General features: G+C 36.0%; 1 protein-coding gene across 1 annotated transcript; it reads right to left on the bottom strand.

Annotated features, from left to right (window-relative positions):
• Positions 1–21,910: 21,910 nt before the first annotated feature.
• Positions 21,911–114,519, bottom strand: LOC308258735 (sodium channel protein type 1 subunit alpha-like; the record flags this gene model as incomplete). Its single annotated transcript, XM_080689385.1, is given in 27 exon segments — positions 21,911–23,088; positions 26,092–26,362; positions 27,841–27,938; positions 30,366–30,507; positions 32,167–32,220; positions 35,027–35,308; positions 42,808–42,930; positions 49,737–49,910; positions 51,818–51,972; positions 53,603–53,723; positions 67,815–68,297; positions 69,766–70,122; positions 74,579–74,752; positions 76,279–76,517; positions 77,979–78,111; positions 79,364–79,744; positions 81,082–81,366; positions 82,930–83,136; positions 84,016–84,157; positions 84,673–84,736; positions 89,574–89,843; positions 91,689–91,780; positions 91,938–92,066; positions 93,080–93,160; positions 95,830–95,833; positions 95,836–95,962; positions 114,256–114,519. Coding segments are annotated over 27 exon segments (6,030 nt in total).
• Between the last annotated feature and the right edge of the window lie 449 nt (positions 114,520–114,968).

Raw genomic sequence — 114,968 nt, 5'->3', positions numbered from 1 at the left:
GGGTTCAGGAAATGGAACTCAGGAATCTGGAAAATAGGGGAGGAGGTAGGAAGAAGAGCAAGTCTTTTTCGCATCACTGGCAACAAAGGAAGACTCCATTTTCTGAAGGATTAGGTGGGAGCGGATTTCCGCAATGCGGCTAGTGCAGGCTTGACCCGCTCAGGGAAAAGCGCTTAGCTTTCGTGTGTAGTAGTAGCAAGTGGCCGCCAGGTGGCGCAGAAAATCACGCGTTCTTAGATGAGCTCCTTGTGCCGGATTGAGATCTTTGCAGGTGGGCATTGCTGCCATCCCGTGTTTGTTATTAGAATGCATATTAGTCCATTTTTTACTAGTTCTGATAGTGAGGGTACGATTGAGGTAAACATTTGTGTGTGTGTAATGATAATGATAATTTTAAATAAAGTAAGAAGTCCATTTTTAGGCAAATATTTAAATTTTTACCCACCAGGCAACTCTCAGCTAAATGTAAATTCCTTAAAGAATTCAGTTGAAATATGAGGAGCTACCCAGATGCTGTGGCACACATCTGTAATCCTAGTATTTGGGAGGTTGAAACAGGAGGATCAGCGGTTTGAGGACAGCCTCAGAAAGCTGGCAAGGCCCTCAGCAACTTAATGAGACCCCGATACAAAATTAAAAATAAGATAGTACGGAGGATGTCGATCAAAAATAGACCTCCCCTGATTTTGTCATGGCAGGAGAGTTGGTCCTTTGTAGGCCCCTAGGAGTTCCTAAAGAGGGCTATTTGACTCAGGACCAGCAGGGTCCTGGGCTTACATGATGAAGAAGAGTTTTAGCAGCTGCCAGTCGGAGACATACTCAGAGGTTTAATTAGGACGGAGGAAATAATACATTCAAGGGAGAATGCAGGACATTTCAAAAGCGAGGCACATTTTGAGGGTTCATGGCTTGTTTAGAAGAAAACATGGTGAGGGGGGTATGGAAAGATATGTGGGGAGACCCCTTGGGGAATCTTGGGGCCTCCCGTGGTCTGGTGATCTTAGTATCCTCCTGCTGATTGTGGTCTTCATTACCTGATCAATCAGTAAGCTGGGGAGTCCCTCAATTATGGGTTTCTCAAGATGTCTGTCTTGTTAACAGTGCATAGGATAATTATATTTAAAAAAAATTTAATTAGTTCTCCAAATTTTCCAAGAATCCAGGAGAAGACAGGTTTGGGAAAGAGAACTGGTTTGGAGAGTAAAAGTATGAGGCACCAGGTTCTTATAGTAGAGTTATATTTTAGAACTGGCTGTGGGGGCCCAAGTACTTGGGAAGCTGATACAGGAGGCTCACAGGTTCAAAGCCAGCCTCAGCAATTTAGCAAGACTCTGCTTCCAAATAAAATATAAAATATAAAGCCAGGTGTGGTGGCGCACACTTGTAATCCCAGCATTCGGGACATCGTGGTTTGCTGACAGCCTCAGCTACTTAGTGAGGCCCTCTGCAACTCAGTAAGACCCGGTTTCAAAATAAAGAATAAGCCAGGCATGGTGGCTCATGCTTGTAATCCCCGCTCTTGGGAGGCGGAGACAGGAGGATCGGGCTGGTTCGGAGCCAGCTTCCCTGGCTAAAGAAACCCTGTTTCCAAATAAAAAATATAAAAAAAAATAGGTCTGGGAGTGTAGCCCGGAGGTAGAAGGGTTTCCAGAAACCCCAGTACCGAAAGAAAGAGAGAAAGAAAGAGAGAGAGAAAGAAAGAAAGAAAGAAAGAGCGAGCGAGCGAGCGAGCAGGGGGGTGTAGCTCGGAGGTCAAATGCCCCTGGGTTCCATCCCCAGTCCTGCAAAATAAAAATGAAAATATATATAAAATAGGGCTGGGGGTATAGCTTGGAGGGTAGAATGCTCTGGAGTTGAGTTCCCAGCAACACACACACACACAGTGAGAGAGAGAGAGAGAGAGAGAGAGAGAGAGAGAGAGAGAGAGAGAGAGAGAGAGATATTTTACCTCTCTTTCTTGTCTCTTCTATTTATTTCTTCAATTTTACATCATGTTCAATCCCCAGTACCACAAAAAAAGGAGGATTTTGTTTGGTTGTTCATTTGTATTTCTGCTTAAAGAGACTTTAAAAATCAGGTATTAGGCCAGGTGTGGTGGTGCACGCTTTTACTCCCCATGCTTGGGAGGCAGAGACAGGAGAATCACGAGAATTTGAAGCCAGCATCGCTGGCTTAGGAGACCCTGTTTCCAAATTTTAAAAAATATTAAAAATTAGGTCTGGGAGTGTAGCCCAGAGGCAGAAGGGTTTCCAGGAACCCCAGTACCACCAAAAAAAAAAACAAAAACAAAAACAAATCATGTCTTAGGTTTGAGATCTGAGCAATATTGGTAGCATCATTTACATGAATCTCAGATTTCAATCCTAGTGTTAATTATATATAGTTGAAATCATATGTAGTTACCTTTTCCAGATTCGGCTGTAGTTTGTCCTCTTAAATATCCCCCAAAGCCTGTGTGTTGGAGACTTGGTCTCCAGCCTGTGGCACTACTGGGAGGTGGTGGAACCTTTAGAAGATGGAGCCTAGTGAAAAGAAGTTGAGCCATTGGGGGATGCCCTTGAGGGGATACTGTCACCTTGACCCCTTCCTCTCTCTTTGCTCCCCCACCCCCACCCCCAGAAGGGGACTAGACCTCTTCTACAATACTTTCTCACCATGGTGTTTTGTGCAGCCACAGGCCCAACCAAAGCAACAGGGCCAACTGACAACAGGTAGACTGAAGCCTAAAAAGCAGGGAGCCTAAATAAACCTTTCTTTCTTATAAGCTATTTGTCTAGAGTGTTTGTCACAGTGATGAAAAGCTGATTGATACAGGAATCTACGAACAATCTTTTCTGCAAATAGGTTATGTAATTTCAAACTGCAAACTTTTGATTTCAAGAAAAAGTTAATCTGGAAGAAAATATCTAAGGATCAAGGTTAAAGAAACAGATGATCCACCTTCCTTTCTGAAATTTTCTTTTCTTTTTTTCAATATTGGGGATTGAATTTAGGGGCATTCTACCTCCAAACTATACCCTCAGCCCCTCTTATTTTTTTAATTTTGAAATAGGGTTTTGCTAAGTTGCTCAAGTCTCCCGAAGTGGCTGATGCTGGCCTTGAATATGTGATCTTCCCCTCTCATCCTGCCAAGTACTGGGATTACAGGCCTGTGCCATCACACTCAGCTCCTTTCTTTTCATTTTTTATTGTTTTTTGGTGGTACTGGGGTTCCTGGAAGCCCTTCTACCTCCAGGCTACACTCCCAGACCTATTTTTATTTTTATTTAGAAACAGGGTCTCCTAAGCAGCACGCGCGGCTGGCTTCGAACCTGCGCGATCCTCTTGTCTCCGCCTGGCAAGCGCAGGGATTACAAGCGTGCGCCACCACGCCCGGCCCACTCAGCTCCTCTCTGAAATCTTTAATTCTTAAATGTGTACTAAGTCAGCCCACTGTCAGGCTGTATACTGGATCATCTTAATTTAGTCCTTTGTAGGATTTCCTTCACTGAATTTTGTTCTAAGGTGGAAGAATTTTGCACGGAACACCATACCTGGCAGTTTATGAGTATTTAAAGAATTAAGTCTACTTTGGGCTTTCGTTTTTTTTTTTTTTTTTTATGTTCATGACTTGGTGTTCCCTGATAAATTCTCGTGTAAGATGTTTCTAAAAATTTCTGTCTTTGAAAAATGGGCACATTCATTAGCACAAACATTCTCACTGAGTCTCTTTGGATAGCTAGAGATTTGAGGCTGGCGCCCAAGACTGTTCACCTCACTGTATTATTTAACCTTGTTCTCTACTTCCCCTTCAAGTAGCCTTTGTTCCATACAAATGAGACAACTATTCCGTCTTCTTGTGATGCTTTCTTCTGCTTTGCTCCAAACTCTTTTTTCACCTGACAAAATCTACTCTTTCTTCAGAGTTAATCTCAAATCCCATTCTCTATGAAGCCTTGAAGGATCACCATAATTGGGTGCATGTGAGAGACAGCAAGTTATAGTGTCAAGAATGTGGGCTCCCAGATCTGAGGTGGAGCTCCGTTATTTTATTTACCTATGTGACGTGGGGAAGTGATTTCCCTGAGCCTCATTTTCCTTTACTAAAGAAGCAAAATACCTAACAGACACGAAGAATTCTGGTGCATAAAAGGCCTTCTATAACCACTAATTCTAATTAAATGCGTAATGCTCCACAAGACTTACTGTGGGGTTGGTGATGTAGCTCAGGATTAGTGTTTGCCTAGTATGCACAAGGCCCTGGGTTCAGTCTCTAACACCACACACAGACACACACACGCACATATACCCCTTATTGCACTTATGTGTAATGGCATTTTTAATATGTTTGTTTAATCTTCTCAATTAAATAAGAAACACCTTAAATTCAGGCAATAGAGTATGGTATTAAGAGCTTGGTTCCTGGAGACAGGTATGTACATTCCTACCATAATACTGCTATTCACTAGCTGTTCTCTCAGAAATGTTGCTTATATTCTCTGAGCTTCGGTTGTAAAGTAAAACTATAAACTCCTAAATTGTTAATGAGATTGAAAGTACTAACCAGTTTTTAATACATTTTGAGATTATGTCTTGCTTTGTGGCCTCAGCCTCCAGAATAGGTGAGCTACAATCACGTGCCTTAAATTGAATAGGTGAGCTACAATCACGTGCCTTAAATTGAATAGGTGAGCTACAATCACGTGCCTACAATCTGCTAGGCTTAAATTGGTTAATATTTAAAGCATAGAGAAGCTGGGTGTGGTGGCGCACACTTGTAATCCCAGCTCTCAGGAAGCTGAGACAGGAGGATCGCGGTTCGTGGACAGCCTCGGCTACTTACTGAGGCTCTCTGCAACTCAGTGAGACCCGGTTTCAAAATAAAGAATAAAAAATAGGGCAGGGGGTGTAGATCGGAGGTTGAATGCCCCGGGTCCCATCCCCAGATCCGCAAAAATAAATAAATAAATAAATAAGCATAGAGCAGTACTAGATGTATGATAATATTTGAAAATTTTCTACCTACAGTATGTGTTTTTTCAGCTCCTCCAGACACAGAGCCCAGTATTGATCCATAATGAAATTTAAAGCACTGAGCCTTCAGTCACACCCCTTCAATCAGGTCTCTCTGTGTTCAGTTTTCTTCTCCCCAATTCTTACATTGATCTGCCTTTACCTACATTATTTTATCATAAATTCAAGTTAAAAGAAAACAGGAAAATGAGATGGTTTGGTGGAGATAAAAGTAAAAGAAACTTACAGGAAAGGAATTAAACTGTGTGGGAAAGCTAAAGGAGGACAAAATTTATTTTAACCAGTTCTGTTTATACAAAAAAGTTTATTTTATCAGGAAGGGAGGACATCTTCCACATAAGAGTTCTTATTTTCTCTTTTCACAAATAAAGGTAAAATTAGAATGCCCTTCTTGCCTCTGCTGTTTTTTAAGTGTCTTTAACTCAAGTTTTCCTTATGCTGAAGTGGCCATTATAGAGTAGCATATTCTGCCTCCTTGTAGCTTGTCAGAATTTCTCTAAATTCATCTCATTCTGCCAGTTTGAGTTTTTTTTTTTTTTTTTTTTAATCATCTGTAAGAAACTGGGCAAAGAATCAGTTCACCTGGTGCATGCGACGCTCTCTAGTGGTGGCTCGGACACCGTCCTCCTCTAGAAAAGCAGCTTTCTTATCCAGGGTCATGTGCTGGAGGTAGAGATTATGTTTCCTCCAACAGCTGAGGGTTTTTCTCAGCCCCAAATGTCCAGGCTTCTATATTTAATTCTTGTTTCTCAGGTACCAAGTCCTCCCCATCAGCCTTTCCTCCTCTCTGACTTGGCTGAAGGCAAATGGTGGGATATCCTAGTTCATTACTTCATTTATAACTCGGTTTTAATATGCAACTGTATGATTTTCCCTCAAATTTTAATTTTCAGAATTTTTAAAGGGGATAACGAGCACCCCTATACTCATTACTAGAGAACGTTCATGAAGTGCTGTGTTGAGTTGCCCTCTGTATTTTCTCTTCTCCTTGTTTCAGGTTTATAGCTAGATCATTAGTAATTGTGTAGCATGGAGGCATTTGAAAAGCTTTTAGAACTCTACTGTCCAATAAGATAGCTACCAGTTGCAGGAACTGTTTAAAATGTCTACATTTACATTAAAATTAAGTAAAATTGAATAAAATGAAAAATTAATCTGTTGCACTTGCATATTAATTCGTTTTTTTTTAAATTGCTGTACAAACGCTCTGAGGTTAGTTGGTATATAAAGAAAAGAGATTTATTTAGCTTGGAATTTTGGAGGCTAACAGTCTAAGGTTGAGAAAACCAGAAGTCCAAAGATGAACACTGCTAAAACTTCTTTCACATTTTTGTGGGTTGTTACTACATGTAACACTATGTCAATCTGAATATAGTTTAGTGATAATTAAAGATTGGGAAGTGTAGGGAGGGGATAGAAGGAGGTTGGATAACAGCTACCAAAACAACTGGATGAAATTAAGTTCTAGGGTTTAACGGCACTGTGGATGACTTACTACCACACTAACCTAATATATTTTGTTAATAATTAGAAGAGAGGCACTTGAAGGCTCTAAACACAAATTAATAATAAGGAGGTGGATACATTAATTATCCTGATTTGATCAGTGCATATTGTAAGCATATGCTCAAATATCATACCATACCTCATAGATATGTACAATAATTATTTCTTCCATTTTCTGAATATTATGTAACACATTTGCATTCTGGTTGCATCTTGGGAGAGAAGAGTATCAGAACATTGAGTAAGAATTAGTTTCTGGAATCAGGCATGGTGGTGCATTTCTGTGGTTCCACCTAACTGGAAGGCTGAGGCAGGAGGATCACTTGATCCCAGGAGTTCAAGATCAGCCTGAAAAATATAGTTAAACCTATTTTTCTCCCCCAAAAATGAGTTTCTTGATAACCCTGTTGTACTACTATTCAATCAGTTGTGGATTTAACTACGCTATAAAGAAGAAAACTAATTTAAAAAAGTTCTTACACACATAAAATTTCAGATTGAGTTTTAAATCTATTTACAAACATTGGGAAAATTGTCTTTGGGAATCATCTTAAATGAGGCATACAAGCATATTTACTTAAAAAATAATAGCGTACATGTTTTCGGCCACTGGGGGACATTGTTGTCCCATGCATAAGACAAAGAAGGACTTAAAGCGGTACTTCTCAAACTGGAGTGTGCATGGCATCACACCAAAAACTTCAAACACAGTTGGCTGGGCCTTTCCCTGGAGAGGTTCCAAATCATTGGGTATGGTAGAAACATCAACTATATGAATTTCTAACAAGTTTTCAAATGATGCTGATTGTCTAGGATTACACTTTGATAGTCACTGTTTAAGTAAAGAACTTAAAATTTGGTAGTAAGACTATTTATTGACCAACCAACCTTTCTTCATCATAAAAGTATTATAATGGACACAAACATTAATTTGGATACCTTTTAAATAATAATTATTTGTTTAGCATAAGAAGGTTAACTGTGATTAAACTATTTCTGGATGTCAATACAAAGTGCTACTTTCTATATAGTTGAAGCAAAAGGGTAAATGAATAAGGAATAGCAATGAAGTTTAAGACCAAGAATGGTTTCTGACACTAAATTAGCTTAGGTTCAGAGAGAAGTGGGTTCCCAAACTATTAATATAGGAAAAGCTCTGAAGAAGGGGCTGAATATGGCAGGCCCTAATATAAGTAATTCATTTCCAAAAAATAACTCAGACATTATTAAAGAAATTAAATTTGCCATGGTAATCTAGAGTTTGGTTCTATTTTAGGGTTGAAGTAGAGATTGAAACATGAGATTCTTAGTGACCCACAGCCTCACAGAACAGACTAGGTAAAAAGCTCTCATTCACAGATTTCTAATAACTAGGTGCCTTCCTATTATATTGTATTTTTATCTAAACAATTATCATACCAAAATCAATACATAGAGAGCAATAGTTTCTTCTCAAGATAAATCCTTTGTATATTTTCTTCAAAGTCTATAAAACTAGTAGGGCCTGTAGCACGTACCTGTAATCCCAGTACTTTGGGAGCTGAAACAGGAGGATCACTGGTTCATAATTGGCATGTGGTAACTTAGAGAGACCCTATTTCAAAATAAAAAATAAAATGAGGCTGGGGATTTAGCTCAGAGGTAGAGTACTCTGTGTTCAATGCCCAGTACCAACACACACACACACACACACACACACACACACACACAGTCTATAATATGAGGTTTACATGATCTACAATGTAATTATGAGAGCAGAAGTTGGTTTGGTTCTCAGAAAAACAATGTTTTGAAACTAGAATAAACCTTGAAAATTCCTATCTTCCAAACTCTTAATTTTATAAGTCAAAACCCGGTACATAGAAAAGATAAATGATTGTTTTGAGTGTTACAAATTCTATCAGAAGAACACTATTTCTGGTCTTCCGGAAAAGTGACTGAGAAACAGTATCTTCGGAAGTTTGAAAGGTTAAGTAAATGCTTTTTCTTACTGCTACATGGAGTAGCAACTTTTTAAAGAGCCTGAAACAATTTTTATCAGAAATAAAGGAAAGCTGTCAGATGTCTTATAATTTACAGGACAGGACCACTGAGCTGTGAACATGTGCTGCTCTTGGACTCCAGGGAAGAATGGCCTTGAAGGCAATTCACAGATCACCAGGTCTGGCTCTTCAGTTTCTAAGGGGAGGATAATTGCTTTGTTTTCCACAAGCAAGGTAGCCTCCACCCAAAACCTACAGGTTGGCAGAGTCGGTATTCCCATCCCAGTAGATCCAGATTCAGAAGGCAGAGCTACAGGGTCTTTCAAGCCCTAGTGTTAGTGTTGTTTGACCTGCAAGTTGTTGTACTTACTTGATACCTATCTTCCCTTTTGGCATGGGAATGCCTCTCCTGTCTTTGTCCTGCCACTGCATTTTGGAAGCACACGACATATTTTGTATTTTAGGTTAACAGCGGGAATGGAATTTGCTTCAGGATGAATTCTACTTTGAGTCTCACTTATGTCTGATTTAGATGAGACTTTGGACTTAGATTTTAAAGTTGATACTGGAATTAAGATTCAGAGGACTGTTAGCATGGAATGGATATATTTTGAAGGCAAGAAGGAAATAAAATTTGAAGGGGGACAGGCATGATATATTATAGACTGGTTGTTTATAGACCCTTTCTTGTTTGTATAATAGAAAGCTATCTATCCTTCATTGTGATGATATCTGAAGGCAGGAGATTGTCAGAGCCCACTAATGAGATTAGTGCTATTATAAAAGAGACCTGATGTGTCCTTTGCCCTTTGGGCCATATGACAAACACAGAAAGAAGATGGCTGTCTATGAGCTAGGAAGTGGGCCCTCACTGGACACCAAAAATGCTAGCACCCTGATCTTTGCCTTCCATTCACCAGGAGATGTAAAATAAATAACTCTTATTTATATGAAACTGGTGTCTGTTATTCTGTTTTATCAGCCTGCTATGATAACTCTGCAGTTTAGATCTGTCTTCATTTTAATCCTCTAACCAGCTAATTTTCAAGCAATAATATGATGTGTGTGCAATGTCCCATCATTTTCAAGAAAATGACATTGTACATACTACATTGTGTCGGGCTCACTGCTAAAAAGGGGGAATAAAATAGGATTTTGCTTTCCAAAATTTCAAGTTATCATAAAGAATATTTCCAACATAGTATGCACCATTTCTATTCACTTTGGTAGTTTTTTCATTTTATAAAGTTGTAAAGAAACTTTGTTATTAAAAGTGATTGTTCAACTTTTTTTTTTTTTTTTTTTTTTTTTTGGTTTTGGTGATGTAACCTAGGGGCCTCTACCTCTGGGCTACATCCCCGACCTATTTTATATTTCATTTGGAAACAGTCTCACTAAGTTGCTGAGAGCCTCACTAAGTAACTGAGGCTGGCTTCAAACCTGCACAATCCTCCTGTCTCAGCCTCCTAAGCACTGGGATTACAAGCGTGTGCTACCGCGCCTGGCTATTATTCAACTTTTATATACTACAGTGCCAGGCATTGTTCTATATGATGGCAGATAGACATGGTTACTATCCTTACAGATGTTATAATTGTAGAATTATTTGTTCTAGAAAAAATATTAAGTGACAAAAAAAGTAAAAAACATTCTTTGCTGGTCCCTGCTCCCAGGGAAGCACCAACATCTAATCTACTAAGTGATAGAAAAAATGGAAAATGTGAGTACTTTTTCCACCTAGTGAATATAATTTCAGGGATTTTTTCCAACAAAAATATTCATAGATTGCATAAAATTCAGGATTGATAATATTAATTACAGCCTTCTGTCTATAGAACAAAACTAAAAAAATCTAAATAAACATTAACAAGTGATTGATGGTTAAATCTGTGTAGCAGAATATTCTGTACAACTTATAAAAAATTAAGTAGATTTTTATGTGCCACAGGGAAAAGTGTCCAAGATATATTAATTGAAAAGTCAAGAAGCAGGACAGTATATAAAATATTACATTATTTATAGCAACAAAGAATATTTTTGCATATATAAAGCAATGGACAGTTATTTAAGATACTATTCTAGGAGGATAATAATACTTTTTATTTTTTAATGTTTTAGTTTTTCTTGATATATATATATATATTATATATGATGTGTGTGTGCGTGTGTGTGTGTGTGTGTGTGTAGATAGAGATACATGTATTGTTTATCCAATAAAAAAAATACCAAACTTGAATGAAGTTTACAGACCTGACACAAGACCTATGAATTCTGAACCTATCCCCACCCTCTACTGTTTAGTTTTTATTTATCACCAGATGTTATTCTGATCATAAAACGGGCTCCGTATCCTCAAAATATTAGAGTAGTCATGGGCCTCAGAGATGATCTTTCTCTGAGATCTCTTTCCTTTTGGTAATTTAGGGCATAAGTGACCACCAGTTATTGGGCACATGTCCCACTTGCCTGGTCCTTTGTCCCAGTGCTTATCTATTCCCCTCAGTACAGGAATAGGGACCTTTCTTTGTTTTTGTAAAGTTCTGTATGAGCTCACTGTGTCCTTGATGTGAAGTAAAATTTTTCTTTTAGTAAATCCAAATCATCTATGCTGAAGAGTGAGCATTGAGTGTTACACTTATCCACATTGCTGTAATATTGTTAGAGCACCTTGTTAGAGCACCTAACAATATTATACTGAATTAAACCCCAACTCAGGGGTGCTACTTGGCACATTCTAACTTCTGAGTGTCATAATGATTAAGTACTACAGTCAACCGATGATGAATTCCTGAAGGCCTGAAACTTGCCAGACTACCTATCATGAAGACAGAGTTTCCTAGACTTGCTTGATTACATGATTCTCACAAGAGCTTGCTATAGCTTTCTCTCTTATTCTGTTAGCAAATAGACATATGAATATCCTTTTCTTGAGGATTCTGATTTGATTCGAAGTGCAGCTCAAAATTGTGTTAATTATTATCTTCATAAGTTTTAGAATTAAATGAGTCTAAAAAATAAGATTACAGAAAAGTTTGAAGTTATAAAGTAAACCCGTAGCCTTGGAAATCACCATATTGGAATTGCTCTGGTATTGATTTGGTCATGTAATGCATAGTCCAAGGAGAAGGCCATGGACTATATCTCAATTTTAATGCATAGAAAGGGAGTTGTCATATTGTTCTAAAACATACCTAGCTAGTTTCATATAATTCATGCCTAATGAGCTTTATGTTAGCAAATTGTAGCATCTGACAAAATAGATAATCTCTGCTGCATGCAAATGATACCATTCTTCATTCTCCTCTGAGGTACTTTAACCATAAATATTTTAACTATTCCCTCCAAATTCTACTCTCCACTTCCATGCATGTTCATATACATATAACCTTATAGTCACCATCTTTTACTTCAGCATTTCATCTATTCAGTATAACTCGGTCAACATCTTCTCTAAGGTAGAAATCATAGCTGCGTTTACAACCAAGACTGAGCAAAGGAACAATTTGCTTTTAGAAATTTTTGTTTTCTGTGACTGCAAAAAATACTGCTGAATAAGATATTTCTTCACCATCTTTGATGAAAGATGAACATTAATAATGTAGGTAAGAATGAAGCCAAGTAATGTTGAAGAGAAAACAAGACCCAGAAGCTCAAATTCCTTTTAGAAGAATAAATTTAAAATGGCAAACTCAATAGTTATACACAGCAAAGAATGAGGTATTATATAATCCTTATGTTTTAGCATTAAAACTAATTTATGAACTCAGATCTTGAAAATACTATGAACATACATACCTATATTTATGCCCACACTTATATGTCTATTTCTTTATAGGTAGTAGGTAGTATAAGTGTTTTTATTCATGTAATATATGTTCATTTAAATTTTGTTATATCTATATCTGATACTGTTATTATATTTCAAAGTCAATTATATTTAATTATATTTGATTATCTTATATTACTTTATTCATGTTGCATATAATAACAGAACTTAGAGGGATAAATAACTTTCTTCTCTTTCTTTCCTGCTTTCTTCCTTCCTTCCTTTTCTCTTTCTTTCCTTCTTTCTTTTTTGTGTGTGGCACTGTAGAAGGAACCCAGGGACAGCCTACATCAAAGCTACACACCCAGCCTGTTTTATTTTTTTGTTTTGAAAAAAATCTTGGTAGATTGGTGAGAGTCTCAATAAGTTGTTGAGGCTGTGTTCAAACTAGGGGTCCTCCTGTCTAAGCCTCCCAGTAAATAATATTTTAAAGAATTATTCAGAATAATACTGAGCATGTTATGTATACATAGCAGTATAAAGAACAATCTCTACCTTCCAGGCACCACGTGTTCTTGTGGCTGAGTGGCAGATGGAGGTGATGAAGACATGCCTTCCATATGACACAGGTAGGCAGACGAAGTCCAGTCAAGTGTCACATGTCAGATTAACTTGTGTCCTGGAATGCTTAGGAGAGTCTTGGCGTATACTTGTTGATTTAGCATAGTTATAAATATTGTCCTCCTTTCTGAAAAATGTCATGTTTAGACATATACAACAAAATCCCTCAAAAATTCATAGGAGAGAATATTCTCTTCCAACACAAATTAAGAAATAAAGAAGTTGTCACCAAATCCTGAAGGATAGGGCCAGTTTCATTGGATAGAAATAGAGTTGAGGAAAGTATTCAGGCTTATGTCTCATTATATATTGCCTGTATTCTCCCACTAGCATCGTTTTTCGTTTTTTTTTTTTTTTTTTTTGGTGGTACTGGGGTTCCTGGAAGTCCTTCTACCTCCGGGCTAGCTATACTCCCAGACCTATTTTATTTTTTGGAAACAGGGTCTCCTAAGCAGCGGCGCGGCTGGCTTTGAACCTGTGCGATCCTCCTGTCTCCGCCTCCCAAGCGTGGGGATTACAAGCGTGCGCCACCACGCCCGGCTCCCAGTAGCATCTTAAATCATGTCTCTGCTTTCTATTTTATTTTCCTTAAAGACCTGCTTACACTACACCTGCTGTCATGGCTTTTGCAAACCTCCAAGTGATCTCTAGCACCAAAATTTACACCATACACGTAAGGCCCTTTAATCATGTGGCCCTTGCTTGTCTCTCATTGACTGACAATATTCATTTCTCACTTTGGTAAAATATTGGACTGTTACAAATGCTTTGAACAGGCCAGACTGACTCTCATAGTCATGTGTCTTTTGTTGTCATCATTAAAAAGACACAAGATAGTAATGACTATATGCCCAAAACATTTGATCCCAAAGTCTTAATTTTACTAACTCATTTAGTCTTCATAAAAATTATTGTTATTATTTCACAAATTATAAAATGAAGTAAAGAGAAGTTAAGGAAATTTTTGAGGCCACTCATCTGGTAAGTAATATCACTGTAGCTAATATTTTAATCCAGACAATCTCACTGTAGAGTGCATACTTTTGAACAACATTCCAATATAATTTTGTTTTCAAGCTGTCCTGTTTCTCTTATTCTTTAAAACCCATGTCAGGAATTACCAGTTATCTTCCCTATATTCCTATTCCCACATGGAGTTAGCCACCCATTCCTCATGATACTCTGTAACATCTATTTCACTGAACTAGAAGAATATCTGTTACAGTGACTGATAGTGGGAAGGCAGGTTGACTTCTGTCTTGTTATGTTTGTGACTGAGAAGAATAGAATATGAAGAGATCAGCTTTAGCCATATTAAATTGAACATGAAAGCCAAGTAAATCAGTATAAAAGACCAACAGACAACTCGAACCACAGCACCAACCCATTCATACTGCCAATACTGCGGTATAAATCAGAAAGGAGAAAAAAATTCATAAAACGTAAGTACAAAAAAATCAAAGATGTACGAAGAGGGTTGGGATGATGTAGTTATATGGAAAACAAGAAACACTTTAATGAAGGAGGTAGTAATGTTCATCACCATCAAATCTAAAAATATATGAATCTAAAATATATAAAAAGATAATTTGAATATGGCTACCTGCAGACAGGTAGAGCTGAAGCCAGATTGGAAAGCATTAAGAGAAAAGAAAATGTACTTTGGAAGAATAAGATTCATTATTGTTTTGGTGTGTGAATCAGACAGAAGCACAATTTTTTTTTTCAAGAAAGTTGAAGGAGAAAGATAAGACCTGTGTCTAAGGCTTTTCAACACCACATATCTGTGTGTAGTGACAAGTTTAACAGAGGAGTAATGAGTTTATTAACATTTTAGTGGGAAAATTAAACTTTATATAGCAATATTTTAAGAGAAATTTATTATTAAATATAATTTCCTGGAGATTATTTTTAATAATTCCCTGGTCTCTATATCCACATAAATAAAGGTTATAGTCTTTCAAAAGAAAACAATATAAACAAAATTGCAGTCAACAACTGAATACCTATGGGAATATCATGGCCTTCTATATAAACATTTAATAGAGGAGATGTAATTCATAATAATTAGAAAACAAGAACATACAGCTTTGGTCTACATGAGTAATGTTCTTTGTTCTTGTGTCCACATTTCATATGCCCCAACCCTTTCTTCAAAATGGTAGTAATAGCTGGGCGTGGTGGTGCATGCTTATAATCCCATGCTTGGGAGGCAGAGACAGGAGGATCGCGCTGGTTCGGAACCAGCCTTGCTGGTTTAAGAGACCCTGTTTCCACATAAAAAGTAAAAAACTAGGTCTGTGAGTGTAGCCTGTGGGAGTATATCCCAGAGGTAGAAGGGCTTTCAGGAACCCCAGTACCACCAAAAAAAAAAAAAAAAAGGTAGTTATAATAGCTAGTACAATATTTTAAAAACTTGAAGTGCTTGTATCAACAGGACTATTCATATCAAATATAATAAATTGCACTGAGACCCATATTTCTTTTCATTTCGACCAAGAGTGAAGGAGGTAGATATAAAGTCCTGGTTTATAAGGTAAACTTCCTTCCAGTGTGCATATAATAGAATGTGCTATCATAGAACATATCTGCTGCCCTTAATGTTAAAAGTTTACATAGTTCAAATATCTGAACTTTGTGATACGTACAGGAAAACATACAAACTCACAACGTCCGGTTGTCTATCCCAATGGTTCCTAGGCTTTTGGCTTTTATCTATCAATGGAATAGTTTGGATTTAGAATGTCTTGCTAATCCTGATGAAAATAAGTTAGCAATGTTGGAAGCAGAACTTGGTTGCTAAGCTGGAGTCTCCATGGTGTGACCTGCAGATTATCGGAAGCTCCTCTTCCCTCAGTTCTCGCTCAGCGTCTAGCCTTCACGCTATGAGAGCAGAGCCTTGTGTTTTTTCTCTCTCTCTGCTTCCCACCATCAAGACTGAGCCTGACATGGACTGAACCCTGAAACCTCCATTATTCTTAATTTCCTGGGTTAACCACAGTCATATGAAAATGTTGTCATGGGAATGCTATCCTATGGACCTGTGTTTAGAATTATTAAGGTTTTTTTTGTTGTTGTTGTTTGTTTTTGTTTTTGTTTTTTGGTGGTGCTGGGGTTTCTGGAAGCCCTTCTACCTCCGGGCTACACTCCCAGACCTATTTTTACATTTTTATTTGGAAACAGGGTCTCCTAAGCTAGAGAGCGCGGCTGGCTTCGAACCTGCGTGATCCTCCTGTCTCTGCCTCCCAAGCACAGGAATTACAAACGTGCGCCACCACGCCTGGCTGGAATTATCAGTTTATACTCACAATGTCTGGGTCCCAGTTTAGGCAGCCAGAAAATCCTTTGTTATTATAATTTTGATAGAATCACCAGAATGTAGACATAAACCCACAAATTAGATAAATTCACATTGGAATGCTGGGCTTTTAACCACTATGTCAAGAGTCTCTACTAATGTATTCTACTTTTTAGCAAGTGCAGATTACCATGAAGAGCAAGGAGTATAATCATATAAATGACACATCAAAAAGATAATGTCAAGGGTTGGGCCTGGTGGTATATGCTTATAATTCCAGTACCTGGGAGGCTGAGAAAGGAGGATCTCAGATTCAAGTTTAGCCTCAACAAGTAGTGAGACTCTCATCAACCTACAGAGGCCCTATTTCCAAATAAAAATAAGATAGGGTTGGGTGTATATGCCCCTGGGTCCAAACCCCAGTCCCTCCAAAAATGACAAAAGAAAAATGATGTCAAGGAAAGGAGAACAGCTAAAATCTAGTGTGCTTTGAAGTAGTTAGAGGTAGTAGATTTAAACTGAGGGTAGAAATCACAAAGTGCAGAATATAAGAAATAGCTTATAGTATATTCACATATACATAGATGCTTCAACAACACGAGAGCAACAAAAAATTCTAAAAAACTCTATATATGTATTTATATTTATACTTATATAAGGATAGACATACATGTATACATATAATTAATTTACTTTCCCTTCATCCCATTTTAGAATGATCTATGAACCTTAGCACCTTAACTTGTAATTAAATACTTTAACATATATTTTTAGAGAACAAGAACATATTTTGTTGTTTTTTGCAATAGCTAAACTAGCTTAACAAAAATTTTTAAAGTACCACTGTTAATTCAGAAGATTACCACTAATGACTATCTAATCAACAGTCCATATTTACCCTCCACAGTGATATTCTTTATCACTACTATTTTCCCAGCCTAGTATCTTATCCAGAATCCTGTGTTAGCTATTATTGCTGTTCAATCCTAAGCAGTTCTTTAGCTTTTTTTGTTTTTCATGGCACTGACATTTTAAGGTTCAGTCCAGTGATTTTGTAAAATGTCACTAATTTGGTTTTTCATAGGTTATATTCTACTTAGGAAATTCTAACTGCATGCCAAGAAATGACATGTTTTTTTTTTTTTTTCCCAGCACACCTTACCAGGAGGTACATAATACAATTTGGTCTCATAATCGATAATATTTTTGAAGGTTATACCCCTGCTTACTTTCTCAAACTTATGACCATTCATTGATGGTTCATGAATCAATTCTTGTATATGATGGTTATCAAATAGTGATTTTCTAACCATTAATTTATATTTATAAGCTAATATTCTATACGTGTGGGTTCTCCCTCCATTCACTGAGTAATAATCTCTCTCTCTCTCTCTCTCTCTCTCTCTCTCTCTCTCTCTCTCTCTCTCTCTCTCTCTCTCTCTCTCGTGCTGAGGATTACCCCAGAGGTGTTCTACCTCTGAGCTACAGCCCCAGCCCTTTTTATTTTTCATTTAGAAACAGTCTCACTAAATTGCTGAGAATATCACTAAGTTCCTGAGGTTGTTCCTGAACCTGCAGTATTTCTGTCTAATCTCTCAAGTACAGGCTTTACAGGCATATGCCACCATACTCACTCCTATTTCTTTTGATGCTCTGGCTCTGGCTGATTGGAAGGTTCCTCTAGTTGCTTTCTGGGACTTAATGATATGACATCGTCATTCTTTGAGCCTTACTTCATTGCTGGTGCAGCAAATATTGTGAAAAATGAATACCAAAATGAATATAGAGAGTTATATGATTGCATTTCACTGTTTTTTTTCTTTGTGTTTGGAAGTACTGGTGAGTATTGGCATGAAGGTGTGGTATTAAAACAAAACCTGTATGGTTTGTCCTATAGTCCTTATTTACTTTTATTAGAAATAAGAATGATATGCTGATGTGGTGACACATGCCTGTAGTCCCAATACTTGTGAGTCTGAGACAGGGCAGGCTTGAGGCCAGCCTCAGCAACTTAAATGGACCCTGTTTCAAAATAAAGAATTAAAAAGAGGATGGGGGAGTAGCTCAGAGGAAGAATGTCCCAGGATTCAATCAGTAGGAAGGGAGGGAGGAAGGGAAGACGGGAGTGCTTTGCAGTCAGTGGTGAATCAGCATTAATAGTCATGTTTTAGGGAAATTATGTTATATCGAATGAGGTAGAGAGCTGCACAAGGGAGGGAAAAGCCTTAGATCTTGCTGCTCCTTTTCTGGTCAAGGCCATGTTCCTGGAGTCCAGACTTAGTGAAATCCTGAATATAAGCAGAGGCTTCTCTTTCCTCAGAAATTTCGATCAATTAATTTTGATTGTCAATTTTACTATCTACGCCACTCTAGTAACCCTCCCATGTCTCCGTGAACTCTGCACTTGACCAAGTTGTGGTTCCTTTACTTACTGCTTCTCTATTAAGGAAAGCCAGTTTTGCCATCTGGACCACTCCTGTCACCCATGAACTCTGCACTTGACATCTGCCTCCACCTTGACCCAAGAAAAATATTTGCCTGTATTCCAACTTTCACAAGCTCTCCAATCACTTACTGTCAGCCAGGCAGGGGACAGATGACTTACTAAAATAAGGTATGGAGAAGGTTTTCGTGGAAAGGCCATTTGCATTGGTACTGGCAGAGTTATAGAAAAGCTACAAAAATAAGAAAGCACTCTCAGGCGATGAACAGGCAAGGGAGTAGTGATTATCTGAATCCCCTAAAATTAGTGCTAGTTGTAATTCTAAGAGCCTTACTGAGAGACTGATGTTCAGTGAAGGAAAGCAGCCACTGCCAACCCAGAGCATTCCAGCAGAGAAGAAACTGGGAATAAATCTTTCTATCTCATGCTTTTCCTATGGGTGACTCTTACAAAAAGTTCCCACTGGCCAAACCAAGTGGGAGCTAAAAAAGGCTGGAGAGTTTGCTTATGCAATGTGTAAAAGTCACTCTCCTGGAACACAGAGCGGGATGGAGAAGTACAGAGAGAGTTTCTGCAGAAGCAAACAAAGTGTCCCACTCACATACAGCATTTTTAATTTTTTTGTTTTGCGGTACTGGGGATGGAACCCAGGGGCATTCTATCTCTGAGCGACACCCCAGCCCTATTTTTTATTCTTTATTTTTGAAACAGTCTTGCTGAGTTGCAAAGGGCCTCACTAAGTAGCTGAGGCTGTCCACGAAGTATGATCCCTCTGCCTCAGCCTCCCGAATCCTGGGATTATAAGTATGTGCCACCATGCCCAGCATTTAAAAATTTTTAATGAAGATTTAAGGCCTTCTTTTTGTAGCTCAAGAGGCCATGCTTTGGCACAAGTTCTTTGTCCATCACACTAGTGATGTCACTAGTCACACTAGTGACTAGTGGGTCCATCACACCCAGCAGCTTGTAGCTCCTGAGAGGTGGTTCCCTCCTCCACTTTACTACAGGTTTTTTTATCCAATGTGTGTGTGTGTGTGTGTGTGTGTGTGTGTGTGTGTTTGTGTGTGTGTGTGTGTGTGTGTGTGTGTGTGTGTGTGTTTAGCTCTCTTTTACCCCCAAATTGTTAAGTAAAAATATTTTCATCTGTGTATAAAACACTTAAGAAAATGTAGCTGGGCAAACAGTAAAATAAAAAATGTAATCTTTATTAGTTTTGCACATTTTTAATGTTGGTTAGCATCATTTAGGGTAATAGTAGCATTTTCCAGCATGCAGTTCACTAATACAATTTATCTAAGTAGTTTTAAGAAAAAAGAGGAGCCTATGATTTGCTTCTGTAAGAAACACAAAATGTTCTGATGTAATTGACAAGGTAATTCTTTTGGTGGAAAAACAAAACAAAACTGTGAACCTACATTATATTGAGAATAATCTAGAGCAGCATGGCTTCAAAGAAATGAAAGCATAAACAAAAGCTAGGGAAAAAAACAACAACCAGCAGTACTCCCTCAGTCAGCGCAGGCACTACCAGAAATGCAAATAAAATATTATGCCCTTTTCCAATTGCAAAGCATAATTTGGAGGTGAATTGTAAATGTACATTGCCCCTTAGAATTATGAAATAATCTAAAATTAGCAAATATAATAAAAAAGCAGAAATCTACAACTACCCAGTCTTGTTTTCGTTTCTTATTTAGCAAATATCTTCCATGAAAAAGTACTATGGACAGAAAGTAAGAAAAGTGATGGTGTTTATCAACTTGAAGATAATTTCCTCTTCATATTTATGTACATAATGCTGAAAAATAAAATAAAGTGACTTTTTTACAGTATTTATATTTGCTTATAAAATTCTAAACACATTTTTAACAGGTTAAGCAGTGTTTTTTAAACATGTCTGTACAGTCTGACTATACACCATATGTTATCCACTTAAAATTTAAAAATAACTCAAAAATTGTTAAAGTGTTGCAAACTATTGCTTAATGACATAAAGAAATGAGATATGTTGAACGATTTCCTTGACTTTACCACTGACATATGGTTTCTCATAAGTGAGATTCTGAGCAGTGGGAGAAACCAGATACAGCAGCATGGTAATATAAACATGCATTGATAGCATCCAAACTATCTATAATGGTACAGAATACATTATACTACCTGTATAAAGCTTGCACTCTACAGTTCTTGTGGTACATATTTGATGCAATAAATACTGTGCTTAGGTCATTATTTGTTTGCTCAAACGTGCACCACAGAGGAAAATGACTATTTACATAATAAATAGCATTTCATTAACATATACAGTATCAACCTTACTGAGAGCTGAAGATGGCTAAACAAAGTGCAGGATTAAGCAGAAATTTATAAAGGGTTCTTTTGGTCAACTCTGTCTTCTGGGGTGAGGCGTAGGGAGCAATATTCATTATTTAGGGTTCTTTAAAAGTATGATAAACAGAAATATAACATTTATGACTCTAGACATTTGAATGAAATCTGCACCTGCTAAGACTTAATGGCCTACCCCAAACAATCTACTTGGTCTAGGGGCTAGATTTGCTGAAACAAGGTCAGGAAAGAACCTCCAATTATCACCCAATTATCCTTTCAGAAATAAGTATGACACTTAAGAACCGTTCAAGGACTGTCTTTGCTTCCCTGTGACTTTTTTCTCATGCATGATCTCTAAGTGCAGGATGCCCTCATGCAAACCACATCCTTGTGAAGATGGGAGGGCCAATGTGGTCGACACACCCCCTAGGTGGCCCACCTGGAAAAGAGGTCCTTTAGGCTAAGTTCACAACAGAAACCCTGTTTACAAAAATAGTTACATATAAGAAACAACATATGGATTAAAAAAAAAATGAATCCATGAACAGAGTTTGTAAAAATGTGACAATGTGGCAGTTGAAATGCAAACAGTGGACATGATTACTATGCTGAAATATTTCATGTTTAACAATCCCCAAATAATAGGTTTATACCCCTTTAAACTGGTCCCTACATTCTGAGTAGCCATTTTGTCTCTTATCTTCAGCAGTGTCAGCTGGTAGTGAGAACAGTAACCTCCTGTCCAGGTCGTTTCCCCTTTTACACAGAGTCACACACAGTTTGCCGACAAGGGGGTCACTGTCTTATTGTAGGCACTGACCTTAAGTAGATTTGTGTAAAAACAGTCAGTTTGGCATTGACCTCCTAAAGGAGTCCTGTTGACAAAAATACATCACCTTCACAGGCTGTAAACAATTTGTCACCCAATTATTTTATTTTTATTTTTTTGTTTATTTCCCTTTGGCTTTTTCATCTTTCCCTTCTTGCTCATGTTTTTCCACAATTGGCTTTGTTACCCTATCATAGGAGGGTGGACAGGCTGCAGTGGACATGGTCAGATCAGTTTTTTCTGTAATAGAGTTTTCATTTATTCTATCAATGATCATGTCTTCTTTTACAAGAAGATTAGTCCCACCTTTAAGTTTGTTCTTATTATATGTAAATGAAGCTTGTTTTACAGTTCGCTTTAAAAGGTGGCGCCTGTAAGCACGCTGAATAATAACGGCAGACACTTCCTCTTGTTTCCGTTTCAAAGTTGTAGTGATTGGCTGATAGGAGACTTTGGAAGGATTGGAAGCCATGAACCGCTCCTCCATCTGTATTCGGAGAGCGTCCATCTCTCCACTCTCCCCTAGAACCCGCTTTGTAAAAGCAAATAAGATGTCCAGACAGTGGATCCGGTCACCACTCACCATGGGCAGGTCCATTGCGATGAGCTGGAGTTTGTTGGGCTGTGGCAAGTTAAGAGGGGGTTCAAGAGCAGCTGCAAACTGAGAGAGTTTCTCAAATTCCATGAACTGAGTTGCATCAGGGTCAAACTTCTCCCAAACCTCGTAGAACATCTCAAAGTCATCCTCACTCAAGGGCTCGGCACTTTCTTCAGTGGCGACACTGAAGTTCTCCAGGATGACAGCGATGTACATGTTCACCACAACCAGAAAGGAGATGATGATGTAACTAACAAAAAAGAATATCCCAACAGATGGGTTCCCACAGTCCCCCTTAACTGAGCTCCCAGGGTTAACTTTATTAGGATTACAGTCTGGAGGTCCACTGTTGAGAATAGGCGCTAGCAATCCATCCCAGCCAGCAGAGGTGGTGATTTGGAACAGGCAGATCATGCTATTGCCGAAGGTCTCAAAGTTGAACATGTCATCAATTCCAACTTCCCGTTTAACATAGGCAAAGTTGGACATCCCGAAGATGGCGTAGATGAACATGACCAGGAAGAGCAGGAGGCCGATGTTGAACAACGCAGGAAGGGACATCATCAGCGCGAAGAGCAGCGTGCGGATCCCCTTGGCTCCCTTGATCAGACGCAGGATCCGGCCAATCCTGGCCAGACGGATCACTCGGAACAGGGTAGGGGACACAAAGTATTTCTCTATCAGCTCGGCCAGAAACATACCTATGGATAAACAAAGAGGATCCCAACCAGTAAAACAGTTGTATATTAAAATAATACTTAATTCTTTAAAACATCCAAGGCAAAGTTCAGAGTAATGAAATTCAGTTATAGGGCCTGCACGCTTGTAATCCCAGCATTCAGGAGGCACAGACTGGAGGATCGGGGTTCGCTGACAAGTTTCAGCTATTTAGCGAGGCCCTTTGCAACTCAGTGAGACCTTGTTTCAAAAAATAAAAAGACTAAAAAATAGGGTTTTGGGAGCTTGGAGGTACAATGTCCCTGGGTTCTATGCCCAGGAGCGCCCCTCCCCATAAAAAAAGAAATTCAATTATATATTCTTAGATATGACATATATTATGCAATCTTCCATCAGTATCTGTAAGGGATGTGTTTCAGGACTACCCCCCTTCCTCAATATACCCAAATCCATAGATGTTCAAATCTCTTATATGATATGGCTTAGTAGTTGCATACAGCCTATACACTTTTCTGCATACTTTATTTACTTATTGCGAAACTGGGGATTGAACCCAGGGGCATTCCACCTCTAAGCTGCACCCCCAGCCCAAATTTTTATTCTTTAATTTGAAACAGGGTCTCACTAAGTTGCAGAGGGCCTCACTAAGTAACTGAGGCTGTTCATGAAGCTATGCTCCTCCTTTCTCAGCCTCTGAAGTACTGGTATTACAAGTGTGTGCCTCCACCCCTGTCTTTTCTGTATATGTAAATCATCTCTAAAATACTAATAATACTTAATACAATGTAAATGCTATTTTATTAGTTTAGACTGTAATATATAGGAAATAGTGATGAGAAAGTCTGTATATATTGAACGGAGATACAATTGTTTTCTAAATATTTTTAGTATGGAATTTGTAGATGCAGATTATACAAGTATAGAGGGCTGAATGTAAATATTATTGTGTATTATTGCACGTGTATGTATATATGCAAACACATATAAATTTAATTTTAGCATTCAACAATTAGTTAAAGGATCACAGTATTTTTTTTTTGTCTTTGAGGGAATCTATATTTCACATACATTCTCAAGTCAGAATCTAAAAAAAAAAAAAACACAGGAACCTGCCTGAATATTAGTATCCAGCAATGTCAGTAAGATTTATGTGAACACATGAACTTTTTACTGCAATTGCCAAATCCTAAATCCTCCCTTTATATCTTATACATCTCAAAGAACCTGCAGTTTTTTTATGCTACTCTAATCTCTCTATGAATCTTATACTTCTCTCTGAGCTTCCATTATAATGTTCTTAGGTATTTGCTTATGTATTTCTGATGTTTTTAGAAGAGATTCTAAAGTTGATGCCCCTTTTGGTCTTCTTCTGAGTCTGACATTAGTACATTAGTATGCCAATCTTCTTTTAATTTAAGCTTCTTTCTTTCTCCATTTGCTTTTTTTTCCTTTTTTTCCCAGTGGTACTACAGAATGAACATAAGAGTATTCTACCAATGAGCAACATCCCTGGCCCTTTTGATTTTATTTTGAGACATTCTAGCTAAGTTGGCCAGGTTGGCCTTGAATTTGCCACTCTTCTGCCTCAGCCTCCCAAGTCACTGAGACTACAGGTATATACTTCGCACCCAGCTTCTCCATTTGCCTTTATATAAACTATGCCAAAGAGTAGCTCAAGAAACTAAATGCCTTTGATTTAAAGGAATAATTTCCACAGAAAAATGTGGGAATCACAGGTATCATAATCAAAGGTAACATAAATTATAAATTAGATTTAAGGTTAATTTATTCAGAATGGGGAATAGTATGAAAATCTGCCCAGCAAAGTCCCTCAGACTGGATGATAAGATAATGACCAAATCATGTCATCTTACTTTGGAAAAAAAACCCAACTGAATATTTCAGGTCTGTACACAGGAACTTCTTTAATCTACAGGAGCTTTACTTGTATCTTTTGTTTTGTTTTGGTGGTACTGGGGTTTCTGGAAACCCTTCTACCTCCGGGCTACACTCCCAGACCTATTTTATATTTTTTATCTGGAAACAGGGTCTCTTAAGCCAGCAAGGCTGGCTTCGAACCTGTGCGATCCTCCTGTCTCCGCCTCCCAAGCGCGGGGATTACAAGCGTGTGCCATCACACCCGGCTTACTTGTATCTTTAATGAGGCCTATTTTACATCCAATCTTTGAAGTATGAAACTGAAGAAATATGAAGCATAAAACTGGAGTCACGGTGTTCCATGATACTTCATTTCCCATGCATATGCTTAGTAAAAATTCATTTTCATGTTAACCTAGAAAATCTTTATATGACCCACATAAAGACTCTACCATCTCCATTTGCAAATGGTTGGTCTTTTCTTTATTCCCGTTTCATGCTATTTATTTTCTTATTTTTCAACCAGATTCTACTACTGCGTACAAGCTGTTGACTCAATAGCTCTATCTCTAATGCAATGTCTTTCCTAATTACCAGACTAAAATTTAGTCTTCTTCTCAATAGAACCATCTAGATATTGTATAAGGTCTTTAATGTCAATATTTTAAAAACATTTTTATCTTAGCTGATATCACAGTTCTAGTTTATTGAAAGACATTTCACTATACTGACAAGCAACATATTTAGTATCTAAAATGGACAGAATAAAACACAATACTGGCATATAATAAGAACCTAGTTCTGTAAGGACAACTATTCCTAGACGAATCACATCAAAATATTCACAGTGTGATGTGTGTGTGATGTATGTCTCCACAAGTCTTTTATCCCATTAAGATGTATGACTACAATGCACCAATACAAAAAATAAAATAAAATAAAAAGACTAAAAATTAGGACTATGGTGTAGCTAAGAGGCACAATGCCCCTGGGTTTCACATCCAACACCGCAAAAAATAAATAAATAAAACTCTTTAAAAGGGGGGAAAAACAAAATATTCACGGTGATTATATATTGGGATAACTTCTAAATTTGATTGTTCTGATTTTCATTTCTCTAGGAGAATTTGAAAGACTTTATTTCTTACCTACAATGGAGAGAATGACAACCACAAAGTCAAAAATGTTCCAGCCAATGGTAAAATAATAATGGCGCAGGGAGATGAGCTTCAGCACACACTCTCCCGTGAACAACACAATGAACACCAGGTTGATGCGTGACAAAATGGTGGTCACATAATCACTCTGGTCATCTGTTTCCACCATCATTGTGACCATGTTAAGGCAGATGAGAATCATGATGCTGATGTCAAAAACTTGTCTGGTTACAAAGTCAAAGACCATTCCTTGAAATTTGTTCTGTAGAGAAACAGAAGTGCTTTTACAGATGGAGGCATTTTCTTATACTCATGAGCATATATGTACTTTCAACATTAATTGACTTTTTAGTATCCTAAGTACCCACTGGTCCTGGTTTTTATTAGAGATAATTTATAGCACATTGGTATTTAAAATTTAATTATCTAAATTGTTATTTACTCAGAATAGCAATCCATTGTCCAAAGAGAGTTTCTGATAAGGTACATTATATACCGTATACTTTTCTCAGAGGTATACAATCAAGATTATGAAACATATCAAGATTATGAAAGGTGATAAACCTGTTTAATTTGATGTTACCAACTTTTCGATAATCGGCTTAACCATGCAACCATTTTAAAATACAGAAAGAATTCCCATTCCATTTGCTTTATTCAAAAGAACCTGGCAATTCGAGGACACATTTATTACACTATACATTTAAATTCCACATTTGGCAATATAAGTATTCTCTGATTAAACAGCCTTTCCTGATATTGTCAGACACAGAATGCTGAGCCTCCAAAGGGATAACTGGGCCACAGTGAAATTCCTTGTTTTGCTATCAAAAATTCATATTTTGTCACTAATCCGTGGTTTTGTTCCCCAGTTCATTGACAGGCTCTGCAGGCCATCATCTGCTGGCTATTCAGGAATTTCAAGTGTATTTATTAAAATATATTTGTCCTATACATTGCTGACTTGTTTCTATTCCCAGTGCTATGTATAAAGAGATTAAAGTATATATTTCTCATTATCAATAAGGCTACATCTGGCTAACACAGTATATATGCTCACTAGTATTTTGTTCTTTTATGTACTCTATGATTATTTTAAGCTCAAAGGTTATCGTCATAAAAATCATTAGGATGAGTATGGTCCATCCATTTTCAGCTAGATTACTTGATCATAGAAACATATGAATAGTTATTTGTCATAATGAATTACTATTATTGACATTGACTTTTACAGACATTAGTAAAATCTGACTTTATTATCATAGAATAGATATTAAAATTTTTTCCTCTCCAAAATGCTCAGTATGTCTAGTGAAACATAAAATGAAAGTGAGGTGTTACTAAACTTAATGCTTTATCAACCTCTTTATCTAGTAGAAAACTCGCATGTATTTTAGCCATATCCAAAGATTTTCTATTTCCTTGAAAGTACATGGCAATTACTTTGCTGATAGATAATCAAATCGTTCCTCTGCACCTCATGTTGCTTTTGCATGCTTTGGTCACTTAGTTTGCAATCTAATTGTGTAGTTCTAAATCTTTTGATAACAAAAGTGCGTTTCCTATGGCTTCTTGTACTTTGATCTTCAATTTTTTATCATTACTATAAAGTATGAATTAATGACACTCTAAAAATGAAAGCAAGTTTTGTGGCTGGAATTGTTAGCTAATTTCTCTTTTGTAAGAAAACCCATCACAAGCTTTTTGTTTTTTTTTTTAATATCATTTGATATTTCTTACTCCTGGTCGAGGTATAGGCTTTTGTGGCTTTTTCGATCCTAATTTTTTCATTGCATTATAGTATTTCTTCTGTTCTTCTGTCATAAAGATGTCTTGACCTCCAAAGTATAGAAAAGAAAAATCAGAGCTGGTTAAAACTGTGTTCACTTGTGCATAATTCTTCAGTTACAATAGAAAAGATTCAGTTAAAAAAAGAAAACATAATTTTGACCCAATCAGAAGAATTATACCAAGAATTTTAAGTTTAAAAAATTGAAAGTATTTTATAGGTGCTGTGTAAAATTGTATTTAATTCGTATAATCATTCAATATTGACATTATTATTATTACACTTAAGAAAAATACACAAAAAGTCTGAGGTAAGAGGCTACCCAATAACATATAAGAGGTAGATTTTACTCACTGTGACCCTAAATATTGAGTTCTTTGCAGTCAATATTTATATAGTTACTATATAAATATATAGTAACTTTCTGAGTTACATAAGATTATTTTCTTACTCAGTTTAGCAAAAGTTTATTGCAATACAGTTTGGAGTTAGTCATAAAAAGCTACTTTAACTCTGTCAAGAATTTTAGGAAAATCCAGGCATGATATTTCATCTTAGTACTTGGTTGCCGAGACAGGAAAATTGCAGGTTTGAGGCCAACCTTAGCAACTTAGGAAGAACCTGTTTCACAATTTAAAAAAAATCAAAAGGGCTTAGGGATCAGAGTTTAAACACCCTTGGGTTCAAGCCCCAATAGTAATAAATAAATAAATAAATAAATAAATAAATAAATAAAATTAAAAAGAGAATTGTGGTAAAGTGATGGAAAGAAGACTGAATGAGTTGGTAGAAGAGTTAGGTGATGGATCAGAGATTATAAATATGGCAGGTATGGAATAGAATGTTAGAAACAGAGGATTGGAACACAGGGTAGAACTCAGTAACTTGATACTGACAAGACAATACTATTAGTAATAAGAATACTGGTAGTATTAGGGGCAAAAATATTCTCTAGTGAAAAAAAAAGCCTTTCATTATATGATAAGAGAATATACTGAGGAAATAACCTGAACCAATAGCACATGAAGAAATGCAAATGGTTGAAAAGCACTTAAAACATCTTAAATTGATTAGTAATGAAAGACATAAAAATTAAAATTAAATTTAGATTTCATCTATTAAATACCAACTACTCTAAAGAGATTGTTTGATGCCAGAGAGGGAACAATGCCATGGACATGTTCACATAAACTTACTGAGAATTTCAGTGACTTACATTAATGAAGCATAGTACTTTACTCTGGGAATTTATCTGAAGAAGTTAATGAAAGAATCAATTTTCGAACACAAAAACTTTGGGCAAGGTACAATTTAAGTCATTAAAGATTAGAAGCAACCTAAGTTATCAACCTATTAGGGAATGGTTAAGTTGTGATAATGTATATAGAAAGGCGTTTAACAAAATGGGAAGAGTTGTGTTAAAAAGAGAATTTAAATTGTAGATGGAAATAAAGAATCTCAACCATGAGAAATATATAGAAACAGTATGAACAAAGAAATAGGAAACATGAATAGTGGCTACTGGCAAGTGATGGTATTTGTTTAATTTCCATGCTTTCTTTAGTATGCATATATAACTGAAATGTAAAATGAGTTTCACAAGTGATAATAAATAAAGAATTGTCCAATTTAAGACTAAAAGTGATAGCTTCTAATTAAATTCTGGGGGAAAAAAGCAAAAATTATAAAAACCAATCAATAAAGGAAAACTGAAAAATACTAGAAGAATCTTATATTTTGTAATATTTTCTTTCAAGGATTCTGAGGTATTATTAACATTTGTTAATTATACATACCAGTGTGGTTTTGTGTGATATTTCAATAAACGGACTGATGAAATCTTTATCTTTTTTATGAAGTCTTTGTTTTTATCCACCCTCCCCCATGTCCCAATCACTAGTAATCTTTTAGCTGACAATATGTTGTAATGTGGAGTGGAGAGTTGTAGGGATAAACCATATGAGAAAGTAGCATTGCCTGGGTTTTCTTCTAGTTCTTTTCTAATTATTCTCTTTCAAAAGATAGATATTGTTGTTTTGTTTTGTTTTGTTTGTTTTTGTTTTTGTTTTTGTGGTACTGGGCTTTCTGGAAACCCTTCTACCTCCGGGCCACACTCCCAGACCTATTTTATATTTTTATTTGGTCTCTTAAGCCAGTGCTGGCTTTGAACCTGCGCAATCCTCCTGTCTCCGCCTCCCAAGAGCAGGGATTACAAGCGTGTGCCAGCACGCCCGGCTGATAATGTGGTTTTTAAATCATTATTTAATAATTATGACTTCCTTAGCAATTAAGAAGTTTTGTGAACCTATGGACAGGCATGTGAAATATTCACTCTTAGTTTTCTACAGCCTGACAGACATGAGTAGTGGATGACAGAGAGGGAGGAAGTTTCATATACACTAGGGTTTGTTTCTGAATTAAAAAAATTATTTGATTAAGAAATACCTTAAATATGGAAATAAAACATTAGAAATACTTATCTTCTTTTTTTGCTGGTTGAAATTATCTATGATGACACCAATAAACAGATTCAAGGTGAAGAAGGACCCAAAGATGATGAAAATAACAAAGTAAAGATACATATACAGACTTTCCTCATAGTGAGGCTGGAGTTCCACCTACCAAAGGAGAATAGGAGACACTTCAATGGACATGGTGTACATACACACATTTGTCAATGCCAATCTCTATGGCATGCACAAGGAGGGAGAGGGTGGGGTGGGAGCTGGAGGGAAGCTCACTGAATGCACTGTGCGTGTATGTCTCTATCACTCTGAACTTCATCATGATGTATGATTATAATGCACCAATAATAATAAAGACAAGAATATTTTGTAAAAATATATTTAATGCTGAAATGTCATTGGTGCTTTTACATGAGAGCAGAAATGATATTCTTATATTAATTCAGCATTTTTTCTGAATCAACTACCTCTAAGAAAATACCTCTGAAATTTTCATGTGAAAAATATTGTCTTTATGACACCCTAGAATCTAATTTTGAAACTATAAACACAACTAATATATTGCTATTTGAATAGTAATGTATTAAATTTGGCAAGTTTTTAAGGTACACAGATTTTAGTAATTTTAAGTGATTGATGTAAGATTTACTTCTGTGAATATGTATGGAGACATATGGAATTAATTATTCAAGTGTGCATGAATGTATGTAGCAAATAAAAATTGAATTATTCATTTGTATGTTTGGCATCCTACCCTAACATTATAATATTCATTGGGTTTTTCAGATTGAGTAGAAATAACTGGAAATTTCATTTTATAAATTGCCAATTGATGATTTAACCCCTCATTTGTACTTAAGTAGGCATGGAACTATTGCCTTTAAGACAGTAAAGGGTTAAGGAGCCACTATACAGAGCTCCCTAATACATCCACCTCCTTCTAAAGACAATAGAATTAAAATCAATCAAACACATAAAACGAAATATATGAAACAAAGTGAAATACAGTTCTGGAGACTATCAGGAAGGTATTTAGCATTAAAATAAAGCCACTTACAAGAAGATAATGAAAGATAAAATGGATCAAACTATTAGGTGAGTCTAAAGATTATAGGGACACAGGTTATTCAAGTTATCCTTATATATAATAAATTAAGCAGGTAAGTCCAGAATGGGAAGATGAAGGCTTTTAGAAAACATTAAATTTTATAAAGTTTTGAAGCACAACTTTAGAATATATATTCAAGTTCATATCTTTAAGTGTAAAAGAGGTTGGAATAAGTTTTTATTTGGTGACATACACTTGAAAAGACTTTTTGGCTGAAGAAAAATAACATTGTCAAAGAACCTAGTAAACTTATGGATGCCAAAATCATATAAAAGAATAGATGGGAAAGAAACTGTTAAAGAAATCTAATGCCTCCAGGACAATATCTACAACTTTTCATGTCTAATGAGGATAACTGTTTATTTAACTACTGATGGCAATCATACATTTGTTTACATTTTATCCTGCAAATGAAAATTGCTAATGATTATATAATTTGTATATTAGAAAATAGGACAAAATATTAAAGAATATTTGTTATTCATTAATTATATGAGTTTGTTACCTTTGACTTTCAAAACAATTCACATTTTAAATTTATCTTTATAAGATCTTAGTGATACCATTGCCAACACTTGAGTATTGAGCCGTATCTTCATAAATTTTCTAACCAACATAGTAATTTTATTTGCTGCTTATGCTTTGTTCAATTAATTTAAGCACCTAATAAATATAAAAAGGCTTATGATATAAGGAATACTTACATTTCTGGAATCTACTGCTGCATACATTATATCCATCCATCCCTTAAATGTGGCCTATTAAAAAGAATATGCATGTATTATTTTAGGTTAAAATAATTTAGAACTAATATTTAATATATATTTTTATTGACACATTTTAAAGGAACTTTTACAAGATATTTCAGAACATTCTTATAGGGATTTTGGAAGAGGATGCAAACAACATGGTTATCTGATAGATACTTTTGCTTAATAACCAACTCACAAATAATAGTTAATTCTTTAATATTAATGTGTTTATGGTATTTAAAGTGCTATTAAAATTTGTACAGCCCTTCTAGAAAGCCTTAAAATGTAAACACATTCAGCTAGACCTAGCAGCCCAAAATTAAAAATTAAATCTGAGGCTCATTTGCTGGAATCTTTTTGCAAAGTGACTGAAATTTAGGAAGTGTCTCTATTGAAACAATATAAGGTGTATACATAAAGTGACAGTTGATGTTACCCTTTTAAGAATTTTAGAGCCAAACATTAAAAAAATAACCTTATAGTCTATTTTCTTCTCTGTAATTATTGAAGAGAATGTATCAATATGAATACGAAAAGTGAAAATAATACAGTGGACACTTGGCATTCATAGATTGAATAAGCATCCCAAATCTAATAATTTATAGGAATTTTTCGTTTGTCCCAGGACATGCGTTTTGAGGTCTGAGGGCTTGAGAAGACTATTCCATAGCCAAGAGAGAGCCTAGCACCATGTCAGCATCTGTATCCTGTCTTTGTTTTACTGACTCAAACACTTGTACATCCTAAAAGGTCAAAAGAAGACTGTGAAGTGAGGGTGTGTGAAGAAAAAGGAAAGTTATGATTCATGGGTAAACAAGAGAAATATTTTTTAAGTCAAAGAGAAAAATGTTAACTGGGTTAATGGCTTAGGTCATGATAGAACAAGTCTAATTACACACTTGGAGTTTTTAAAGAGTGATCCAAAAAATCATTTTATTAATTTATTTATTTATTTATTTATTTATTTATTTATTTATTTATTTATTTATTTATCTTTTCAGGTCTGGGGATGGAATCCAGGGGCATTAGACCTCTGAGCTACAGCCCCTGCCCTGTTTTTTATTCTTTTTATTTTGAAACCGGGTCTCACTGAGTCGCAGAGGACCTCACTAAGTAGCTGAGGCTGTCCGTGAACCGCGATGCTTCGGTCTCAGCCTCCCGAATGCTGGGATTACAAGCGTGCGCCACCACGCCGGGCTCAAGAAATCATTTCAATGAATTATTAATCAGCAGAGAGGTGATTCAGGAAAAAAAATACAAATATAAAGCAATATTTTAGTTTTATTTTCAGTAGCAGCATTTATTTAATACCTTTGTTCAGGACATTAATTCTACATTTTCAGAATCACCTAGTATTTAGAAAGATCATTAAACAAAAAAAAATTTTTTTTTTTTTTTTGCAGTACTGGGGATGAAACCCAGGGGCATTCTACCTCCAAGTGACACTCCTAATCCTATTTTTAATTCTTTATTTTGAAACAGGGTCTCAATGAGTTTCAAAGGACCTCAGTAAGTAACTGAGGCTTTCTGTGAACTGTGATTCCCCTGTCTCAGCCTCTCAAATGCTGGGATTACAAGTGTGACCCACCATGCCTGGCTTTGCTTAAAATTTTAACCATTCTTTCCTCAGTTTTATAGAGGAAGTGATATGCTTTACTGAGTTTTAAAACTGTGGTTACTTGGAAAGAGGATGAATGCCGAAGGAAGCATCCTCGTGTGTATACTGTAATATTTGAAGACATCATTCTTGCTAGATTTTTTAAATTCCCATGTTAATTACATGGGCATTCAGAGTAGGTTATAAATATCCAGAAGAAAGTAAGAATTTTCAACAGAAAGGTGGAAGAAATTGTAAAGTAATAAAGAAACCTCTGAAAAATATAAGAAAGTTTGACCAGTGTAAGTTGCTTTGCTTAGTCTGTCTCCTGGTTGTATAGTTACAAACATAACCTTAGTGAACAAAGAAGACATTTCTGCCCCCAAAGATCCTGTAGAAGCACAAAGGAAGAAATGATAGCTTTTTTAACAAAAAAAATGTATTTTCAGCAGCCAAAATCGAGCAACATTTTTTGCTGTTTCTTAAAGAATTTGGACTCTTTATTACTTCATTGTTATTGGCGCTGAAACTAATGGCAACTAATGAAAAATTTGTTTCGTGATTTTGTAAATTATGAACTATTTTTTAGAGAGCCAGCCTTGAGACATAGTTGATATTTAGGACAAAATCGACTTAAATAATAGTGCTTAAAGGTCATTTCAGCTGAGACAACATTGGCTTTTGTTTCATTTCTGTGTCAGGGTGCTCTTAGGTGTTATTTCTGTTTCACTAAGAGAATTTAATCGTAAAACCTAAATATCACCATTGCTTATCACCAGTCTAAAGTGGCCTAATTAAGCAGCAGTTAATTACTACATATTAGTTATAATCAAGTCAGTTTTGTGAAGTGTGTGTGTTTGGGGGCGGGGGAAAGATTATCCTTCAGTGAAGTGTGTTTTGATTGAAACAGAAGAGAGGAATAGCAAAGTTATTGATTAAATAATTCACTTATGTGGGAAGTGAAAGGAAGAGGGGGAAAAGGAAAAAAAAAAAAAAAGTAAAGACTTGTGGAAAGGGCTAAAATACCTGGTCACTAGTAACTACATCTGCACATGTAAAAATGTTCATTCGCACCTTGGGCTTATAAACTTATACTAACCAAAATTATAAAATAATGAATTATGAACTTTCTTCTTAGTAACTTAATAAGAATTATAGATATTACTGTATCATTCCAAACAAAAAAAGTAATCAGAGAAAATAGAGTCCACTTACAACTTGAAGCAAGGAGAGATATCCAAACCCCACATTATCAAAGTTTACTTTCACATTTTTCCACCGAGCGGTCTCATTTCTTTCTATCAGTTTTAGGCAATCAGAATGGTTATTCACTTCACTGATTTCAAATCGGTCACCGGTTGTGGTGTTAACACAGTAGTAGAATTTTCCAGCAAACAAATTTACGCCCATGATGCTGAAAATTAGCCAGAATATAAGACAAACCAGAAGCACATTCATGATGGATGGAATTGCTCCTAAAAGGGCATTCACAACCACCTAATACACAAATGGAAAAAAAAGAAAAGTCAGAATTCTTATTGTCTAAAAAGAAAAGACATTCCCCTAGTCTTTCTAGTTTTTTTTCTCTCAAGAATTATTTATTCTAGAATATGCTTATAACAGCAAAGTAAAAAAATCTTAAAATGGAATCCATTCTTTCTTAAGCAATACACATAGAAAACAAATATAGGTAATATAAAAAGAAATATACAGAAGTTAGAAATAAGGAAGGAGAAGTACTAGAGGGTTAAAGGAAAAGCAAACTCAGAGGAACTTGCTGCTGAATGAAGATAGAATATGTGTTGCTTAATAGAAAAAATGAGAAGTAAAAAATCCTATACAGAAGATTAACTCATTTAAAAAGGGCAGTATATTCAAGAACAAAACTAAAACATTAGGGCATCAGTCGATTTGACTAATATGCTCTTAAAGTAAATTAAAAACTCAGATGTATAAATATAAGATTATAAAATACCTAATGTAATTTTGGCCTTAATTGTTCATGCACTGCTATGACTAATAATAATTTTGGCATAAGAAGCAAGACAATTTAGCATTATGTATTTCATTAAATCATCACATCGTTTATTTCAAGCTCCAGTCATGTAAGTTGTTTCATTTACTGAGTTTAATCCAATAAACTTATTTTAAATGAAACAGAGATTGGTTTCTTAAGAAAATAAGAAAAGGAGGGCTGCCATACATAGTTCAAATCTGATGTTATGTGGATTTCTGTGCTAAATTATCACCTACATTTTTTCCTATGGAAAAAGGTTTATTACCCCCTCTTATCTTTATTTCTGGACCACAAATTAAAAATGTGAGTTTTCATATTGACCACACTGTAGTCCTTGCTTCCTCCTTCAAAGTTCCCACTGGAGCTGCACGTGAGTAGCTAAGAGGGAAGATAAAGAGAGACTCTAAAATGCTTGTACATGGCAGATGTTGTCTCAGACTTGAACATTTAACAGCTAAGGCTAATTTCACCTATGTACCTCTATTCGGCTTGTCAATCTGATCAAAAGTAAACAACAGGCACCAATAGATCTTCTATTTGTCTTTTGATGCCAGTGTAATTTTAGAAAAAAAATTGTGTCTGGCTAAAAAAATATAGAAGAGCCAATGCACATCATGAAGCTCTGTTGGAAGTCTATATAAAGAACTCTAGGCCTCTGGAGGTATAAACAGTATGACAAGTGGACCAAAGGAAATAATGAAACCAGTAATGATGAAGATGGGGATATGGACATGAGAAAATTAATTCAGCTTGAGTTATCCAGGGAGAACCAGGGAAAATGGCCTAAACAGTCTTAGCAAGCTTAAACATCTCAGCTGAAAAATTTGTCTACAACCCAGATTAAAATGCTCTATGGTGTATAAAAAGTTTATATATAACGCCCTAAGTAAGTTTATCTTTAACATCCCAAGAAAGACTGAGAGCAAAACACTGATTATTTGCACCTATTTATTTTCACATCAATTTCCATGTCTCCCATTTTTTGTCAAAACTTTCCCACCTTTGCCCTTGGCCATCCTCAAGTTTATCACATTGCCATTATCCTCCTGTTACTTCATACCTACACTGTTGCCAAACTCTCCTAAATATCTTCTTAGTGCTTGTAAGATGAATTAATCCTCCCCACATCCTATTGAAAAATTATTTAATGGCTCTCCAGTGATGACAAAATATTTTCCTCATCTTGATACACATGTCACACCACAATCTACACAGCTGGTTTTGACTTCCCTGGCCATGCCACTCTGAGTAATAGCATTACCATATGCTAATATAATTACCAGAGAATTGAGATGCCATTCCCTTTGATCTCTCCCCTTCTGAAATACTCCTCCTTTTCACAGGCTTTAATTAGAATAGCACTTCTTTCATGGAGCCTAACTTCACTCCTCAGTTTAACCTCCTAAGTAAAAATGAGAGAGAGCTTCCTCCTTAGAATTCAAGAATTAGAATGACCGTAGAGATAATTTAGTATTGTGTGCTCATTTGACAAATAAGAAAAACATTAAAACAAGCGAAGTTTAGAATGTAGATTAGAAGTAGTATCTCATGTTCTTTCTATTCTGCTCCATTCATTGTCCTCAGATTTGCTCCCACTTATCTAATATTAATAATTATTCTGTTTTAAAGTTAATTGTATTCCTACAATACTGTCAGGTTATAAGCTTTTTTTTTTACAAAAATTAAAAATACAAAATTTATTTATGAACCCACCAAAGATTAAAGTGTCTTAAATAAAAAACTAACAGAGAACTTATAATGTGAAAAAAGTATTGACTGAATGAATGATATAAAGATTAATTGTATTTATAGATCAAAGCATATATTTTTTAAACTGTTACTTCTGAATGTGGGAGAAGAATAAACAACTGAGGAAAAGGAAAAGTTTGAGGAAGGTAATAAATTTGAGACATTCTTTTTGAAACAGGGATGGGTTTTGAGTTCAAATGAAGTCTAATTATGGAGTTAGATGCTGGCAAGTACTCTGTAGCAGTGAGGATCAGGGTACAATTTGCAAAGTTGGCAACGTTTGGCCCACTTAAAAGTTTTATCTTACTAAGATAAAAAACCTTATCTGTGCATGTGTGTGTGTGTGTGTGTGTGTGTGTGTGTGTGTGTGTGTGTTACTGGGGACTGAACTCCTAGGAGTATTCTACCTCTGAGCTACACCCCTAACCCTATTTTATTTTTTATTTTGGAACAGGGTCTCACTAAGTTGCAGAAAACCTTGCAGAGTGACTGAGGTTAGCAGCAAAACTGCAACACTCTTGTCTCTGCTTCCCAAGTACTGTGATTACAAGCATGTACCACCACATCCTGCCAAAATTAGAGCCTAATCTTGAAAAATATTTGGCATAGTATTGGGGAATTTACTGTACCAAAGTCCATTCAGACTTAAGATTTCATTAGACAGCAAAGGATCATAGAAAAATTTGTCATTTCCCAAGAGTCCTAAACCCTTCCTTGGTTCAGCAGAGGGAGGTATATTAATTCTTTTTAATCTCCAGGGAAATGCAATAATTGGTTCCCATGTGGGGAATACACTGGGTAGAATTGGTCTGAATTAATTGGAAAAAGCAAATTGAGGTTTCAGGCTGCATACAGAGATACCTGGACTAGGAATTGTCTTAATAAATTAATCCTACAGGTTGTTTCTTCCTAAAAACCTTTTTTCAAAAACATCATCAAATAGAATTTATTTTTTCTAAGACAACCATTTCTTACAGACACTATATTTGGTTCATTATCTGCACTTTTTGATTAAGAGAAAACTAGAATAATGTTAGGAATTCTGGTACATTCAGAAATATCCTCTGAGTGAATTGCTTTTTTATTTTAATTTGATACTACCCATGGATTCTAATGCCTCTATAATTGAAATACAGAAGAATTACATGTATAAATATCAAAATTAGATAAAATAGAAATCATATACTTTTGGGTATGAAAAAATCTAATAACTAAATTTGTTATGGGGCTTAAGGCAATTATTTTTGCAAGCCATAATATAGCAATTATTCAAGGAAAAATTTCATTATTTTCTCACTGGAAAATAAAATTCTTCTTGCATAATATCCTTAAACTGTAAGAGTCATAAAAAGTTAATTTATTTTTATTTTCACTGCATTATACTATAAGATCCTAGGAAGAAGTTAATTGGGAGAGATTTATTCTAAGAACTAAATTCCTTCCTTTCTTTTGTAATCCTGGGAATCTAACCCATGGTCTTGGGTGTACTATGCAACTGCTCTACCATTGAGTTATATTCCCCACCCTATTTTCTATCTTAGTATTTCTTATATTTTTAGTTTATTTTTAGGTAAATACTACTTTTTAAATTTAAAACACAATTTATTTATGCTTATTAAGCTCTTTATATTTACCTTGTTACGGTTTGAAAATAGCCCCTATGAACTAACATGATAAAAAATGAGAACGGTCACACAATAACAGTCTTATGAAATCTAGTATATTACGCCTTAGCTCACATGCGCCGACAATCAACTGATAGTATCTAGCTGGCCATTTTCTGAACCCAGGCCAGGGCACTACATGGCAAGGAAGGTATGCCTCAAACATATCAGCAGCTTGACAAGTTAAATTTTTTTCAAACAGTCATCCTACATCAGGGTCCCCCACCCTCACCAATCAATGTCCCCATAAATGGATAACTCAATACACACATAAACTAAACCATATTCAGTGAGACAATAACGATATCAACTGTTGGGGTTCAAATCCATAGAAGGTAAATTCACAAAGGTATTTTTTTTCCAAATGAAATTTAAGACAATTGAAAATAATGGATTAGGAAGAAATTACTGCATTGTCCCTACTGTGGTGCCATAGTACCCTTCCCAGTCCCTCCCTCACCCACTACACATAAGTCACAGAGCAAGGATTAAAGGTAGCAAAAGGGGTAATACAGTACCCATAATAAGGGGCTGAGGGGAGGAACCAGCGCTCCACCCCATCCAAGTTGGAGCAAGATTATCCTATATAAAATAGAAATATATAATTTGTTATTAGTTAGAAATCTGACAGAACATTTGGTGTTACTTTCTGTATATGATGCTCTCTGCTGGTTTCCCTATCAATTAATACTTGAGTTCTTTTGAAAAGGTATTTAAATTACCTAGATTAGGAATTGAAAATCAAAGTTTAAGTACAAGTTTTATTTTACCCTAGGTATGCACAACACCAATTTACTCAGTTTAATTTCACAAGTTGAAAAATTTGGACTGGAAATTTGAAATACAATAAATGTTCGAAGCTGTCAGCCAGAAATGTGCAGAAAACATGCAAAACACAAAAGTGCAACGTGATGATAACTTATTTGTTACTTTCTAACTTCTTATCAAGCACTATATAACATGCTTTATTCAGTAGTGTTGCATAAAGCACATGCTTTGAAAACATGACAAAGAGAGAAACAAAAAGAAAACGAATGCCTGATTTCCATTTTGACACAGCTATTGTGATTTTATGTTGCTAAGAAAAAAAACTAAATGAGAGTTTCAAATATATTCAAAGTTTACTCCCTAATTATAACCACCATTATTATTCCCTTGAACCTCACCACCATCCATTGATTATATATTTATAAAGTAAAAAATTTCAAATACTAAAAATAAAAAAAAAATCAACAATATAATTACTTTGATACTACAATGCCAGACAGGTATGGAAGTGCTTAGTCATTTCAGGGTGGTGTACATGATGCTGTAATGAGGCCAAGAGCCATATTCACAAGTATCAAGATTTAAATGATTAATTTTATCACCTGTCAGCATCTACAAAGAATTAATATCTTTAAAAACTCCTCCCAAATTCAAAAACTAACCTTTTCTTGTAATCTATAAAGCTTTTGTGATAATTATATAATGATATTCCCATAAAAAGTAAAAATAGATCCAGAAGATCAACTTTGTTATTGAAATCAAGTGTTATATATGGGGATAAATGACTATTTAGCTTTTAAAAGCTCTTAAGAGATCGAATTTGAAATATAATGGCTTTGCATTTTTATTATTTTTCCAATTTTAGAAACCTTTTAAAATGTATTATTTTAATTCAGGCAACATGTATTCAAATAGAATGGATGCAGATGATATTTTTCTTGAGAAGTGAAACTGCTACCCTGAAACAAAAGATAGATTTAAATTGGAAAGCAAACTTAATTTTTACATGCCCTGGATAGAATTTCTGATAACATTTTAATGACAATGTGAGGAACTCTGTGAGAAATAAAAAAAAAGACTATGTGTATTATATTGTGTTGAATTGTTTCCCATGAAGAAAAAGTTTTCACTTATGTTAGGAAAATTAAAGACAAATTTTATGCTCTTAAAAAGTGACATGTATATATAATAAATTTTAGTTTAGAAGAGAACATACTGGCTATAAGTGACCTAGAAAATGCAAATAGAATTCTACCTTACAACTTAGTTCTTATAAGTGTAACTGAACCTTTTAATACATATATCAGCTGCTTTGTTTAGATAAAGAAATTTTGATCTTTCAAAAATAGATCTTTCAAAAATTAACTTATGCCTATTACATAAATCAATATTTCATGCTTTTTTTTTTGGTGGTACTGGGGGTGGAACCCAGAGGCTTTCTACCTCTGGGCTATACTCCCAGACCTTTTTTATATTTTATTTGGAAACAGGGTCTCACTAAGTTGCTGAAAGCCTCACTAAGTAGCTGAAAGACTCACTAAGTAGCTGAGGCTGGCTTCGAACCTGTGCGATCCTCCTGTCTCAGCCTCCCAAGCGCGGGGATTACAAGTGTGCACCACCACGCCCAGCTATTTCATGCTTTTAAAGTCATAGAAAATAAGTCAATAATAGAAACATCTCTAATTTGTTTTGTATTATGAGGAACAGTTAATTTTTCCTTAAAAGGGGCAATATAAAATTTTGTTTGACTCTGACAAACGATATTTAAGTTAAGGTTAATTTATGAATCACTTATGATAGTGAGTCAAAACTTATATAATTGGTTCTGTTATAAATGTTTTACTTTACTATCATAAAATGTATAAATTGAGATATATTTAAGTTAGTATTACTATGTATATTAAGAAGTAATACAGTTATAAATTGAGACTATATTAAACATAACTATCTTAAAAGCTTAAATTTGAGTTAATATTTAATATTTACTCCTAAATATACTCAAATAATGCAAACTTTGGTATTATAAGAACAAAATTTTGACAACTGATAATTTTAAAAATATTCATATTTATGCCCATATGTGATTGTTATTATTATTATCATTATTATCATTATTATCACTATTGTGCTGAGAATTGAACCTAGGGATACTCTACCTTTGAATTGTACTTCTAGCACTATTTATTTATTTGTTATTTATTTATTGTGGTAGTAGGTGTTGAACTCAAGAGCATTCTACCTCTGAGCTATGCCTCCTGCCCTTTTTTATTTTTTATTTTAAAACTGGGTCTCACTAAGCTGCTGAGAGTCTCACTAAATTGCTGAGGCTGAACTCAAACCTGTGATCTTCCTGTCTAAGCCTAACAAGGACTGGGATTACAGGCATGCACCACCACGCCTGGCTAATATTATTTTCAATAACAATTTTTAAGGATAGTTGGATTCTCACAAAGGAGAACTACATAGAATTCACTTATGATAGCTATAAGATAGTTACACTTAGTACTATTATAGTGCATCTGATTTTTTACACAGAATTGCAAGGAAACTCCCAAGTTAAGCTAAGAAATAAAGTCATTTTAATAAGCACAGAAGATAAATGATAGTATATCATTTTAAGAAAGGCCTAAGTTCTCTTGCATATCACCTAGAAGTAAATATGCAACAGATAAAAAGATAAAGTAGCAAGTTTGCAAGGATTTGCCATTCCTTTTGCATGCATATATTTTCCCTTTTCTAAATGTAATTGAGTTTAGTTTGGAATCTATACAATACTTCAGGTCCTCCATTTTCCTTACCCTCATCCCTTCAAATCGTGACAAGGCTCGTAGAGGTCTCAGAGCTCTTAGTGTCCTGAGGGATTTGATGGCACCAAGTTCTGAGTAACCCAAAGCATTTGCAGTTAAACTGACCAAAGAGACCTGCAGAGACACAAGCAATAATAATACCTGAATGGAACTGTCATCATTCAATTTATAGTTACCATTCAATATAGCAAATACAACTTCTACTTATAGTCAGAGGATGAATGGTTGACATCTTCAATAAAGCTTGCCTTCTAAGAAAGTATTTTCAGTTTGATTTAAGGGAAGTTGTTTTAAAAACATTAATTACAATCTAGTTGAACAATTGAAATTATGTCATTCATAACAAAATTGATGGACTTGGAGATCATCATGTTATGTGAAATAAGCCAAACTCAGGACAAAAAAAGTATCTTTTTGTTCCCCTCATATGTGGTGGAAACTAAAAAAAAACAAAAAAGCAACATGAAATTAAATAAAAAGGGAAATTTTGGGGAACAGTAAGAAATCTAGGGTAGGTGGGAAGAGCAAGAAAGAGTATGGAGGGGATAGTTTTAATCAAAGCATGTTATATGTATGTCTGTTAACGTTCCAGTAAAACCCACTAGTTTTTGCAATCAATATATTCCAATAATTTTTTTAAAAACTACTTTAACATAAAAACCTTAAGTTCCATGCAATTTATTAATTGCTCACCTAATATAAATGAGTTGAGCAATTAGCTGAAAAAACAAAATTAAGAATGAATGAAATATCTGTGCATACTGGCATATGTCTATAGTTCCAGTACTTGAGGAGTTGAGATAGGAGTATCACAGGTTCAAGGTCAGCCTCCGTAACTTAGCAAGACTTTGTTTCATAATAATAATAAATAATAATAAAGGCTGGGAGATGTAATACAATTGTAGATCTCATGTTTAGTATGTGTGAGGGGCAGGGGTAGTGAAGAGGGTGGGCATGAACAAAGCATTTTATGTGTGTATTTAGAAATGTCTCAATGAAATCCACAAATTTGTGCAATCTGTATGCACTAATAGTTAAATGTTTAAAAATGAGTTAAAAACTAAATTGTATATAATTTATTAATTTTCCAACTAATATAAATAAGTTGAGCAATTAGTTGGAAAAAACAAAAAATTAATTAAATAGAGGCTGGGAGTAGTTCTGTTATAGAATACATTCTTAACATGTGGTAGGCCTTGAGTTAAAACTTCCTCCAACTCCCACAAAATAGAAATAATAATAATAAAATAAAGGAAGAAATATAGTTGGCAGAAAATGTCATTGGTTATTCTTTTATTTTACTATTGCTGCTGAGTTTAGGGCTTTACAATTGGCTAGTTATAAAACACAAAGTCTACTATTTGTACTGGAAAAAGCAAGAAATAGCTACACTGGTGCATTATAGTCTCACATCATAATGTAAATAAGTGTAGAAATATATGTAAATCATTTAAAATATTATATGTATGTGTATACACACACACACACACACACACACACACACACACACACACATACATATATATATATTGTGGTTTTGCGGAACTGGGGATGGAACCCAGGGGCATTATACCTTGGAGCTACACCCCCGCTCCTCCTTTTTAGTCTTTTTTTATTTTTTAGAAACAAAGTCTCACTGAGTTGGGAAGGCCCTTGCTAAGTAGCTGAGGCTGCTGGTGAACTGGTGAACGGGATCTTGCTTTTTCCAGTACAATAGTAGTTTTTGTGTTTTATAATTAGCCAATCGCAAAACCCTAAATTCACCAATAAAAGCACACACACACACACACACACACACATACACACACACACACATACACACACACACACACACAAAACTGGGCTGAGGGTATAGCTTAAAGGGAGAATACCTCTGGGTTCAATCCATAGTACCACAAAAACCAAATAAATAAAATTTAAATTTCTTTATTGATAATACATTTTTAAAGTAGAAAAAATAAATCTACACTGAATTAGCATATTCAACTATTTATAATTGTATTCTCAGAAATTAATGTGCTAAATGAATTTTTCACTATTGTACTGGAGAAAGAAAAATTTCTACTGTGAGCTAATATATCCAACTATTTATAATTTCTATGTTCAGAAATTAATGTGATAAATTAGAATTGAAGGTGAATTTAACTTAAAAAATATTCCAGCTGGGTGTAGTGGTATATGCTCCATAATCACAGTACTTGGGAGGTTGAGACAGGAGGATGGCAGGTTTGAGGCCCGTCTCAGAAAACCTAGTGAGGTCCTCTACAACTTAATGAGAAAGAATCTGTTTCAAAATAAAAAAATAAAACAGAGCTGGAGTGTAGCTCAGAAGTAGAAAAGTAGAATGCCCCTGGATTCAATCCCCAGTGTTACCAAAAAGAAGTCGTTCTAATTCCTCAGTATTTGTTACACTTACTTATAGCTTCTGTCATAATAACTGGTCTCAAATGGCTCATCAGGGAATACAAAATCAATAAATCAATTTATTTTATTTTTATGAAATATGAAAGGTTAATGGAATACCCTTTAGTATCTAATTCTCTACATGAAAATTGCTAAAATTCCATATCCAAGTTGAATTATGTTTTTTAAGTTTGAAAAGTAAATGGTATTGGATGGTTCTACATATACTAAGAAGTATTTTTGCAAATTTCTTTTATAGGGCAGTAGATTACCTTACATTTAACAGATGTTTACATTATCTAAGATGTGTTTTATTTATCTTTTTTCAGAGTTGTACGCTGATAATCATGAAACAATTAAAACAAAATATTGAAAATAAAAGTATTCTGTATAAGATTGGTTTTTAAAATTTTTCAGAAATGCCCATTAAAACCAACTTATAATAATAAAGAAAATCACAGTTCTGCCGAAAACCTCAGAAATATAATAAGCACAATAGCAAAATAAAAAGAAAATTAAAGTTCAAAAGGTTATCTCATCTTCAAATTTAAAATTTTGTATAAAATTATGAGGAATAAAAATAGATGTAGCAGCTAACAGTTGAAACCTCAATATTAGAAACTTTTAAGATATGATGAATAAATTTTTTTTTGAGTTTTCTCTCAATTCACTCATTTCATAGTAACATTATTAAAATTCTCAAATAGCTTTGGTTTGACCTTTGTTTAGAATTAAGCGGATGTAATGAAAGCATGAACCAGATTCAGAAACATATTTCACAAGAAATCTTCACAGTTTTGCTGAACTATCTTTTAGGGATAAAACGCTTGCCGATAAAATCATGATATTTTAGACATAGTTTTCTATGGCAGAAATTATGCTAAATTGATTACATGAAACATGTGTTTAACTTTGAAGCATAGTGAAGTCAGCCACTTGAGTTAAGGTAAATGAAGTATTATTATGTCTACAAATTCTACAAGGAGCTGCTTGTTATAGCACCAGCTTGCCACTACTCTAGCATAGGGAAGGCACAATACAGACAAGTCTTTCCCTTTGCTCTGCATGCCTTGCTTCCTACAATGTAGTTATATATACTCTCTGCAATCTATCCTTTATATCAATTCTTTAAAAATTTCATACATCAAAAAATTATTTTTTTATTTTTATTTTTTGGTGGTACTGGGTTTCCTGGAAGCTCTTCTATATCTGAGCTACACTCCCAGACCTATTTTCTAATATTTTTTTATTTGGAAACAGGGTCTCTTAAGCCTGCGAGGCTAGCTCCGAACCAGCGTGATCCTCCTGTCTCTGCCTCCCAAGCGCAGGGATTACAGGCATGCACCACCACGCCCGGCAACCAATATATATATATATATATATATATATATATATATATATATATATATATATATATATTTTTTTTTTAAATGATATTTGTGCACACCAGTCTTGGTGTTTATTAATATTGTACGAACAATACCACTCCACAGAGTCAGGAGCCACTAATAAATGGTAGGGTTGGAGTACGAACTCAAGTCTGTCTGATTTACAACATAAGCATTCAAGCACAGTGCTTTTTATTTTTTTTATTTATTTTTATTTTTTTATTTTTATTGGTGCACTGTATTCATACATCATAATGGTATAAAGAAAATACTTTTGTAGACATACATGCACACATGGCCCAGTTAGCCCCTACCTGATCCTCACCCCATTCCCTCCCCATCCCTCCTTCCCATGCTTGGCTTAGTGGTTGACATCTAGTTTTATAGCAATTAATCCAATATTAATGACGATAATCTCACATAACAGTTTCATTTGTCTGATACCAAGCTTTTGATGACTTAAATATAACATTTCAATATTTCTTTTTGCTTTCTTTCTTACCAGAGAATATTTTTTTTCTTTTTTTTAAGGTGAAACTATCATACATTTATTTATTTATTTTACAGAAAAAAAATCTATCTTGATAAAGAATATGAACTCTAGATCCCCAAAACAATCTCGAAGAAGAAAAAAGCTAGTAGATGTATATTTTCTGATTTCAAACAATATAAAGCTACAATAATTGAAACAGTGTAGTACTGTTCTAAAGGCAGAGATATAAATCATTGGAGTTAAATAAAAGCCTAGAAATAAATTCTTCCATATTTGGTCAAGTTATTTTTGAAAAGGTTCCCACAAACATTTGGTGGAGGAAATACTAATCTTTTAACTAAATATTGTTGAAAAATAATAATTACATGAAAAAGAATAAAATTGGACCCTTACCTAACACCATATACAAATATTAGCTCAAAACAGGTAAAAGACCTAAATATAAATCTTAATACTATAAACTTTTAGAAGAAAACCTGGGTCATAAAATCTCACAACATTGAAATAGGTAAAAGACTAACATAAATAATGAATCTCCACAGATAACCAATCTTAGTTGTCTGTTGGATGGAAAATCTTGTTTCTCTGGTTCTGGTGTGTGTTACCTATTTCTTCTTTGTAGTTAATCTCTTTGAGTATTTTCTCTAGTGCTGGTTTTGAAGACATAAATTCCTTCAGTTTCTGTTTGTCATGGAAGCTTCTTATTTCCCCATCTAATTGGATAGAAAGTTTTGCTGGGTAGGAAATTTTTGGCTGGAAGTTGTTTTCTTTCAGAGTTTGAAATATGTTACTCCAAGCCCTTCCGGCTCTCATGACTTGGTTGGGAAGTCTGGAGTGATTCTAATTGGTTTGCCTCTGAATGTCACTTGGCCCTTTGTTTTTGTTGCCTTTAAGATTTTTTGCTTGGCTTCCACATTGGTCATTTTGACAATTATGTGGCGTGGGGATCCTCTTCTCTGATCCTGTCTAAAGGGAGTTCTGTAAGTTTCCTGGACCTGTGTACTGACCTCTTGCTCTATGTTTGGAAAATTTTCTGCTATTACTTCCTTGAAGAGATTGTTGATCCCTTTGGTTTCACCTTCTTTTCCCTCTTCTGTTCCAATTATTCTTACGTTAGCTCTCTTAAAATGGGCCCATATTTCTTCAATGTTAGATTCCTGCTGTCAGATTTTTTTTTCTAAATTAGAAACTATGAGTTCATTTTTGAATGATCATCTTCTAAGAGCAAGATTCTATTCTCCATGCGGTCTAATCAGTTGTTTGTACTTTGAATTGAGGCCTTTACTTCATTAATTGCATCCTTTATCTCTTTTTTGGCTCTCTCTGAATTCTTTTCGAAACACCTCTATTATTTCTACAGTTATTTTCCTGTTTTGACCTTCTGAAATCTCTGATTTTCTGTTTTATCAGGTTCTGATATTGTGGGGTTGTGGGCATTCATTGCTCCATTGTTATTCCTCTTTCCCATGATTTCAGAAGTTTGTGCCTTCTCTGGGTTCTTCCTTTGGGTCACTACGACTTCACTTAAGGTGCTCTGGATCTCGAGTCTGTGGTATCTCAGTCCCCACTACTCCTTTACTGGGTTGTATCACAGAGTCTCAGACCCTGGGAGTCAATCGAGGCTGCTTTAGACCATGGGGGGTGCCAGGTTGGGCATTCTCCTATGGTGTGATATCTCTGCCACCGCCACTCCCCCACTGGGTCAAGTTCCAGGGAGTACAGTACTGGGATTTCTCCTCCAGGGGCTACAATTTGACTCACTGTTGTTGAGAGCACAGATGGAGCTGTCGTGGACTCGGTGAATTCGTTGCTACTGCCGCTGGTAGCAATATGGCGCCGCTGCCATGCCCTTGGCCATGAGGCTGGCGTATTTCTTTTCTGTTTTTGAGCTCTGCTCTGAGTCCCTGCAGGGTGTGCTGAGCCCAGCCTCTGGGAGCTTTAGATGCTCCCTGTGCCGAGAAATCTGCCGAATTCCTCCCGGCTGATCCGCAGCAGCTCACCTCGGCTTGCTGTCCGCCACTCCTCTCTAGAGCCTGGTGGGCTGTTGAGTGCGTTGGTCTGGTGCCGTCCGGTGAACTCGCCGCTGCCACCGGCAGTAAGGCGCTGCTGCTGCGTCCTCGGGCGTGGGGCCGACGTACCTCCTCTCTGGTTCTGAGCTCCGTTATGAGTACCCCTCCTCTCTGGAGCCTGGTGCTGCAAGGGAAAATGGTGCCCGCCACTTCGCTTTGTGGCTCCGGCTGCAGCACTGTGGTCTGGTTTCTTTCTGATTTCTCATTTTTCCAGCGCTCTTTTTCTCTGTCCCTTGTAATTACATTTTTTGTTTCTCTGTTGATGGTGTTTTCTGGCTATGAAAGGCGCTGATTTTTTGGTAATAGAGATTGGTTGTTAGCGGGGCTCGTAAGCCCCGCTTTTCTCCATCGCCATCTTCCTGGAAGTCTCAGCACAGTGCTTTTTACATTCCCTATTTCACATCCCCAATTCTATTTTAAGTCATTAGACCATGTCTTTCAAATACTATGCCATTACTCTCAGTGAATGCCAGCACAACACAGAGGTCAGAGGTTTACTATCTTAGAATTAGACTATAAGTCAGACAAACTATCTGAACAGAAGACAAAGATATGGAAGATACTTACATCGACAATTAAGAAGTCCAGCCAACACCAAGCATTGGTGAAATACGTTTGATAGCCATATGCCACCCATTTTAGGAGCATTTCCAGAATGAAAATGTAAGTGAAAACCTTATCAGCATATTCCAACATAGTCTTAATTGTCTTTCGCTGATCAATATAGATATCTTCAAATGCCTATGAAGAGAAAATTATAATTTTAGCTTTCAAATACTATTACATGCCATAAACTGTATTTTCCCAGTCCTATGTACATATAGCATTTCATTGTGAAAGGAAGAGAAATAGTAGTCATTGCTATTTTGTTATCTTGAAGGCTTTTCAATTATTTAGTCAGGGAATAATTTATACTCTCCATTGCTATTATGTCTAGAAGGAAGTAAAAGTGCAAGCCAATGAATTAATGTGACTACTAAGAAAATAACCCTTGATGCTATATTCAAAGTGGCTACCCCAACCTAAAGTTATATGTTTAATTTTATTTCATTTATTTTCTTTTTTCCTGTTGGTGTTTTGTTTTCTTTTGCCAAAGTACAAAAAATTAAAGGAACAAAAAATGAAGGCTTATGTTTTTATAAAGCTAGAAGTTATTATTTATCATCAGAACACACAATTTTACTAAAAAGTTGGTTTTATCTACTTGTTTCTTATTTCTTCGTTTTGTTGATGGTTCATATGTCTTATAAGAGGTACACTGTGACAGTGATGGTAAAATGACATTAGACTTTTTTCAGATCCTAATATATATTCTTCTAATATAAACCTCTCTTGATATTTTACTTTTAAGCAAACATTCCATTCAATGATGAAAGACTATTTTGTGTCTAAAGTAGCATGTAGAAAAATTTATTTCATCAGAGATATCAAAAGGAAAATATAGGCCTGTGTTAGAAACTTATGTTAAAAAAACTTAAAAGTAAATGCAAACTTTTTACCACAGTCTATTATCTATCTATTCAATCTATCATTTCTTCCTCTAATGGCTTGAGTATTCCCTTTATGTCAGCATTCATCTAAAATGTTATCAATATATTGTATTTATATTTTTGAAATAATATTTATATAAATCTATTGATTCTGATGAAATGAACACTTTTTTTCTCTTTTTGCAGTACCAGGGATGGAACCCAGGGGCATTGTACCTCTGAGCTACAGCCACAGTTCTATTTTTTTAGTCTTCTTATTTTTGAAACAGAGTCTTGGCTCTCTAAGTAGCTCAGGCTGCCCCTGAACTGCAATAATTCAGTCTTAGCCTCTCAAATGCTGGGATTACAAGCATGGGCCACCACGCCCAGCTTGAATACCTTCTTTTAAAGAGAAAGGAGTCCTTAAATGAAGCACTTAAATGAATGATGCCCAGTATTTATTGTTACCACCATACATTGATTCCTGAATAGCACAAAAATAGTGAGCACAGTTGGAAGGAGAGAGAAATGGTCTTTAGGGTCATATTAATTTTCCATAAAGAGATAATAATGATAAGAAGAAGAATTAGAAAAAATTATCAGAACTTGATCACAGTACTTCTATAAACTATACTCTGTTTCCTATGCTTATTTTTAACTAAATAAAGAGTAACTGAGTATTCATATACTTTAGTTATAGGGAATAAGGCAGAAAGGCTAATTTTCCTATGCTACTTAATCATAAACAAAAATTTTATAGATTATTATAAAGGTATGCAAACATAGTAAAAGTAAATTCATAAATGCATAATTATATGTTGTCTGTATTTGGAAGGTAAAAGATGGAGTTATTAAAATGCACTGAAAGCAAGTTGTGGTGGTACATACCTGTAACCCTAGTACTTGAGAGGCTGAGACAGGAGGATTGCAGGTCTGAGGCCAGTCTCAACAATTTAGTGAGAACTTGTTTCAAAATAAAATAGGACTGGAATGTAGCTAAAAGTAGAATATCTCCAGGTTCAATCCCTAGTAACACACACACACACACACACACACACACACACACACACACACACACTGAATATTAAGACAATGGAATAAAAAGTTTTAAGTTATTGGTGTGAGAAGTTACTAAAAATTAGATACAGAAGCACTTTGGCTTAATCAATACTCACTCACCAGAGCACCACTGCTAAGAAGAATCATGAAGACAATGAAGGTCTCAAACCAGTTATGTTCAACTATTCTGAAACATGTCCTTCTCAGGTTCCACCACTGCTTTCCTCTCCCTTCTTCCACACTGACTTGGCAACATTTGAATCTTTGCACACAGCCTGCAAGTATAATGTTTAAACAGGAGTAAATAAAAAAAAAATCCACTGCTTCCACAATAACCATTGGCAGTTGCCTATTTCATGTTTAAATTACAATTGCCATCTCTATCTTGATGGGATGACTCTCTAAGCCTAGAGTAGTAAAAGCACATTTATTAGCTGTGATAAGTTGCAAAAATCATTCCGCTTCTTTAAATGGTCCCCTGGCTAATCATACTTGCCTTTTCTGTCTCACAGTGTTATTGTTCAAGAAAAAATTAAATGGCAAATAAATATAAGGCAATTTGCCATATTCTATATTATCCTGTCGCATTCTGTTGAAATTGATCTAGAAACTTTAAAAAAGAAATTAATAATAAAAACAGAAAATTTTCCTTTTAGAGCAAAAAATTTAATGGTGCATGGACTGAACCCAGGGCCTCATTTATGCTAGGCAAGCACTTTACCACTAAGCCACATGCCCGGCTGAAAACTTTCCTTTTAAGAGATCATAAAGTGATCCAGCTATGCCACTCCTGAATATCTTTCCAAAGAGGTTGAAACCAGAGAAGTACAGTTATATATGCATATCCATGTTCATTGCAGCACAAATCACAATAGCAGCACAAATCACAAGTTATGGAACCAACCTAGGTGTTTGTGAACAGATGAATGGATTACAAAGAAGAACATTATGTCATTTGCAAGAAAATGGAAGGACCTGAAGAACATTATGTCAAAATAAACTTAGCTAACTAAATGTGATTTGATTTATTATTGTCTTCCTCACATACACTAGCAGACTCCAATGGAGTGATGGAGTTGGCTCAGGGGAGAAGAAAGGGGGATAGATACAAAGAAAGTAATAGCTTAATTATGTTATGTGTATGAAATTACCAATGCCAATATCAATGATGTATTTGGGGAAGGGGAAGGGGAAGGGAGAGGATGGGGCCTGGAGGGAAATATTCCAGGTGGTGTGTCCATATATATCCCTATCATTTTATACCTCAGTACTATGTATAATTACAATGCACCAATAAAAGTATAAAAATAAATCCATAGAAATCTCAAGGTACCTTTGTAAGCACCATGGGGGATAAAAAACAGAAATAAATTCTTAAGAAAATCTTATCACGAAAAATACTGGCTATAGGAAAAGCATATTTCTGATAGTTGTTGTCCATGTGGTACCAAACTCAACTAGGCACTGTTTAACTACCAGATATCCAGGGCAGTCATTATTTATCTGTTTCTTCCAACATGCTTGAAAAATGATGTTTTCTTTGAAATCATGCTGTTCCAAATTTACAATTCACTTAATTAATATTCCGAAAGCTTCTTTTAAGATGAATTTTGCATATGAGAATTTTGACTCATATTTAAGATGCCAACTTATTGTAAAATTAGCATTTTCTTTTTTAAAAATTAGCCAGTAGTTTTGATTAAGTGAAAATATTTTCTCCACGTCCACGTTACCCTCCACATAGTGGACAGAGATAACTAAAGCACAACACTAGATTTTAAATCCTTTTTGAGGTAATTGAAATAGACCAATGACCAACTTCTAACTGATACATTCTGAGTGGCTAATAGCTAAAAACCGGGCAGTCTACAAATGAAAAATGAACATGAGGACCCTTGTTCTTACCTTCAGTGAAGCAGGCTTCAGGCTCCAGGGTCTCCTCAGGTTCCACAACAGCCTGCTCCTCTGCGGGGGCACCAATGTCCACTGTGCTCCCTTCTGATGAGCTGCTGCTTTCATTGAGTTTCTAGACATGAGACAGGCATAAAAAAGTAAACCCCTGTAATTTAATCCTTGTAATTGATGGGCTACCAAGAAGGGATTGATAATCCCTTTGGTATTGCCATTGAGGTAAAGAGATTGTAAATATAAAACCAAAGAGAGATTGAGTAAGAGAAAAGATTGTTTTTTCATATATATAGTGGAAATTTGTATATCTTTTATTGAAAAGTGTCTCTTCAGTTCAAAAGCTTAATTTTGATTGGGTTATTAGGAGTTTTTCTTAAGGATAAGATTTTAAGATCTTTATATACTCTAGACACTAGTACTCTGAGGAGTAGCTGGCTAAGATTTTATTTGTAGGCTCTTTCTTCAGACACTTCCTGGTTTCTTTTGCTGTATAAAAACTCTTAAATTTGATGACATCCTATTTATATTGATCTCAGTTTTATTTTCGGATATTGGGTGTATTATTGGGAAAGTCTCTGCCAGTATATTGGAGAGTTGGTCCTATGCCCTCTTCTAGTAATTGCAACACTTCTGATTTATTTTTTAGGTCTTTGATCCATTTTGACAGACTTTTATTTAGGTTGAGAGACTGGGGTCTAATTTAATTTTTCTACATAAGACTATCCTGTTTTTTGAGATTCCATTAACGATCAGAGAAGTACAATTCAAAACTACACTGAGATTCCATATAACTCTAAGTAGAATCGCAATCATCAAGAATACAAACAATATTAACAGCTGGTGAGGATGTGAGGAAATAGGAACTCTAATACACCATTGATGAAATTGAACATTAATATAACCACAATAGAGAACAGTATCAAAAGACTAGAAATGGAATGGCCACATGGCCCAGCTATAACACTCCTCAGTATCTTCCCAAAAGAATTAAAATACTTCAGGGATGCATACATATTCATGTTTATAGCAGCATAATTCACAATAGCCAAATTATGGAATCCACCTACGTGTCCATCAACAAATGAGCAAATAAAGAAAATGTGGTCTATATACACAGTGGAATTTTACTCAGCTTTAGAGAACAGAAAAATGATATCATTTATGGGAAAATGGATGGAATTAGAGAATGTTATGCAAAATGAGATTAGCAAGTTTCAGAAAGTCAAGGGTCAAATGGCTCTTTCATTATGTGGAAGCTAGCAAGAAAATAGGAAACTAATGGATCTTTAGACAATTGAAAAGAGTGACCAGTAGACAAGTGAGAGGGGATAGCAGGAGGAAGATGTGGAAGGGAACAAGAAAAACTAATAAAAAAACAATTCAAATTATGCTATTCTCATGTGTGATGGTATCACTCACTATTATGTACAAGGAGGGGATAAGTAGTGGGGTGAGCTTGTGTGAATGTTTGCTTCTATGACTTTGAATCTCACTATGATCTACAGTTATAATGCACTAATAAACATTAAAATATTTCTCTATTTTAACCTCCTTTGCTAGAATTTACAATGCAAGTATAAAATTATAATGCTGTGTAAAGATGTTACAAATGGTCATCAACAACACAGCTCTAGGAAATACAGTTTAGAGAAGAGGAAAAGAGAAGGTAAGAGAGGATAAAAGAAAGGAGAATGGCTACCATAGAAAGTAATAATATCATTAGGCTATTCTGCATTTTAATATTTACTGTAAATATTTCTTTAAAACTGTATTGTGAGCAAATACTACCAGGTGTTTTAAATTTATTACTTATATTCATTGTTGGGTATTCAGAATTATTTATTGTAAATGTGTTAATATTTATATACATCATGTACTCTATGTAAAGAAACTGTCATATGGTAGGTTAAAAACACATCAAGAGAGATTAAAGTTGGTGAAATAGAGGAAAGAACCCCTTTAGGCTGCTCCAAGACCTGGAACAAAACTGGTGGAATTGGATGGAGAACAGAGAGCAGAGAACAAAAAGCAGCTCCATGTGTCTCATCTGGTGAACAGAGAAGGGAGGCTGTACTATCTTGGTAATCATGCACAGGAGCTGCTGACTGCCAGTACCGAGTGGCTCTCAGAGATCAACTCTAGCAAAGAAGTTAAATCTTGTGAAGCCAGTAATTGCCAAGAATCAACACCTAAAGATATCGCCTTCTTCTCCCAACAATGGAGTACCTCAAGACATACATCCCCAGGCTGCCAAGCCAAGCCACCTAGCAAACTCCTGTGGCTGCAGCTGAACTCAGCAGGACCAAGAAATGACAGGATCTTCCTACAGTGACTATGTCCTACCTTATCAGGACCACTGTGAATCCCTAGATGAGACATCTGAAGTACCCAGTGAACTCCAGTGGCTGCATGTGAATCCCTGGTAATCAAGAAACTACAGACACATCGTGCAACACTCATCAAAACTGTGAGTTTACAAACAGTTCCAATGGCAGCTTCTGTGGCTGCAGGGACTTTCTTGGCAGCAAACAAATCCACAGAATCTGTGAGTTTGTAAACCATCCCTGCAAAGATGGGGGAAGGGGCTACAGTTGAACTCATCAGAAAAATAAACTAGCAGACAGTCCCCAGGGATACTTGGGAAGGTGGGTTCTCAGATTAGCAGTTCACTTTACCCCTTCAGAATCTCCAGTGATCACTAAAGAACCACCAGCAGTGGCTTCTGTAAAGTGAAATAATTCCATCAACTATACTACAGACTCAGAAGGTTATAAACTCTTGCCCAGTGGTGTTTGGGTGCCATAAGTACCAAGGTGGGTAGCTAGAAAGATCTCATGTGATAGCAGCTTCCCAGAGCAGATTCGGTGTCTCTGAGGATAAATAACTTAGTCACCCAAAACCTAGGCTCAGAATAGTCCAATCTCTTCCTGCTGGAGTTTGAACTCTGAAAGCAGACTGGAGGCCAGGGATCACCAGAGTTTCATGTGATTACAGCTGGTGGAGCAACAGCAGTGTCTTTGGTCGGTTTGACTCAGACAGGTGTATTGAAGGCTGAGATTAAAACATTCTCTTGGCTAAGCAGAGTTTTGGCCTGGTGATCACCGTCACCTGGAATGTAGCCCGGAGGTAGAAGGGTTTCCAGGACCCCAGTACCACCAAAAAAAATGTTGTTTTGTGGGTGCTGGGCACTGAACTCAGGGCCTTGCACATGCTAAGTAACTCCCATCAGAAATGGTTTTACTGCCGGGAGTGGTGGCGCACTTATAATCCCCGAGCTTGGGAGGCGGAGACAGGAGGATCACACAGGTTTGAAACCAGCCTCTCTGGCTTAAGAGACCCTGTTTCCAAATAAAAAATATAAAAAATAGGTCTGGGAGTTTATCCCGGAGGTAGAAAGGTTTCCAGGAACCCCAGTACCACCAAAAAAAAAAAAAAAAAAGCTTTTATTTTTATTATCCGTGTTGTAAAAGAAATCAATTCTATATTCTAAAACATCCACATGGGCAGCATTTTGTCATCAACCATTGTTCTGCAGTTAGGAAAGAGCCTCAAATAAAGTAACAAGTGAGTGTTAGAAAGATCAGTGAAAGGAACCTAGGTTCATATGAGTCAATCTATACTAAACATACTATACTGATCATAGAGAAATATTGACATTTTCTAAAAATTTATGTATATTCAAAGTAAATACATGAGCACTACTACAAAAAGAAAAGAAAAACAAACCAAACACAAAAGTGACTAAGCCAAAGTGTTTCTAGATGATATATGGGAAACAACAAAAGTCTTGATTGCCAAGCTACATAAACAATCTTAATAAATTAAATTAGACAAATGATAAATATATATAACAATATATATACTAAAATAACGTTAAATATTAAAGGCACAAATCTTTTCATTCAAATATGATAATTAAATTTAAAAGAACAAAGGCACCTAGATAAAGTTCAAGGATTTTATAGATTCTAAAAAAAAAAATCATTATATCCATACTTATTTAAGAACTTTAGTGAAAAAAAGTGTTTTGCAAACCAGGCGTGGTGGCACATGCTTGTAATCCCAGCATTTTTGAGGCTGAGACCTGGAGGATCATGGTTCGCAGACAGCCTCAGCTACTTAGTGAGGCCCTCTGCAACTAAGTGAGACCCTGTTTCAAAATAAAGAATAAAAAATTGGGCAGGGCATGTAGCTCAGAGGTCAAATGTCTCTGGGTTTCATCCCCATACCCGAAAAAAGAAAGAAAAAGAAAGAAAGAAAGAAAGAAAGAAAGAAAGAAAGAAAGAAAGAGAAAAAGTGTTTTGCAAATGATGAACTGTATGCCTAATTTTTTTTTAATTTTTTGCAGAAGTGGGGATTTAAACAAGGGGCATTCTATATCCAAACTACACCCCCAGCCCTATTTTTTATTCTTTATTCTGTAACAGGGTCTCACTCAGTTGCAGATGGCCTCCCTAAGTAGCTGAGGCTGACAGTGATCTCGCAATCCTCCTATCTCAGCCTACCAAGCACTGGAATAACAAACTTACACCACCATGCCCGACGTGCGTGCCTAAATTCTAATCAATAATATAAATGTTCAGTATTATACTTTGGGAGGAGTCAGCCACACAGGAAAATTCCACAATCATTTGTTTTACATGAGCATGGTATATGAAGACTGTCAAAAACTGCTAAAAAATTGAAATATAGCCATGCGTGGTGGCACATGCTTGTAATCCAAGAATTTGGGAGGCTGAGACCTGAAGATCACGGTTCGTGGACAGCCTCAGCTATTTGTGAGGCCCTCTGCAATTTAGTGAGACTCTATTTCAAAATAAAGAATAAACAATTAGGGCAGAGGGTGTAGCTTGGAGGTCAAATTCCCCTGAGTTCCATCCCCAGACCCACCAAATATATATACACACACTACCATTGAGTCACTACCATTGAGTCAAATGTGAACATTTAATTAGAAGATGTTAAAAGAAAAATGTATGGTGAGTAGTTGGAAAGATTATATAGAATTTGATAATATGGCTTTCATAAAAACAAGACAATCAATAGAAAACATTCCTGAGATTTAGGGATTGTAGATAAAATGACACGGCTGCAAACTAATACACAAAGGTTTGGTGTTTTTTTTTTTTTTTTTTTTTTTTAGTCTTAAAGTTTAGAATTTGTCACCAATATAACTACTAAGTGGGGAGTTACACAAATTGGAAAAACAGTATTTTTTGTGGGTAGGGAACAAATGTTCTTTCAGGAAGATAGTTTACAGATCTGAAGAAGCATTAACAGGGTGCCACATAATACGATACGATATACCAGAAAAAACATTTTTTTTTTCTTCATGGTGATCTGTGATCCGCAGAATTCTAAGATCATTTTCATGATTTCCTGACACTGTTGTCACACCCTTGTCTAATCTCATCTTGATTGTGGGCAGGATTTGTGACTTCCTTCTAGCCAATACAATAAAGCAAAAAAAATAAGTAGATGTCATGTCACTTTCCTGTACTTATATGACACTAAGCCAGCCTGCCTGCCTCCCTCCCTGCCTTCCTTCCTTCCTTCCTTCCTTCCTTCCTTCCTTCCTTCCTTCCTTCCTTTTTTTTTCTCCTTCTCCTTTTTTGGTACTGAGTATTGAACCTAGCTGCATTCTAACTTTACACTCCAACCCTATTTTATTTTTTGAATTTTGAAACAAGGTCTTGTTAACATTGTTTAAGGTATCGCCAAGCTATTGAGGCTTGTCTCCTTTCTCAGCTTTCCAAGTACTGGGATTACAGGCATATGCCACCATACTTGAGTGACAGTGATTCATTTTTTTTTTAAATGCTCATATTGAATTGAAAGTGACCTTAGAGACTACAAGATTCAAATTAGAAAATCAGCCTTGTGTAGTATAATATATTTAGCAACAAATAGCTGAAATGTTAATAACCTAGGGTACACCACTTCTAACTTTAAACTTCTTTTTAGTTTAACATGCAGCCCCTATGCCTAGTTATCTCCATACATCATATATATATATTTTATTTGCACGCTCTTATTTATTAATTTCCAAAGGGGCTAGTTCATTTGAAAATATGTATATTTTCACACATGCTCCTTACTATTATTTACTTATATACTGGCCTGTATCATCCATGTATTTTTGGCAGGCTTAATTAATATGTTGAGCTGAGAGGGTGCAGTGGCTGCATTGAATCCAAAGCATCACTTTACTTGTACACCAGGGTATTCAATAACCACTTAATAGCTGCATAGCCAATGGCAAGACCATTTTTCCTCCTCAGTGAATTTATGCAACATTTCTTGCTTTTTAAAAATGTTCTCTACTGTAGCAAATGATTTTGACCTTCAGGGTGAAGCAAAACAAAACAGAGCAAACAAAATACTCTACAGTACTTCTTTAAGAGTACACAGTTAATTTTTTCCCTGTTCTCTGATGATCTTTTAATGTTTATCCTTCTATCTCAGGACTTGCTTTGTGACACAGAACTTATTTACAGAGTCTAATAGGAGTTAAACTTATAATAAGTGATGAAAATTAATACATAAATCTGAAATGTAAAGGCAAAAATGAAATAGAATATGTACATATTATATATGCATATAGATATATTTAAATTCAGTAAAAATGTTATGTCAAGTACCCTATTCAAAGATGAACATTTTGTTCTTTTATATAAATATGTACACATATAAAACACAGTATGTGGGATGTTCCTAAATCTCAAAAATATTAGTATTAAATTTAATTATATATACTATCCACTAGTAACTATTTCAATTATACAACAAGCACTTTAAAAATTAAAATATCTATTAAAAATTCTCAACAAAGCAATGATATCATATCAAAGAAAAAAAGACACTGGGTGGAGGCTTAGCATTTCCATAGAGCAGAGGGAAATCTCAAATATTAACGTCATTTTGCACCATCATTACTATGCCTCAGGCAATTTCTTCATCAAACTATATGTTGAGAGAACAATATGAAGTGAGTTATTCATATTTTATGAATATTAAAATGTTCCTATTAATTGCTAAATCTTATTTTAAACACTTCCTCCAATAGAGATGTTGGTAAAGAAATTTAGTTCTAATATACCTGAATTCTGCTAGAAAGCATGTCAAATATAAACATTTATGTCCATGCTTATATATAAAGAAACAAAAAACATAGCATCCATCACTTAATGGGTGAAAAGAAAATTATTGTTATGCAAAAAATTAAGAAAGGAAATAAAAATTTCTGCAAAATTTGCACTTATAATTCCAAAGTGAAAAACCAAAATTGCAAATCAAGTGAATGATTTCCATTTTTAATTCATTTTTCTGAGTTGAACATAGAATATTTTTATTGTTCTTCTGACATTGACTTTTTTTTAGCAGTAACTGGTAGCTTGTTTGTAATAAATGCCCACTGGGTAGGGCCATTGTGATAACAATATAATGAAAGGGTCAGTAGTACTGTTCTGAGGGTCAGACAAACTTGGGTTTGAATAACAACTACTAATTTTATGGACTTTTGACAACTGTCTTCACCTCCTTCATTTTTGGTCTTCTAATTTGTAAAAGTCTTTACTTCACATGATTGCTATAAAAATTGAACAGGATAACACATGGAAAATACTTGGTATGTCCTTTCTTGATAAATGGTAATAATTTTCATCACAATAATATATAACTCCAAATGGATGTATTGCTGATTTCTACCTTTCAAGCTGACAAAAATATTAGCATGTGACAGGCATAGAACTAGGACCTGAAAAATAGAGCAGTGAATATAATAGACCTAGTATCTGCCCTTGTAGGTTCACAGTCAAATGAAAGATGTAAATAGTCAAACGATTGCTACAGGAACCATAATAGACTATGTTAGGTTTAATATGGAGTATATTGAGACTACCACCTGGCTCAGTCTTGGAAGGGCAGAATAGAAGAAAGTGACATTTGAGGCCAGAGGGATGAGATAGGTTTGGAATGAGTCAAATGAGAAAAGATAGTTCCACACAAAGAAAACAGATACAAAGTTAAGATCATGATAAAACATGAGGCATTTTGGATAATAAGCATCAGTTTAGTAGAGTTAGAAATATTTTTCCATGAAGCTTAGGACATTAGTGGTCTATTTTTGGAAGGACTTGTAGGCCATATTACCTGGTCTAGACACTATCCTGTGAGCAATGGGCAGCTCCCAGGAGAGGAGAGCTGTGTTTCTAAATTGCTTTTTAGAAAGACCATCTGTTGTTTAGAAACTGGACTAGTGAGAAGATGGTTAATATGGGAGACTTACTGGGAAGACACAGAAGTAAAACAAAGATTATGCAGGTTTGATTAAGAGGATGAATCATTATGAACTACATTATGATGTGAGACTATAATGCAACTAAAATGTACACACACACACACACACACACACACACACACACACAGTGGAGAGGCAGAGAAGCAGGCAAGAATAGGTAGATGCAATATCTTCTAGTAATAAAGTTGATGTAAAGAAGAACAACTTGGGTTTCCTCTGGGTAGCTGGTTGTACTTTTAAGGAAATTTTAGTGGCCATCTCATAAAGACCATGTGGTTAGGATGAAAATTATCCTGATTCTTAAACCTTACAAAGTAAGGACAAAAGTAATTAAAAAAACAGCAAAGCATCAATAAAATATTTTGTTAACACAAATAATATAAGTGGAAGAACAAATGAAATTTTGCAGGTAAACGCTTCATCATCTATTCATTTATTTAAAATTTGGGGCTGTGAGTGGGCAGTACATGCTTTTAATTCTTTTTTTTTTTTTTTTTTTTGGTGGTACTGGGGATGGAACCCTTCTACCTCCGGGCTCCGGGCTACACTCCCAGACCTATTTTAAATTTTATTTGGAAACAGGGTCTCTTAAGCCAGCAAGTCTGGCTTCGAACCAAAATAATCCTCCTGTCTCTGCCTCCCAAGTGTGGGGATTAAAAACCTGTGCCACCACGCCCGGCTTAATCCCAGTATTTGAGAGACTAAGATAGGAGGGTCTCAGGTTCAAGGCACTTAACAAGACCTTCTGCAACTTACCTAGACCCTGTTTCAGAATAAAAAATAAAAAAGAGTTGGAGATTTACCTAGAAGGTAGAATGGCCCTGGGTTCAATCCCAAGCACAAAAGAAATGTATGTATTATGGATTACCATCTTCTGTATTCTCAAATACCTCATAAGCTAATGATGCAATCATGGTAGTCCTTCCTAATGATTTGGTAGATTTTTCAATATAGCTTTAAACTTAGAAGGGTATGTTCCTTAAGCAAAACATTAAGTAAAACTCGAGGAGATTAAGTGTTTTGTAATTAGAATTAGACCTCTCAAAGCTAGTGTGGGATATAGAAGCAGATTCACCTACAGTGCATGCCAGAACAGGAGAGGGACTCTAGAACTGCATGAGAAGACTCCACGGAATTCCTGACTATGAGAGTAACCTATCTCTAGAGATGAACAATGAATAGTTAACAACAAATCTATGACTGACACCTACTCTTAGCTTTACCACATATGATATTCATTTTAGCAAAATGCCAAAGAAAATACATTTTAGACAGTATTAAGAAATGGTTAGGAGCATAGACTCCGGAGCGGACTGTTTGGATTCTTGTCCAGTATCACCCACTTCTTCCTTATATGACTTCAACAAGTGCTTGTTTGTTAAATATGTTTACTTATCTATAAAATTGGAATAATATTTATCTAGTAGTATGAAGGTTGAAGAAGATATTACATAATAAAGCTCAACAAATGGTGCTTTCACCATGGTAAACCATCAACAAATGATATTGCTATTAACATGGCTTGTATTAGAAGGACCCATGTGACATTTTTATGCACTTGAGGGCTTGCTTATTGAAAAAGCTAGTGTACATTTCTCCTATTTAATTTAGCAGGATGTTATTTTTATTACAAACAGATAAAATTGTAATAATTCAATTTGTTTAAAGAGTATTTAACTCAGATCTGGTATCATGTGCCTATAATCCCAGTACTTGGAACACTGAGACAGGAGGGTCAAAAATTTGAGAATAGGCCGAGTGTGGTGGCACACGCTTGTAATCCCCATGCTTGGGAGGCTGAGACAGGAGGATAGTGCAGGTTCAAAGCCAGTCTCAGCTGGTTTAAGAGACCCTGTTTCCAAATAAAATATAAAATAGGTCTGGGAGTGTAGCCTGGAGGCAGAAGGCCCCTGGGTCCCATTCCCAATACCACCAAAAAAAAAAAAAAATGTTTGAGAACAGACTAAGTATCTTAGTGAGACCCTGATTCAAAATGAAAATAAAAAATGGCTGGTATCTGGGCGTGGTGACGCACGCTTGTAATCCCAGCATTCGAGTGGTTGAGACAGGAGGATCGCAGTTCACGGACAGCCTCAGCTACTTAGTGAGGCCCTCCACAACTTAGTGCGACTCTGTTTCAAAATAAAGAATAAAAAATAGGGCAGAGAATCCAGGAGTGGCGGTGCACGCTTGTAATCCCAGCGCTTGGGGCTTGGGAGGCTGATATAGGAGGATCCCACAGGTTCAAAGCCAGCCTCAGTTACTTAGTGAGATTCTCAGCAACTAAGTGAGACCCTGTTTCCAAATGAAGTATAAAATAGGTCTGGGAATATAGCTCAAAGGTAGAAAGCTCCTGGGTTCCATCCCCATACCACCACCAACAAAAAAAGCTGGGATACAGCTCAGAGGTAGAAAGCCTCTGGATTTAATCCCCATTATCAAAATAATAATGGTAACAAAAACAACAATAATAAAAATCAATAAGCACATAGAACAGTTGTCTTCTAAATTAAAAAAATGGAATAATGTAGAATTAGTAATTTTCCCATAGTAAAGTTAAGGCTACTAAAGTCTTGGTCTAGTATCCATATAAATCAACCAAAAATCAGAAAATTCCTGAGCACCTATTATGTGCTTGACACTGTGGTATGTGCTTCAGAGGATAAAATTGATCAAAGAAACTGACTTTCAAATGGAAGAGGTGTCAACAGTCTTTGAACAGCTTTCAAAGCTCTTGAAAATTGGTCCAAATATTAGCTTTTAATATAAGCCTGTATTAGCTGGGTGTGGTGGTGCACATCTGTAATCCCAGCATTCGGGAGGCTGAGACAGAATTGCGGTTCACAGACAGCTTCAACTACTAAGTGAGGCCCTCTGCAACTCAGTGAGACCCTGTTTCAAAATAAAGAATAAAAAAAATAGGGCAGGGAGTATAGCTCAGAGGTGGAATGCCCCTGGGTTCCATCCCCAGACCCACACACACAAAAAAAAGCCTGTATTTCTAGAAGATCATTAGTATTAGTATCATTAGTATTTGTAGAAGGTCATTGACTATTGCATGGGTCAAGAGCAATTTTTAGGTTTTCTAAAAGCAATTCCTCAAGGTATTTTAATGTTTTGTGGGTTATAGTTATATTTATATTTCTGGATACCATAAAAGGAAGTTACCCCTTCTGTCTGTGATCAGGAAGGTTACATGATAAGTACCTTCCTATTAGAGGTGAAACAGTGTTTCTCAAACTTAAGAACCCCTGAACTTTATTCACTACACCCATGGACCCAGTGGTTATGCTCTAATTAGAAAATGCATTTCAGTACAGGAAACAAAAGCTTCAGTACTAACACTCATTTCTACAACATGCAATATGCCCTGACATAATCCATTCTATTTCATTAAAATTTTTAAAAATACTGGTCTAATAAATTGGTTTTTCAGTCGGGCGTGGTGGTACACGCTTGTAATCCCAGCATTTGGGAGGCTGAGACCGGAGGATCGCGGTTCGTGGACAGCCTCAGCTACTTAGTGAGGCCCTTTGCAACCCAGTGAGACCTGGTTTCAAAATAAAGAATAAAAAATTTGGCAGAGGGTGTAGCTCGGAGGTCGAATGCCTTGGGGTTCCATTCACAGACCCGCAAAAAAAAAAAAAATGTTTTTTTCCATTTCATCTGGGTGATGACTCATAATCTGAGACACATTATATCTCTGAAGTTCCCACTACCATAACATTTTCAGCTTGAATTAATGCAGTGTTCCAAACTCTAAAATGTCATACGGTATGAAGAAACAGAATTGCCTCCAGAATTGCCTCCAGTGGTTTAGTGGATAGTCACTTTATAAAGAGTTCAGTAGCCTTTTCAGCCCCGATCAACACAAACAAACGCAGTAAAATTTAGATCATGTAAGATTTTTGTTGGAAAAGTATTTGGGGTGGATAGTCTTTGCAAAAAATAGTTTTTTTTGGTTTTTATTCCACACAGAGCATGTAGTAGCTTCATCAAATATTAAATGTAGATCAAAAGATTCAAGACAAAATAAAGAAAGAATATTACCAAATTTACTTTATCAGAAATTTAGAAGCAATTTCATAAATATAAGACCACGATTTTTTCAAAATATCAGCCTCTCAGAAGTACCTATCTACCATTATGTTTCTGAATTATTTCTTACCCCTTCTTTCATTAAACAAAACTGAAATGCCTAAGAAGCTCTGACTAAACTTGGTTTCATGTCAGCAGATTCTAGCTCTAACATTAGCCCAGCCCATTATTCCTAAAACTGTAAAATGACCTAGATTATTTACGAGTCTCAAAACTTAAATCAGTGTGTGTGTGTGTGTGTGTGTGTGTGTGTGTGTGTGTGTGTGTGTGTGAATGAGGATTGTCCCTAGGGGAATGATAACACATGCTAGTCTCAAATCTATGATCTTCCTGACTCAGTTTACCAAATGCTAGGGTTATAGGCATACATCTGGCTTGGATCACCTTTAAAAGGGCATGCAAAGTAACTCCAAAAGACAGACATATGCCTATGTTACCTGGCTTGAATAACTATTAAAATTTAATGTAAGCTGGGTGTGGTGGCAAATGCCTTTATCCTAGTAATTGAGAGGTTGAGAAAGGAGGAGCATAAGTTTGCGGCTAGCCTTAGTAACTTAGTAAGGTCCTAGGCAACTTAGTGAGACCTGCTTTAAAATTTAAAAAGTTTGGCTGAAGATATAGCTCAGAGGTAGAAGCCCCTGGGTTCAATTAAATCAATAATTAAATCAATACTAGGGGCAATCTATATGTTAATTTTATAGATAGAAAAATGTATTGGTGCTTAATATTTCCAAGTGAGCTCCAACATCAAATGATGACACTCTAGCCCTGTGTCTGTGATTGTATTTGAAGAAAATTCTGTGAGAGTGTGATCAAAGCTAAATGACGTCAGGAGGTCCAGGCTCTAATCCAACAGGCCTTGTGCCCCTTAATGCAGAAGAAGAGATGGTAGAGCTCTGTTTCTGCAGATACCCACATGGAACACATGTGAAGACACAGGGAGAAGAAGGCCATTTGCAACGCAAGGAGAGAGGTCTTAGCAGACACTAACTCTATTGGAAACTTGAGCTTGGATTTTCTAGTTTTCAGAAACTGGAAGCAAATAATCATTTAAACCATCTAGATTATGGCACTGTATTACACAGAACAATGTAATTCCAGTGAGAGGGGCTGATAAGGCTATTTCTTCTTGTTAAAGTTTTTGTCTAAGCCGGGTGTGGTGGTGCACGCTTCTAATCCAAGCATTCCGGAGGCTGAGACAGGAGGGTTAACGGTTTGAGCACAGCCTCAGCTATTACTTAGTGAGGCCCTTTGCAACTTAGTGAGACTCTCTTTCAAAATAAAGAATAAAAAATAGGGCTGGGAGTGTAGCTCAGAGGTAGAATTCCTCTGCATTCCATCTCCAGTACTGAAAAAAATGTTCTCATCCATCTACATGAGCTGGTGCAATGGAAGTATACACAAACCTACACACAAAGGCTCTAAGTCCAAGTCTTACTCCCTCCCTCTCACCAGAGATGAGATCTTAAATTCCCGAAGCTAGTTTTATTTTTTGAAAAGGTGCAACAACATATTCATTTCCAGATTATTGTAAGGATTAGTTAGTCTTTTAGTTATTATATTTGTTCATATATTGTATCTGTTAATCTATCTGACAGGCATCTTTTACTAAAGATAAGAAAACTCATATCATTCACCAACTTATCAGTCATCTCCCTGGGCTTAAATCTTTGGTTCCTCAATGAAATAAAATTTTAAGCAATGGCAGAAATTTATAGTCATAAATAAGGGCAATATACAATGCATGTATAAACACACACATAAATTTATAAATTTATAAACTTATACCTACCCACATCTATAGATTCTTACCTCTTTGCTTTCTTCCAGATCTGATTCACTACTAAAGTCCTCTGTGTTTAAATTTTCAAAGTCAGACTCTCCTACAGCAATTGGTACAGTCACAGTAAGACTGGGATTATTTATGAATGACATATAATCACTTTCATCAATAATATACTTTTCAACACTGCTGCCAGTTCCTATACCACTCGTGGTTCCATTTACATCTTTAAGATAATCAAGATCTTTCCCAATTTCTGTCATATGGTTGGACATGCAACTGTCTTTTTTGTTGTTTAGATCATCCAGTGGTTTAATTTCATCTAAAATCTTTTGCTTCCTCACGAAGGACTGTTGAATAAATTCATATATTCTTCTCTTTACATAAGCTATTCCCCTGTGCATTCGATCCACAGCAATCTGAAGATTGTTCATTTCGTTGTCATCATCAGTAGCTGCAAGGTTGTCTGCACTAAATGAGCTCAGGAGCAAGGCCAGAAAGAGGTTCAGGACCTTGAAAACAATGAAGATGTGATTATAATTTCAACCCAATATAATGAAGAGCACACATTATTATCACTTATTTCTTGAAGTGTGTACAAAACACTCTAGTCTTGTTCCCAAAATTCTATGAGAAAGAACTACCATAACATAGTTATTAGGAATTAAGTGGGTCAGGAGTATAACTCAGTGGTAGAACACATGGTTTCCATGCAAGAGGACTTGGTTTCAATCCTTGGATACTGTGAATTTGTGATCTAGCCCCATAGCTATTTAACTATGCATTCCTAGGCAAAGATGTGCTTTCAAATTTTCCCACTTATAAAATTAAAAAGTTAAATGAGTTGACCTAAGGTATCATTACATTGAAAATTGTATGAGTAAAAGAAAACAAAAATCCTAAATTTAAGAATTATTAATGTTTACATTTAAGTGAATTTTGTAGTTTCTTTTTTGATAGATATTAAATTAGATTCTAATTGAATAATAACCACCACTGTGACTCAAATTTAGTATTAAGGGTTTAACATAGGTATTAACACTTCTTAACCTACTGTGTATCTCATATCACACTGTTGACCAACTAGGGGAACTGCCTATATAAAATAATTCCTAATGTTTTAATTAGTACTTTAATGTATATACCTTTTGGAATATACTTGTATATTACCATAGTATAAACAGCAATGTTCCAAAATTGGGAAAATTGAGAGAGAAAGATGACACTATTTTGGTAATCTCAAAAAGCATGGCTAATGATGCCATCAGACAATTGGCCAACCCAAGTTGATTAATGCCTCCACCATATGACATAGGGTGATTGAATGCTGCATGTCACAAATGGACAAGAAAATGATTTAATCTATATGAACACTTGAAAGCACCACTAAGTCCTAAACTAGCAGGCAGTTTCTGCCTTTCTCTCTCTCTCTCTTCATACATATACATACATATGATTTGAGGGAAATTGGTATATTTTCTGTGATTCTATAATTATTTTCTTTATTGGCAAGGGCATATATGTATATATTAATGGGGTTGCTTAGTAATACTAGAAACTTCCTCTTTTATTTTTGGGAGGTATATATTTTCCAGAGGTAGCATTACAGAAATTTCTTCCTGCACATCTTGCATCTGATTGTCTTTTACTATGCTCTCTCTCTTTCTCTTTTTCTTCATATATATTAGACTCCCTTGGGTCCGAATTTATAAAATGTTCCCAGAATTTTATTTTAGGTCTGTCTTCAGTATAAAACTTTATTACCATTCACATAGGAAAGGTGATGAAGTCATTGCCATAATGGAGTTGAGTTGTAGGTTACCACATTATTACTGTGTTTTTCAAAGTGAGAATATAAACATATTCAAGGTAAGGGACATTTAAAACTAATAAGCATAGAGATTGTTTTGGGCAAAATAGTTACCATTCTACTATTTTCTTAATATATTTCTGAAATGATTATCTTAAATGGGTACATACCACTAGGTTTCCAATTACCATGACCATCATGAAGACAGTAAGGCACATGGCTTGGCCAGCAACCTCCATGCAGTCCCACATGGTCTCGATCCACTCTCCACACAGCACGCGGAATACAATCAGGAAGGAGTGGAAGAAGTCATTCATATGCCATCGTGGGAGTTGACAGTCAGTGGCGATTTTGCAGACACAGTCTTTGTAGCTCTTACCAAAGAGCTGCATACCCACCACAGCAAAGATGAAGACTATGATGGCCAACACTAGAGTTAGATTTCCCAGGGCGCCCACGGAATTGCCGATGATCTTTATTAACATGTTTAATGTTGGCCACGATTTTGCCAACTTGAAAACTCGGAGCTAAAAAATAAAAATAATATATATATTATTAGGCTATCCACAAGAAATTAATTTAATTAAGTTTACCAAGAGATTTAATCTCTTAGATTTGAAGGTGTAGCTTAGTGGCAGCACACTTGCCAAGCATGCATGAGGTTTTAGGTTCAATCACTAGTACCTCCACTCCCAAGGCCCTGACCACACACACACAAAAAATTAATATCTTATTACATCTGCCTTGCCCTAATTCTTTCACACCCTTTGCTAATTTTTAGATACCCTCCCAGAAAGAATGTACCTTTCCCATATTTTAACCATGCAGATGATTTTCTCTGAGAATGAGTTTTAAATAATTAATTGGAAATTATTTTCCTTAATTTGTCTTATTTAGGTGGTTCTGGGATATATCATGTCTGGCATTATATTATTGATATCTGAATCTGAAGGCTCTCTGCTGAAAGACATTTATTTACCAATAACACATTAAGTAGATATATTGACCCCTAATGTAGTAGAGAAAATGTTTATTATTCATTAATAGTAACTACTTCAGGGTATTAATATTGCTCAATGCACCTGTATTAAAAAACTGAATATTTTCAATGATTCTATAATTCTTTCCTTGATTTTCAAGGGCAAATGAATATTATATATTCATTTATATATACATAAATATATGCATATATACATATATATATTAATTAGAATGATTTGTAATCCCACAAATATATACACATACATATTAATTATATATACATATATATTAATTATATATACATATATAATATATTATATATATTAATTAGAATGATTTGTAATCCCACAGACTTTCTCTTTTATTTCTGGAAGGCATATATGGTCCACAGGTAGAATAAAAAAATAGTTTTTCATTGTATATATATATATATATATATATATACACACACACACACACACACACACAATGTATGTATATATACAATTGTATGTATATATATATACATACACACATATATAATATATATGTATATTATATATATGTATATATATATATATTTTTTTTTTTTATGGTACTGCGGTTCCTGGAAGCCCTTCTACCTTGGGGCTATACTCCTAGACCTATTTTTTATTTTTGGAAACAGGGTCTCTTAAGCCAGCTGGGCTGGCTTCAAACCTGCCCGATCCTCCTGTCTCTGCCTCCCAAGTACAGGGATTACAAGTTTGTGCCACCACGCCCGGCTAAAAATATTTCTTAAGCCAGGAACCCTGAGGCACCCCTGTAGTCCCAGAATTTGGAAGGCTGAGATAGGAGGATCACAAGTTCAAAGGCAGCCTCAGAAATTTGGGAAGACCTTGTTTCTTTTTGTTGTTGTTATTGTTGTTGTTTTGGTGGTACTGGGGATGGAACCCAGGGGCTTTCTACCTCTGGGCTACACTCACAGACCTATTTTATATTTTATTTGGAAACAGGGTCTCTTTAAGCCAGCTGAGGCTGGCTTTGAACCTGTGTGATCCTCCTGTCTCAGCCTCCTAAGCACGGGGATTATAAGCGTGTGCCACCACGTCTGGCTAAGACCTTGTTTCTAAATAAAAAATAAAAGAGGATGAGGGATGTAGCTTAGTGGTAGAGCAGCTTTGGATTGAACTTGAAGTACCATTAAGTTTATTTTTCTTTCCAGATCTGAAAACATTAACTGTCATAGTCACTAGAAAAAATAGTTAGAATAGCAACTGAGTACTATATTAACTTTACATAACAATACTTTTTGAAATATAAAGAAAATATAAATATAATTTATAAATGTAATTTATAAATATAAATATAATTTATAATTTTATAAAGATATAAAAAATCTTTATAAAGATTTTTATAAAGAATTAAATAATTGGTGGTATAGTTAGATATAGAATGGCCCATTGTAGAGTCATAAATTGATGTTTGGAGTTGATGTAAATGAATCATGTGGGTTGTAATCTCAGCAATGGATAAATCCATAATAGATTTATCTCAGTTATGGCCTAAGCTGGTACAGTGTGGCTAGATAAGGTGGATCCCTGGGTCAATTGCCTTAGGGATTATCACTGTCTCCTCCTCTCCTCACTCTTTTGCTTTCTGCCTCCATGAGGTGAGGAACACAGCCAGCTGCTCTCCCTCTTTCTCTGTTTCTCACTGCTAAGCTGAGACCCAGAATTGGCCTCACTTGAATTGAACCCCCAAATGGTGAGTAAATAAATCTTCCTTTCTTTAAGTTACATGGTCAAGTGTTTTAGATTACAGCTGTGAGAATGCCGATGAATACAGAAAATAGTACCAGAGAAGTGGGGTCATGGCTATATCTAAGTCTGACTATGTGGGTTGTGAATTTTGGAACTGTTTTGTGAGAGAAAATTGGAAGGGTCAGAATGTGGCTAGAAAGGTGGATGGAAGTATCAAAACAAAACAAAAAAATATCCAACTGCATAATAGATATTGATGTCTGTATTTAGCTAATTGTATACTGAATTTTAGAAGCAGAAGACAAAGCAGAGAGACTTTATAAATTTGCAGTTTTGCCTGATAGGCATGTATAAAACTGGAGGCCAGAGAGATGATATCATTAAAGGAAGGAGAAAGTGGTAGCAATGATGGAGGTGGGGCCAGCAATGGATATGACAGAAGCATCAAGGAAAGTTGGGGCCAGGGGCAGCCTAGGTGGAGCAGGTCCAGAGGCTGTGATTGTAAAGACCTCAAGCAATGACTAAGGAAAGTGTGACTACTTTTTCTGTTGACAGGCCCATTTTGATGCTCAAATAATGCTAGCTTTACTGAAAAAAAAAAAAAAAGGTGGGGGAGGGATAAGGGACTGTCTGGGTAACCTGGGAAACCAGGCAACATGTGGCAGAGTCGAAATCCCTGCAAACTCAAATGGGGCAATCTGTGAAGCTGTGAAGGTGAAGCCAAGGTTGCAAAAAATACCTCTTAGATTTAGAAATGCTGGGAAAGTGGAATGACTGCAAGAAAAAGCTGATAGATGTGAGCCTTGGAGCCTGCCTGGTAAAGGCAATCCACTGTCCATTGCAATCAGCCAGGCTGCAGGGGCCAGGCTGCCAAGGCTCCTCGGAGATTGCTTCTCATGCCCATGTGCCCCAATTACCAGGAATGGAGCCTTAAGATTACACACTTGCCCTGCCAGGTTTTGTTACTGTTATGTTACTGTTTTTTCTATTTCCTGTTCCTTCTAGTGTGAATGTAAATGTTTACTCTTTGCCACAGTATAATGAATTCATGTGATATGCTTTTTATTTTCATCTTTATTTTCTTTTATAGGGCCTTACAAATTCACTTTATATCTCAGAGGAGACTTTGGACTTTGGGAGTTTTTAGTGATGCTGGAACTGTTAAGACTTTGGAGACTCTTGGAGAGGGATAAATGCATTTTGCATTCTGAGCTGCTCATGATCTCTTCAGGAGTCAGAGGCAGAATGTTACAATGAGAGACAGAATGACCCCTTGAAGAGCTCATACATTGGTGATTGGGTCATAAAATAGGTAATCCAGCAGTGGAATTGTGGCCTAGGCTGGTAGAGTGTAGCTAGAGAAGATGGGTCCCTGGGGCTGTGGCCTTAGTTATTATATATTCTTCCTCCTCCTCCTCCTCCTCCTCCTCCTCCTCCTCCTCCTCCTCCTCCTCTTCCTCCTCCTCCTCCTCCTCCTCCTTCTCCTCCTTCTTTCTTCCTCTCTCAGCCTCCATGAGTGCTCTTCCTCTCTCTTTTCTTCCTACAACCCTGGCCTGAGACCACATGCTGGCCTCACATAGACTGAACCCCAAAACCATGAGCAAATTACCTTCCTTTAAGTTACGTGTTTAAGTGTTTTAGATTATAGCCATGAGAATGCTGATAAATACAATTGAGAATATGTATATTTTCCCCATTTAAGAACAGTTTGTTTATTTGTTTGTTGTACTGGAGATTAAATCCAGGAATACACAAAAATTGGGCTATAATGTCAGACCTTTTTATTCTTCATTTTGAGATAAGGTCTCACTAAATTGTTCAGGCTAGCCTCAAGTTTGTGATGTTTCTCTCTCAGCCTCTCAGATACTAGGGTTCCAGTTAAGCACCTGCGCTCCCAGCTAAGATCAGTTTTTTGGGTTTTTTTTTTTTTTTTGTGTGTGTGTGGTACTGGGGATGGATCCCAGGGGCATTCTTCCTCCAAGCTACACCCCCAGCCCTATGTTTTATTCTTTATTTTGAAACAGGGTTTTTCTGAGTTGCAAAGGGCCTCACTAAGTAGCTGAGGCTGTCTGTGAACCATGGTCCTCCTGTTTCAGCATCCGGAATGCTGGGATTATAAGCTTGCGCCACTACCCCGGTATGAGATCAAATTTTTACAATGTGACGTTTCACACTTGAAATGCTAACGGTTCTGTGATAAAATCTATGCCAGTACTATGCAAGAAAACTGATTTTTGGGAAAATTTTTTGTATATATTGTTGCTCTTTTTAATTTTTTTACCAATCTGAATGAACGGAGAACTGATAATCCTTCCACATTGGCGAGGCCAAGTTCTACCAGGCTAAGTGTCACAATGAAACCATCAAAGATATTCCAGCCTTCTTGGAAATAATAGTAAGGATCCATGGCAATAATTTTCAGAAACATTTCTGCTGTAAAGATCCCAGTGAAAACCTAAGATCAAAGCAAAATTAATTTTATCAGATAATGATAAAAGTGCAACATAACATTTGCTCTCAGAAAAAAAAATGCTTAGGCTACTTTTCCAACAATGATTAGCTCATTAACCTAAATTCATATAATAATTTATATATACCTGATGAATGACTTTCATATACATGACTTTATTTTATATTCTAGTAAGTGGGTAATCGCAGATGTTATAATTATTTCTTTACAGTGAGTAAACCAAGGTCTAAAGATGTATAAAATTTCTTGCCTCTGCAAAAACTCAGAAAATGGCAAAATTGTATTTGAACACAAATATTCTATTATAGAGAATGTTCTTTCCATTACATCAAATTGCCTTTTTCTCCAGATTTTATGCAACAAGATTTTTTCCCATGGACAGTTTTATTTAACTATAAGCTTATACCCATTTTCCTTTGGTCAGACACTTATACATGTATATCCATTATTATAATATATAAATTACTCCAATCATTATTACTATTTATGATTATACACATAAAATTATAAATTTACTTTTAATGTATAAATATATCTTTAAAAATAAAAATAGTACATTGCAGGACATTATACATTTTTTACATAAAAAATCCTAATCCTCAAATAAAATATTATGGAAAATCTACATACTATTTTAGAGAGCCCTTTCTTTCAGCAAATAAAAGCTAATATTCTTAAGTTGAGTCAATTAGCAAGCATTTTTATAATTTATGTTTTGAAGCACAAAAAGAAAAAATTAAGTGGCACTTTTACCAAAAATGGACTTGCTAATTATATAAGACAAAAATGTATAGAGAGGTTTAATATTCCATGGCTTTGATATAGAATGGCTGAATTAAATAACACATAGGCTACCTAGATCCTGGAAACAGAAAAGCTGGATAAATTTTTATGTTGTTAAATTATTTCCTGCAATGATAATGACTAAGAGGATAAAAATTTTCCACAATTTTATTTCAATCTTCTACAGCTAGGGAAACTATGAGACTGTTATTTTAAAAATGTCCTTAAACTATGAACTACTGAGCAGGGTGTGGTTACACACACCTGTAATTGCAGTATTTGGGAGGCTGAGACAGATGAATCACAGGATCTTGGCCAGCCTCGGCAACTTAGCAAGGCCTTCCATAATTTAGTGAGACCCTCTTTCAAAATAACAAATCAAATAGGGCTGGGATATAGCTTCAGAGGTAGAATGCCCATGTGTTCAATCTCTAGTATCACAAAACAAAAACTCAAACAAAAACTGTTAACTACTTCTATATTTGAAAAAAAAACTAAAGGAATTTTAAATAGTACCGTAGGCCCATTCCTACTGTTCTTTTTCAGTTTTTACACGGATATTAAAAGCCATTGTTTTGAAAAAGTATAGTCTGCTACATACAATTTTAATTTATGGAAGGGGCAGGAAGTAGGAAGTTTGATTGAAGAGTGTATTAATCTATTAAATATAACAAGTTTCTCAAATAGACATTTGAAAACTGAATATATTTCCCCTCTAATACGCTTACCAGGTTTCCTACTGTGAGCACATTATTGAAATGTTCGGTCATGGGGTAGTGCTCCATGGCCATGAAAAGAGTATTTAAAACGATGCAGATGGTGATGGCCAGGTCAACAAATGGGTCCATCACAACCAGGTTGACAATGTGCTTCACTTTTAACCAATAGGGAGAACAGTCCCAGATTAAGAATATGTTGGAAAATTTATACCAACAAGGTGGGCATTTCTGCCTGGATTCTTCAAGTTCTAGATTTAAAAAGAAGAAGAACAATAACTACAGGATTTATTTTACACACACATTTACTTCAGATCTACCATACTTATTTTCAGTAACCAGCACATTTCCATTTCTTTCCAAACTCTTTTGTAATCGATAAAAAAATAACATTTACTCTACACTTTTATAGACAACAGCATATACATAGAGCAGAAAGAGTAAAGAAATATTTTTTCCTTTTATTCTCTGATACTGTGGATCAGCACTTGGCTTCAAGACAAGTGGTTAGTCTTTTAAATGAATTAAAGTTAGAATGCAAGCCTGGTGTGGTGGTGCATGCTTGTAATCCTCGTACTTGGGAGTCTAAGACAAGCTTCACAGGTTCAAGGACAGCCTTACCAACATAGTGAGACTCTCAGCAACCTAATGAGACCCTGTTTAAAAAAAATAAAAATAAAAAAGGGCTGGGGGTAGAGCTTAGAGGTAGAATGCCTCTGGATTCCATCGCCAGTACAAATAAATGAGTTAAACAAAGTTACAGTGCTACAGCAATACATGCATACACACATTTATAGCAGCACAATTCACGACAGCCAAATTATGGAGCCAACCCAGGTGTCTGTCAACAGATGAAGGGATAGAGAAAATGTGCTATGTACACATAATGCAGTGCTACTCATCCACAAAGAAAAACAAAATTATGTTCTTTGTAGGAAAGTGGGTGAAACCAGAGAATATTATGCTACGTGAGATCAGCCAGTGTCAGAAAGTCAAGGAGTGTGTTTTCTTTCATATGTGAATGCTAGGATGAAAATAGAAAACAAAGGGGACTTCAGGTAGGAAGAGACAGAGAGAGACCTGTAGACCATTGGAAGCAAAAAGGGGAAAGAAGGTGGGGAGGTTAAAAAGGCAAAAAAAGGGAAGTGGACTGATAAAGGAAACAATTAAAATAATGCGATGTTCCTAAGTGATTGCATCACTATCAGTATTACTCACATGTGGGAGGAGGGGGAGCAGAGTAGGCTAGGATCCAGAGGGGCTCACACCAAGTGCGGGGTGCATGTGGGTTTGTATCACATTGAATCTCACTGATGTTTAATTGCAAGGCACTAATGAAGCCTCAACTGGAACGTGGTTTGGGGGATAAGGTACTGTGTGTGACTCTGCATTAGTGACTAGCTACATTGTCGACCTCAAGCTATAATAGTTAGGGTCAGAATTGATAGGATCCAAGATTTATTTTATAAAAATGATGCTCTCCTCCCCTGAAATCTCGAGAACAGAGGCTGAAAGGGGCAGCGCTGCTGCAGCCTGGAGTCTGAAGTGAGGTAGAAAAGGGCCACTGTGACGAGAAGGATTAGAAATCCCTCATAGAAATGCCCTATTCGTCATTTTCAAAGAGTTGCCAAGCACAGTTAAGAAAACAGTCTTAATAGTTAAAATATATGTTTGCTGAAATAATTGCAATGGAAATGAAGTTAGTTACAAACCTTCTACTGTATTTGTTAAGATGCTGGCTACGCTCATTGCCCTTTGCCTTTGGGTAGGATCTTCTAGAAAGTCCATGGATACATGGAAAGAACTTGATCTTCTCTTTCTCATTTCGGTTTCAGTGGTTGTTCCCTGTAAAGAAAGATGCTAATGCATTAAACGATTAACTTGAGCCATGTGAGAAGTAAACAACCACAGGGTGACATGGTGAGTTTCATGACACGCATGCATCATGCACTTTCGTATTTAATTGGTGATGGCAGATATTGCTGACTTATTGTCTCATTAACCTGGAATGTCCAAACTGTTAACCATTCAGTCATACAGCAAAAAATAAGCTTTTTAACCCTCTTATTTTTTACAAAACATGATGCAGTGATGTTATAATTGGTAAATTTTGACATGTATTTAACATGTATACTTAGGGATAATGTTACTTTATTTCTGAACTAATAGTAAAAACTTGATAACTTAAAAACGTCATCTTCGTGAACAAGACATTTGATTTTTGAGAAGGTAGCCATTTTATTTTAAGGGGAAAAATTATAACACGCTTAGCTGCCATCTCATTTTCTGAAAATAAGACATGAATGGTCATTGACAACACAAAAACTGTATGTTAGAAAAACACACACGCATGCTGCATGGACAACAGTTTCATCCAGGGTACCAAGGCAATAAGTCATCTAATTCTGACTTAGTCATGCCTCATCATGCTGATATATTTCTGAGTGAGAGAACAGTTTAAAAAGAGGCAGCATCTGTTTAGAAATTCCTCCTCTGGGGATATAGTCACAGACACATAACACAGCTTTGTTTGCAGACAACTATTTTATCTGTTTCAATAATTTATTTGTGTCTCTTCATTTAGATTAGTTTTGAAAAGACCTATATCAGCATTTTTTTCATAAGACAAATATGAGTACTAGAAATTTTAACAATGAAGCTGTCTACTTAAGCACAGTGTTTTTGAAAATCTGAACTAAAGCATAGATATATTGAAGAATCTGATGGAAAGATTTATTATACACCCTTTACACTTTAACAGAAGGATATTTTTTATTCACTTTATACCAGGGGCTCAGAAGATGTCCTGATATCTAAATTCCGTGTGGGTATATAGCAAATCCTCCAACTGGAGGCAGCAATTATTGTATCTAATTAATCCTTAGCATGTTAAGTAAGTAAATGCATTCAGGTTTGTGCATGATAGTGTTGAGGTTTTAAGGTTTAGTTGGTTAGCCTATTGAAGATATTACAAGATGCAGGTGCATTCGCAGCTTGACCAACCAGGAATCATTCTCAAGAGTTCCATTCTGTAGAAACACTGGCTGGTGCAGCAGTCATAGGCCAGCCATGCCTGAACTATTTAAAACTTCCTTACATTGTCATCAGTAGCTGGCTTATCTATTATCACCTCTGGCAGAAGCTGTCCAACAGGCGATGTAGGAACTGAAGGTCCACCAACCAAGGAAACCACACCATTGCAATCCACAGTGCTGTGCATCTTCCCATTTGCTGGAAACACTGCCAGCATCCGGGACGACCTACTGGTCTGACTTAGGTTACTGTTGCGCCGCTCTCCATGTCGCCTGGGTACAAATAAGGAATCTCTCCGGCTCTCGTTATCCTCAAAGGTGCTGTGCTCATCATCAGCAAAATCGTTCTCTGATCCCACATCCTTTGCTCGCCCTCTAAAGCTGAAAAGGCTTGTCCTGCTGTTTCGCCTTGGAGAAAACAGGGAGCCACGGATGCTCAACAAAGACTAAAACAAACAACAGATGAAATCCTGTCAACGTAGGCCTTTGAAATGTGCTTTCATTTTGCAAGACCAAATTGAAAGAAATTCCGGCATTCATAACACAATGTGGTACATTCCTTTTGATATAACATTCTAAATTTGTGAACATTCAGATTAAGTTAGTTTTGTAAAACTCGTGTGGTGGCACATGCCTGTAATCTCAGTACTTGAGAAGCTGGTACAGGAATATCATAGGTATGAGGCCAGTCACAGCAACTTAGCAAGAACCTGTTTCAAAATAAAAATAAAATGGGAGTGTAGCTCCAAGGTAGAATGCCCCTGAGTTCAATCCTCAGTTCCTGTGGGGAGCCATTAAGGTTTTTCCCCTAAAAGAATACTTCTGACTGTCCTTTGCCCAGAATCAATAAGGTTTGGGGTCATGGAAAGTCCAAAGTAAAAGGTCTGAGAGAAGCTCAGGTGGTGATGGCACGAGGGATTGATTGACCTGACTGTTATGTTTGTCATTATTGTATTCCGGCAGGTGGTGGGAGCCATTAAGGTTTTCCCCTAAGTTCCAAAATTTTTTTTTTAGTTTTATACAAAGAGGTTGATAGCCACTGATATTAAGGAATGTGGAGTTACAGTACAACCTGCTAATTATTGAAAAAAAAAAATCCCTAAACCGCAGTTTCTCAAGTTCAAATGGAAACATTTAAAATATATCACTGAGAATATTGTCAACATTTAATGCACACTGGCCGCAAGACCCCATTTGTTTTCATGTTTTTTTTCTTTCAATAAATTTCAACACTTTCACAAATTATTAGTCTACCTTTCTAAAATTACTTTAATTATTATTCCTTTTCTACTTGTGATGCAGAGCATCTTTGGAGCTTCAAGTTCATACTTCTGATGTTCAGAGTGATAGACTTTTCAATATTTTTATAAGCGTGCTTGATGGTTTATAAAGAAATTAGGGGAAAAACAATATAAAATAATGAAACAACCAAAAGGATATTACTGATCATACAGCCCCAGTTCTATATATTTTTTGTTATTTCTAAAAGAGCTGAGGATCAGAAAGATTGAATGTCATTAGTTATAGACAAGTATCAGCAGTTAGTATCAGAATGAAAATCCAGGTCTCCTGACTTTCAACCCAGTTACTTGAACCACACTAAACTGTAGACTTACATAATGTAGAGTAAAATATTCCCATAACTATGTGAAGGAAGAATAGGTTTCAATGTAATGAAAATGGCAGTCAATTCAGTTGATGACCATTGCTAAGCCCATTGTAATTCTTGCCTTTCTAGCACTCTAATTTCCACACATGCATCAGTACCTAGGCAATGCCTTACCTGGTGTGGGGAAGAGTACCTCTTTTCATATGTCAGTCGGTTCCCCTCAATGGAGAAAGGAAACCCTCTCCTCTTGATGCTCTCTTCAGATTCAGATTTATGGAATTCATCCTCATCTTTCTCTTCCCCACCAGACTGCTCTTTCTGTTTTCTTTTCCTTCTCCGATTTCTTCTTTCCTTGGCACTCTTGGAACTCAATTTGGAGGCTTCAGAAGAGCTGTCTGAGATTCTGCCTGCTGCACTGGGCTCTCTGGAATGTTCAGAGGCAGTTGTAGCTGCTGCCTGCTGCAGTGTGAGAAAAACGAGTTTTAGCATGACATTAGAGAAGCCTTTATCTTTCTTTAAAATGAGTGTTTGCAAAGAATTTACAGAACACATTTAGCTAATCTCAGGTAGAAGATACTCTGCAAGTATAAAGAACTTTTTTTTTTTCTTTCTTTCTACCTAATCAAGACTTCTAGCCAGGCGTGGTGGCGCACGCTTGTAATCCCCGCGCTTGGGAGGCTAAGACAGGAGGATCGCACAGGTTCGAAGCCAGCCTCAGCTTCTTAGTGAGGCTCTCAGCAACTTAGTGAGACCCTGTTTCCAAATAAAATACAAAAAATAGATCATGGAGTATATCCCGGAGGTAGAAAGCCTCCCGGAGGTAGAAAGCCTCTCGGTTCTACTCCAGTACCACCACCACCAAAAAAAAAAAAAAAAAAGACTTTCAGAGATAATCTTTTTTTTTTCTCTATGGGAATATTTATTAGGTCTGTGTTACACTTTACAGACCACATATTCAAAAAGATTCATTGGGCATCAAAAAGAACACAAATTCACTTTAATTTTGAGACTTGATTTACTCTAAAAATTAGTCTTTAATTAACATTATCTGAAAAATAGAAAAAAAGCTGATTAGTTACTTAAGGTCATATCTAAGCATAAGGAAATGAGATAATTATCTGAGGTTCTCTCTCCTGCTAGTGAGACTGGGTTGTTCAATATCAACTGGGTTGATAATGCCTTCAAGGCATTATCAATCAAATACATGAATGGTTATAAAATCCCTTTCTCCTCCCTGATCTTCCTCCAGAAGAATAGAAGAGGGAGAGGGTCAGTTATTTTCTGCTAAGCCAGACATGGTGGTCAGATCTACCAAAACAGCTCCACATTTTCAACTCAGCATTAGTTCTTATTGGCTATGTAGGCTATGTAATATATATATATATATATATATATATATATATATATATATATATTATCACAGCTTGTACTGGTACAAAGTTGGCACTTTTTATTAATATAATTGTTCTCAGAGTAACCTCAATACAGGCCTCTTGCATATAAATGAATACACCCAAAAGAATTTTCTTCTTCAGTAAAGATAATGAGTTTGTAAGCTACATAGAAAGAAAGATGGGAGTGATAAGGTAGGAATTTCATGATCTATCCTTCTGTGAACACTGGTATCTTACTACAAGGACACTCATTCCCTTGGAGATTACCTCATCTCTATAAGATTGGTGATGGGCACAGGCCTATTGGATACTGCTGAGTCATATTATTTGATTACTTCCCTATAGAGGCAACCACAATAAGAGACAATATATTTTTGATTAAAGAAAGGGAGAGACTGATTATAAGAAATAGATGAATATCTTTTTATATAATGTGCAACAAATTTATTTTTCCAAGAAGACATTATTTCCTTAGGATTTTCCCCAATGCCAGTATACTTATTCAGTAAGTTTCTCACCCAAGAAGCCCCCCAATAGTAACATTTTTACATTTTAAATTTAAAAAGCCTGCAATGAAAATAAAGTAATTGGTACCGTGAGATGAAGTGTATTTGACTTAGTACTGTACCTGGGCTGCCTCTTGTTGTTTTTTCAGTTGTTCAAGCATCTGCTGAAATTCCGCCTCTTTCTGTTCTGCTTCTTCCATGGTGGCCTGGTTCTGTTCCTCATAGGCCATGGCCACCACAGCCAGGATCAAGTTGATTAGGTAGAATGAGCCCAGGAAAATGACCAACACAAAAAATATCATGTATGTCTTCCCAGCAGCACGTAATGTCTGAAAACAAGAATATTGGAATTGTTTTCCTCTAATAGTTCATGAATGGGGAGCTTCACCTTCAACTTTTGTGTCTTGCAGATCTCTGATATAAAAAAATAATTGTATTGGTCACAGCCCCTCCTTCTTCTCCCACTGTCTATATCTTGAACCTCTGCCTCTTCTTTATCCCTTAATGTGAGCATTCATACAGTGATCTCTAGAAGGGAGTTCTTCAATTCACCAAGAATAAAAGGGAGTCAACAAAATATGATGGAGAACTCCATCAAAAAGCCCAGCCTCAGCTGGGTGTGGTGGTGCACACTTGTCATTTCAGCATTCAGGAGGCCGAGACAGAAGGATCGCAGTTCGTGGCCAGCCTCAGCTACTTAGTGAGGTCCTTTGCAGCTCAGCGAGACCTTGTTGGAAAAAAAGAATAGAAAATAGGGCTGGAGATGTAACTCAGAGGTAGAATGTCCCTGGGTTCCATCTCCAGTACTAAAAAAAAAAAAAAAAGAAAAGAGTCCAGCCTCTGATGAAAGTCAAAAAGTCAAAGAAGAGACCAAATGTATTTCTTTTCTACATAGACTTTGTTTCCATCACCTCTTGTCCATGGGATAATACCTGAGGTGGGGAGAGAAGGTTGAGGGGAGGTTGTGGAGAATCTACGTCTGAGAAGGGTAAGAAATAGGATTTGGGTCAAGAAAAAATAAGAGAGGATTACTAGCCTAGGCATTACACTACTTGGTGTATATTATAATCAATAGGATAGAGAAACTTAAATCTTTGGGTTTCAAATCCTGTTCTTCTAACTTATGCCGTGGTTCAATTTTCCATGACTCAGTTTGCATTTTTGTACACTTCTACTTAAATGCAGTGTATATCTCTGCAAGTTCTCACCAGTTGATAAAGATTTTCCCAGAAGTCCTGAGTCATCAGTCGAAACAGAGACAAAAATGCCCAACTGAAGGTATCAAAACTTGTGTAACCATAATTAGGGTTTCTACCAGCTTTTATACACATGTATCCTTCTGGACATTGGCTGTAAATGGAGAAAGAAAGTGTTACTAGTGATTCTGCTGTCTTTTCATGCTGGTAGAATCCTATACTTACAGTATCTAAACAGGAAGATTTGCTGTCCTAAAGGACAGTAGCATAATAAGTAACAGTATAATACAATTTCCAACTTTTGACTTAATATAATTTTACTAGGCACTTGGTGTAATCACTAAATTATAGCATAGCATTTCTTATAGCATTTTACAAAACTATTCTAGGGTTATAATTAACATTTTAACATGACTCCATTTCCCCTACTCTGGATTAACTCTAGATCTCCAGAGTTAATTCATAAGATTAACCTAAGGGAAATGCCACTTACTTTACAAGAAAAGTTTATTTGATATTATATAATGTCATTCTTTATAGGTAACATTAATTATAACAAATTAGTATGAGCAAATTGTCTTTTTGTTACCAGTTGGTTTCTACAAAAAGAGAGAAAAAGTACATATACATGTGTGCATATATACAAATACACGAAAATTAATGGCTCACCCTGCATCAGAGCTGTTTCCACATAGCAAAGCATCTAAAGACCCCTCTAAGAAATAATGATATCCTGTTTGAAAAAAAAAAGTCATATGAAAAACATTTGAAAATTTTAAAAACATTAATATAAGGACATCAGATCCCACTTTTAATATTGTTGAGTAATTATAGGTATAGCATGTAATTTATTTAAAAAACAAGTATTTGACCTTCTTTCAAGTGACAGATATTATATTAAGGGCATTAGACACTTGGTGGTGAAAAACTTCATTATAAATAAAAAATGAGAGAAAGCCAACATTGGTACTAATACAACATTTTTTTAAAAAGTGTCATTTCAATTTCAGGAGGATCGCGCAGGTTCGAAGCCAGCCATGCTGGCTTAAGAGACCCTGTTTCCAAATAAAAAGTATACAAAATAGGTCTGGGAGTGTAGCCTGGAGGTAAAAGGGCTTCCAGGAACTCCAGTACAACAACAACAACAAAAAAAGTGTCATTTTTCATCTCTCTAATAAAATAAAAATATTTCATTCAGTAAAAACAGCTAAAAACAAGTATTTCTTTGCTTCCTCAAAACAACTAAACATTTTAGAACAAAAATATTATGTATTTTCCTGTCTTCTTTCCTATATTTTAAAATTATTTATATTTTTAATAATTAATTATAATTTACATTATATGAACTTCCAGGATATAAGATAGGCAGCTCATAGTAAAACATGAGTAAATCAAATCCTCTACTAAAACAAATGAATTTTGGGGGGGGGGGGTGATTGAGCCCTGAGGCAATTTCTACTCCAAGCTATACCTCCAACCCTTTTTTCTTTTGTTTTGATACAGGGTCCTAATAGGTTACTGACAGTCTTGCTAAGTTGCTAAGGCTGGTGTCAAACCTGCCATCCTCCCGTCTCAGCCTCCCAAGGTCTGTACCATCATTCCTGGAAAGCAAATGAAAATTTCAAAACCCTAAATATGAAAGCTGAAATAATTACCAAAGAATTATCAAACAAACTGCATTATCTCAGACTGAACTCTTTCCCTCCTTTCAACATTCAGTTAAAGTATCACTTCTGTGTCTTCCTCTTTGATCCTCCACTTCCTTTCCATTAAAGATTGGCAGGATACTGTTAATAGTCATTGTTTTGTATTGTTTAAAATATCATTACTCTTAGAAATAAAGCCACAGGTGCTTAATTATGTCACATTACTAGTGTTATTTGGATCCCATAGCATTTCAATTATGTTTATTGAATGACTAAGACAATGGAGGAGTGAAAGAGAAACACATGGAATTAAATAATTATTTTTGGATTTTGTAAGAAGAAATATTTTCTAGATGATAAAATCCGGAAGAATTTATTTCATGCCAAGTTTTTGAAGGGGCACAGAATCACATAAGGGGAAAAATCATTTATATTTCCAAATATCCTGATCATCATTATCATCTCTTCCTCCTCCTACTACTCTTCTTCCTCTTCCTCCTTCTTCCTCTTCTTACTCTTCCTCCTCCTTCTCCTCCTCCTATTCTTCCTTTTTCTTCTCTACTGGGAATAGAACCGATGGCCTTGTGTCTGCTGGGCAAGGGCTTTATCACTGAACTACATCCCTATTTTATTTTATTTTATTTTATTTTATTTTATTTTATTTTATTTTATGGTAGGGTCTCACTACGTTGTTCAGGCTGGCCTCAAACTTGGGATCCTCCTCCTTCAGTAGACCTGACTTCTGTAAACACAGAAAAACTGACAAGGAATTCCTAAAATTTTAATTAAATTTAAAGTAAAAGGGCTATGATACATTTGGATAAATTTTTGAATACATGTGTTTATTTTAAGATGTTTGGTCCTTTCTTGTGCTCAGGAAACTACAGTAATAAGTGAGCCTTAAAGGGCTAGAAATATCTGCACAGACCCAAGTGAGCTGCAGAGGCCAAGTGTGAAAGGTTGTTTTTTTTTTTTTTTCCTGTTTGTAGGTATTTTTTTTCCCTTTCTTCTCTCTCTCTCTCTCTCTCTCTCTCTCTCTCTCTCTCTCTCTCTCTCTCTCTCTCTCTCTCTCTCTCACAACACTGGGTGAGTCCCCTCTCACTGGGATGCACCCCCACTCTGGAAGAACCTCTCCCAAGCAGCCAACAGTCATGGCCAGTCCACCCTCCTCTGCCTCACTAAAAAAGTAGGAGACCCAGCAAGCAGGAGAGCAGACTTGAGCCAGAGCTCTGGAACAGCATTCACCTCTCCTAAAAGTCTTAAAGAATAGAACTTTTTAGTTGTAATGCTTTACCATTAATTTAATGAATTTAATTTTCTGGCACTTCCAATAACAAATTATTTTATTTAAATTTGCATGTGGTTTAAAGTCTCCCCCCACCCCCCAACAAGTAGAATATGATCAGGGCAAATTGTAAGAATTATAGATTACTAGAGCTGAAAATAATCTCAGATTCTCTTGATTAAGTATAACAAAAATAGAGTTCAACAAAGTTTTACTAGGGAGAATAAATCTCGTGACAGTCGGTACTGTGATCTTAGATAGAGTAAGCGGTAGGTTTCAGGAGTGAGTGACAGCGGCGAACCTACTGTCATCCTATGAAGTGAGTAATGCACTTTCGAGTATTACTCTTTTACTGTTCTTAAGACATTTTTCTTAGAGGTTTACAACTACTTTGAAAATTATTTGCTGGCCTATCACCGTATACCACAGAAGAGTTAGTTTTTCCTCAACCAATGTATTTTTCAGAGCTGTAAGGACACATCTCTTATGTGTGTTTTTTTTTTAAATTATGCTATCACTTTAGTAATTATCAATCCATCAGTAATTTTCCATGACCAATCCCATTTGTTCCATACAGCGTATCACTCATGTTTGTTCTTTCATTTTTTTCAAATATAACTCATCACTTAAAAATAATGAAGACAGAGCTATATGGATGCATATCTCAAGTCTAAGCTTTATTTGTTAATTTTCTAATAAGGGCACTTCCTTTCTTGATGGATCATGTGTTGACTCTGATTTTGAAATACTGCTACTGGTAGGTGCTTAAATGAAAGAGAGAAGACTTTACTTACTTTTATTTCACTTAAAAAAGAGGAAGAGTATTAGGATAGTTATTTTTCAGGTCTTCTGGAATAGAATATTTCAATGTTTAACGATATTGTCTAAATGCTTGAAATAAAGATAAGTACTCTCGCCAGGCGTGGTGGCGCACGCTTGTAATCCCCGCGCTTGGGAGGCTGAGACAGGAGGATCACACGGGTTCGAAGACAGCCTCAGCTACTGAGTGAGGCTCGCAGCAACTTAGTGAGACCCTGTTTCCAAATAAAATATAAAATAGGTCTGGGAGTGTAGCCCGGAGGTAGAAAGCCTCTGGGTTCCACCCCCAGTACCACCAAAAAAAAAAAAAAAAGATAAACCACTCTTATACTTCACTGATCACTCTGAAAATTTGTATTATTTTCCTCAAGGTAATACTATTTTTCAAATATAAGGATCTATTTAGGTGTCAATTGATTTCCATAAAATAATAAGGGTAAATTATAAGCACCTTAAAGCCATGTATTATCATCGTTATTTTTTCTAACTTTCTTTCACAGTTCCTGGCTTAATCGATTATACTGCACAGTACTTTAGAACTCCAGTTTTTACATTTGAAGATCCTTAAACTGAGGATCTTGATTTTTCTTTAGCTATATTCTTTAGCCTCCTGATGATCACACAGTAGCAAATTGCATTTGGGTGTCAAAATTAGAATAATTATCAATGTAATGCATGTGCAAACCACTGATAAGGTGAGTAAAAAAGTTTTTCTTGAAAACTCATTTCAGAAATTGTCACCTATTATTTAAAATCCAGGGGAAGGACTGTGGGTGTAGCTCAGTGTAGAGTGTTTGCTTGCATGTACAAGGCTCTGAGGTTGATCTCCAGCATCAACAAAACAAATAAACAAAATGCAATAAAAAATGTCAACCAGGAGCAGGACATTGTGGCGCCTGCCTATAAATCCATTAATTTGGAGGTTTAGACAGGAGGATTGTAGTTTCAAAATCAACCTTATCAACTTAGCTATACTTTCAGCAACCTAGCAAGACCCTGTTTCAAAACAAAAAATAAAAAAAGAGCTGGGGGTGTAGCTCAAAAGTAGAATGCTGCCAGGTGTGGTGGAGCATGCTTTTAATCCCAGTGCTTGGAAGGCTGAGGCAGGAGGATGGCACAGGCTCGAAGCCAGCCTCGGCTACTCAGTGAGGCTCTCAGCAACTTAGTGAAAGCGTGTTTCCAAATAAAGTATGAAATAGGTCTGGGAGTATAGCTCAGAGGTAGAAAAGCCCCTGGGTTCCACCCTCAGTACCACAAATAAAAAAAAAAATAGAATAGAATAAAATAAAAATAAAATAAAAAATAAAATAAAAATAAAAATAAAAATAAAAATAAAATAAAAATAAAATAAAAATAAAATAAAAATACAAAATAAAATAAAAAATAAAAAATAAAAAATAGCCCAGAGGTAGAAAAGCCCCTGGGTTCCGCCCTCAGTACCACAAATAAAAAAAAAAAATAGAATAGAATAAAATAAAAATAAAATAAAAAATAAAATAAAAATAAAAATAAAAATAAAATAAAAATAAAATAAAAATAAAATAAAAAATAAAAAATAGCCCAGAGGTAGAAAAGCCCCTGGGTTCCACCCTCAGTACCACAAATAAAAAAAAAATAGAATGCCCCTGGGTTCAACCCCCAATACCACCACAAAAAAGTAAAAGATGAAATTTCAAATAAAAATATAATTTTAAGTGTTTATTAATAGTTTGATTAGACAATTTTCAAAGGATTACTATGATGTATGTGATCATTTTTAATCTTATGCTTAGACTGAAGGCAGATTAACAATGAAAATAATAAGTAATAGTAATTCTTACTTGAATCTTGAATATAGGATTTCCAGTCAAACTCAAAAAGAGTTTCATTTACAAGTGTGCCATTGTTATCCGTAGTTACATTCTTTTCTATGCTATGTTCCTCCAGGGAAGCATTCGTGGGGGGCCATTGTACACATTTATTCCGCAGGTTGCCCATGAACAGCTGCAGTCCAATTAGTGCAAACACACTCAGACAGAACACAGTCAGGATCATGACATCAGAGAGCTTCTTCACCGACTGGATCAGGGCCCCCACGATGGTCTTCAGGCCTGAAAAGAGGAAGAGTCTTTTACTATAAAGACTTAACACATATAGAATAATCCAAGCTTCACACAATTCTTTTGAAAACAGAGTACATGCATAACCCCCAAAAAACTTTTAGTTTTATCAGAGGGCTACACTTCCTGGAAGGTTGAAGAGCTTATGGAGATGAAGTCTGCAAACACAATTGTCCTTGTGGGCAGCTAGACAGCAATGGCCAGGTGGGCAGGATTGGAATGGATCCGGGACCTCGGGAAATTAAAGCATGGGGCACCCACTTAGCAATTTTAAGAAAAGTGCAGGGATATCAGAAGGCTAAACCCCTGCAGGATTTTGCTTAGAAGCTCCCATCCATGGGGAAATTTCCAATATGGCAGAAACAGGGCTGATGTGTGCATGGAAAAAGACAACCAAGGACCTCAAGGTAAATATGTCTGAGGAAAGAGGTGTCCAAAGGGAACACAGGTCCTCCCAGAAAAGAGCCCTACACTGTTTCCACTCCAGAAAACAGCCTGTCTGTTTCAGACTTCTTTTCCCATGCCGGGCGTGGTGGTGCACGCTTGTAATCCCCGCGCTTGGGAGGCGGAGACAGGAGGATCGCGCTGGTTTGGAGCCAGCCTTGCTGGCTTAAGAGACCCTGTTTCCCAATAAAAAGTATAAAATAGGTCTGGGAGTGTAGCCCGGAGGTAGAAGGGCTTCCAGGAACCCCAATACCACAAAAAAAGTTAGATACAGACTTCTTTTCCCCTTTTTCCCCTGGAACATAATGTATCCCCCTTTTAAATCACTGCCTTCTTTTTATACCCCCCCCTTCCCTAAATAAACCTCTCATATTCCCCTATTTGTGCTTTCCATTTAAATTCTTTCTCTTGGAAGAAGCAAGAGCCAAGAAAAGGATTATTGCCTGGTAATGAGGCATTACCGTTCACCCAGTAACAATCCAAACAATGACAGACAGATCCACCTCCCACTAAGATGAGAAAATAAAAGGAGGCTCATGGGCTTCACTAAATCTGTATTAAGGAAAGGGAATAACATTTTTACTTTTTATATTGAATCTTGCCCACACTTTTATTTAGGTCAGTTGTCAGTTCATAATAAATTATCTGATAAAAATGTTTAAATTTTTATTTATAAGCAGGAAAAAAATGCTATTAAATTGGAGTATAATTTCACTTTAAGATAAATAATTTTCCACGCAGACTTAGGTTATTTTTATTCTTGTCTCCTTCCTTCCTTCCTTCCTTCCTTCCTTCCTTCCTTCCTTCCTTCCCTCTTTTTGTGTTTATTGTTGTTTCTTTGCAGTATCAGGGATCGAATACAGAGACATTCTAACTCTGAGCTATATCTTCATCCCTATTTTATTTTTTTTATTTTGAAACAGGGTCTCACTAAGTTGCTGAGGTGCTTGCTAAGTTACTGAGGCTGGTCTTGAACCTGCAAACCTCCTGTCTCAGCCTACCAAATACTGAGATTATAGGCATGCACCACTACCCCCAGCTCCCTGGTCTTTTGTTAGAGAAAGACTTAAAACAATTTCTATAGTTTATACATAAGTATCAGTGGCTATAATGAATAGGAAATTGAAGGTTGATACGTTCAAAAGAGAACAAATCCTTGCTAAAACTGACAAGAAAAAAAGTAACATCTGTAAGGGCAAATCACACAGTTTGCATGTCACAGCGTTTTGCGCAAGAAATTATTGAACTCCAAGGCTGATAATATGTATGTTCAGACAAAAAGAACCACTCTCTGTGAAACATGTTACTCTTGAATATAGTGCTGAACGTGAAGTAAAGATGCCAATGCTAAAAACATCACGAGTCAACCTAGATGTTTAACCCGGCTCTCACCTGGAATCACTGAAATCGTTTTCAGTGCTCGGAGGACTCTGAATGTTCTCAGCGCTGAGACGTTGCCCAGGTCCACAAACTCTGTCACGTATCTGTAATGGGAGTTCACACACAAACACAAATTCAAATCTGGGACTTAAATGTATAAATCATGCCAAAATATTCTTGAGTCACACTAAACCTATTCTTTATAAGCATTAATAGGAAACCCAAACTGTTTTTTAAGGTTTCAAAAGAAAAGATACTTACGCAAATGTAATGACAGTGAAATCAAGCCAGTTCCATGGATCTCGAAGGAAAGTAAAATCTTCTAAACAAAAACCCCTTGCTATAATTTTTATAAGTGATTCAAAAGTGTATATGCCTGTGAAGGTGTACCTAGAAACAAGCATCCAAAAAGAATTGATAAAGCAATAGTTTTCTTTTTGAGTATATCGATTTCTTATCCCTCTGTTGGTGGAACAGATAAATACTAAAAACAGAAATCTAAGAAAGTTGATTTTATTGTTAATGAAATAAAACACGGCCCTAAATTTAAACTCACTCCTTTACCCATTAAAAGTTGTTTTTAGAGTGTCATAAAAGCAATGTGAAATTATACATGTCATAGAGAGCCAGTTGAGCTACTGTCTGAAATGTCTTGGTATTGACAAAACTGAACAGAGCCTCCCAATTAGTTCACATGATGGCTGAGAGGATCAAGGATGTTTGCAGAAGCACAGAATGCTTTTCTTTAGAAGGCAAAACTTTTTAAAAAAATCTCAATTTTAATTCTGTCTTTAGAATGAAAAGACATTGGTATATTAACAAGTTTTACTTTTTCAAGACTTAGTAACTAACTTGGAAAAGAACTCCATTAAAATATTTCTAGGTGATAATTCAGAAATGTAGAGTTTTCTAAAGTTTGGATCTTGTTTTTGGAGATTGGAGCCTGAGGGTAGCATAAAATCACAGAAACTAAAATCATGGAAGACCCATGGATTCTCAATTATTAACTTCATTACTATAGGAATTCTCCATATATAAAGTTTGTTATTTTATTCAAAATATGTCCGTTTTGGGTTTCATCCTAGAAGTATTCCTGATGGGAAGATGCTCCTGGAGACATCTCTGTGTTTGTAGGGGAAGCAACCACAGAGCACTAGACTTGTGGCGATCATCAGGTATGGGGGAGAGGTATGACACCAGCAAGCCTGAGGAGAGGTATGACACCAGTAAGCCCGAGGGCCAGTAAGCATTGCCTTCTTGTTGCATGACTGTGTCTACAAATTTTCTTCAATTTCATTTCAAGAATGCATTAAAATATGTTTTTAAAATTCAAAGTATGTAGACATAAACACATACACACACATACACAACACAGAGAAATATTTAAAATATGTCAAACTTACTCTACATTCTTTGTCCAGTCTGGAGGGTTACCCATTGTCATAAATACACAATTTGTCAAAATAGTGCACATAATTAACATGCTGAATAATGTAGGTTATTGTTAAGGAACATACAAAACAAAATCCAAATCTCAGCATTATATCATGTAAAATTAATATGGAAAAGCTCCAACTGTGGTTCAGCCAGGACTCAGTGTTAAATATATCATGTGCAATTCATCTAATCTCTTTAAATTTCAGTTTCATCTTCTCTAAAATGTGGGTAATAGTGTCACCTTTACAGAGTAGTAGTTTAAGTTAAATGAGATGGTGGATAAGATGGGAATAGTGTACCAGTGTAGTGTTTTTTTTTTTTTTTTTTTTTACAAATATTGAGGAGATAGTATCTTTACCTCCCTAAGAGCTTTGGTGGGAAGATTGTTTTAGTCCCACCACTTGGTGTTGCTAAGTATTTTAGCAGGAAGCACTATCTTGAAGTAATTCAAGTATTTAGAAGATTAAGTTGTTCTGCAAAAGCATTTACTTGAAATACTGAAATTTCTTCAACACATGTTATACAGTATATTTCAAAGTATGGAAATAATTTATAGTCAAAGTACAGCATGATGCTAACTTTTGGACTGTATTACCTTTTTTTAATTTTGCGGGTCTGGGGATGGAACCGAGGGCCATTTGACATCTGAGCTACACCCCTTGCCCTATTTTTTATTCTTTAATTTGAATCAGGGTCTCATTGAGGTGCAGAGGGCCTCACAAAGTAGCTGAGGCTGTCCACGAACCGCTATCCTCCTGTCTCAGCCTCCCGAATGCTGGGATTATGAACACGTGCCACCGTGCCCGGCTCGACTGTGTTACTTTTTAATTTATTATTATTTTTTGGCAATTAGGATTGAACCTAGAGTTGTTATACCTCTGAGCTACATCCTCAGCCCCATTTTATAGATTGAAAAAGGGTCTGGATCTTTGCCGAGGATCTCACTAAGTTGCTGAGGCTGTGCATGAACCTTTGATCCTCTCAGCCTCACAAATATTGAGTTTACAGGCATGTGACATCATGTCCAACTGGCTGTTTTATTCTTATTGAGTACAGCAGCATTGGATAAAATAAAAAGTGAGTCTTCTTGGAGTTAAGACTTAAGCTGATGTGAATGTAATTAAAATTCACTGAAGTGAAGTGAACTGGGCGTCACTTTTTCTCTGTGCCACTGACTCGCCCTGTGTCTTCACTTATTTTTATACAATAGAGCTAATAATGGACAAAATTAATTATTTTTATGTTCAAATTAAGTCAGTTGATTATGTATAAAATGTTTGGGACACTATCTGAATATAAGCAAATATGCTCTAAAGTGTTAGCTAAAATGAATAAGCCATAATAGAATTATAACACTGAAAAAAGACCTTAAACAACAAAAGAGTTTTATCACCACATTTTAGAAATCACAGAAATAAGGCTTATGATTGAGGGAAATTAGGTAACTTGATCCAGAACTAAAGAATACCGGTTTTCTGTCTTCAGATTCAATTTTCTTTGCACTATAGTTCACTTTCCAAACAAAAAATTTCCATTAAGTGAAAAAGAAAGTTTTCCTCAAATGACCACACGATGGCACTAAGAATACAAACTAAGATAAGAAACACATATGTGAAAAACCCCGAACACAGGATCTTTATGTTTCAAATCTCTTCATTTTTTAAGATTAGCATATTTATACCAATAAAGTCTCTTTTAGTATAAACCTAAAAACAGAGTATGAGTGCATATGTGTGTGTGTGTGTGTGTGTGTGTGTGTGTGTGTGGTTTGTGTTGTTTGAAGTGCTGGAGATGAAACCTAGGGCCTGTCACTTACTAGGCAAATACTCTGCCACTGAGCTGCACCTCGGACCATCCTTTTAGATTAAAAAAATTATAAACAGGTATTATGAGCTTATGATAATTATATTAGTTTTTCTACATTTATTATTACAGAAGTCATTGAATGACACACAATAGGAAAAGAAGTTTTTCACTGATTAAAATGAACAGATGAATTTGATTGCAAAGGCCCTTTAAATACCAGTGGGAATCACAAAGTCTAGTCCCTAAGATCATTTGGGAATATGATACTGGCTCTTTCATTAATTTCTAGAGCCTTGATTAAGCAATCAGTTTTATATGGCAGAGTCATAAATTAGTTACTTAAATTTGAAAATTCAGTCAATATTCCAGTACTTCCTTCACAAAAATTATTAGAAAAATTCAAGAATTAACTGTTTGCCAAAGTCTTCTGACAGTATCTATGAAAAATACCCTTACAAGTTTATTTCAAGATATGTTAACGTGTTTTATAATATAGGTATAGCTAGCCTTGATTCTGGAAGTAAATTTACTTCTTGTGATATTATTATTCACTGATAATTCTACATATCTGTGTACAAAGTTGCTAAAGATAAAGATGGCTATTTGGCACTAGATGTGTAGGATTCAATACATGCAACTATTTTTTGAAAGATAACTATACATGCATACAAGTGTATGAATATATACACACACACACACACACACATATATAATGTTAAAGCCTTTGTAAGTCTCTGGGATACCTGTGTGACTGACCAACTTTAAAATATTTAAAAATAAGCCTTGTATAACAAAAGAAGATGCAAAATGAAAGTGAAAAAAGTTACAGAAAGTGAACATTTCCAAACTCAATTTTATATTTAGATACAAATCACTTAAGGATTGTGTACAAAGAGTTAATATTAATCACTTGAAAAAGGATATGAATGTACCAAAATCTTAATAGCTATTTTCCTAAGAGGATTGAAGGGTGTTAAAATGTACAGGGCAGAGGTGGCACTGAATCGGAAGATGGCCTTCCCTTTATTCAATACTATAAAAGTCTGTAAGATAGGAAAACAATACAAGTATAAAAGTGTAAACCATTTCAAACTCTATTATCAATTTTCTGTTATGTGTTATAATAAATAATTTTAACGTTACAGAAGAAGGCAGGACAATAATAGCTTTAGATGCATACCACGGAGACCAACTATTATTGGACCTCTTCTAAATTAGAACAGAAATTCAACGGCAACACTTACCTTTAACCTCATACTTACCTGAAATTTTATTATACATACATAATAGGACATTACACCAAGAAAATTTACTTACTTTCTTAATATTTTTTTGTTTGTTTTTGCAGTACTGAGGATTGAACCCGGGGCATTCTACCTTTGAGCTACACCTCCAGCCCTATTTTTTATTCTTGATTTTGAAACAGAGTCTTAATAAGTGGCAGAGATCCTCACTAAGTAGCGGAGGCTGTCCGTGAACTGCTATCCTCGGGTCTCAGCCTTCCAAATGCTGGGATTACAAGCATGCACACAATGCCTGGCTACATTTTATTTTCAATTTAAAAAACTTAAGGTATTCTTTCCTTCTATAATGATTTCAACTTTCCCAATTCAAATATTCTAAAAATTATTCCTGTGGCATGCAAAAACATTCAAAGGAAGGGATACTATTTTTGAAACAAACATTTTTTTTTATCATCTGTGCTTATAAAATAAACATTATCCCTCTATTGTTAAAAGAAAATAAAAGCAGCCACCATCAAACCCACTCTTGGGTTAGATGGATGTAATCCAATAATTGATTTCTGGAGGCCAAGTTCCCAGGAGAGTATCTGTTGACCAGGAGTGCTAAATTCTGTATTGGGATTTCTGAGTTAGTTGACACATTGAATTCTAATCCCGATTGACTTCCCAATCTCATAGTGCTTTCTTTGCACAGAGGAAAAGCCCAGAGCTTCTGAAGAACCCAGGATCCCTGAGTGTGAATAGAAATATATTCCAAAATTTAGACTTATTGTTAGCAACTGACAGTATACAGACTATCTATCTATATATAGTCAATATATGTATATATAATATATTATATATGTATATGTATATATATGTATATATACATATACATATATATATGAAGCAATATATAATATTGTAATAAGGTACTCTGATTAAGGGCATCTTAAGATATTTACTTATTTTTTGTTTTATGGTACTGGGCATAAAGCCCAGAGGCATTCTATCTCCAAGCAATATACCCCAGCTCTTTTCTTTTCTTTTCTTTTCTTTTCTTTTCTTTTCTTTTCTTTTCTTTCTTTATTTTTTGTTAACAGAGTGTTGCTAGGTTGCTGAGAGTCTCACTAAGTTGTTAAAGCTTGACCCTAGTGTGCTGCAGTTTCGGCCTCCCAAGTATTCAGATTATAGGATGTGCCACCAGTCCTAGCTAAGACATTTACTTATATTCAGCCAGAGCTAAAGGTGGGAGAAAGCTGTTTTTTTTTCTTTTTTCTGTGAAGAACATATTAAGGAAAGATAGATAATATTAAGCTTTTTTTCTGTACTAAATATCAAATGCGAGGTCTCATACAAGTGCCCTACCAATGAGCTATATCCCCAGCCCAATTTTTTTTTTTAATATAAATTCATTCATTGTCAAAAACTGTTCTAGCAGACTAGGTGGTAGTGCACAACACAGGAGGATTGCAGGTATGGGGACAGCCTCAGCAAGTAGTGAGACTCTCATCAACCTATTGGGACTCTGTTTCAAAATAAAAATAAAATAGGGCTGGGGGTGTAGCTCTGAGGTAAAATGCCCCCAAGTTCAATCACCAGTACCACAAAACAAAACAAAGCAAAACAAAACAAACACAAAACCTCTGTTTTTAGCTTCAAGATACACATATGCATTAGCCCATAGAGACCATAGTGATAAAGCAAGATTTAATTTTATTTTCTACTAAGAATTTTTTTTTTTTTTTTGGTAGTACTGGGGTTCCTGGAAACCCTTGTACCTCCGAGCTACACTCCCAGACCTATTTTTTATATTTTTATTTGGAAACAGGTTCTCTTAAGCCAGCGTGGCTGGCTTTGAACCTTTGAGATCCTCCTGTCTCCGCCTCCCAAGTGTGGGGATTACACCCCCGGCTAAGAATTTTTGATACTGACTTAGTCTTTGCATTTAGTCTTCAGATCATTAATAGAGTTCTTATTTCTTTTCCTTCTCTACCATCAAGGGTTTCCAATAGAGTAATCACTACAAAATATTTACTGAGTTGCTCTTTGAAAATGGGACTTCCTATCTGGTATGGGCTTAAGTGCCCTAGAGCTGCTGTGTAAATATGACCCCAATCAGTGCCCTTCTGCAGGTCCAGCTTTGACATGATAAATACAATAAAGAGGAATTTATGTTTAGAAACTTGAAGACAATTTGACAAAATCATCTGCTGAATATAATAATAAAAGAAAAAAACTAAAGTTTGTGCATCAAAGTTTCTTTTTAGTTTTTTAGATATTATTTCTTCTGTATTTTATGGACTGTATTTTATGGACCTTCACAACAGTTAGGGAAGCTCTGCCAGAAACCTATTATCTTTTTTTTTTTTTTTTTTTGGTGGTGGTACTGGGGATGGAACCCAGGGGCTTTTCTACCTCCAGGTTATACTCCCAGACCCATTTTATACTTTATTTGGAAACAGAGTCTCACTAAGTTGCTGAGAGCCTCACTAAGTAGCTGAGGCTGGCTTTGAACCTGTGCGATCCTCCTGTCTCAGCCTCCCAAGCGCTGAGATGACAAGCATGCACCACGATGCCTGGCGAAACCTATTATCTTTAAAAGAGTGATTTCACAAGGTTTTATATCATATAAATATCATATATAATTATACATATTTATTTTATATAAATAAAATAAAGTCCATAATCTATTTGTAGGAGGGGGAGAGTTTCACCTGGGCATAGTACTTAGTCCTGTTTTGCTCTGATTTATTCAGTGCTTCTGTTTCTAAATGACATTAGGAAATCATCACATAACACAAACAGAACAGACTATTACAATGCAAATGAATTTTACCTAGGGAATAGGAGTGCACAAGGACAAAGGGAAAAAGTGAGGGACTGAACTGGGTCCACTGTTCAAACCTACCTTTCCTCAAAACTAGGCCCAGTAAAACCTGTTCTAGCTATCGGAGGCTAAAGTTGGAGAACCCATAAAAATACAACACAGAAGATAACTCTTAAACTAAGAATTGTTTCATTTTTAATAATACCAGAAACTGATTTTGAAGGCAATTCAATGATACAGAGATAAGGAGGAAGAAATTACAGTCCATATGGGGCCTTCATCTTGGGCCGGAGGGTGAATGTGCTCAGGGTGGTTCTGATTACAGCTCAGTGGACAGGAAAATCACCAGGCTATTGCTAAGGCGATGGGACCGCACTCCTAAGGGAGCACCTATGAGGGCTCCCTGGCCTCCCTGATCCCAAGCCATAAGCAGAGAAAACACATGGAGAAGATAGAAAAGAGGGAGAAAGGGTGAAATGCAAAAGGCAAAGCTAGGGAGGCCAAAAGAAAGGGTGGGGGACAAAGAAAATTCTACCCTCAGGTCTAAAGAGTAGAAGCAGGACTGAGAGACTTAACAGAGGGGACCAAACAGAATTAAAGAGTGCAGCTCCCCAAGGTGAGTTTAATGCAAGGAGGGCACTTGAGTGCTGTCAGGTTAACTCGAAACCCCAGAGTCCATTGCCAGATGAATGAATACTTGGACATAAAAAATTTAGGCAAATGGTCATAATTCTTGACTGTTCAAATCTCAGATAAAACTTTTACTGATTTTTAGGATGCATTCCATTTATTTATTAAATTCAGAAATGTCTAGGAGATTCTTTTATAACCTGATTTTTACAAGGTTATGTGTGCCGTGAGTAAATACTTGCAATTTAAATTTATAAATGGATTTAATGAGGTTTTAGGGCACAACAATGTTTTTCTGCTTTAATTTTCTACAGGACATATGGATGGGCAAGACATCCTTGTTGAACTACGCAAAGGTGACAAAATGCCAACATTAGAGCGCCATTTTAATAAGATTTTTTTCCATGAAGGCTCTGCTTTTCTGATACTGAAACATGTGTGTTTATGTACAAACTTCATGTGTGATATTTTGAGGTGCTTATGGGCTTATTTTCAATAGCCTTACAAGAAAGCAAAATCATCTGGACTTGTATAAAAACCAAATATGTATAATCTAATTATGTCATTCTTTTTACATCAGTAGATTTCCCTTGGAGCTTAATATTTATAATTTGCAACCGATCTTATTATTCCCTTATTTGTCTATATCTATACTCTTTACATTCTTAAAAACTAGACAAGAAGTTTATAAGTGTTAAGAATGAATATAAAGTAAATGATGTGATTTATAAGAAAGGTGGGATATATATCTAATCAAAGAACAAAATAAATACTCATATACTCCCTTCCCAGGGTTGTCTGTAAGGATACAGGTCTTTTTATTTTTGTTATATATACATATCTATTTTTTACAAAAATAGATTCATTGCTATATTTTATTTTACTACTTTGTTCACCTATTAATATGTCCTAAACACCTTTTCATACCAATAAATGTTCTTCTATAACATTAAAAAATTAATATAAGGATAATTTCCCCCAGGGAAATTCTCTAAACAATGATAGTATTGAAGGATGAAGAGAGTCAGAAGGGAGCATGGTTTTCTTAAACCAAATAAATAATTCCAGAATTTACAAATGTATAGATACTTGCCTTTCTCATTTTAAGCATAAAAAATAAGTCTATGAGGGAAAATATCAAACATTAAAAAAGACAATATCAAACCAGGAGTGATGGTGTATGCTTATAATCCCCACGCTTGGGAGGCGGAGACAGGAGGATCGGGCAGGTTCAAAGCCAGCTGCGCTGGCTTAAGAGACCCTGTTTCCACCTGTTTCCAAATTTAAAAAAGTATAAAAATAGGTCTGGAAGTGTAGTCCGGAGGTAGAAGGATTTCCAGGAACACCAGTACCACCATCAAAAAAAAAAAAAAAAAGACAATATCATATGTTAAACTGCATAAACAAATATTATGTGGCTTTGAGCAAGCCAATATTTATTCATTTTAGTATATCATGTTTTACTTTTGAAAAGAATGTATTGTGTCATATTATAGTAAGGTATCTATGAACCCTTAAATTTACTTTTTTCAACAAAAAATTTATTTACACAAGATAATTTTTACTGTAATTAAATCATTCCAATGCAAAAAATCAAAATTGTGGTGAAGAAGAGGAGAATATACTTAAAGTCAGCATCTGGCTTTAAATAGGCTCTTCTTTATACCCCAATGCCACATAAACATTGGCATGACTGGTCCATTTGCCAGCACTAAGAGTAAAATTTAGCCACATCTATGACTATATTAAAATTTGTCCCTTAATTTGTTATAGGCCAAAATAAATGCTTTAATTGAAATTCTCCACAGTAATAGAACTGTAAGAAATTCTTGACATCATTTAACATGTGAATTATTTTGTTCCTCAAAACAAGTTTTGAAACATGGCATTGTGACTGAATTCAAAACCAGATTTTAGCCGGGTGTGGTGGCCCACGCTTGTAATCCCTGCGCTTGGGAGGCAGAGACAGGAGGATCGTGCAGGTTTGAAGCCAGCCTCGCCGGCTGAAGAGACCCTGTTTCCAAATAAAATATAAAATAGGTCTGGGAGTGTAGTCTGGAGAAAGAAGGGCCCCAGTGCCACAAAAAAACACACACACACACACACAAACAAACAGATTTTATAAGTGAAAAAGCACTTAATAGATATACTTGCAAGAATGCAACATTCATACATTAGCTTGGAACCTTTCTCTGTAGTTGGCAAAATCAAGTAATGAGCATCTATATGATAAATTGCTAATAAGTGGGAGAGTGGGAGAAACCTATAAGGTAGCATGGACCTAATTTTAGATTCAATTGTTGTTTTGATGATACAAAAGATACAAAATATATCTATTAACTGCTTAGTACAATATATACAAAACCTCAGGCTGCAATCTAAAGAGAAAACAAAGATACGCAAGCCATCATTTTAAGAAGTTTTTAAGCTAGAAAATGCTCAATTACCTATACTAAAAAGAAGTGAATCTAGAATTACTAAAGGTTTGCCTAGATCAGCACTGTCCACTGTAAATATAACGTGAACAACAGATCCAAACTCCAGACATGATTTTAAATTTACTAAGTGCTACCTGAAAAGAAAAAGAAACACATGAAATAAAATTTGATGTTTTCTTTAAGCTAATATATCAAAAGTATAATCATTTGGGAATGAGATCCATAATAAAATTATTGAGATATTTTACATCATTTTCATACCAAATTTTAGTTCTTCCAAATCTAGACTTGCTATAGTTTACATATTCAGCCATGTGGCCCAAAGTCTGCTATATTGAACAGCACAGACCCGGACCTCCTCCATTCACAGCTCAGCTACATCACATTCTCATTAGCAACTCTGGTCAGGTAAAAGTCACTTCTGGTTTTATTTTAATATATATTGGCACTGGACATTGAATCTAGGGGCAGTCAACCTCTGAGCTACAGCCCCAGCCTTATTTTATTCATCATTTTGAAACAGGATCTCACTAAGTTGCAAAGGGTCTCACAAGTTACTGAGGCTGCCACCAACCTGCGATCCTCCTGTCTCAGCCTCCCAAGTACTGGGATTACAAGCATGCACCTCCACACCTGGCCATTTCTGGCTTTAAGGACAACACAAGGAAGTAATTACACAGAAAAATGAATCAACTGGTAACCAACGGTTTATTCATTTGGAAAATAACATTAGGGAAATATTTGTGGTATTTATCTTATGTTAAGAGAAAAAACTGTGGAATCGGATATCTGGCCATCAAACTGGTCTTGCTGTTTTCTAGCGGCGAGACCCTGGACTCCGCATTTCTGTGCCTCAGTGACCTCATTTGAGAAGTGGGAAAAATGTTTAGCTGACAGAGATGTTGTGATTTCAATCCAGGAGACAGAGTTTGGTGCCTAGTGTTGTGTAATGTTTTTAAAGAAAATAAATGGCTCTGTAATAGCAGGCTGCAAAACTGTTTTTGTTAGATAGATTTTTTTTTTTTTTTTTGCATTGGGGATTGAATACAGGGACATTTTACCTCTGAACTACACACCCAACCTTTTTATTTTTTATTTTTATTTTGAAACAGGGTCTCACTAAGTTCTTGCTAAGGTTGGCCTTGAATCCTCCTGTTTCAGCCTCCCGTGTACTGCAATTACAAGTGTGCACTACCATGGCTGGCTGTTAGGTACTAATTTTAAAGAATCATTAGTAGTTGCCCAAATTATAAATAATTGTATTATTCTCATGGATTAAAATCTTTTCCTTCTCCCTAACTGCAGAGTCAATAAGGAAACAATTATATTATAATAGTTTGGCAGAAATTATTATTTACTACAATCCTGTCATTTTTTCATTGCTCTGGGGTTATAGAAACTGATTTGTTTATAATTTTTGTCAAGAATGAATTTAATAAGCCACAATTTTCTAATTTTCTTTCTAAATATAGATCCATTACCTTAAATTTTATTTTAATCTAGAATTCATGTTTCCTATAATATATAGGAATACATAGTAAAAAATACATAGTTAAAACATGAACTCTAATTTTATGTTTCATCTAATAATTATTGACACATTGCCAAATAACAGGACTAACTCCCAATTTATTGCTTTACCTACACTTAAAGTGAATCTACAAAAAGGCAAAAACTGATACATGGTGAGCCATTATGATGAACCATATCAAAAAGTAGCATATACAATTGATTGCTTAAATTTATCCCTTGGCTTCAAAGTCTAAAACAAAGGCAATTTTTGAATTTTATATCTGCTGTATTCCAAAATGCATTTTAAAGTCAATTACTCCAAAATTTGAATGTATTTTCCCATTGAGGTAGAAGCATATATATTGATAAGCGATTTTATATATATATATATATATATATATATATATTTTTTTTTTTTTTTTCTTTTCCCTAGATCTCAAAGCATAACTTTTTTTGAGATTCTAGGGATTGAACCCAGGACCTTGCAAATCTAGACATGTTTCACTATTGAGTTATATTTCAGCCCTGTTTTCTTCCTTTTTTTCTTTATTTGCGATACTGGGGATGAAACCCAGGGGTATTCTACCACTGAGGTACATCCCCAGCCCTATTTTTTATGCTCTAATTTCCAACAAGGTCTCACTGAGTTGCAAAGGGTCTTACTAAGTAGCTGAGGCTGTCCTTGAACTGCAGTCCTCCTATCTCAGCCTCTCAAATACTGGGATTACGAGTGTGTGCCACCATAGCAGCTCTAGCCCTAAGCAATTCTTATATAATTTTTAAATAGTTTTACTTGAAACTTTATCATCATGAATAAGAAAGTATCACTCTGAAAATTATAACAGAACTGATGGACTGTTAGACACACATCTCTCCCTTTAATACAGCCTTGGTAGTCTGCCTAGGTCAGTCTGCTCCAGATCCTCCCCAAACACCAATCCACCTTTTCCTGTCTTTTTTTCTATTTTTAAATTTTATTTTATTGGTGCACTATAATCTCAGATCATAAAGTGGGTCATGTTGACTATGGCATATATTCACACATTACTTGGTGCCCTCCCCTTTCCCTTTTTCCCTCCTTCCCAATACTGAGTGTCCTGGTTAACAATGTTATATCCCAATGTATGCACATATTCAAATGTAGCTTCTCCATGAATTAACCTCAGCCTTCTTCCTTCCCTACCCCTCCTTTCTGGCTTTTCCTGTCTTTAAGCCACTAGCTTGGGAAAAGGTTCTTGCAGGCAGGAACAAAATGAGAGCTATGTGGCAAGAAGAGAGATGCTTCAAAGTTTTGGGTGTAAAGAACACACAGAAGATGAAGAGATCTCTCTTAGTAGACATCTCTGGGGACATGGCTCATTCTAAACCAATCCCATAGCATCAAATTCTATTTTTATTCCTGAGAACTTGCTGCAGTGTCTCTCATACTCCTCTTCCAATTAGTAGTTCAGACAGATTTCCCTTCTTTTGTGGCTCACTGAGGAATGGACAGTTTTCTTATGGTTTTCTCTCTGACTCTGAAGTGAGTGCATGATATTTATTTTTTTTTTAAATTAGGGATGAAACCTAGGGGCATTCTACCTCCGAATTACACCCCATTCCTATTTTTTTATTCTTTATTTTGAAACAGAGTCTCACTCTGTTGTTGAGGGTCTTACTCAGAAACAGTGGCTGGTAGCAAACCTGTTATCCTCCTTTCTCAGCCTTCCAAGTACTGGGATTGTAAGTATGCACCACCACACCTGGCTTTAATTTTTAGCTCCCCTAGTCTCATTCAGTTTTTTTTCTCTTATTTTTAGGATTAATCAGCCAAGAAAACAACCTGTGTCTCTTGTTTACCTGCAGCCCACCAAATTTGAATATATAGTCTTAATCTAGTCACAGATGTGGTTTCTAAGCCATGCATTGCAAACTAAAATGTCCTCGGAGGCTAGATGGCAGATGATACTTGCCAATGTTTTGCATCAAGTCATTGGTGACAGATCTGAAATTTGAAAAGAAATTCTGAATATGAGAAATCATGTGTGAATGAGAGTCAGAAGAATATTGTGTGAATATTGTGTAAATTCAACAAAACAGAAGCTGGGCATGGCGGTATATGCCTATAATCTTAATACTTGGGAGGCTGATACTTGAGAGGATGGCAGCTTTGAGGCCAGCTACTCCAACTCAGTGAGGGCCTCAGCAACTTAGTGAGATCCTGTTTGAAAATAAAAAATAAAAAGGGGCTGAGGATATAGATTGGAGGTAGAACACTTCTGGGTTCAATTTCCAGGACCAAAAAGATAAAACAAGTCTGTAGGCTCAATGCCTCAGAGTCAGTTATTAAAATTTTCTGTTATAAAGAAGAATTTGTACCCAAAGAAGAGTTTGGGTGACACTTTTTCTATTTATTTATTCATTCATTCATTCATTCATTCATTCATACAGGGAATTTAGCCCAGGGGCATTCTATCTTTGAGATACACCCTGAGCCCTATACTAATTTTTTATTTATAGCAACAAGGTATCACTAAGTTGCAGAAGGCCTTCTGAAGTTGCTGAAGCTGGCAGTGAACTTGTGATCTTTCTGTTTCAGATTCCCAAATACTGGGATTATAAGTGTGCACCACCATGAAAATTGCTTCTCTGTGTTTTAGCTGGTTAGAATAGGGGGTTGGGACTGGTGGAGAGAGAGCCCTGTGGGCGGAGCCTTGGTAGATTCTCCTTAGGCAGGCCTGTGGACACTCTGACCTCTCCCTCAGCAGACAGGAAAAGCAGAACCATGAGGAACATGTTAAAATATGGAAAGCACATATTTTTTTTATCTGTGTAGTATCAGGATATACTATGGTCTAATACACTATTATGTGCTTGGTTAATTTTTCCTTAACAGGAAAGAACAAATTTGAGCTCCAGTTTAATTGTAAACTTGCTGCGTGAGAAAGCCGAGCTAATTATTCCTCTTCAATTTCCCTATCTCAAGCAGAGAACAAGAGTGATATCAACTTTAGCGTTGTTTTGAGGAGGAAATAAAATAAAACATGGCCATTCCCTTAATGAATTTTAAACTGCTATATAAATGTAAGGGTTAGAATATTAATAATGTGTCTCCGAATGTCTAATATACACACAGAGGAAAATGTCTATCTCTCAAAGCAGTGCTAATCTTCACATTGGGATTTTCAGTTTCAATACACTTCCTTTCAAACTTCCTATCTCAGAAAATGAAGCTCAAAAACAGATTCTTATTCTCTCCACTATTTTTCATCTCCATTGTTGCAAGGTTAGACAGGCCTACAGAAAGATTACCAGCCTATTTTTCTTTTCTCGATTACTTCAATCTGTTCTGCATAAAGAAGCTAGAGTGGTTTTAAACAATGCAACATCAACCATGTCACTCTTGTACCCAAAGTGTTTTAGAAAATAAATGTCAAACTCTTTAAGATATACTAAAAGATGTCCTCTCTCTCACCCCAGGCCCACCTCCCTAACCTCATTGTATTCTCCACTCCTGTACTAGAGCTCGTTTCTGCTTTATGTCTTCTCGCATGCTGTCTTCTTTTCCTGGAAGACCTCTCCTCCTTTTGAGTCTTTACATCTAAATTTAAATGCCACTTGCTCACAAAAACACTCAATATACATGTCCTGAACTGATTCTCTTTGGAGAAAGCTGTGTAGCCCCTCGTGAGACTCTGGTGGGAGATGTAAAATTTTCTAATCATTTTAGATGCTGATTTAGACTACTAAATCTCTGCCATCTCAGCTTTTACAAAGTCAGGGGAAGTAGCAATGAGACCAGTCAGGTTTTGGAAATGCTACTGGTCTCAGTGACACCCAGGGCTTGAGTCCAGGGCAGGACCAGCAGCTACACACTTACTTAGATTCTATCACTGACTGTTCTTTTCCACTGGTCTCTTTAGTGCTATAGCTACAAACAAAGGAAGATGGCAATAGGCCACGGGATTTCACAGATCTATTTTTTTTGGGGGGGGGCATTGTACCCCTGAGCTACACCCCAAGCCTTATTTTTTAATCTTTTTATTTTTGAAATAAGGTCTCACTGAGTTGAGAAGGGCATTGCTAACTTTAAGTAGCTGAGGCTGTCCATGAACCACAATCCACCAGTCTCCGCCTCTTAAATGCTGAGATTACAAGTGTGCATCACACGCCCCGCACACAGATCTGGTTTTAAATCTAGTCTCTTTATTAGTTTTGTGCTCATAGGCAAATGACTTAATCTGTTTTATTAATTTTAAATAAATACAAGAACGATCTCAAAAGGATTTGCAGATTAAAACTTTTCTTTAACAATAGTCCCTATGCTCTTTAATCTAGAAACAATCTCTGCTCCATATATTCCTCTGTGGCTTGGGTGGAACTGAACCAGCCCTGGGTAACCTAGCATGGGACAGTGACTTGGCCCAAAGACTCTCACATACTGGTGGCCATAGTCATTGGTTCAGAAGAGACTGTGCAGGCTGACTAGGAGCAATGTTAGGCTTTTCATTAGAGCTTCTGAAAAAAAACATGAGCTCTTTTTTTAGGATTATAAGGCTGCAGGATGTTATCCTAGTGGGACTGGTGGCTACCTCTGTATCTTGTGGATAAGCCAGTCTAGAAATGAAACCAATGTGGATAAAATCAGAGCCCCAGCTTGAAATGATATCATTTCAGGCACTGAATACTTTGATATTAAAAGCAGATCCAGAGGGCCGGACGTGGTGTCACATGTTTGTAATCCCAGCATTCTGGAGGCAGAGACCTGAGGATTGCAGTTAGGTTAGCCAACAGCCTCAGCTAATTAGCGAGGCCCTTTGCAACTCAGTGAGACTCTGTTTCAAAAAATAAAAAGCCGGGCGTGGTGGCGCACATTTGTAATCCCAGCATTTGGGAGGCTGAGACAGGAGGATCGTGGTTCGAGGACAGTATCAGCTACTTTAGTGAGGCCCTTTGCAACTCAGTGAGATACCCTGTTTCAAAAAAGAAAGAAAGAAAGAAAGAAAGAAAGAAAGAAAGAAAGAAAGAAAGAAAGAAAGAAAGAGGAATTAGAAATAGGGCTGGGGGGCTGGGGGGTATAGTTTGAAGGTAGAATGCCCCTGGGTTCCATCCTAGTACTGCAGAAAAAAGAAAGAAAGAAAGAAAGAAAGAAAGAAAGAAAGAAAGAAAGAAAGAAAGAAAGAAAGAAAGAAAGAAGGAAAAAGAAGCAGCCTACGCAGTTTCTTCCTTTTCCTTCCCCCAAAGTAGTTTCTATCGGACTTGGTCACTTTCACTCAAAGTGTTTCTTACTAATAGGAATGGTATCTAACAAATGTCAACCATCATTTTTATTCATCAACCTCAAGACTGTTTCTGAGATACTTGGAGGCAACAAAGAAGAAAGGGCTGTAAGAAAGAAAAGAGAAGCGGGTGGGAGGAGAAAGATGTGGAAGTCAACTGCAGGGCTTCAGATATAAGGGAGAGCCTGGGAGGCTTCTTGTTCTAGAGAAACTGATGATGTGTAAAGAACAACTGGAAATCTGAGGCTGTTTATATGACAATGAATGGGATGTATGCTTTCAAGCATCTACTTTTCTGTTGTCCTATTAAATTATTTTCTCAAGAAAAAGCTCCTTCATCCAAATTAAGAATGAAACAACTAACCATCCACCCCAACATGACAGCTAAAATTCCTAAAGCAATGAAATACCAGGCATGAATCTGTAGCTCCTCCTGCAGGGTTTCTTAGGTAGGCTCAATGTAGAGCGAAGGCTTAGCTTTTTATAACAGCTGACAGAGGGAATACCTTGTCTTTATGTGAACATTTTGTGTTTGATACTGGGAATTATACCCCTTGGAACTCTAACCGAGCTACATCCCCCAGCCCTTTTTATCTTTTTATATTAAAATAGGGTCTTGCTAAGTTCCTGAGGGTTTCACTAAGTTGCAGAGGCTGGTTTATGATCCTCCTGTCTCAGCCTCCCAAATACTGGGACACAGACATGTAGCACCATACTGGGCTGAATAGCTCATCTTTTAACCATCCATGAGACAATCAAGGACAAAGTAGTTTTTAAATGAATATATTCCTACATCCCATAATTAGCATCCTTTTTTGCTACAGATCTAAAATATCTCATTCTATTTCCAGTAAACTGCCACATTGTCAAAAGGATGTTTCTTCCCATGATACTAATGAGTCATCTGTAATTTTAGGGACATGAGAATGTGGAACTTTTCCGTAATACAGAGTAGGTGAAGAATTTGAATGTATGGCCGAATGGTACATCAACTCAAGCTATAAAAGGGAAACTGAAAAAAAAAAATCTCGTAAGGGATAAAGAGGTATATTCATCATCTAAAATGTGCCTTGTTACACAGCCAAATTAAATAAATAAAAACACCCAAGATGGACTCGTATTCTGAAAGCCACGTGTGCAGAACAAATATGATATGGAAAATTCTATGTCTCTGTTATGATAACATTGTTGTTTCTTTTTCCTTAGTTCTTACCTTGGACTTCTGAAGGTTTAAAACACCTAAGGGCTTGTAAAGCTTCTAGTGCTCCCACGCATCAGTGATGAAGGTTCTCTGAGAATGTTACTACAATCTCCTCAGTTTCTGCTATATCACTGACCATGGTTTCAACTACTCTAACAATTTTATTTGAATGTTTGAATATTATATAATTTGCACATCTGAAACTGGGGCAAAGAGGATAAAAATATGTGGGCATATGTCATCGGAAAATACAGCATCAGCAGTGACATTTCTATAAGCTCAATGACATTGTCTTTGTAAAAGATCACAGAGGGCTTTAGTGTGTTATGTCATGTATATGCATAAAATTTGTTTGCAGGTATGCTGTTCATTGCAGTTTAACCTAAAACATAAAGAATGGATCTGAAGCTACTTCTATAATCAATTCTGTTGTTTCAATGTTTGTCCCTCCTCTTAAAACTCATGTTGAAATTTAATTGCCACTGTTACAGCATTAAAAGGTGATTAGGCCATGAGGGTCCCACCTTCATGGGTGGGACTGGTGCCATCATAAGGGACAGTTTCAAGGCTGTTCTTTCTCTCTGTTGCTTTACCGCCTTCCACTTTGAGATGATGCAGCAAGAAGGCTTTCCTCAGGTGTCCCTCAGTCTTGGACTTCCCAGCCTCCAGAACAGTGAGGCAATAAAATTATCTTTATTGCAAATTTTCCCATCGCAGGTGCAATGTTTTAGAAGCACAAAGGGACTGAAATGGTCATCTTTGCTTTACTTATTTTATATATAGAAACTAGATGCATAGCTGAGTGTGGTGGTACACACCTGTAATTCCAACACATGGGGGGTGGGAGATAGGAGGATCACAGGTAGAATGCCCCTGGATTCAACCCACAGTACCAAAGTAAATCAATTAAAAAACTAGATGCTTTATACACTGATATTTCTTTTTTTTTTTTTTTTTTTTTGGTGGTGGTACTGGGGTTCCTGGAAGCCCTTCTACCTCCGGGCTACACTCCCAGACCTATTTTATATTTCTGAAACAGGGTCTCTTACGCCAGCGCGGCTGGCTTCGAACCTGCGCGATCCTCCTGTCTCCGCCTCCCAAGCGCGGGGATTACAAGCGTGCGCCACTACGCCCGGCTATACACTGGAATTTCAAATGGCACATTAACTAGTATATTATATCATCCTTAGGAAAGTCACTAGCCTAACTGATGTTTCCGTTTTCCATTTTACTTTGTAAAACAAAATCACACCTGTAATATCATAATCATGGAAAATCTCGTCCTCAGAAGCATTTTCCTTACTGGTGCTTGATTTTGATCTTTCAGCTATGCCTAGAGCACTGTGTGCATGCCGCACTGTTGTAAAAAAGATCACCCTACCAATTTCACATATGGAAGTCACTAAAATAAAGTCAGTCAACAAATACTAAAAGATATATTATTATTAAAAGGTTGAGATTTTGCTAAACAACTCCAGTTTTAATCAGAGAAAATTTATACAGGATTTATGACTATTCCTCCTTATAGAAATCCTCCAATTCTGAAAGAAATTTTAAAAGAGAAAATGGTATATAGGCAATGTATAGAATGTTTTAAAGTGAAAAAATATAAAAGAAATATAAAGCATGCAGTTCAATCATCTGTTATAAAGTATGCCATGTTAGTTAATTTTTAAGGGTTTCAGCCCTGTGAAAGTATTCATTTGCATTGCTGTTAAATGACTTACATTTGAAGGTTTGCTTGATGTCAGCTCAATGTGAAAGCGAAGGATGTACTTTACCTTGGGAAAAACTTCTTCCTGATAACAGTATTTCTCTTATCAGGTTGTTCTACTTGCACATTGTGATTTGTTCCAAAATGTCAGAATGTTTTTCCTTGTCACACAATGTGCATTTGAAGATAAGGTAGGATGATGTTAAAGGCAAGTTTAGATAGGAGTCTATCAAAGTTTATTTTATTAGAGTTGGTCTTTTAGTTTCAATTTTAAGAGCTTTAAGTATTTTTAAAGTTTTGCATAATTTTATTTTCCATCTGCTTTTATATCCTTTGTTATATATAATTAATTATAAACCAATTATCAACTGTGTATTTTTGGGGGGTGGGAGGGAAACTTTCCTCAAGAAACTTCTTATCAGGCTAAAAGCTTTTTATTTAAAAGAAAAGATTGGTTGGATATTCTGGTTTTCACATAAAATAATACTACCCTTGTCAACATGCATTAGTTTGATATTTCTCAAAGCGTTCACTTACAGTTTTACAAACAATGGCACAGCCTAGGAGAATAGGGGTTGAGTATCTGAAGGTAGCAAAAGTCCTGCTGAGGCTGGAGCCCACCAACTCATCCTAAGAGGCGGGATGCTAAAATTAAATAACATACCCTATGGTGCGAGTGAATTCTGTGTGAAAGACATCAGAGGCTTCACTACAGTAACAAGTAATTTAAAGAAGGAAAAATGTCTAAATAACTGGAGTATTTGCAGTTTCACATTTTGTATACAAATAAAACCTTTATAGTTTGCTCAAAGTGAGCTTTGACTTTTTAGGTACATAGTAAATTAATTTTCAAAGAACCGGTTTAATGACAAAGTGCAAATTTTCACATAATTTAAATGGCAGTTTTGTGATAATCTCTTACCTGCTAAGATTTGACAAGACAGTGTTGAAAAGCAAAGCCAAATAAAAGAATATAAAATTCATGGAAATTTATTCTTTTTCACTTCGTTTTACAGTAAATCGGGCAAGCCAGTTTTTGATAAAAGGAAAGTGTGTTACATTTGATCTGGTGATATCCTGAAAAGTTTTATGTAAATACAGGGCTAGTCATTTTTGTCATGCTTTTGCCTGACAACACTGTAGTCAGTCTGAAGTGATTTACAAAACTATATTATATCCACATAGCACAATTGCCAAACTTTTTCATGCACTTTACCAAAAAAACAACTACATGCAGAATTGGGCTAGCAATAGAGTCTCTTAAATTTTGGGGGGTATTTTAAGGTATATTGTCAACTAAATTTTATTTGTTTAATCACATTTGTTTTTTATCCTTCTAATAAGAGTTCACAAATGCACTGTCTGGTGATGTTGCAAATGAAAGCCATAATTTTAACTATGTTTTCTTTTTCTGTGCTTTTTTTTTTTTTTTCAGTACTGGGGGTTAAATCCTGGGGCAGTCTATCTCCTAGCTACATCCTCAGGTCTATTTTTTTTTTTTTTTTTTGCAGGCCTGAGGATGGAACCCAATGGCATTTGACCTCTGAGCTATACCCCCTGCCCTATTTTTTTATTCTTTATTTTGAAACAGGGTCTCACTGAGTTGCAGAAGGCCTCACTAAGTAGCCGAGGCTGTCCATGAACTGCGATTGTCTGGTCTCAGCCTCCTGAATGCTGGGATTACAAGCGTGCCCCACCACGCCCAGCTTCTCAGGTCTATTTTTTATTCTTTATTTTGAAACAGGGTCTCACAGAGTTGCAGAAGGACTAAGTAACTGCGGCTAGTCGCAAACCTGTGATCATCCTGTCTCAGCCTCTCAAGTACTGGGATTACAAGCGTGCATCACCACACCCAACTCTTCTTTTGGTTTTGTGAAATCAGAGAGATAATAGAAGAGTAACCAATTTAATACAAAGTACTCATTTCAAGTATAAATACAAAAAATGCATGCAACAAAATATGAGTTATAGGTTCTTCAGAATATTGCATTTTGGTTAATTTTTTACCAGCAGCAGTATATTTCTACCAAAAGATCAAAAAATTAAATTGTAGTTTACATAACTTTTTGTGTGGGAAAAAGTTTGTTCAGGACATTGATGAATTTATTATTCATAACATGATAAAGGCATTGGAAACTGTGGTATCAATTTTTTTTCCATGAGAAAATAATATTAATATTCTCTGACATGCTTGTAACTCATAATGATTTTAAGATTTCTAAGCACAAAAAGCACACAAAATTATATAGTAAATCTAATTTGTGCAGAGAAGTTTTTACCTCATTAAATTAGCTGCCTACAACTTATATTTCTTTTTAAGTATCTACCACGGTGTATGTGGGACAGCTTCATATGTTATAATTGGCTCATTTCTCATGTAAATGAATACAACACCCACAAATGTGTCTCATTTCTTAAACAGAAGACTATTTAAAAGACTGTGCTAATTTGGCATGTGATAACGTTATAACAGAACAATGTATGCAGTAGAAAGTTAGCTGCAAAATACGGCTGATTAAGAAACACTCACTTTCTTATTAATATAGTAGGGATCCAGGTCCTCCAGGGGCTCTGACACCATCTCTGGAGGAATGTCTCCATAAATAAATGGAAGGTTCTTGCCAGCTTCCAAGTCACTATTTGGCTTTGGGCCATTTTCATCATCATCTTTTTTGTCTGGTTTGGGATTCTTAGCCTTTTCTTCCGCAATGCGTCTTTCAATAGCCGCAAGAGATTCTCTGGTGAAGAAGTTGAAGCTGTCAGGTCCTGGTGGTACAAGCACTGTTTGCTCCATCTTGTCATCCTGCACATTTTAATTACCATTTACTCTGCATATGAAATCCCTAAAAGAAAATACAGACACGGTAAGGAGAGAGTTGAGACATGGGCATCTATAAACGCTCCTCATGAAATATGAGCTAGAGGAATTAACTTTCTGTTTCTTCCTCAAATTAAGATGCAAATTGTAAACAAAAATTCTTAACAATTTTTTAACGTTTGGTTTTGGTAAACATCTCATGTTTAATGACTTTTGTGCTTTATTGATAGAGGCACTGTGTCATGAATTTAAATAGTGGTTCAAACATAGCTTCGTCCAGGTACAGTGGGTTAATTACCACCAGTTAACTAATGGGCTGTTTATCATAAGATGCACCAAGAAAATAGAGCTAGTGTTCCTATAGAGACAGGGATAGCTCAGTCAGGTCAACTTGTCTCAGAGCGGACAAAGAGTCCACCCCTGTG

The sequence above is a fragment of the Muscardinus avellanarius genome (genome assembly GCF_963383645.1).
Source record: "Muscardinus avellanarius genome assembly, chromosome: 2".
Lineage (NCBI taxonomy): Eukaryota > Metazoa > Chordata > Mammalia > Rodentia > Gliridae > Muscardinus > Muscardinus avellanarius.
Note: the sequence above shows the minus strand (reverse complement) of the source record. Positions and strands in the feature narration are given on the sequence as shown.